Genomic DNA, 108,710 nt, shown 5'->3' on the forward strand with positions numbered 1-108,710 from the left:
AAAAGTTTTTAAAAGTCTTTATGGATGAATTTTAAGTAATATAAAACAATCAACTTTACTAACCTTAATTTAAAAAATGATTTTAGATTGAATTTGAGTTGAGTAATTTGTATTAGAGGTAATTGATTATTTCTTAATTCAAATCGATGGCAAATGTATTAAGACTCTATTTTTTAAAAAAAATATATATATATTTTTAATTGGTGTATCTTACGTGGCCTTTATATTCCACTTGAGCATACGTCATGCCTATTATAAATATTTTGTATATTAATAATTATTGGGAAAAATACATTAATTAATAATTTAAAATTTTTTAATGTATTTTTCTATTTTATTTTCTTACAAATTTTTTTCATCACGTATGATTATGGTAAGATATGGTGAAAGGGCGAAGAGGAAGGAGGGAGAGGGTGGAGCGCAGTAAGGTGTGATGGCAGAGAGGAGGCGGTGGGAGGTTTGGAAGAGGGGAGAGTGTGGTGACACGGAAGCGACTTCAAACGCACGTGTCGGACGCGCGTGTCCCATTCGATGCACCTCCGAGGTAGGTGCTCGCCACGCTTCGTCTCTCTATTCTAATCTCCCGCCACGCTTCTTCTCTCTCTAAATCTGCCGAAGGATTCCAGACCTCTCTAGGTATTATGCTGGCTCTATTCTTTCTTTCTGACCTTGAATTCATACACCGATTAGCAAAGGTTGGGCTTGGGATGAGGTTTTTTCCTTTTTGGTGTTCATACTTTCAAGGTTGATTTCGAGAGATATTTCTTTGTGATTTTCTTTGTTTTGGTTTTGGAATCGGATTTTGTTTGTTTTGTTTTGTTCGCATTCTTGTCAAGGTAAAGAGAAGATATTGAGTTTTCTATTCTTTGATATTTGCTTTTGTTACTTGTGGGGCGTTTTCTCGGCTTCCAAACGGGGATTGAAGTGTTTTTCTGAGATACTGTGATGGAAATTACAGTCTTGAGTGACGGAATTGAATTTTAACTGCTGAAGAAATATGGTTTTATGTGAATACATGGAGAAAGCATGCCTTCTAGTAAGATGAGATCCAAGTAATGGTTTTTCTTTACTGGAAATGCCTTACACCTAAAATGGAAGGAAAGGATTATGCAACTAATCGAACCCAATTAAAATTATCTTCATTTCATTTCCTAGTGATGATTCTTTGATTCGTTGCTCTTGTCTCTCGATTAATGGTCATGAGGAAGTTTGAATTGGTTTTTTATATTTCATGCGTTTTTTCAGGAATTTCTTTTGGACTCAATTCATTGAGCTGCGTATGGATCCAGAGGTTCCGCCTCCCTTAGTTGACAAGGTCAATGTGGTGGCAGAGAATCCATTAACTAGGTTTGTGCTTAAAGATTATCCTCTTTCAGTTTTTGGACTGTTACGGATCAATGCAATCCCTTCTTCCTTTTTGGTTTTTCTATTCTTTTTTTTCCCCTTTTCTGTTTGCTTCTGCACTGTATGCATATTCCTGTGTACTATGATTGCACCCCATTTCTGTTAAGTGCTCTTTAATAAACGGTGGTCTGTTTGTCTATCAAAATAGAAGGAAAAAAAAAGACCAATACAGTGCTTTGACAGCTTGTCATTACAGTGTTGTACCCTGGTCATTAGGATTATTGAACCATGGTTGATATGCATGGAAAAAGTTGTAATATGCTATTTGCACTTAGAAAAGTGTAAAGCTTGGGAACTGAGTTTTGCATCATTGCCAGTGCACAAGTGATGTACCGTTGGAGCTTTTTTGCCACATGTTGAGTCCTGCATATAATAATAAGTACGCAAAAAAGTAGTCTATTGTAATGAGTTTTGACTGCTCTTAATGAAATCAAATAGTTCAGTCATTTTACCAGAACAAATTTTTATATATTTGTTCTTTCTCATGGAATTTTTGGGTCCTAATCCTTTAAACAGAGAATTCATCAATTTGTGGGTCCTAATCCTTCAAACGGAGAATGGCATGTAACCAAAAGCTTCAGCAATTCATGACAGTATGGATCATGATGAGACAGAACCAGAACCCAAGATTTGTAATCTTGACAGTATCTGAGTTCTTTCTCATGGAATTTGTGGGTCCTAATCCTTCAAACAAAGAATGGCATGTTGCAAAATGCTCCAACAGTTTATGACAGTAAGGACCATGGTGAGATAGAACCAGGGCCCAAAATTTGTGTGCTTGATATGTGAGCATACTATTAATCAGTACTAACAGCTAAGGAAAAAAGGATAAGAAAAGTAAATTTTCTTTGAGAAATGGGGATGCAGTTTGTTCTGCAATTGCTTATGATATATAATCTAGAGTCTATGAGAATGGAGCTTTAGGATGAATCATATGGTCATTGAGTTTATATAGCTTTAAAGGACCATGTTTACATATTTAGTACACTGTACACCACATTAATAAGGAATATAGACCTCTAAGAATAAGTAATGCAATGTGACACGATTATGTGGCTGCACGTGGAAAACTGAAAGTTTAGCTTTCTATGTAAATCTGAAGTTGTGTATTGTTCTCTTCCAAATTTTTGATAATTTTGGTTTGGTCTTTGGAGAATTCCTACAGTGAAGAATAAAGAATATCTGGGAAAGGTGAATCTCAATAATGGATTACACCTAGAGGGGGGGGGGGGGGGGGGGGGGTGTGGGGTGTTGAATAGGTGTTGTTGAACTATAGAAAAAATTTCCCAACAAAGATTACCTAACCTTAGAATTTCTCAATGTAAATAAACTTCTTTTCCAACAACTTTTCAGCAAAGCATAAAATCCACAAGCAAGTATGTATGCACCAACACTTTCCCAACAATTTATAAATGCAATTCACATGCAAATGCCTCAACACTCAAAATTAATTCAAAAGACCAATTATCTCCTTAACTCATTTCAATTTACTAGAAGATATTATTAACTAAATTGAACAAAAAAATTATTGAAGATATCCATTGAAAATAAATCAAAGAGTAGAGTGAGAGAAAGAGACAATTGACATCGGATTTTAACGTGGAAAACCTCCGAAGAGATAAAAAACCATGGGCCTACAACCGATCGAAAACATCCACTATGAAGAATAAAAAACTGAATACAAAGGTTTTACTGAGTTCAAGCCAACCAATCCTTCCCGAACCACTTAACTAGTACCTTTCCCTTTCAACTTCTCACGTTCTTCTTCCGAAGCACACTTGGAGTCCACACCAAGCTCGATCTTGACCTCTTCTTAAATCCACACAAGAAGAAAATGGGTGTTTGCACAAAACCAAGAAAATGAGAGATGAATGTTTTAGAAATCAACCCATGTTCATTTTCAGGAAATCCATTTAAAAATTTTCTTGGTCTCTCACGGCTACTGCAGTCTCTCCTTTCCAAAAATGGGAGAAGTTTGTATTTAAAAAGCAAAAGAAACCCTTAATCTGATGGCTGAAATTTGATCTTAAAAACAGGTTAGTTGGATCGATTTGCCCATGCACCTGGATCGATCTAGAAACAGGGGAACAAAAACCTTTTAACAAACATATTTCTCCCAGCTTTCTTAACTCTTTTAAAGATGAAAAACAGGGTTGATTCACTTCATTCAACACACACTCGGCTACAAACCTCGGCTTCTTAGCAACTCCACCGACTTAATCTTCAAAGGTCAAGTAGTCCAAAGAAGAATTGAAAAGGCCGAGTTAGGGGACATTTAGGAATTTTGTCCAGAATTGCCAACCTAGCTAAACACTTACAATGTGGTTTCTATCTGTTTTATTCATTGGAAAGCTATAATAGAAAAGGTGGAAAGTCTCTTAGCCCCTGATATTAATATAGAAACTACTACTATTTTCTATTTCTAAAAACAAAAACAGGAAGTGTATCCAAATGAGCACTTAGTAATTGAGTTCTGTCTTGCTTTGCTAGATTGTCCATTCACGAAATGTGTCCATAGCTACTGAAACTCTTTGGTTTACCTTTCCATGTCAAGTGCTAATTGTAGTTCAAATATAAGGTCAAAACCTCCAATATATGATACTATATGTTCACTAACCTGGAAAAGATCATGTGACTGAAAGCTGCATTGATGCAGGTCTTGTCCTACTAAAAACAATCAGAGAAAAGTTCCTAAAAGGGTTCACAAGGCCGTGAGAGAGAAACTGAAGCGGGAGCATTTGAATGACCTCTTTCTTGAGCTGGCCAATGCACTTGGTAACTTATAGTTTTTCTAGTGATTTAATATTTACAACTCCTCCTGATGTTTTATACTTTTATGAGACAGACTTTAAATATTTTTGGCTCCAGGATTAGCTTTGGTTTTTGTTTAATTGAATGGGTCAGTTTGAGGGTGGCAATTGGTATCATATTCCTATAAATTCTTGTCTCACAGATTTTACTCATCAGAACACTGGAAAGGCCTTTATATTGTGTGAAGCTATTCGGCTAGTGAAGGACACAATTGCTCAGATTGATTGCCTCAAAAAGGAGAATGCAGCTCTGTTTTCTGAATCTCACTACGTAAGGCCCTTATTGTGCATGTATATTATTCCAATTACTCCTTTCAGTTGAGTGACAGGAAGTTAGTATGTAGTATTGAACAAGGATGAGGATACGTTCTTCTGCTGTGTCTGCACAACGGGTTTCTCTTGTTTACTCTTTCACATCAGCATTCTATTCAAACATGCCGCTGGCTCCTTCCTTGGTTAAAGCTCACCTATTCTGCTCATTCTGAGAAGAAACCTGTCATTCTATTTGTTCATTAATTCTGTTCTAGTATATTAAATCTGTTTGAATATTGATGGACAGGTGAACATTGAGAAGAATGAGTTGAGAGATGAGAATTCTGTTCTAGAAGCTCAGATTGAGAAACTTCAAACTGAGATCAAAGAGAGAGCAGCCCTGTATAAACCTGGCCTCAACTCTGCTCCCTCCGAATTTCAGCAAACAGAAGTGACCCAACACTGTCCAGGAAGCTCCCTGAGATTTCCTTCTGCAGATCAAGCACTACAGCAATCATCTGTTGTGGGTCCTGTCCTTGTCGTCCCCTTCGCCTCTGATCTCCGAGCTTATCCTGAGGCAGACGCTCCCCGGTCAATCTCAATCGTGAGCAAGCCACATGCCAGGTATCCAACTCCAGGGGATTCGTGGCCCTCTCAAGTTTTAGGAGATCAGCCGACAGCCAGACAGAAATTTTAGCTTAGTGGTAGCATTAACAATAGCAGTAGTTGCGGCATTGGGGAAGAAGGCAGTGGTAATGTGTAAGCTTTGCTGTGTTCAATTATATGTAATTTTGTATATTGCTAATTGGCCCATTGGGGGAGGATGTATATTTCATTATAATGGATGGCTCTGCTTTGATTTGTATGGTTCATAATGATGTTGGGCTCTGGTCCATACGGCTGGTTTTGCCTACTAAAGCCAGGCTTGGTGTGTTGACCCATGGAATGTTGACTTTGCTGGGCCCATGAAATGTTATCGGGGACCATATACAAGTCTTAATGGAGAAGATAACATGATCTGATTGGCATTAATTGTCAATTTTAGTCATGGCGTTTTATTATTAAAGGAGGAAATTTCTGGTTTTTATTTAATATATTTAATTTTTTTAGACCCTGAAATTTCTTCCTGAAAGTCTTTTGTACAAAAAATTTCACCTAATCCTTTTTATGAAATTTCATATTCGCACAATCCCACCTAAAAAAAGTGAAAAACATAAGAAGATACTAGAAGTGGCAACGTCGTGATTTCAGCGGAAATAAAGGGTACATTACTAGGGATGTCTTGAGCATCAGGGGCACAGAACCCACCTGCCTTTCAGAAACAATCCAACGGTTAGAAAATGAGCCATGTGGCAGAAATTCCAACTTTGGCAACTTTGGAAGTTTGATCTGCATACACGATGGTTAGAGAGAGAGGAGCACGGTGGTCATGAGTTGCACCCAGAATTTACTTTGACAAAACGCTGCGTTTAAGGTGTATCGGTTTGCCTCTTTATCCCTTTGCTCTGAGTCCTGACTACTTTAAAGTTCTGAGTCCTGACACGCACTCCCTAAGAACCTCAGAAACCTGACGAGCCTGAACTCTCGACAACTCACACACAAGACGTAGCGAGATCAAAGGAGGAAAAGAAAAAATTGCAGGAAATGGGATCTGGTACTGGAAATTTTCTCAAGGTGGTGCTAAAAAACATTGATGTTCTTGCCGGGTATGTTCGTCTTTTTCCACTCTTCCACTTTTACCAATTTCTCCAAACCCCTAAAAAAATATTGAGTGAAAATGAATCACTTCTCTCACGCAAAGGGAATTTTTTTTCCTGAGAAAGAACATTTAGTGTTAAGTGTAAACTGCCATTTCCGATTCCTTTTTCTCGTAGCTTCACTGTTAAATATGGAGTGAGCCTTAGTTGGGAATTTCCTAACTTAATAGGGAACATTTTTTTAGGATCAAAATGAAAAGGAAAAAAAATACCTGGAGATGACAAATCAAAATTTGGGTGTAAAAGATGTTTTTCTAAAAATGAAGAGACATGATATATTTTTTCCTTCTTTTATATTGAAATGTTCCATTGAATAAATGGAGCATTAAGGGAAAGATTTTCCATGGAAAAATTTTCTATAGAAACAAACAGAGGCTAATTTGATTTCTGTGTTTGATTTGCAGGCCTGTCGTTAGTCTTGCTTATCCTCTGTAAGTGGGGATGTTATTCTTTTCTTTTTTAATTTTTTTTCCCTCCATTTATCTATTTATTTATTTATCTTGGTATTTCAGTGTCTAATTTTGGTTTTCTGTTTTTATTACGTTTAATCCTGTATGTTCTATAATATGTGGTTTGAATGTTTGTGTTTTAGTTTTCTGAGAGAAAATTGCTTGAAACTTTTGTTTTGGTGGGCTGGTTTCTTTGACAGATATGCCTCAATTAGGGCAATTGAGACTAAGTCCCCTGTTGATGATCAGCAATGGCTCACATACTGGGTTTTGTATTCTATGATCACACTCTTCGAGCTCACCTTTGCTAAAGTCATTGAATGGTAATCGTATTTTATGTTTAACACTTTCCCCAATGTGGTTGGGCTCTTTTCTTCTCCTTGAGTGGAGTATCTTTTCCTCATTCTTGAATCAATAATGGAACTGAAACATTTTGCATATGGTTGTTTTTTGTATATGGTTTGGAGTTTATGATCATGGTTTTAGAATTTTAATGAGGTTACCATTTTCTATTTTGAAAAATTCTAACTATACAACTTAACAATAATTTTGGACACCAGAGTTGGGGACTGACTGTACAAGCTCAGAGGATGAATTTGAGAGCTAGAAGAAGAGGTTAAAAAACTTATAAGAATGCATCCAAGAGTAATTTTGTGAGCAAAAAAGCTGATGGTTGTTAAGAAATAAGTTGAATGTGTTGCATCCCATTGCTATTTGGGTGGTCTTGGAGGATAAGGATAAGTATCCTTTTCCACTGCTATAGGAGGGGATCCTTCCTTGTTCTTGGATCATTTACAGTATCCAAGATTCTTAGGATAATTTGGGAAATTGAATGGGATCAATTTGGGTCCTTTTTGGTAATTCTGTTTTATCTGAGATATCAGAAACTACACCTCTGCTTGAACATTTTGTGTCTGTGTGGCAGGCTCCCTTTTTGGCCATATGCAAAGCTGATTGCAACTTGCTGGTTGGTCATACCCTACTTCAGTGGTGCTGCATATGTTTATGAGCATTTTGTGAGACCTCTCTTTGTTAATCCACGAACTGTTAACATCTGGTATGTTCCAAGGAAGAAGGATGTCTTCAGTAAACCAGATGACATTCTAACTGCTGCGGAGAAATACATTCAAGAGAATGGACCAGATGCATTTGAGAATATCATTAACAGGGTAAGCCAGCAATCACACTTGATTTTTTTTCTCTTTGTTTTTTGGGCGTGGGAATTCTTCTTATGGATGCTCTTGAGAACTACAACAACTCCTAAAAATAGGGACCTGGTAAAAATATTATTATATGAATAGGAGAATCATCCCTTTCTGTAGTTTACGGTCCTGGAGGTTGAAAAAAAATTGGCAATGCATATGTGTCTGCATGTAAATAAATATTTCTTTTGAGCTAAATTCATCCAGTTTTTCTTAATCTGATGCAGGTGGATAGGGAATCCAAGTCCAGAGGTAGCAACTATGCTATTTTTTGATGAGGACCATAGATAGAGAGCCTTCTAGTCACAGTATGTTCTATTGTGGCCTAACCTCCCAACCGAGAGAAACATTTGTGTTCTGTTGTTATAGTTGCCTTATGTTCCATCCTTGGTTTTTCTGTGTCTGCAGTCTAATATGGTCTTCTTTGAAAGAATTCTAAGTTTTCTTTTGTTATAGAATGTAATTATTGTGGTCTGCCTCGTTATCCCTTTATCATGCACACAACTTTTAAATAGATTATAAAAGTACAAATATGTGTAAATTCATCCATCCTTGGCTACGGGTTTTCTGAACCAGAGAACAATTAGAGCTGCCATATTTGCAGTTCTTTTTGAGAGGATTTCTGGCTCATAATTGGCTTCGTTTGATTAATAATGTTAAAGTGTTTATTCCTACCATTAGGTTGGCAAAAGGAAGCTTTGCAATGTTTCAGATCTTGAAAATACCTTGTCTTATTGCTTTCCATTCTCCTTTGTGGAATCCTTAACCAGCATCTTCTTTTCCCCTTCTTAGCTACATAGATTTTTTATTTGTATTTGCAATTTTTTATTTAATATATGTTCTGAACTTGACATGTTTTGGGGGTCAAGGTAGTCTGCATAGGTCATTTTTGTTGTGTATATTACTTCTGTACCAACCATCAGTTGTAAGTGAAAAACTTGGCTCTATGCTACCATCGACCCAACAATTTCTTCTCATTGAAATATCAAACACGATATGGACAAAGTTAATCTACCTCGTCTTAACTTTTTAGTAATCACACATTAGACTAGTTGTTGGCATCGTTGGTTTTAAGCAAGGATTTAGAAATTATGAGCACTGAATCATATGGAACCTCCCTAAAGATAAGCTTCTCGAGTATTACTTTTGTTTTCTTTTGAATGCATTCCCTTTTCCTTACACTCATGACTTCCACTATCACTCACAACGAAGCCTAGGAAAGTAAAAGGTGGGGTGAGAATGGCATACAGAAAAAAGAAGGAAATAAATTGTAGTAGTTTCACTTTGTTCCCCTTTCCATGAGATTCCCCATTTTTGTTGTATGATTGCTTGATGCATTTGTCAATGGATTTGGTGGGATGTTTGTTTGTTATGGAGTGGAGGCTTGATCAGCTACTTTATTTAATTTTTCTTTTCGAACCTGGAGAGGTAAAAGACTAAAGAGGGCACTCAGACGCCCATGTGAGCTAGCTTGGTCGCTTGTCTCTATTTAATGATGCATAGTGAGTCTCTTCTCTTTTATTATTCTACCACCATGATTGCATTAAAATTTTCGATTTTCACGTGGTTGATCCATTAGCCAGCCATAAAATGAGAAGAAAAATGGCGGCTTCTGGCACAGAATATTAAACCCGGTTAAGTTCAGAATCACCTCTTTGAAATAACACACTGATTTGATGTGGCCACTTAATGGCTTTTGATATTTCATGACCACGATCACTTATTGGTGTTACTTTGTGAGCCGTCCAATCCCACAAAAAGCAACATTGGATTTCGTTGCTTTGTTCCTGAATATGACATATGTCGATGTAATGGGCAGTAGTCCTGTCTGTGGAGTCACATTTTCTCATCCTAAAAAGGCTAAAACTAGCGTTGGTGGATCATCTGTATCTTTCCATTGCGAAGCAGAGTAAAAAAAAATTGGTTTGGTTTGGGTTGGTCTGGCCACGAAGATTTTGGGTTGGATTCCTGATCTCTAAAGAGAGATTTGAGGATTACCTGATAATCTATATGGGAATGGAGACGAATCATGGAGAGAATCAGAGAAATCAAATCCTGGTGAGAACGGAGTTTGATTTTTATGTTAACGAGATTTTTATTCTTATTTCTATTTTAATTAATAATTTAAATCAATAAAAATGGAATTAATTCCTATTCTATCATTCCAAGAGTTTCCATTTTCATCCTCTACTCTCTATTAGGAATGGTAATGACATGGGTTTTTTCGGGTACCTGTCCCGTCCCGTTCCTAATGGGACGGGGTTCAATTTTAATAAATGGGTTTGGGATGGATTTGAGATTTTTTTTTAAAAATCCGGGGTAGGTTCAAGGTGGGTTCGAGTATTGTCCTGTCCGTCTCGATTATATATAAAATTAATTTTAAAATTTAATTTAATTTAATTTATACTTAACTATTTTTAATATATAGATGATAATAAAATAAGTTATAAAAAATATAATAATTTAATTATTTATAAAACATATTTATTTTAATGTAATTAAAATTTTTTAAAGTAATTTTTTTTAAAAAAAAAATTAATATTAAAAAAAAGTTAAATGGGGGTATGCAAATTTATCATACCTGCCACGCCTCGTTTAATTTTTTAAATGGGATGGGGATGAGAATTGTTTTGAATAAACGAGGCGGGGTTGGGATAGGGGTGATCCATCCCGAACCCGCCCCGTTGTAATTCCTAATCTCTATTTCAACCAATTTTTACAAGGTAATGAAAATGAAGGGCTTTGTTAATATTTGGAAGTTGATGCAAGGATAATTGTGGACCCCGTATTTCGGCTCATGCGTTTCCCACTCGAAGGCGAGCTCGATTTTGATTTGAAAAAATGATCTTTATTGATTAAGAAAATGACTTGGAATCGCCACTTATTTTTGTTTTATTTTTAAAAGGGTAAACAAAATAAGAAAGAAAACCCGAAGTGCGACTCCTGGTTTTGGAAAAGGTGATCTATGAAAAATCGGATCGGGCTCGGGGGTCAAGTTACTTATAGGGAAGGTACGGTGAAGACCATAGCACCCCTCTAAGTCCCTAAAGACGGGTCTCTACTAATGAGATGAAGCTGACGTGACAATTGATGAGTAAATCAATGAATATCTTGAATGATCATGCACGCATAAGAATCGAGACATGCATAGACAACGATTAGAGGGAAAATGATTACATACCTGGGCAACGAGCCACTGTGCGCTATCAATAGAGAAGGTTAGTACACCATATAGAGCACAAAACATATCACATGCATCATTAAACAGGGATTAAAATTGTTTGAAGGAAAACTGGATTTTTGAAATTCATTTGAGAGTCAGAATCTTAGAGATTATTTGAAAATTGGATTCTTAGGAATTAAATGTAAGAATGAGAACTTTTAGAAATTAAATTTGAAAGAGAATTGGGATTTTGAAGAATTATTTGAAAGTTCGGGATTTTTAAGAATAATTAAGTTACGAAAATTGGGATTATGAGAATTAAATTTTGAAAGGGATCAGAATCGTAAGTTATTTGAGCATATAAACTATGAAAGTTGATGTATAAAAATTGGAAATCTTAGAAATCATTTGAAGGCATAATTTATAGAAATAATGAATAAGATGATAATGATAACGATGATAATAAGTAGCGGGATAAATACGGGAATTGGAGTATGGGAAACTGAAAATTAAATTCGGAGGTGGGACAATTGGAATTTCAAATAGCTAAATTTAGAAATTGGAATTTTGAAGAATTAGACTTTAATGATTGAAATTTTTAAGAGAAATAAATGGGTAAGTATGGAGTAATGTTACTAATTAATCAAAACGATATTTGGACGGATGAATAGTGAATAGTGGGATTTTGAGAATTAAGTTTGAAAGTCGGACCTTTGAATAATTGAACTCTAATTATTGAAATTTTTAGAAGAAAGAAATAAGTAAACGCGGAATTTATGATAACGATAACAATGATGATATTTAAATGAATAAAAGTGAATGGTGAAATTTTTTTTTAGTCTAAAGGTTAAATTTGGAGATCCGGTTTTAAAGAGTTGAATTTTAATGATTGAAATAAATAAATAAACAAATATGAAATAATGATATTTATTAACAAAAATAATGTTTGAACGAATAAAATAGTGGAATTTTTCTAATTGAAAATTTGAATTAGGGCGTTGGATTTTTAAAGGATTAGGCTTTGAATAAATAGGTAGGTATAAGATTATAATACTAATTAACGAGAATAATATTTAGGCGAATAAAGATGGGTAGTATAATTTTTGGGATTGAAGTTTTAATTCAGAAATTGGATTTTTGAAGAATTGGATCCTATATACATAAATAGACGCGGAACAAGAATCCTAATTAACAAGAATAAAATTTAGACGAATAATGACATTTCTGGGATCGAAAGTTGAATTAAGACAAGGGGGGTTTCGAAATATTGGACTTTGAATAGATATAGAATAATGATTCTAATGAGTGAGGATAAAATTTAGATGAATTGCAGAATTTTTAGGATTGAAAAATTAAACTAAGACATGAGATTTTTGAAGAACTAGTTTTTAAATAAATAAACGAATATGAGATAATAATCCTAATTAACAAAAACAAGATTTAAACGAATTACTGAGAAACTAAATTAAGACAGGGGATTTTTGAAGGATTAGACTTTGAATGACTAAATAAACAAGTGATAATAATTCGATTTATGAAAATATGATTTAAACAAGAATTTGAAGAATTAAATTAAAAACATGGGATTTTTGAAGGGTTCGGCTAGATAATAAATGAATGTATAAGATAATAATTCCCATTGATGGACATAAGATTTAAATGAGTATTTGAAGAATTAAATTACGGCATGAGATTTTCTTAATGGATTAGACTTCGAACAACTAATAATGTAGGATGATGATTCGATTTATGAGATTAAGATTTAAACAAGTACTTGAAGAATTAAATTAAAGCGTGAGATTTTTGAAGGATTGGCATAGATAGATAGGAGAATATAGGATAATAATTCTAGTTGATAAATATGAGATTTAAAAGAGTATTAGAAGAATTAAATTAGGACATGTGATGATTTTTTTGATAGCTTGGACTTTGAATAAATAATAAATACAGGATAATGATTTGATTTATGAAAATATGATTTAAACAAGTATTTTGAAGTATTAAATTAAAACTTAGGATTTTTGAGGGATTGGCATGGATAGATAGGTGAATATAGGATAATAATTCTAATTGATGAACATAAGGTTTAAAAGAGTATTTGAAGAACTAAATTAAGACATGTGATGATTTTTTTGATAGCTTGGACTTTGAATAAATAATAAATAAGGGATAATGATTTGATTTATAAAAATATGATTTAAACAAGTATTTTGAAGTATTAAATTAAACTTAGGATTTTTTTTGAAGGATTGACATGGAGCCTATCATCCACACGAACTGGGCTTGGGCTCCAACTCAAGCCCAAGTCCAATGTCTTCATTGGGCAAGCCTAATACAATAATCCATCACCAACTTGGGCCTAGTGCCCTAATTCAAGCCCAAGTCCAAAGATATCAATGGGCAAGCCCAAGGCAATTAAAGCCTTCACAAACTTAGGCTTCTCTTTTGGGTCTAACCCACTAAAATCCAAATCCATACTCATTTTCTCTTTGGGCCTTTCAGCCACGTGCTCGTCTTCTTCACCTTAGGAAGACTATGACGGAGAAAGTGGAGGTGAGAGAAGCATCACCGGAGGTCCTCGAAGTTGGTCCAAGCTGCAGCTGCTCCGCACCATTTCGCCGTGTCGCGCTGCCTCCTCCGCCGTCGAACATGTCCAGCTACAGCGACTTGGTGTCGGTGTGGAGCCTGCTGCTGCAGCCTTCATGGGAACATGGAGAGCTTCGTCGGCGGACATCACCCTTGACCTCGCCGCCGAGGAGCCCTTATAGCATGCGAGCCGTACGAAAGATTTGAACCCGACGCCAATGGACGACGAGGTTGCGGCGAAAGCTGACGGCGACGGCGTTACGCGAAGTGCGAAAGTGCATGGAGCTCGCCGGAGTGTTGTAGAAGAAAGCCACCGCTTCCAGAGCCGCGTCCTAGGCTGGAGGGAGTACGGACGTAGGGGGTGCGCATGAGAAATGATGGGCGTGTACATGGCTTCCAGAGGTGAGACATGGTGGGTAGAATCACATACAAGGCTGCAAGCATGAGGATATGAAATGCATGACTGTACAGGCCTCTCTTTCACGTGACACTCATAGGTTCAAAGCGAGGGGGACTCACGAAACTAAAGAAAACCCAAGTTTAGAACACACATACAGGGGGTTAAGCTTAACAAAAGTGAATAACGGACCTTGTCTACCTTCACCAGAATAACAAATCAATACTCAAACTAGAACTAAAAACACCAAGAGGAGTTTAAATGTGAGTTAAACTTGGCTCCTCAAACATCTCTTAAAAAAAACAATATTCAGGAATCAATGGAAATAATTGAACGATGTTTAACATTTAATAGCCAGAATGATGAGAAAGTGATGGAGTACGAAGTGTCTGGGGATCTAACCTGTAAGTTGCCTCTCCACCAGCAAAACCGACCCCGTTCTCTGAGTTGCTCTGTTTTCCTTTTCTTCCTAAAAAAAAAAAAAACTATCTCCTCCTTTACTTCCCCCTCTGGCAGCCGGTGCTATCTTCCTTTACAAGCCATTTCCCCCCTCTTTGTTGTTCATGCCCTCAGCAGCATGGCCTCCTAACCACCTTCGTGGCTGCCCGTCCCATCTGGCCGGGATTCATGGTAAGAGAGGGGGGGGGGGGGGGGGCCCCTCACACTTCAAAAGGAATGCAATGAAAAATAATAAAAAGAAAAACCAAACTCCATTCTCTCCGGGTCTTCACCCTAACAAGGGTCTACAATAATATTTTCACATATTTATATAAAAATAATTATAAAATAGGAACTTTTTGTTAAAAGGTTAAAATAAATATGAAGTGGTATATAAAATTAATTTATCGATTTTAAATATTTTTTATTTTTATTTTTCTTCACTTTTTTTCTCTATTTTTTTTCCTTTGCATTTTTCCTTAAATTTTCCAATAATCAAACCTAATCCTACATGACACCACATGTCTTGAAATCTAGTAGTATATGCTCAAGACAACTCTCCACTAACATGACACATAATATCTCTTGCACTTGATATCCAATATATGAATTGATACATGTTCTCTCCATCGAGCTCTTATGATACGGTGTTGTGTCATTGTCATTTGAACTCAGACACTCATCTCCAAATATATTATTAAGTATTTTTGTGTTCGTAAAACATGGATGCTTTTTCAGGACAAATATTTAGAAGATCTAAAATACCATTCTTTTTTATGGAGGTGATTTTATGTGCACCTAAAAGGGTTGGTTGTTTCACTTTGGTTACGAGGCTAATGTTTCTTTTAGAATACTTATAGCTAAATGATCTCCTACATTCCCAATATGCCCATTCAAGTTGGGGGTATGAATTGGGAGGTTCAAAATAGGCTTGTGCATCTCAATGGTGGAATTGGTTTTCCCATTGTCAACATTTTTTTATTGGTCTTGGAGACTTGGTTTGGTGGTTAAAGTTAGAGGTTTGTTGAACGAGGGGAGGGGGAATCATTGACAGTTAAGGGTCTCCAAAAAGCCCGCGGCCCACGGCCCGACCCAGACCCGAGCCCGGCCCAATGGGCTAAAGCCCGACCTAGTGGGCTAAAGCCCGGCAGGCCCGAGCCCCGGCTCGAGCCCATTTCTGGATGGGGCGGGCCATGGGCCCCAATTTAGGGCTGGCCCGCCCATAGGCCCGCCCGTAGGCCCACCACTTAAAATATATATATATATATATATATATATATATATATATATATATATATATATATATAAAATATTCAAGAAATAGAAAAGGCTACATTAATAAAAATATTCATTGCTAACTATTTTATTCATTGAATGTATACATTACATTTGAAAATGTGGGAAAAGTTTACATCACTACAAAATAAATATATCCCAACTAGGTTGACACCTACTTATTTGTCAATCATTTGTACTTTTCAACCACAAAAATAAAAATATGACATACATTTAGTAAAATATTTTAATCATTATCTCTTGGCGGTGATGGTGAACTATCGCAAATCCATGAAGATCTTGATGATTTTAGTTTTTCCATATCGACAAGCATATTTTCTTCTTGAATATAATCAAATATCCTTTTATTTGCTATTGCCCAGTCTTTCACACATATATTTGCTTCAATAGAATCCGACGCTAAACTGCATCGTTTATCACTAACTACTCTTCCACCTGCACTAAAAGCAGCTTATGATGCAACTGTACTCACAGGAACTGTTAGTACATCACGAGCAATGATAGAAAGTACAGGATATTTGTGTTGTTGTGATTTCCACCATATTAAAATATTAAAATCTTCATCATCTTCAAATGAAATTAAATCAATATTAAGATATCTATCTAAATCAGTTGTGTTGTTTGGAGAACTATTTGTTGCCTTCTTTCGACTTTTTAACATTTCTAGAGCTCCTTTATAAAAAGATGAAGAGCTTGTAGATGTAGGTGGTAATTTAATAGAACTAATATCATCACCATATTTTTCTTTATAATAGTTATATAAATTATATAATAATGAATTTACTTCATTTTTAATTTCTTCAATTTTTATTTGGTCATTAAAATAAATAATTGTTAACCATTCATCCAAAGCTTCAAATTTCAATATAGGGTCCACAATTAAACCAAGATACAATAATTAAACGTATTTCTCCCCAATATTTTCTAAATTTTTCTATCATTGCAAATATTGCATCATTAAATATATCCAAATTTAAATATTTTTGAAGTACAATAAAAATATTAGTTATTTGCATGACAACTCGGTTTGAAGAGGGATAATATACACCACAAAATTTTTTTGTTGAAGTATCAAATACTTCAAAAAGATCTCTTAAAAGATCTGCAATATGTCAATCATAATCATTTAATACATCAATATCTGCTTCACAATCATTGCTAATTAATTGTATTTCATATAGTTCTACTACTTTTGTATATTTTATAATAGTTTGTAAAAGTTTATAAGTGGAATTCCATCTAGTGGGCATATCCAAATTTATATTTCTTTTTTTCATATTTAACATTTTGCAACAATAAAAAAATAATTCATGTTTTGCTTGAGAACTATTAAGACCCGCAACAATGCCTCTAATTTTTTATAATGTATCATCAACGTGTTTTAATCCATCTTTTACAATTAAATTTAAAATATGTGCACAACAACGCACATGAAATATTTTACATTGATCTTCTTTTATTTGCCAATATCGTTTTAATCTAGATAATGCTGCATCATTATTAGAAGCATTATCTAATGTTATTGTAAATATTTTATCATGAATGCCAAAATTTATAATTTCATCATTTATTAAAGATGCTATATTTTTACCATTATGTGGAGCATTTATTATTTTAAATGAAATAATTCTTTTATTTAATTTCCATTCATTATCAATATAATGAGCAGTTATACATAAAAAACCACTATGAGTTAAAAATGTCTAAATATCAGATGTTAAACAAATTTTTCCTTCAAAATTTGCAAAAAAAAAATTTTAAATTTTCTTTTTGTGTTTCAAAATTTTTTATAAGAATTCTTTTAACTGTATTTCCAGAGCAACCTTGAAACTGAGGATTAGTAGCTTGTTGCATTGTTCCCATATAATCATGAGTTTCCATGAAATTGAAAGGTTGTTCTGCTCTTATTATATAACCAATCATTTATTCAGGACAATAAGATTCATCATAAGAAAATGTCTTTAAATTTCTACTTTCATCTTTACATAATTGCATATAATTTATAATATCTACATTATTTTTAATTTTACAATTTTCATGATGCCTTTTTAAATGACTTGTACCTGCATTTGAGCCACCACTAAGAAGTTTGTTACAAATTTTACATTTTGCTTTTATTTCTTTTTTTTTTATTTTCTAAATTTATTTATATTCTATCAAAAAAATTTCATATATTTGAAGTAATTTTTTTGCTATCACATGATTAGATGAAGAACAAGAACCACTTGCCATAATTATAATTATTGATAAAATATTATGCTAAAAATAATAAATGTAAAATTAAAATGTAACAAATAAATAAAAGAAAAGGTGAAGTATGTTACTAAATTGGAGAACCAAAGCAGAAATTCCTTCAAATTTGAACTATTTGAACCACCAATGCTTGTTTTTCACTACCAATAATATTGAATAATTTGAGACAAAATGCAATAATTAGAAATATTGTGGAATGAGAGAGAGAACTTAAGAGTTGAGAGAATAGAAAAAAATTGAGGGTATTTAATATTTATAGAGATTTAAATATTAGGATTTAATTTTTTTTTTTTTAAATGTCAAGACCGTTCAACGGTCATATATTTGATATTTATGAATTATGAGTAGCATTTTCAATGGTCATGTGACCGTTGAACAACCAACTCACTTTTATTTTTTTTCAAAAATCATACAACATTTCTAATATATATATAATTAATGCAAAATAGTTATACAAAAGAGGGTCAACTCAGTTGGTGACTAGCTTTCCTGGAATGCTTATGGATACATAAGGTTCCTTCAAAACTCAAAAGTATTTTAATTTTTACCCAAAGCTCGCCCAACTTGAGGGCCCACGAGCTGGGCCACGGGCCTTAGATTTACCAAGGGCCCGGCCCAGCCAGCCCGTTGACCAATCAACGGGCTCAGTGGCCCGCCCCGGGTTGGGCCATGGACCTTACTCCTCCGGCCCGGCCCGTTGGAGACCCTTCATTGTATCCTTGAAAGCTTCCACATCATTATCGGTTCATTAATGTGGGAGTTAATATTTTGGAGTATTATAAAATCGAGAGAAGAATTAGTTAATGAATAACATGAAAAATATATATATATTTTAAATTATTTTATTTTTATATTTGAGAATGATAAAGTTGTTAATGCATCGAGTTAGAAAGAAAATTCATTTCTTTTCGGAAAAAAAAAATAAAGATATCACACCAATACTTATTAAACTTCTAATATGAACTATTGAAAATATAAGGTAAAATCTAGATTGAATAAAAAGTACAGATATATAAAATTAAGGTACAAATAAATAAGATTAAGGTACAAAATAATAGCTCATATATGATACAAAATAGTGAAATTAGAGTATAAATAAACATTTAAAGTGCACATATCACAACATCTAATTAATGGTATATTTTCCATAATTAGAAGAAAAAATGTTAAAAAATAATTTATTTATAAATATATATATTTTTATAAAAATTATGAAAAAATATAATTAATTTTTTTTAGAAATTTATATATTTTAAATTATTTAATCATTACATTAAAAAAAGAAAAAAAAAGAAAAAGTTTTAAATAATATATAAAAAAATAATTTTTTAATTTTAAATCTATTTTTTTATTTTTAAAGACTTGTTGCTGACGTGGCAAGATGCGAAATGATCAAGGACGGAAGTTTAAAAGCAGAGGGATAGCGCGCGGGAGAGAGGCGCACGAGGATCTTCAATTATCATTTTCTTCATTTTGGGTCCGAACCGTTGGATCGAAATCTGCCGTTAATTTCATTTTCCGGTTTGGCTTCTATGATTTGGAGCTAAGCCGGCCCTCAAATTAGATGCCCATTGATTACGGATAATCCTAATTTAGACAATCATAATCACCGTTGTTGCATTTTCTGAATTTTAAGCTCTTCACGGTGCTTAACTTTCTGTTTGTTTCCCGAGAAAAATGAGGAAAAGAAAAGAAAGGAATTTGAATCATGAGTTCTCTGCAATTAAGAAAATCTGGAACCCAGCTTATATTCATTCAATTATATGAGGTTTCATATTTGGCTTTTCGTTTTTGGCGCTGTTAATATTTATGTTCGATCACATTGAATGAAACCCTAGCTTTTTGAAGGTTCTAAAGCTGTTCTTATCACTTGTTCATTCAAGTGAAAGTTGTATCAAATATTCAAAACAGAAAAAGCTTATGATGCGATCTTTTTTAGTTGCGATCCCCTGATGTATTTCCAATTGGTTATTGATTGTCCTGTAATTAAGATGCAGATTATGCGATTTATCTTCTCACCGGTAGGTTATGGTTTTTAACAATGTGGATGATTTTGAGGGTTTCCAGGTTGAGGCATTCGCTGAATAGTTTTTCCCAGCTACTAATAAGTTTGAATCAGGGTTTGGGGCAGTTTTTGTAAGCAGGGGTTTCAGTTCAGGCCTCTTAATAATGGAATAGATGAGACTTGATATTTGAGTACTAAATTGGGATCCAGTTTTTTCTTATAATTTCTTATGGGGCAAATATGGATACTGTTCTGTTTAATTCCGGAGGAATGGTGTTGTCCAAATGGGTTTTTTGTGCAACAGCTGGATTTAGTTTCTCGTGAATGGCCGATTTGCAGAGTAACAGTCTTGCCGAGAAAGATGTCAAGCAGGTATAGTCTATTATCTTCATTTTGTATTTCAGGTTTTGTTTTGTTTTTCTGTTGCTGCTTAAATTTAATTCATTTTGTTTGTGTTGTGGATGTGCTCCTTTTTAATTTCCATGTGAAGTTAGTCCTGGAGAACTGAGAACTTTTTAACAAATGATAAATATTACTATCCCCACTAACTTTGAGAGCAAAGGTAAATACAGAAAGTTCAACTAGTAGTTGTTTGGCCCTAGCTGGTCTCTGTCTATCTATCCATAAATTTTTTTTTCTGTATTTGCTGCCTTGGTATGATATGATTTTGATGCTTTAAATGTCTCGAGTTTCAGTTTGATCATATCTCCAGTTTGATATAAACCTTATTTGTGCATTGAAAGCATCAAGAGTTACCAGTGCCATTACCAAATGATCTAAATGGGTCATGTAAGAGCCTACAACATGAAACTTGTATTTGGCTAACTTATTTCAGCAATTAGATGGCCACACTTTTCTTTATCCACATTCTAAGTCATCCAATGAATTCTATAACCCATAAATACTGATCACCTATATCACTAGTGATTCTTAGTTATTTATATTATGTCACTAAGCAGATCATCCTTTCTTAGGTGCCATGCTATTCTTCCATGTATTTATCTTGTTTTAGTTATGTATTTCTGAAGAGACTTGATCACTTACTAGAAATTATAACACTCAACTGTTCTTCTCTTGCATTGTCAAATCAGTCATCTGGACTTAAAACCAAAGAAAGAGTATGTAGATGTTGTGTTAAACTTTCAAATGCCACACCCAATATTTGATGGTTGAATATCAAAATCTCTGGTAATATAAACATAGAAGCTGAAATTATACCTTTGGCACAAATTTTTCCAAGAATTAGATGTCTTTTCCATTTTTGTGTAGATTATATTAATGGAAAAGAACACACTTCATGCCCTTTCCATTGACATGGACAGATTCAATGTGTTGCCACATGAAGCGGAATTCTCACTTTTGAGTTACTTAAATTGGAAAGTGTGTACTGGTGTGGGACTACAGAGGAGTCCATATATTAAAGTTCAATTACTATATAAAATGACTTGAAGTGAAAAAGGAACTGAAGCTTTGGGTGTGTGTTTTGGTAATAAGAGTAAGTGAAACTAACTAAATTTTGTTTTATTTTCTGGATTGGCTCTTTTTAGCTTACTGGTTGGCATTGGGAACTGTGGCTAGGCATTGCTTTTAAAATTTCTTTATATTGTAAATGCTGCTTCTGGTTGTTGAAGATCGGCTGGAAAATTTTCAACTCTGAATCCATACTTAGAGCTGATTAAATCCATCAAAGCCATGTTTGGTATAATGATGTATTAGGAAGACAGGCCAGACCTTTAAACTTAGATTTTTTATCTTATGAACCAGCCAAACTAAGTTTGTTCAGTTGGTCCAAAAAACTAGAATTTCCTAGAGCATTTGTTGCTTACTTAAGTCCATTCCATGGAGTGTGGGAATGAAATCTACTTCCAAATGGCAGAAACAGTTTGGTAGTAGTTTTCCCTTACAATTTTTTTTATCAGTTTTTGTTAGACTATATGCAATCATGTGCCTTGGGCCAATTCTTGAGTTACAACTACGTTTTGACTTAGTAAAATTTTCACCATCTGTCACCATTTCAGATTCTGTCACATGCTATGTCACAATTCTTGAAGATCTGGTCTAAGCTCTAACCTTTTTTATACATTCACTGAGAACCTCTTCTTGCATTCAATGGATATTAACAAAAGAAGGGATATGGATTGATGAATAATGTGGGCAATTAACAATATTGAAGGAAATTGTTATAAAATATCAGATAATGTAGTTAACTTTTGCATTTGGATTATCATGTTGTTTCAATGGTTGCTTTTAATGTATACCTTTGCTTCAAGCCTACAATTTGGTGTTACTACAAGTGACAAAATTAAGTAAAGCTATTATTTGAATGTTATGTTATTAGTTCCTATCACAATTTCTCATTCGGTGAGAGTTAATTTCTTACTAGAGCTAGTTTACATTTCTGTTAAATGGGAGAATGTTTGAAATTGAAAGCTTCCTGAAATGAGTGATCTTGATCCCCATCACTTCATATCTAATGAATGGCTTTATTACAACATATTCTTGTTGCAAAATCTTCCTAAATTCAATATTGAATCAAGAAATGATTATTACATTCCAATGTTAGTATACTCCCCTCAGAGTTTGCACTGAATAGCTTTTTCTGTAATGCCATTAGCCCAAGTTTCCCTTTCTTGATGATGAATTCATCCTAATAAAGCTCATCCCTAGACCATGATTCCAATATAAATTGTTCAGCTCCTTACGTGAAGTCAGATTAGGTTTTTTTTTTTTTTTTGAGCTCCAAGTGCCTCTAATTATTCATTATTCACTGGGTATAGATGCCCACTTCCTTCTCTTGAGCTTATTTGCTTTATTTTCTCTACCATCAGTTAATATTTCTGAGCATTTTACCCTACAACTCTGGAGCAACTTTGGTAGATCACAATTGGAGGGTCTACTCATAAGAAAGAATTGTGCTCTGCTTTTGCTTTAGCTGAGATGTTACTAGGAGACAATTGAAACTTGTTCATAAAGTTTCCACACCTATGCCAAGGAAATTGATGAAGGGGATGGGCTTGAAATCACCCTGAGGATGTTCACTATCTGGAAAGTAACACAATTTTCAATTTGGTAAATATATTGCATGTCAGAGATAACCAAATTGCATCTATCCTGTTCAGTTCCTTCTCTGATTTTTCCTGTCTAGAAGGAATCATAACCTTGTCCCAATATGATGTTAAGTTATTTGCTGATATATTGAATATTTACACTTGGGTTTTTCTGGATTATTTATTTATTGATTTTCTATCTTCATTTTGTGAATTTCTAACTAGTGATTTATTTCTATGCCAACTGCTTTTTCCTTTCCTCCTCTTAGTCATGTAGCTTTTTTGTGTGTCAAGCTACCAACTTTCTTAAAAGTTTAAACTATTAGGATTTGGTTCCACATTGTATATCATGCTCTAACAACATGTATTCTTCTTTCTTTCTTTCTTTCCCTTTTTTTTTTTTCCTCTCAAAATACGCAGGCTATTACAGCCCTTAAGAAAGGGACATATCTGCTGAAGTATGGGCGCAGGGGGAAGCCGACATTCTGCCCATTCCGCATTTCTAATGTAAGTTTCTTTGTACCTAAAGTGAATTAGTTTTTTAGTTCATATTGTGTGTTTCTTTCTCATGGTATTTACATAAAATGTTCTGTTACCATCAATTATTTTGAAATTTAGTTCTTTTTGCACTATGCTTATCTTGGTGCTGGATATTTTTGGTATGTGGATCATGTCTTTGGAATTATTAGTGCTTACTACTCTCATTCCTGGAAATACTTCCTCCACCAATAATTAAAGTGCATAGTCTTCCCTAGAAACACACATATGGAATATGTTAGTTTGTTGTCAATCCTCATCTTTTTTGCTATTGGAGCAACTAATGGATGTTACACTACAAGGTTATGATCTTCAGTTAAAGCATCACAATAATTGCCTTCTTCTCTAAGATGCTCTTCGTTGTGGCTTTTAGCTTCCTTTAGATCGACTTCGGATTAATGTTCACTTCTTCAACACAGACATGTAGCCTTTACTTGGACAAGCAATAGTCTAATCACCATGTCATCCATGTTGTACCAACCCTTTTTTCAGCAACATATATGGGATTTTTTCCCTTATTAAACTCTCCCTTACTTGCATTTGAAGATTATTGATTGCTGCCTCCACCATTCATACAATGAAGAGTGTTGGTATTTGTTGTAGTTAAAGGTTTACCTGCTGCTCAATTAGAGAAAGTTCCCTCCACTGTCTGACGTCAAATGTCTAGAAGCTAAGTGCTTCTTCAATTTTAAAGGCTAGTTGATAAACATCATTTGTGGTGTAAGTTTATATAGCCACTGTCTCAAGTTAGATCATTATTAAAATTCCATCTTTATAGTGAGCAATAGTTTGAGCCTCATTTTCCCTTGATTTCGAATACTCAACTCATGAAATTCTTTTGTGTATTATCTTGTTTGAGATTAAACATTTTAGTTTAGAAGAGTTTTTCATAATCAATAAGAAGAAAGCACTCTTTCATCTTTAACTTCATTCCATTTCATGTATTTATAGGTGGTTGGGTGGTTCTATTGAGTTGATTTTCAATACAATGCCACCATAAATGCACTATGCCTTTTAATTTTGCCTTCAAAAAACAAACCTTGATGTTCTCGAGCATAGCATACCAATCGAACTAATTCTCTATAGATATAAGCCAATCAAGAAAAGCCTTATGATTCAAATTTCTTGAAAATTCAGCAACTTCAATGCACACCTTTTTTGTTACATCATAATCTTGCTTGAAGTTTATGAGCCTTCCCATGTCCATATTAGGACAGATGTCTCCTATTGTGCCATTTGTTCAATTACCCATCATAAAATTATCTTGCTCTTTAGATGCTCTTTTGTGTGATTGGTCATAGTGATGGCTCCTACCCTCTTCTTCAAGGGTTGCTTTTCTTGACTTCTTTCCAATAGTCTCACTATCTCATATAACTGTTAAGTTTTATGATGACCTCTTGTTAGGATTGTTGTGTTTTAGAAATTTCCTTCAAATGTATTGAAACATCTTGATTATTAGGATTCTTGGAACTCATGATTGAATAAATTGCTCCACTCCTTATGGCAGTAGGATTATTAGGATTCTTGATTATTAGTATACAACCCTAAGATGGTTGTATACTATCAAATGGTGTGTTAGGACTTCAACCTTTTAGGATTTAAGGAAAAGGATGAGGACTAAAAGTTATGGCAGTAGGGAAAAGTAAAATCGAATATAAAGAAAGAAAGATAAAGAAGAAGAGATAGAAACCTTAGAACTCACTAAAGCTTTCTAAGAGTCTCACATATAAGATCTTTAATAGAGTCCCACCATTGAGAATTGCATGATCAAAAGAAAAGTTTAATATTACTGATTATCAATACTTAATCCTATTTTACATCAACTAACCTTATTTAGAAGCTTTAGAAAACTCTAGAATTTGAATAAAACTATGAAAAAGTAAACTAACTTATGTGGTTACTAATTAAGACTCTTACTTATATCCAAAAATGATTAAATCTTCTAAAAAAATTAAAAGAAATCAAAAACCTATATTTTTTTTTATAGAATTAGAAATTTCTCATGATAAATTTTCTAATAAAAAGACTTCTAAAGCCTAATGATTCAAAATGGAAACTTTGGAAAAAAGATTATTTCAGAAAATAGAAAGTTTAAAACTTCTTTTAAGGAGAATTCCAAAACTTCCCAAATTCTAAAACTTTCATTTTTTTTTCTTTTCCTTCCTTTTCTTGAATACACCTTGAAGGACTCATCCCCATCATAATTGGCTCGTCACTAGTACTCAATGTTTTTATATGGTATAATGTAGTTTAAAATCCTTAAATCTTACCATCTTTCATAAAATTGGTTATATATTATTTTATATTGCATGCCTCCAACATATATATACATATAATTTTTTTTTCTATTTAATTTTTCACTACATAAAGAACTTATGATATATGATACAATAAAATATAAATAAAAAACAATACACAATACGTTTTATGAGTTAACAATTATGGGTTGTAGTGGCTTTATAGTGAGGCATATTATTCAATATTTGAGGAACCAAAGATATAGGGTTTTTAATTATTAGATGTCATTGCGTTTTCTAATAAGTCTGCTAGTTGGTTCATTGACCTTGTATGGGTCTTTCAATTGAAAACTCACCTGTACATGCTTTGTTTGATTTTCTTAAACAATTTTGAACTAGACTAGTCATTAAATCACAAAAGCTATTGGTTCACAATCTAATGATCGCATTGGTGGTAGAAACCACATCGAACCATGATGTTAGCATGACATAATAAATACATAATTTATATATTATTAATATTAAAAATAATTATAGTAAGTTAAAAATATATATAAATAATTAAAAAGTTTATAGATCTTTCATTTTATTTATCTTTAATGTTAACAAATTGAACTCAGATAAAGATAATATAGAAATCTATTAATATTTTAAATGTTCTTAAGTAATATAATTATAATATCTAATTATAAAAAAGATATATATTATATATCCAACAATTAAATAAAATTTATTATTTAACTTTATTCATATTTTAATAGCTATTTATTCAATTATTTTATTATCTTAAAAATTACTATGAGTTTTTACCATATTTAGTATCTTACAAATGGATAAGTATTTACTTTTTATTATAAAGATTTAGCTGTGATTTTATTTGGAAGCAAGTAGGTCACATTATAATCTATTAATTCGAGTGAGTTTTAGAACAAAAGAGTATAGTAGGCTACTGGTTGTTGGTTGCAATTTTTTGGTTGATGGCCTTGCCGTTAAATCCCCTTACTTGCAAATGGGGAAAAAAAAAGTCTTTTGTGGCAACCAGTCCTAGAGAAACTACCAAGTCAACTGGTTTGGTGGTTGAACTACTGAGTCAGCCAGTTCAACCTTGTCAATGGCCCAATAACCGAACTGGACAAGAAAGGGGACCGGCTTACTTAAAACATTGGATTTATTGAAAAGAAGTATTAGTGCCACTTTGAATTAAAGGAATGACATCTTGGATCTCTATGTTTATTATTTTGCAATGTGAATACAAGAGATTTATTACTTTGTGCTGCTTGCTGCTCAAGTCTATTTCATATTTCAGGATGAGAAAGTGTTATTATGGCATGCTGGCAGAGAGGAGAAACAGCTTCAACTATGCCAAGTGTCAAGGATAATACAGGGACAGCATACTGTAAGTTCATGCACTCTTTGATTTCCGTAAAAAAAAAAAATGTTGGTGCTAAGTATATTATTATCTGCCTTCATTAATTAGGTTTTACTGTGTGGCTGAGTTTGGATTCCATTAAAAATAAGGGTTCAAGTTGAAAAATGAACTCAAAATGCAGGAAACTTCATTAATACCTGGGACACATTTGGGTAAGGAAGCAAGAATTATTTTAGATTTTCAAAAATAAAATGTTAAACGATGCTGAAAACATGTAAGCAGAATGTTTCAAATGGTATTTTCCAAAGATTTCCTCAAAATGGCATTTTCAGGAAAAGTTAAAATGTTGTTTTTAGCATTTGGAAACTATACACCCTTCAACACATGGAATGACCTGAAATTATGAATTCTAAATGCTTTTTATCCTTTTTGTTTTAAAAAATGAGAAGAAGTTTCAGAAAACTATTTTTATTTCAGCTAGGAAATATGTCCTTTGCTTCTCTACTGACAAACTTCAAATTTTAGAACCTTCATACTTGACCAACAATGTGTAATATTAGCAATTACAAGAAGTAGCATCAGTTTTAAAACATGTAAATATGAAAATTCAAAGAAAAAGTAAAAAGACATCATATTGTTAATGTACCTCTCAACTGGATTACTGTGTACAGGTGTTCATTTTGTTGTTTTGATTACTCTTAAAATTCATAGATAAAGTTATCACTGTTTTACTGTCATATGGGGGAAGGGAAAGGAGAAACTACAAAGCAAATGTTGCATGGAAGAAATAGAAATTCTTTGATCTGTCAAGATACTTTTATCATTACAATTAAGGAGGTTCAGTATTTGTGATCTACCACACACTTCAATGGGGCAGAGAGAATCCCCACTTATATTTCTATGAATCAATCACACTTGTTGCAACTATGGGTATTTGGGTACAGGGGTACAACTTTGCATCCACAAGTATGTTGATACATAAAAGGATCTATGAAATTATCAAAAAAATCATAAACGAATTGAAACTTTGAAGGCAAAGATTGAAAATTCATCTAAAAAAAAGAAGTTGAAACAAACAAACTGAGAGAATGTATAATTATTTGCACATAATGGCACAAAAAATTTGACACAGGTGCTACCAATATGGTTTGACACTGGTAACCAAAATTTGATTTTAAATTGCGGTATCCCTGTTCTTTAATCATGTATTCCAAGAGTTGTGTGTAAATTCTTCCGAGTTGTCTGGGTATAACTGCCTTGTTGAAGGTTGGGAATGAGTCATAAGTCATGGTAAAATGGAATGCACCACCTCCCTATATAATAGATACACACTCCTCGTTCCTAAATTAGAGGAAATATGGGACATGATCCACAAGTTGTATCTAGATAAAGAAATGAATGGAAAAGGAAAAAGGCACCATTGTGAAAGCAAATTTTGTCTCCTACACTTTGGTGCCGTTTGTGGGTAAACTTTGAAAGAAGAAAAAGGGTGTCACAAGTACCAAACTGGGGAGTTGAGTAGAAGGATCCAGTCCCCTCTAGTTGACCCTTTGCAACATTTGCAAAGTCAACTTAACCAGCAATAGGAGTAATACGAGCAAAATTTGCACTTGGTTATGCAGCAAAATGAAGATTTGAATAGGGAGAATAATGCTTTGCACTCATAGTTGTGGGTAAGGCGAACTAGTGCCTCAACTTCTCCTTATTATTACACCCTATCTCATAAAGAGGACTTGCCACTATCTCCGTAAGAAGAAAAATCTGGATGCAATAGGAAACTTAAACTTCCAAAAGGGAAGGGGCAAATGAAGTTACAGTTAGATGAGTTGAAAGCTATAGTTGGCACTTTGAAGGGAAGATCCTTGTTGTAGCTAGTTAATGAAATAGTTCATGGCCTTGTGAACAACCTCCTTTCCTAGGATCTCTTCCAAGTAGAAGTTTCTATTGGTTTCCTACCTCCTAAATTCAGCATGTATGATGGAGGTAGCAATCCTGTGGATCATTTGATGCATTTCCAACAAGTGGTAACATTTGTTCAAGGGAATGATGCACTTATATGTAGTGCTTTTCCATTAAACTTGTAGGGTCTCACCTTCATATGATTCCACAACTTGCCTCTTAGCTCATTTTTTTTTTTTCCAATCTTTGCACTATATTTATTTCACAATACATGTGCTAAGCCTTGCAAAGACAGGATACAAACTCTACTTTCAATATCAAAAACCAAAAGGGAAGAGTCAGCATGACTATGTGAAGCACTTTAGTACAACCTTGGTGCAAGTGGAAGGGTTTGATGATTCTACTACAAGGATATCCTTTAAATAAGGGCTACCATTGGAATCTTGTATAAGTCACTTCATAAGAAATGGTAAATGCCCTTTTACCATTAAGGATGCTTTCACTAACGATACAAATACGTCAATTTAGAGGAAAACTTGGCCACATTCTGACCTAAAGTAATTGCTTACACTAGCTCTAATGTGAAAAAAAGGTTTGTTCATTCTCATGGTGATTCTAAAGGAAGAAGGATATGGACTAGGAAAATGGAGATGATTTCCAAATGGGCAAAGCCATACCCTGAGATCCAGATGCAATGTTTTCAAAGTTGAATGTGAATTACAAGCAGGTCTTTTAGGTGTTGGTCAAAGTACTTAACTTCATGTGGCTACAACAATTAGAAGGAGATCATTCCAAAAGGATCAAAGTTGTTACTATGAGTATCATAAAGTATTGGGCCACATCACGGAAGAGTGATGTAGCTTGAAGTTTGTTCTTGTGATGTATGTGAAATAGGGGAAACTTAGCTAGTTTTTCATAGAAGATGGCACTTAGCTATAGTTAGCCAAGGAAGTTGTACTAGGTTCTAAAAATGAAGCCACTATTTCGAGAAGAATCATTTTCGTTATTCATGGTGGACTCTTTAGATCTTAAAAGTATAGCAAGACATTAGTACTTTAGGAAGGTGGGTAAGGTAAGTGAAGTTAATCAAGTCAAACATATTGTCTAATCTGTTGTAATCAAGGTAACAAACAAATATGACCTTGTTTTTAGTTCCAAATTCTAACTAGGCTTATGCACTTATTGTGTTGTTGATTGATATATATGTCTTTATGTGTCAGCTTCAAAGTTTAAACTTTTCAAATTTGTTATCATTTTTTCCCTATAAAAAAAGAAATTGAAAAAAAAAGCTAATATGTTAAGTAAAAAGATTTATTCAGTAACCACCATAATTTTCAATGTCAACATTTAAATGAAAATTCTCCAATATCCATTGTAAAAATAAACTTACTTGACTTCTACTATAGTATTTGACAACAAGAATTTTGATTTTCATATAAGATTATTTTACCATTTGTACTACTTATGATCAATTTTTAATCTTTTAATACATTTTAAACAATTGATATGATCTTTTTTAACCAAAAAACTTTAATTTGATTTTTCTTAAAAATTCTGGAAAATGCATTTTTTATGTCCAGGTAGACTTCCTCTTCTAGGTCACCATTTAGAAATGCATTTTTTATGTCCAGTTGTTGCAAGCACCAATCTTGATTGACAGCCAATGAGAGAAGAATCCTGATAGTGTTCAATTTTGCAACAGGAGCAAAAGTCTCCTGATAGTCTATCCCATAGGATTGTGTAAACCCTCTAGCTACCAAACGAGCCTTGAATCTCTCGACTGATCCATCTGCTTTGTATTTTATGGTGAAAATCCACTTGCACCCCACGGGCCTCTTCCCAACCGGCAAATCTGTGATAGTCCACGTCCCATTCTTCTCAAGTGCATTAATCTCATCTTGTACTGCCTTCTTCCATTCTGAAATTTTGAATGCCTCTTGTATTGTGTTGGGAACCTGAGTATCATAAAGAGAAGTAGCAAATGCTCTGTAAGATGGTGATAGCCCTTCATACGTAACATAATTCCCAATTGGATGATATGTACATCTCCTAACACCCTTCCTCAATGTAATCGGCAGAGTAGAATCATCAATGCTGGGAATTAACACCTCTCCAGCCCTATCCTCACCTATGTTCTCTTCAGGAAGACTTGAATTGGAGTCAATATATTGGCCACATGTTGACTGTGATCCGTGCTCTAATTCCTGTCTTTTCCTCCTCCTGATGTAAACTTGTAGGTTCTCATTAGCAAGTTATAGGGCTATAGGTTGAATAGGCATGGGAGACTGGATGGTCACGGGAAAAGGAACATTTGTGTGCTGGGCTGGCTGGACTGATGACGGCATGGGTGTGGACAACTCAGTGGGCGCGAATTGGGAAGGATTTGGTGACTCTGAGTGAAAAGAAGGTACACCCTCAAGAAGAGACTCCCAAACTTGATGTTCATTCATGCTTTCCCCCTGAACATGAGATTTGGGATAGAATAAGACATGTTCAAAGAAAGAGACGTCCATGGTGGTGTAAAATCTTTTGTTGGTTGGAGAATAGCATTTGTACCCTTTTTGGGTTGGAGAATACCCTAGGAAAATGCACTTATTGGCTCGAGGAGCAAATTTGCTACGATTTTGAGGATACACATGAACGAATGCCATGCAACCAAATACTTTGAGTGGTAAATCAGAAGAGGCTGCACGGGTGTGAGGGAATTGTTTTAAGAAAAATTGACATGGGGATTGAAAGGTAAGCACTCTGGATGGCATACGGTTAATCAAATAGCTTCCCCCCAGAAATAGTTTGGAACATTAGAGGAAAACATAAGGCACCGGGCAACCTCCAAGAGATGTCTATTCTTGCGTTCAGCCACCCCATTTTGTTGTGGGGTGTCAACGCAAGAACTTATGTGGATAATGCCGTGATTTTGAAGATAAGTACTGAGACTACTAGTAAAGTATTCCTTTGCATTATCTGACTTGAGGACTTGAATTTTGGAATTGAATTGATTTTGAACCATAAGATTGAAGGTTTGAAAAATGTGCTCGACCTCTGACTTTTCTTTCATAAGGAAAACCCATGTTAACCGTGTATGATCATCAACGAATGTCACAAACCATCGAGTGTCAGAAATATTTTTTATCCGGGAGGGACCCCACACATCACTATGTACTAAAGAGAAAACAGTCGAAGGTTTGTATGGGATTTGAGGGTATACTGTTCGAGTATGCTTTGCAAACTGACAAATTTCACAGTGATAAGATGCTGGATTTTTATTGATAAATAATTTGGGAAACAATTTTGCAAGGTAAACAAAGCTAGGATGACCAAGGCGATAGTGTAACATTATAATCTCACTATCTTTATTGACCTTAGAATTTGACACAGAATTGAAAGACTCTAACATACTCTGAGACTGTACGCAACTGGCTTGAGAGACTTGGTTTGAGAATTGGCCACATGAGTGGAGGTAGAGCCCGGAACACAGTTCAGCACTGCCAATCATCTTCCCCGATTTCAAGTCCTGAAAAACACACAAGTTTGGATAAAATTTAGTAACACATTGGAGATCACTGGCCAATTTGCTAATGGACAAAAGATTACAATCCAAGTTTGGAACATGGAGGACAGAGTCAAGATATAAGTCTTTAGTAAGTTTTATAGAACCTGTCCCGACAATTTTTTACTTTGAACCATCAGCAATATGGACGGATGAATGACCATTACTTGGCTTGTAATTTTGAAGAATGGCAGCATCTCCCGTCATGTGATCAGAAGCACCTGTGTCCACTATCCACGGCTTCATTCCTCCTCGATTAGCAGTGAAGGCTACACCGGTAGTACTGCCACTACCAACTTGGCTTAATAGTTTCTGTAGCATCTCCATCTGCTCTTTGTTGAATGGACTCGGCTCGGGAACAGATGTGCTCTCAGAGTTGGCAGCCACGTGTGCTGTGCCATCTCTGTCAAACCGTGGCTTTGGTTTCCAATCAGTCGGTTTGCCATGAAGCTTCCAGCAAGTCTCCTTATAATGGCTTAGTTTCTTACAATAATCACACCAAGGCCTATCCCGTTTCTGACGATCTCCACCACTACTATTAAATGACCGAGCAGCAAGGGCAGAGGCATCCAATGTTAGGGCAGGTTGCTCTTTGGATCCCATTATCACTTTCTTTCTACTTTCTTCACGCCTAACCTCTGAAAAAACCTCCCTGAGACTTGGCAGGGGTTTAATGCCCATGATTGGGCCTCTAATATCATCCAATTCCCTGTTTAGTCCTAGGAAAAACTTGAACAGTCTCTTTTGTTCCACAATTTTCCTGTATGTGGCTGCATCATCAGAACATTTCCATGAGTGAGTCTCAAATAAGTCAAGGTGCTGCCAATACCTTGTGAGTGTGTTGTAATACTGAGTAACTGTCTGCTCTCCTTGGCGGAAGTCATGTAGGGCTGATTCAACCTGAAAAAGTTCTGAAGTATTTTCAGAACTTGAGTAAGTTTCTTTGGCTGCATTCCATATGTCCTTTACAGTCCCAAATAGCAAGAAATTTTCACCTATGTCATTGTTCATGGAATTGATAAGCCATGACATGATCATGCTGTTTTCAATCTTCCACTTCCTGAAACCCGGTTCATTAGTTTCTGGCATGGCTGCTTCTCCAGTGAGGTACTCATCCTTTCCTTTACCGCAAATGAACAACAACACAGATTGTGACCACTGTAAATAGTTATGACCATTTAATTTGTGTCCTGTGATGAGAATAGGAGAGGAATCACTGCCACCAAGGTTTGGAATTTCAGATCTACCCCCTGATTCTGGTGCCGTGACGTTGGATACTTGTGATGATGCCATTCCGTATTTTGTCATGGACCGGAAAGGTAGAAGAACACTTACCAAGGCATGTGCAGGGATTGGAGTTGAGAAAAAATAGCCGGAGGACGCCGGAAAAACTGATCGGAGGGCCCACGGAGGCAAAAGAACCCCAAAAGAGGCACGTGCAGGGCTCGAATGGCAGAAACAGGTAAGAAGGGTGGCTGGTTGGCGTCAGGCGAGGATGGAGGAGGAAGCGCATCGCCGGAAAGTGGCTCACGCGCCGGCGCGTGAGATGCAATCGCCGGCGCGTGAGATGCAGTCGTCGGTTGGAAAAACGCGCGTGGCCGGCGCGTGGATGGTTTTTTGGCTCCGGTGCTTTGGGAAAAATTGGAGATCTCCTCCAGGCGCTCCTTGCAGTGTGGAAAAAAACTGTCGCCCGAAAAGTTCGCCGGAAAAGTCGCCGGCGGTGAATGTTTTCTGACGACGATTCGACCGACCGGAAAGCGTTTTCTCCCTTGGCTCTGAGAACAGGGACTGATGACCGGAATGAGAGATGGCCATAGAGAGATGGTCGGATTGAGAGATGGCCAGAGAGATTTGGCCGGAATGAATGATGGCCTGAATAAGAGGTGGCCAGAAGGGATTAGGGTTTCAGAAAACTGGCTCTGATACCATGAAGAATTTCTGAATTCCTTTTATTGATCTTTAGGTACACACCATACACATATATATACACAAATGACTGAATAAGAAAATATCAATCTAGCTTGATTCTCTCCTAAAATTAGGAAACTGAATCATCCTAAATGATCTCTCCTTTTTTATTCCTAAAATACTTTCCTAAATTAAAACCCTAACTTTGAATGCCAAATTTCAACAATAAGTAAAAAAAGGTGGTTGTCATTCTTGTCTTAGAAAACTAACCTGTCTTATATACAAAATTAACTTCCATAATATTTGAAGAAATTTTTTATTTGTGCATTTGATTGGGGCTAGAGAGTTAGAAAAAGTTTTTGTTCTAGCCTTTTATGTTAACTTTTTTGGTGTTTTATCAAAAAATTATAGTTTTTAAATCTTAGCAATGCTCTTTCATGTAGAACATAATCCTGATCATCCATTTTAATGGCTTGAAATGTGTAGTTAAGATTTGAGAAAGTTGTTATATGAGGCTAAAAAATCACCAATATTTAAAAAAAGAGCAAAAAATAATAGAAAAGTTTTTCTGGTAATACACACATGTTGAGAGTACTCAAATTAGAACAAATTCAAAAAAGTCATATTTGTGAAAGGAATTATTAGTTTTGAAAAAAAATTTGCTTTTTTGCTCATACTAATATTATTACTTCAACACATTCCTATACTATTGCCATCAAGATCAAAATCACAATCACTTTATCACTTGCAATGTTATTGTAATATAATAAAAAAATATCATCTCTAACCAGGGATAATGATTGAATGGTTATTTTTAGGGCTTCTAATAGGACAACTTTTAATGAGGCATAAACGAATTAAGAATGAGTTTGTATATATTTTTTTTAAAATCCTAGTTAAGGATAAGATATTGTCACCCCATATATATATATATATAGTTAAATAAAAATAATTGAATTTAATTTTTTTCTCTTTTAATACACATAAAATAAATATAAATCGACTTTGTACGAAAATAAATTACAAAAAACTATAATATTTATTTAGTTATAAATTAAATTTACTTTTAATATAATTAATTTTTCAAAAATAAAAAAGTTTGAAAAAAAAATAAATAAATAAACTATGTGAGGCTAGCATGGGAAATTCTCTTACTCGCTTCGTTTTTTTTTTTAACTGATCATCATGGGTTCAGAATAAAAGTGACCTACACCAAATCTACTTCATTGATATCCCTATCCTTGATCAATATCCCCACCGTTACGTCTTATGCCACTACTTTTTACTCATTAATTCCACTATTATTAGAGTTGGCAGTCCTTAATTACCATTACCATAATATGGTTATGATTATTAATGCTACTGTTACTGGTGGCTCTCTCTCTCTCTCTCTCTCTCACACACACACACACACACACACACACACACACACATATATATATATATATATATATTATGTATGTATATATATTATGTATGTATGTATTTAATCTTGTTTTCCAAAGAAAACCAAGGACAAAGCAAATGAATTGTTTTTTCTTGATTCTAAGAATTTCTTTCCAAAAGCATAGCCAAATGGTTGATGTGTGTGTGGGGACACCATGCAAATGCTAGATACCTCTCCTATTCATGCCATGCTCTCCATTTATCATACTAGTTGGTATTGGTGGCATTATCTATAAATTTACAATTCTTTTAACTAAAAAAAAAAATTAAAAATAAGAGTTCAAATAAGAGCTCTATATGAATGGGCAACTCCTAGTCTCTAATCAACTTAATATTTGGTCAGTATTATGGGCATGAGAGCAGTAATATGTTGGTTTGAAAAAATATAAAATTTACTCATGTAATTTCATTCCCAACCCCATCATTTGTTCCATGCTAAAAACTAACACACATGATGGATATTAAATTACATGCTTTTGCAGGCAACATTTCGACGATATCCTCGGCTTGAAAAGGAAGATCAATCATTTTCTCTTATGTACAAAGACGGGTCCTTGGATATTGTGAGTATCATTTCTACTCTTACTTGCTTATAATTCACTTTGTCATGTTCATTCCCGACTTGTTTTGCTTTTGTTTTTTTGCTCTTTTCATTAAATTGTTTTTATACATATCAAAGCCATGTTAGCTATTGTAAAAAAATTAATGTGTGATTTGAATTGATTGACTCACTTTGAATCTTGATCCAAATAGTTCATATTTGAAGTTTATATTAATATTATGTGGAAAAATTTAAATTTCATTCATACACATCAGCTTGCATATTTTCAACATGTGGAGAAATAGTAACCTGCATATGTTCAACACTCCTTGAGCTAGCTCGAAAATATTTTCCATTCTGAACTTGCCTAGAATAGATTGAAATGTAGAACTTGGCAACCTTTCTATGAGAAAATCTGCAGGTTGACTCTTTGAAGCAACATAAGAAATATGAATCTCTTCGTTTTCTAGTTTTTCCTTGATGAAATGTCAATATATCTCCATGTGTGTTTGTTTGATCATGATAGATAAGATTATGGAAAATGCTTATGGCTAACTTGTTATCGCAATATAACTTCATAGGACCTTCCAGTTTCATTCTTAACTCAAAGAGCATCATCCTTATCCAAAGTAGTTCATAGATAGCTTGAGCCATTGATTTGAATTAGGCTTTTGCAAATTTTTCAACCACCACTGATGTTTCTTACTTATCCATGTGACAAGATTGGCTCCAATAAACGTGCAATACCCATTAGTGGATCTCCGGTTTGTCACACCCCGTTTTTTTTTTTTTTTTTTAAACTGAACAATTGATACTCAAATGTAGTATAAGTGCTCTCAAAGATATGGGGATACAAAAATTTAAATGCTGAGTTCTTGCTTGATTTTGTGCAAAAAGAGAATATGCAAAACCTGTTATAAAGAGTACATCCTGTATTAAACTTTGTAACTATTAGTTAACAAAATATGTTTTGTTTCACAAAAGAAACTTGTACTACATTAATTTACATATGCCAAAACCCCATGGTTCACTACGGGTAGCCCATACTACAAGTGTATCTGACAAATATATATATATTACATCATTCCTACAAAAAGATTCAGTCTTTAATAAAAAAGGCAAAACCTCAAAACACTTTCAATGCGAACAAACAACATCCAATCACAGTAAAGCATTGCTCAAGCATTATTTCCTGTATAGGTCTTCCGACCTGAATCTAAAGGTGGAAGGGATAGGGTGAGTTCACAACTCAATAGGAAAGTTTATAACCATCCTAAGCATACCCTTAAAAAAAACTTGAATTAAACATGTAATAGCATGCATGATAAACATTTTACAACCATTAACAAATATGCAATCATGTCAAACATGTGTGCATGTGTTTGCTGGTTTCATATTTCCTTTTCCTTGTCCATCATTTCACAACTGATAAACTGCTCAACCCCACCAATCTATACATCAGATATCAATGCTCCACAAGATACTCGGTCAATATAATAATGATTATTCTGGGACATCACCCAAGGGCAAGTCATACCCCGTGTCTTTTGGGACTCATACCCACGGGCAAGACCAACCCTGTGTCTTTAGGGACTAAAACCCAGAGGCAGGACCAACCCCATACACCCACATTGGAGTGTCTTCCTCGAGGGTTTTAGGGACTTTCACCCAAGGACCCACGGTCCTACATAAACAATATATCAAAGGATAATGCCTGTAGCATCGCATAAACATTGCCCACCAATCAATTCTCTGAATATCATCTATGATTATTCCATATCCTTCTTGTAATGCAACCACACTATGAACCATTTCCTACAACACTGAACCATGAATCTTCATACCAATATGCGTTCCAATCTCAATGTAACATTTCAACACAATAAACCGAGATGCAATGACACATTAAAGCATTTTATGAAATCATAAAAATGACATGAAATTTCGAATAAATGTTTCAAGGAAATAAATTAGATACACCTTGGGATAGCATAAAATTCCCTACCTTACACGGACTTTCCCTCTGTGATTCTTCTATGTAAGCGATCTTTACCTATTACAAGGAACTGAAATGAAACACATAATTTAGACTTCTTAACGATGAAAATTTATACAATTTACTGTTGCTAATTTTTAATTATAATATTCTCTAATCTATGTGCCTACAGGTTTTCAAATCAATTTTGAATTGAATTAAACAATATTTACAAAACATATTAATATTCCCTAATTAATTACCAAAAACTAATTGTTTTGATTTTCTTAAAGCCTAACTTATTAACAAATCCCAAGTGTCCAAATAACCTAATTAATCACATGTTTACTAATCTATTTTTCAATTATACCAAATTAAACAAAGATTTATGCTGATCTTACCATTAATAAAATACTTAAGCTAACATACTTTAATCCTTAATTAATTGTGATTTTTAACTAAAACATGTTTATACCTAATTACACTCAACTTTTACACAAATTTTACCGTTAATTTGTTTCAGCATACCATTAGGAACTAAAATAAACCAAAATTACTAAATTAAACAACTTACTTCAAATCTTCACTTTCTCTCTCTAGATCCTCTCTCTAACCCGAGTTGCTGCAGGTAAAATGGTGCAAAACGAGTTGCAGGCCCTTATATAGGGCTTTCCATGCAGCCAAGTAGGAGGTGGCAGGCCACTTGGCTGCCACTAACTCCAACTTCCCAATTTTGTACTTTAGTCCTTCAAGTTATCAAAAATTAAACCCATAATTGCCCATTAGTCCTTTAGGTTTTCTTAACTATAATCAGCCCCTAAGAACCTAATAAGCATGGTTAAGTCATTAACTAATCTCACTTAACCTTAATCAAAGTTTAATTCATAATTAAACAGGATTAACACTAAACTAGTTTTAACATCTAATTAAGCACGTTTAAAGTTAAGTACTAAGATAATCATTATTGCCTATTTAATTCATTGGTGCTAGGTATTACACAGTTAGTGAGAGAGCAAGCCCAATCTGCATCAATATAGGTTCCACATCCATTTTTTTTTTTTTTTCCTAAAAAAAATTCCTTTCCCATATGCTAACTTTTAAGTATCTAAGAATTCAATAGGCAACTTCCATATGTTTCTCCTATGGTGCATTCATAAATTGACTAATCACACTAACTACATAAGCTATATTAGGATGAATATGAGAAAATTTATTCTTCCAACAAGCCTTTAGTACCTTTCTTGGTTAACTCTAGGTTCTTAAAAACAATCTCCTAATTTGTGATTTGGCTCAATGGGGTTGTCCACTGGTTTACACCCTAACATTTTTGTTTTCTTGAGTAGATTGAGATCATTTGCATTATGATAGACAAATACCCATTCTTGAATATGCCACCTCTTTAAACCTTCCCAAATCCTTGATCTCAAATTCACAAGCTAAATGTTGCCTGATTTTCAATTTCATTGTCATTTCCTATCACAATTATATCGTCTACATAGATGATTAGAACAACTACTTTATTTGGAGACTCATGTTTAATAAAAGTGAATGATCAACTTTATTTTGTCTGTGTCCAAACCTTACCATGACCTTTATAAAATTTTCAAACTAAGCTCTAGGAGATTATTTAAGGCCATATATTAAGTTTTTGAGTTGGCACATTTTCCTTTCAAACCTATTCATGGAAAAGAAACATTGTTTACATTGAATTGCTGAAAAGTCCAATTTAGATTAATAGCAAGATAAATTAAAATTTTGTTGGACTACATGATATACATTGTGGTTTCAAATCCTACAAGTTTAAGCTTTAAGCAAATTGGTTATCTAACATAGTATCAAAGCCTTATTTGATGAGAGGTCATGTATTTGTACCTCACCATATATTTATTTCCCCACTTTATTAAGCCAATTTGTAAGCTAAAAAAGTGGTTACTCGTGAGGATATACATTATGGTTCAAAATCCTACAAGCTTAAACTTTTAAGAAGATTGGTTGTCCAACAAATTCTAATGCTATTTATTTTAACCACCAAGGTGAAAAGTTTTTTGGTAATTTATTCCATAGGTTTACATGAACCCTTTGATTACTAACTAGCTTTATCTCTCCAAAGACCCATCAACTTTATGTTTGATTGTGAAGATCCATTTACAATTTACAAGCTTCTTCATTTTCAGCAAATTTTTTATATCTTAAGTTCCATTGATTTTTAAGGCTCTCATTTATTCCAACATAGCTTCTTTCCAATTCGGATTACAAATGGCCTTTTTGACACTTTTAGGGATTTCTATGGTGGACAATTGAGAGGCATAAGAATTAAAAGTAGGAGGTAATTTATGATTTAAAACAAAATTGGATATAGGGTATTAAGTACATGTTCCTTTCCCTTTCCTATGTGTAATAGGAAGAAACAAATCATCATTGTAACCATTTGATTCAACTGAAGTAGAATCAATATGGGGAAATCCCATATGATTTGGGGGGTGATTTGTAGGATATTGTGGTAGAAGATTGAGGCCCCAATTAGATTTGATATTTAGGCTAAATATTTGGTTTGATTTTTATATTTCCATATTTTGCTTTCTGTGTATATGTTAAATAGGGACCTGATTATGTAAAATATACACGATTGAATATACATTTGTATTATTCTCAGTTTTTACACAACATTACCTGGTTCTGGTTCCAATGGTTGAGCATGCATTGGGTCTATGATAGACTCTTTCTTCCTTGAGTAGACCTTAAGTGGAAATCATTTTTCTTGCTCTTTATATGAGAAGTCCACCTTTAGAATGATAGGCTCAAGTTTAGTTTTTGAAATGAGAGATAAAATAGGCTATTCCTGTATAGCAATGACTTGATGTAATGGGAGACTTGGAGGAAAAAATTAGAATCTGTTAAAGGTAAATATGTGAGAAATATGATTGATTTTCATTGACATTAATATCCGTGGTGGCATAATTTTTGTTAAAGGTTGATGACATCTGTAACCTTTTGTATAGATGAGTTGCCAAACAAAACACACTTAAAGAGTGTTAGGATCAAGTTTTATTTGGTGTTGGCTATGAATATGAATAAAAAAGACACACTCGAACACTTTAGGTGGAAGATTCCCAAAGTTTTTAAATAAAGGGAAAAAATGACTCAAATATTCCAACAAAGTTTGAAAACCAAGAACTATAGTGGGTAACTTGTTTATTGAATGAGTGGTTGTCAAAATAGCTTCAACCTAATATGTTTTTGGCACACTCATTTGGAGAAGTAGAGTTCTAGTAACCTTAAGCAAATATCTATTTTTCCTCTCAGTAACCATATTTTGTTGGAGAGTATTAGTATTTGAAGGTGGTTGAATAATTCTCTTCTTTTGACAATAAAAAATCAACTCATTATTGAAATATTTCATTCCATTATTTAAGCGAAGAATGTGGACTTTTGTTCCAAATTGATTGCAAATCATTTATGAAAAATAAGGAAAAATTAATTAACATCATATTTGTATTTGAGAAGATAAACCCATGTTTATCCTAGTACAATTATCAATAAATGACACAAACCATCTTGTGTCACTGATCAGGAGAAAAAACTAGCATTCACCAAATTCTTATTGAAAATAAGATAAAGGTACAAACTATAATTTATACATAGCAGGACGTGAAATAAGCCTTAATTCTAGGCATAATAAAATCATATCTCCTAATCAAAAAAGTCAAAATAAAAAAAATCAAATAACAGCCAAATAATTGCTGATTATTTGGCTACTGATTTAAAACGGAATCTGTCCATAGTTAGAATAATTTGATTTTATTCAAATTATCTTCCACACTCCCCCTCAAGTTGGGTTGTATAAATTGAACATACCCAGCTTGTTTATTAGCTGCTTGAATGATCTTCTTGATAGTGTTTTGGTGAGTACATCTGCTACTTGTTTATTTGTTGGTACATAAACCATGCAAATTGTACCGTCTTCAACCTTCTCTTTTATAAAGTGTTTGTCAACTTCTACGTGTTTAGTTTGGTCATGATGAACTGGGTTGTGTGATATGTTGATGGCTGCCTTATTATCGCAATACATCTTCATTGGCATCTCCTCCTTCACACCAATTTCTCCTAAAAGTTGTTTAAGCCATAATAGTTCACACATACCATAATAGTTCAAAGAGAAGAAATGAAAGACTTCGCAATGAAGGCAAAGTAAGAGGAAGATGAAGGCCACCAGATTCTGGCAAAGAATAGACCAAAAAAAAAAAAAAAAACTTAGAGCAGAATTCTAACTTGCTTTGATACCATGTGGAGGAATTTAAATTTCATTCGTACAAATATTGAGATTACAACAGGGATATATATATATATATATATATATATATAACAGCTGTATGAAATTATTCTAGTAAACTATAAAATCAGTCTAGTGACCATTGTAGGAGAATTTACAGCCTACACATTAGCTTGTGTATTTGCAACAATAATATAATTAGGAAAGAACTATCAGCTTGCATATTTATAGCCTACATATCATCCTGCATATTATCAACACATGGAGAAATATCAGCCTGCATGTTTTCAACATATTGTTTGCACATCATTTCAGATTTTTTTTTTTGTTCAAATCTTAAGATTTATGAATCTTAAACCTGATCAAATCCCATGAGTTGAGTTGCACGCAGGTGATTTCTTACATTGATATAAAAAGCACTGGTAGGAAAAGAATAAATATATACTTGTCTTTGGCTCATTGGTTTAGGGCTTCTTGAATAAGGAATATACATGTGTATATATACATTCATTTGTACATGTGTGTGTGGAGAGAGAGCGAGAGAGAGAGAGAGAGAGATCAATTTCCCCAAGAAACAGAAGAACCGCATGCCTATTTCATCCATTGACTCAGATCTATCAACAAAAGTTTTATTCATTTACTAATATATTTTTAGGCCTAAGGGTTCTTTAGATCTTTTAATGAATAGGGGGGATCCCTAGGTACATGGGTAGAATGATGTTAATCCTACTGTATGATATGTGGGTTAAGTGATTGTTTATAATTATTTCACAGTATCTAAGTTGAAATCATATAGCTTCAAGATGACCTTATTTTTTGGTGGAAAATTTTGAATATATCTTCACGGTTTCAACAGTTTGGAGAATTTTCCAGGAAACCTTTGGACTTATAATGATTTATGAGGCAATTCAACCTTACCCCTGTTTATATGATACAGTTTTAATTGTTGAACATTGGATATATTCTTATTCTTGAGTAGTCTGAGATTTGTACATTATGACTTCCTTTAGTGACTGCAACATGTACAGATATGTAAGGACAAGGATGAAGCTGAAGTCTGGTTTGTTGCCCTTAGAGCATTGATTTCGCAATGCAACTATCACAATTGGATAAATGAAACAAGGAGTGACTCTGGATCATTAGATCATCATACTGATATAAGAAGAAACACTCCATTGACTGTGTCAGCTAACAGCAGTGACATAATCTCCAAGGTATTTAACCTATGATATTCACTAAACTCTAATGATGCATTTTTCTTTCAATTTTCTTTGCTTCTTGTTATGTCATGGGATCCGGAAAATGTCCAAACAATTTTGATTCCTTTTCAGCATCCCCAAAAGAAGAGATTGGGAAGAGCATTCTCTGATATTATATCATATACTGGAGCAGCCAAGGGTTTCACACGGGTAGAATCAGTTCCCAGTTCCCTGAGCTCGCTATCAGTTGGGGGAATAGATGATCCAAATGGCTGCAGTTCTGCAGGTGATACTTTTCACATTAGTTTATCGAGTGCTGTAAGTTCGCCTGGCCAGGGATCCTTTCGTGAAGATTTTGATGCTTTAGGTGATGTTTTCATCTGGGGAGAAGCAATTAGTGATGCATTAGTCAGTAGTGGAGTATGTAGAGTTGGAAGTTCATCTTTTGCCAGAAGAAATGCACTTTTACCGAAAGCATTGGAATCAACAGTGATGCTTGATGCACAAAATATCGCTTGTGGCAGTAAGCATGTGATGTTAGTCACAAAACAAGGAGCAATCTTTAGCTGGGGTGAGGGATATGGCGGCAGGCTCGGGCATGGAGTAGAAGCTGATGTTTCCCAACCAAAACTTATTGATGCTCTCAGTGGATTAAACATTGAATTAGTAGCATGTGGAGAGTACCATACCTGTGCTGTAACCCTGTCTGGGGATCTTTATACGTGGGGTGATGGTACTTACAATTTTGGTCTTCTTGGGCATGGCTGCGGAATCAGTCACTGGACCCCTAGAAAGGTAAGTTGTCAGATAGAGGGCATGCATGTCTCATCTATCTCTTGTGGACCTTGGCATACCGCTGCTGTAACATCAGCAGGTCAGTTGTTCACATTTGGAGATGGAACTTTCGGTGCCCTAGGCCATGGAGATCGTAATAGCTCAGGCACTCCTAGAGAAGTGGAAACTTTAAAAGGACTACGGACAATAAGGGCATCCTGTGGTATTTGGCACACTGCTGCAGTTGTTGAAATTACCACAGAACCTTCTATTAGTTCTTCAGCTGGTAAGTTGTTCACCTGGGGGGATGGAGATAAAGGCCAACTTGGCCATAGGGATAAAGAACCTAGACTAGCTCCTTCTTGTGTAACAATATTAGATGACGTGACTTTTTGTCAAGTAGCCTGTGGCCATAGCATTACAGCTGCTCTTACAGATTCAGGACAAGTATACACAATGGGGGGTGTTGAATATGGGCAACTTGGGAGTCCGCAAAGTGCTGATGGACTTCCTTCTTGCACTGAAGGTATAATCAGAAACAGTTTCATTGAAGAGATAGCATGTGGTTCTCATCATGTTGCAGTTTTGAGTTCAAAAGCGGAGGTTTACACTTGGGGTAAGGGAGCAAATGGTCAATTAGGACATGGAGACAATAACAACAGGAACATTCCTACACTTGTTGAAGCTCTCAAAGACAAACAAGTAAAGAGTGTGGCATGTGGTTCCAATTTCACTTCTGCTATATGTCTTCATAAATGGTTTTGTAGTGCTGATTGTTCCATATGTTCTGGTTGCCATAATCAATTCAATTTCAGAAGGAAGCGTCATAATTGTTATAACTGTGGACTAGCTTTTTGCAAAGCATGCAGCAGTAGAAAATCTCTTAAAGCCTCTTTGGCTCCAAATATGAATAAACCTTATCGTGTGTGTGATGATTGCTTCACTAAACTAAAGAAGGCCTTGGAATTTGGATTTTTCCCATTGCCAAGAGTTGCAAGTGGAATTAAAATTCATAATCTTAATGAGGTAGCTGAGAAGGAGTCTATGGATTCCAGACCACATGGCCGACTTCCCAGGCTCACCTCATTTGGTTCTTTCAAACAGGCTGAAAATCAACATTTCAAGCCCAACTTAAAGCTAGAATTAAACAATGGTCATGTTCCCACTCTAAATGGAAGTTTCCAATGGGAAGGCTTTTGCACGTCAAATACATCAACTTCTGTGTTTGGGTCTTCACAGAAAGCGTCTGCTTCTGTTCCTGGTTCCAGAATAGTTTCACGAGCAACCTCTCCTGGTTCAAGCATGGTTTCTCGAGCAACCTCTCCTGTCTCAAGAAACTCAACCTCATCTTATTCCATGACACTGGCATTGGATCGTATTGCTCGTTCAAATCTGGAAGTCAGCCTTGATCATTCTAAGCAAACAAACGACAGCCTCCTCCAAGAAATAATATTGTTAAGGGCACAGGTAAGTTTTACCATAATTGTAGAAGTGACTGAATTTGTTTAACCTCATTTGCATGAATGCCTTGTAGGTCAAATTAAGTACAGTTTTCCATTGCGTCACAAGAACAACAAGCTTGTTATTAATCAACAGACATCAATAACGTTAGAAATCAATTAGAGATGATACTTAGCTAGATCCATATTATTGGAAGTGAGCTTCTTAAAAGGTGCTGTGGTGCGGGAATCTCTCTCAAACCACCTCCCTAGCCTGCCCTGAGGCCAAATTTCCTTAATTTAGCTATCATAGGTGCCAAAGTCACCTATTTATAAACAAGCTCATGTGGTCCTAGGCCTTTAATGAATGTTATTTTATGGGCCCAACTGAAAATAAGAAGCCTGTTCACTCTCTCTCCCTCTCTCTCTCTCTCTCTCTCAGTGAAACTCTCTATTGCTGGATTTTCTTTAGCGTGAGAATAGGTGCCAAAACCACCTATTTATAGACAAGATTATGTAGCCCCAGGCCATTAATGAATGTTATTGTATTACCCCACTGAAAATAAGAAGCCCACTCTAGTTCGCTTTAATTGATCGCTTGTCACTTTGTTGCGAAAAGCTTATGCTCATTATAATCATTGACCATGTTATCATCGATAGAATCCAACAATTTAATGCTTCACTTATCTAGGCATTTTCTTCAATCTGCCCCTTAGTAAAACTTAATAAAATGATGAATACTTGCCACTTTTGATGAAATTTACAAGTCTCTTCTCTTGTTCGTTCTTGGAGTCTTGGCAGCACCTTTGACAATCATGTCTTCTTAACAATGCATTGAAAAGAAATTGACTCGCTTCAGTGATGTGTATGTGAACTGACTTTTTGCCCTTCTCTCACCTTTTGTAGCCTCTAAGTAAGTGTGACAGTTGCTTCTCTCAGATGATCATCTAATCTTGATCCCCTGTTAGTCTTTAGCTGAAGATCACTGGACTGCTCTAGTGTTTTTATAATTTGTAATTTAAACTTAGTTATGTAAGCAATGGTAAAGATGGAAGCATCCTCTGACTTCATGTTCTTACATTGGTTGCCCTTTTAGAGAATGCTCAAGTTCAGGCATTTGGATACTGTTGAGTTCAATATATATTCGAGTCATTTGTTCAAACTTATAGGCTTATACCACTGCAACACACTCCACATAGCAAAGATGACAAAATCCTTGAGCCACATTGATAATTACCACTTAATTAGATATCGGCACCACCTATATAATCTCCTTAAAGAGTTCTTAATCCTTGAGATTCTTCTCTAACATCCTCAAATGGGATTTTTTTTCCTACTAATTGAATTGGTGATCATACTTAATTGATAATGGATGTTAGGGATCTTATCTTGAAGCTATGGTATGTTCAAAGTACTGTCAAATCAAAAGCTTTATTCTGCTGCAGATGTACCCATGGACTAATAATAGCCCTCACATAATTCTGTGATTACATTAAAAATCTTGCCAGGGTATATCTCATAGTTCATTTTAAATATGTTTCCTTCAGTCAAATGAAAGAAATAAAATAAACAATATCTTCAATGAATTGTGATATAGTGTGTTACTAATGCATGTAGGTGGAGGATCTTACTCAGAAATCCCAATTTTTGGAAGAAGAACTTGAAAAAACTTCAAGGCAGTTGAAAGAGTTGACTGCAACAGCAGGGGAGGAAGCGGGGAAAAAACAAGGCTGCAAATGAGATGATCTAATCTCTTACCCAGGTTAGAGACTTTCTTAGTGGAATACTTGTATCATTGCCTGTCCTCCACTATCTTCTTCTCAGTAGACTTTTCTTATGAGGCCCATCCATGGATTTGATTGAATTTGACTATTGCTTTTCTATTTGTGCATCTTCAAGGCATAGGATGATAAAGCACATTTAACATTTGGAACTAGAAAATCTCAACCAGATTACCATCAGGATGAGAGTAGAACTAGGAAAGGGAGTTCCCAATACTAAGAGCGTAATTAATCTTTCCATGACACATTCATAACTGAGAACATCCATGCTGTCATATTCAATTTGGAATCAGATCCAGTTCTATACAGGTTGATGTAGGACTGGAACTATCTGAAGTCCATCCCTTTTCTTTCAATGTCATCTTTTTGTTGGCCCAATGGATAGCGAATGCAAACAAAGAACTATCTTGTAATTGGCCCAATGGATAATGGATGTGAACAAGAGCCATTTCATTTTATAGGTAAATTATTTTTCGTGCATGGTGTCAAACATGGAATCTTCCCTTCCTCACTCAGCCCCCGCTCATTGCCACCTGTGCTAGACCTCAGGAGTTAATGCAAACCAAAAATCATATTCAAGAATATGCTTTGGGTATAATCCTCTTAAGCTGCAAGAACCAAAGATCTAGGTGCAATTAGGAAGGAAAATACATGTGATATCTTCTTCTAGGAGAGAGAAAACTCTATAATTTGATAAGTGAAACTTTTTTCTTGGCAACAAGAATTTTTCAATTTTTCAGTTTTGGTGGTGAGCCTCCTCCACCCAAATAGAAGAGCTATGATGATATTATGCAAGTTTGCTTTTGCCCTTTCTGCTTTCTTCGTTCCATGTCTTCTATTTATTTATTTATTTTATCAGAAACAAGAATGTATTAAATTAAGCATCAAGAAGTACAAAAGAAGGATGGGGACTTCTCCCCAAAACCAAAGAACTAAATAGAAGGTATGTTGGAACCTCCAAAGTAGTAAGTAAACCTATACAATAGTAAAGTACCAAATGGGAATATACAAAAACAAATCAGACCTTGTGAACTACACACCAAAAACCAATCAAGTTGAACCACATTAAGGGGAATGCCCTTAAATGTTGTGGTGTGAGAGGCCTAAAAGGAGGCAAAGAAATGAATGATCTCCCAAAAAGCCTTTGAGGTCCTCACCTTGTCCTAAAAAATCCTAGCATTTCTTTCTTGCTACACAATCCAAATCAAAATGAGACAAGTGGTTTGCCAAAGAACCTTACCTCTAATGGAGCTTCCCAATCCTTTGTATGAGATGGTCATCATGTTATAGATACTCCTAGGAGGAACCAGTCCAAATTAGCCAATTAGAATAGTTTGGGCCATAACCCTTAAGTCAATGGGCAATAAGAAAAAATGATCTACCATTTCTCTACTCTCCATACACAACAAACAAACATCAGGACTAAGGGCTTTGTAGGATCTTTTTAATTGTAGCATGTCATTGGTGTTTACCTTCTTGTGTGTCACTAACCAAGCAAAGGTCTTGACCTTAGATGGGACTTTAGATTTTCAAACAAAATTAGTTGGAAAGAATGGATCTGGATAAGAGAAATTGGACAAGACTAAAAAGAACGACTTTGCTGCAAATAATCTTGATGAAGATAAAGACCAGACTGTCACATCTAGAACGGATGGAGATAAATACAAATCTTCCTTTAGTTTCCATTTGGAAACTTGTCAATTGAGCTCATAAGGAGCAGTTTAACCTGGCTTTGCATTGGCATCAGAATTTATATCTATTACACGTCCAACACCAGATTTGGTACAAAAGCTCAAGGCTTCATTGGCACTCCTATGCCAATTGGTATTAGAGTTTGGCCTGTTTTGACATTACATATTATTTGGTATTAGAGATTGGGCTGCCTAGGTTTTTTTGTTCATTAATAAGAATCAAGAAAGTTCATCCTTAGGATCAAGTTCCCCTTAGGTGGTCCTCAGAAAAGAATCACTTTCTTGCACTTTCCGAAGCATTTGATTGTCTAACTAATGGCCTTATAAGGTAGCACAGGGGATAATTTTTTGTCTAAGTCAGCAATCATCATTATAGGCTTAATTGTGACAAGTCTTTACCATGTGGTTAGCAATCAGCTCCACCTGTAGGCTGTCTACTTTGACACTTGTAGGTCCAGCTCAAGTCCTAGCATGTGCATAGTCATAGATCTGTTCACCCTCACAAGTGAACTGCTGTTCTTCTTTGTCATTTGGCACATCAGGTCATCTCTGCTACCACAAACATCATGAACCACACAGCCTTTTTACAAAGTTTTCAACTAAAATGGTTTTGGAAAAGAGTAGAAAAAAAAATCTGATGCACATTCAGTCACATTTTTCCCCTAGTTCTGTCTGCAAACAAAAACCTCATTTGGGGAATGCAATTTCCAAGGGAACAAAAGCCACATTCCATAAAATACAGTTTTAAAGGAGTAGCAATTAAAATTGCATTTATTGAATGTGGTCTGAGACAATAAGGAGAAACATAGAAAAAAAAATGGTTTAGACATTAGTATGTACTAAACCTACAATGGTGAGAAGGCATTGTCAATTACTATAACAATGGTGATTGCCTGATCCTACAAATGCTCAAAGCCAAACGTCTTGATTGCCTGATCTAAACATTTGTTCTATAAGCATGATGCTTGTTTTAATATTTATGTTGCTTGCATACCATATGCTCTTGGCCCTTGGCCCTTTTCTATGAATCCGTCTAGTTGCATCATATAGATTCTCTTATCAAGATTGTCATTCAAGAATGCAGTCTCGACATCCATTTGCCATATCTCATAATCGAGGTGTGCCACAATAGATAAGAGTATTTTGATGGACTTGAGCATAGTTATCAGTGAGAAGGTCTCCTCATAGTTGAAACCAGGTTTCTGACTATAATCCTTCACCACAAGCTTAGCTTTAAATGTCTCAACCTTTCCATATGCTTTTCTCTTCCTCTTGTGGACCCACTTGCACCCTATGGTTTTTGTCCCTTTAAGTGCTTCTACAAGCTCCCAAACTTTGTTAGCATACATAGATTCTAACTTTGTCTCCATAGCTCATTACTAAAGATGTGCATCTACATTGCCGATTGCTTCATCACAATTCGTGTTATCAATCTCATGTTCCTCTAAAGTTGTCTCAAAAGACTCTCCCAAATACATGAATTGGTTTGGTTATATAACAACCCTCCCACTATGACAAGACACTATGTACTAGAAATGGGATGGGTTGGTACTAGATCTATAGTATTTTGTGCTATTGTGGGAGTCTTATTTAGCACTCTCCAATCGACCTCACTCCTAGACTTATTATTCATCATATAGTCATCTTCCAAAAATATGATATTTGTATTGACAAACATCTTTTAGTCCCTGACTATAAAAATAATAACCCTTTGTTCCTTTTGGGTATCCAACAAATTGACAAATTTCTGACTTTGATTCCAATGTGTCTATCTTTGGCTTCAACACATGTGCTGGACAGCCTCATCCGAACATGGTTTTAACCAAACTTATGACTTGTCCGCATTTCCATAAGAGTAAAGAGTTTAGATGAAACTAGGTTAAGAAGGTATCCTACATTTTCCAAGGCATATCCCCAAAAGAATGTAAGGATTGTTGATAAGCTCATCATAGATCTCATAATGTCCATAAGAGTTCGATTTTTTTTTTTTCCACCACTCCATTTTGTTGTGGAGTTCTAGGAGCACTCAACTGGGATATAATCCTATGCTCCTTCAAGAAAGAATCAAACTCACTTGACGCTTACCCTCCACCTCAATCAAATCAAAGTGCCTTGAGGTATTTACCTAATTGTTTCTCTGATTCCACTTTAAATTCCTCAAATTTATCTAAAGCATTGGATTTTCTATGCATAAGGTAAACATAACCATAGCTAAAGTAATCATCAGTGAAGGCAATGAAATACTCATTCCCTCCATGTGCATGGACATTAAAAGGTCCACACACATCAATATGCACTAACTCCAAACATTCTTTGGCTCTAATCTCTTTAGCAGTAAAAAACCTTTTGATCATTTTACCTTTTATATAGGATCAACAAACTGAAAGGTCTTCGGGAATCAATGAGTGCAATGTTCCATCATTGACTTTCTTCGAAGACCTTTTGAACTTAAAGCAAATGATTCTGGCTTAAAAGACTGAAAGTGCTGGACCCACTGGATACTGAAGATGAATGTAACAAATCAATAATGAATTCTTTCTCCGAGGATGAGGATGATACAATCTGTTGCTTTAATGGCATAATGTGACCCCATTTATAGCTTAGAATATTGTTGTCAGATAGAAAGCATGGAATCAGTGGTTGTCTTATCAAAGAGAATTTTTTTTTAGTGGAAGGAGAGTTATTAACAATGGACTTTTAGGAAGACAAAGTTGTGTGAAGTTGGATTGCAAGAGAAGTAGAAGAAAGTCCTCTTGGAGTGCTTCATTAATGGTGGTATCAAATTTTGTATTTTGGATTTTGGATTTTGTTTTACTCTTATTTTCTTTGTAAAAGGATTCTTAGTCTCCTATGGCAGTGAGTCTTATCCTTGGGAGGTGTGTTTTCCACCAAGTGAGTGAATTCTACTCCTATTTGGTTCATGATTCCATAAACATCCATTAGAGAGTCAAATGGCTCCTTTCCTTGGCTGAATGTTTTTGTAATGTCCTACTATGAGTCTTTGTACTCAGAGGTTGGATTCTCTTTTCTATCCGGAGAGATTTAGGCTTCTGAGGTGCCATCAATCTACTTGAAAATTGGTTTGGAGATGCCATCTGATTGGACTATGGTCTATGTGTAGTCTCTATGATCAGCAGGAAGATCCATCTGGCTATATTCCTATTTATTGTTTGTGGTTATCTAATTTATGGTCTTTGGTGGTTTTCTTCTTTTGGGTGGCTTGGTTCTTCCTTGGAAGATCAGAGTTATACCACATTGGTGGCATGACAGTTTTTGAGGTCAAGGTAGAAAAAATGAAGGATGATCCTTTTGTGCTTATTTGAGACAAATCAAGAAAAGAGGAACAAAATAATTTTTGAAGGTTTATATCATACATTATTAGTGATGAAAGCACTATTCTTAAAGCCTTTGCTTCCATGGTTAAACTGCTTCTGCTTATGGGCCAGAGGATATTAACTGCTCCTTGCCAGATTTTGTTGACAGTTTATGTATCGGTAGTCAAGAATGGAATTGTTTGGAATTTTCCTTATTTCGCTTTGACATTGGTACATCTTGTATATTTCCTGTATGCTAGGTTGCATTCCATTTTTCTGAGGTGCTTATTTAATGCCTTACTATGCTAATTTGCCTATGAAAGAAGAAGAAACTATTATCGTTCTTCCACATAATTATTGATAAAGTTTTTTCTCTTGTTATTTTATGTTCTTTCTTGACCTATATATGTAAGAAAGGAATTTAAGTATCATCTTGTTAATATATATTTGTTTGCCAAAGATGTGCAGCATTCCTGGTTTCTTATCCTTTGTTTTAATGAATCAAGCTCTTATGGGGAAGCAGCTTCATAATTCAAACTATATTCACCTGTTCTTCTTGACACCAAATATTTTTAAGTAAAATGGTGGGATCTAGGACCTAGCACAAGTTTCCATGAAGAATTTGAATGATTGCAAATTGGAATAAAAAATGGATCTTCTCAATAAATTGTGTTTGGTAAGGTTCTTTAGGGATGTGGGGAATGTCATGATGTGGAGGGAGTTCTAACAGTATGCTCTGAGTCAAATCTTTCTTCTGAAGTTGTACTCTTACCATTGACTACTCCTGTCTGTTTAAGAATATCCATGTTTCTTTGGCTTCTTCTATTGGTTCTGGCCAGAAGTGAGAGACAAATGTACAAAGGTAACCCTTGATGAGGAGTACCAACTTGTGTATGTGCAAGAGGGATACTAATTCTATAACCATTAAGTCACCCATTGTTTTGTGCTATTGTGGGACTTGTTATGCTATCTTTACGAGTGTTGGTTGCTTCCTTGAATGTTGTCTGTCCTAGTGATCAGTAGCCGGTAGATTAGAACAATCAATTGTTGTAGTAAGTCATTTGGCTATTCTTCAATTATTGCAGCAAGTCATCTTGGCTACTCTTTGTATTCCCTGTTTACACAGTTCTGTCTTCTCTTAAATAATATAATTGATTAGAAAAAATTAATATTCTGTTTATGTTTAGTGCAACTTGCAATTCTTGTTTGTATGTGTTTACTCCTTTCACTTTTATTCTTAATTATTCTCTTATGTTTGTATTCCTTGTGCTGCTGAAAACAGTGGTGAGCGGTAGGCTAGGAACAACTTCAAGGTATATGAGCAGCACAACATGATCCACAGCATGGAATAATATCTGGTTCTCCACCAATGTGAGTTGAAAGATAATGAATAAATCTGATGAGTGATATCCCTGGTATTGCACAAACCCCTTCTCCTCCACCGACAACTGTATACTTGTTTTCACATATCTGGTGGAGCTATTGGAACGATGTTTGGGTCTGACATTGCCTATGTATGTATGATGAATCCAAGAAATGTAGCTGGTAGACACAGAGAAAAGGAAAAAGAACAGGAAATGTACATCAAAGCATGGATTATATTTACTTTCAATAGTATCATAATTTTGATGAGTCCAGAGTGATCCTAACTTTTATCTGCTGAGATTGTTGTTGTTTCTTTTCATTTTTAGGTTTTCAGTTGCCTTTTTCCTTTTTGTTGTTCTGCAACTACTTCTAGCAAGATAGAGTAGGAACCTACCCTACTTGAGGTTATGATTATGTGTTTAATCCTGTGCTGTCCATCTGGCAATACTAGAAAAGACATGCTTCCCAATATTGTGAGTTTTTTCAATCCTCTTCTCATTGCCACATACAGTGAGCCTGCAACTATTTTGATTGTTTCATTTAGGTTGAGGTCCTCGTGGCTGTTTGGTGGAGGCCACAGCCAGCAAAAGCAAGGAAAGAGGCTCCAAGAAGCAGGGTTTGGATTGGGTTGGCAATGATTCTAAGAAACATTTCTAACTTCTCTATCACGTGAAAATAATTCTTTTTATAAAAATTTGAAGTACTAGAAATGTTAGAAGCACTTCTTAAAATCACTACCAAATGAATTCTTAAACTTATGAGCATTCAAAGTGCTTCTATTTTGGAGTATTTATATTCTAATACCATTTAGAATCTGCAACGTTTTAAGCAACATGGCTACATATGTGGTCCCATGGCTGAAAATTATCTTGAACTCTCCTTTCTAGGCCAAATATCAGGAGCAATGCTATATGCCAAAACTCTTGCACCAGACTTCAATTTTTTCAAGTATCAATGGTGAGGCTTCATGATTAAGAGAAGGGTTTATTTTTCTCCTTTACATAAAGCAAGGGGCTGGACTTGGATGCCAGAGCCTGCAAATTCTGACTCAAGCCCAAGCCTTCCAATATTCAAAATGCTTGCCTGTTGCCTTAAAGGTCAAAATATCCTTTAGTCTCTTCAATTTGATTGCTTATTTGGGAGATCATGTAGGAGACCTCTAAGTGCATCGTACCACATTGGTTTAATAGACCATCTTTGTGCTAGCATCCAAGGCATACATTAATGGGGAGTACTTAGTGGAACACCATATACTTTCTAGTTGTAGAGATGTTCTAAGAATCACAGAAAAGTTGTATAGTCGGGAGACTGCACTCGATGCTGTAAAATAGCATTCAGTGTAATACCTTTGGAGGACTCCCCAGCACAAAACGGTTTAGCATGTATGCAGTCACCCAAGGAAAGAAGGAAGATACGAGACCCATGCACACCATGTTTTATACTTAGAAAAATTGAAATATTTGAGAACAGTGACTGGTATGTCCCTTATGATCTTCTTATCCTTGAGATCCAATCACAAATTTTAAACACAACCATTTTGAGTTTTGGCCGATGAACTGCCTCGCAACAGTCCTATGTGATATGGGAGATGAAACAAAATAATTTAAACTGTCAGGAATGTAGGATTTGTTCCAAAAAAATATGAAGGTAATGAAAAAGATATAGGGAAAACATTTACCTCAAAATCAAAGACATGCACAAAATTCAGTAAGATATCCCCTACCCAACGTGAAAATGTGCAATTACTTTAGAAGAAGCCCGGGATGTCCCTTTCCCACGACCCACTGCCTCTGCCACTACAGACCCTCTCCATGCCCAATACAGAGGGTTTTCGTCCCAGGCCCAACAGGTATTAACATGGGCCGGGCCACGACTAAAGAAACATTTTTGGTTGCATCTAGTTTGAAATTCCAGGGATTAGGGTTTTAGGGTTCTCTTATAAGCGGCTCATTCGATCAGTACCCACGTCTAGAGGGAGAGGGAGAGGGAGAGGGAGAGAGACAGAGAGAGGGAGCAGCCATGGTCCACGTCTCCTTCTATCGCAACTATGGTAAGCCTTCTCTTTTTATGTTTTCGTTTAGATTCCTTCTTAATATTTGATCTATCAAACTTCCCTATTATTAATACCTGCCTTTTCTTTTAGTATTTATTCTGGATTTTTGGGGGACTGTTTTTATGTTTCCGTCATCCAATTTCTTTAGTATTAATTTCCACGTCTGTTTGGTTACTGAGAAAATGCAGGGAAACAAAGTAAATTAAATGTTTGTTATATGGTTTTGTTATAAACAAGTTTGTGGGCTTCTTTTTTATTTCCTTGGATCGGTCTTAGTAAACGCAAATTAGGGTTTTTTTCTTTTTTCTTTTTTTCTTTTCCTTGAATGTTAGGATTTTATAGTGAGGAATTTGTAACTGGATCTACATGAGATAAAAAAGTTGTTTTGATTTTCCCATGTGTACACCGCTTGTCTCAATCTTTCTTTTCCCCCCCTCTTCCCCCCCCCCTCTCTTTTTCTTGTGAACACTCTGTTTGGTTGCTTGAAAATGGTAGGGAACGGAAGCAAAGTAATGTTTTAGCTGTTATGTTTTCACTATAGGGCTTACATATTTACTTTGTTCTCTATTAAATAAACAGAAAAAAGATGTAATAATTCAAGTTTTTAGCTGTTAGGTATGCTCAGTTTTTTCAGCCACCAAACAAAACCTAAATTAGCCTCTTTGAGTTCTGTTTAACACACGTGAGTATTTGTCTTATTTGCTCTTAATTATATGGCATATGCTGAACAACTTCAGATGGGAAGACTTTTAAGAAGCCCCGCCGTCCATACGAGAAGGAGCGGTTGGATGCTGAGCTGAAGCTGGTGGGAGAGTATGGGCTCCGGTGCAAAAGAGAGCTGTGGAGGGTTCAGTATGTTTTAAGCCGAATCCGTAATAATGCTAGGATGCTTTTGACCCTTGATGAGAAGAACCCTCGTCGGATCTTTGAGGGTGAAGCACTTCTTCGCCGTATGAACCGGTATGGGCTTTTAGATGAGAGTCAGAATAAGCTTGATTATGTCTTGGCATTGACTGTGGAGAACTTCCTTGAGCGCCGCCTTCAAACTCTTGTGTTCAAATCCGGTATGGCAAAGTCCATTCACCACGCCCGAGTGCTCATCAGGCAGAGGCATATCAGGTAAATTTAAGGGATAAATGATGAAATGAAATCATCCATGGGGAAAAATGGCTCACTTAATGATGAAATGAAATCATCCCTGATGGGAAAAAATGACTTACTTTTCTAAAACTAGGAATATCCCTTTTTTTGGATGTAAAATATCCTGTAGCCAACTTTTTTAACACCAATCTCACATCAAAGCACTTTCTGAAAGAAAAAAAAAAAAAAGCACAGCTTTTTTTGGTCCATTAGAGGTTATATTTACAATTTTAAAACAATGGAGGTTACCTTTACAAAGTGAGGATTATTTTACCCTTTTGGCCCAAATATTCCTAAATTATTTTAAATGTTCTTACTTATTTTACTTTTATATTATCTAATATTGGTATTGGCTTGGACAATCAACCTTGTAAATAAGACTGATATTAGACATTCTTTCCAGCTAAGCCTAAAAAAAAAAAGAGGAAATAGATACCTTCATTTTTAACCAAGTTCCTAAAAGTATGGAACCATCCTGTGAAAGTAGCTTTTTTCTTCTGAAAGTTATGTTGCCTTAATTTTCATGTTTCTCATTATAGTATGTGCAGTGTGAGATAGAACTGTGGCAATTACTGTTAGAATAATGTCAACTCAAGCATCTTGTAGATAATTCTGGGGGTTGTTGAAAGATGGCCCATTCGGGTTTTCTTTGGGATATACCTTATCTGGGTGTTGGAGTTAACTATCCATCTCTTTGAATCTATTTCACCTAACTTTCTTTATGAAAGTATGTGGATTTTAATTTTAGTGTTTCTTCTTGTGATGATATGTGAATGAATTGAAGAAAGATTGTGATAATAGCAATAGCCATTGCATTTATTACGTCCAGAAGTACTATTTAGGAGTAACAGAAGTGTTTTTTGTTGTATTGATTGTGAAGTATAAGTAAGTAAAAAGCATAAAAAGTATTTTTCCTAAATGTTACTAGGGAATATGTATATTAGCTAGGGAATATTACTGTTGTGGGTGTGTTTTGACCATGGTGATACTGGTGATGAAGGTGGATATGGTCAGGTGATGGTCAAGAAGGTGGCAATGGAGTTTGCATTGATGGTGACACTGTTAGATGCTGTATCCACAATTGTTTGGGTGGTGGTGGTGGATGAGATAGTGTGAATGAGGTTCATTATTGAGTGGCTAGGTTTGCAACAATTGTCTTGGTGGTATGAGAGTGGTTTTGGAGATTGTATGATGGTTGCATTAGAGTGTTGTTCAGAAAAGCCCTTTAAAGGCACTTTTTCCCCTTTGAGTGTCGCAATTCCCTTCTTTGTTTGCTTTAGCCATTTCTAAGGAGGCGTGTTGGTGGATGTTTGGAATTACTCAGTTGAAGAGGGGGGGAGTCCTTGCTTCTCTAGATCTTTGAATGATTGGGAGGTGGATTGTGTAGAGAGGTTTTTGTTAAGTTTGCATGGGAAGAAAGTGTGTAGGGATGAGGAAGATAAGGTGCTATGTGTAGAGACGAAGAGCGGCAAGTTTACAGTTAAGTCCCTGTAAAACATCTTGGGGCTGGGCAGTTCAGTTTCTTTTCCAACGAGAGTCATTTGGAACCTGTGGGTACAACCTAAAGGATGCTTCTTTGCTTGGGAGACAATGTTGGGAAATGCTTAACATTAGAGCAAGTCCAAAGAAGAGGGTGGTATTTAGCGAATAAATGTTATCTTTGCCAATTGGAGGAAGAATTCATTGATCACATCCTTTTTCACTATGTAAAGATAAGGGTTTTATGGGAGTTGCTCTTTGCACTTTTCAGGGTGTCTTAGGTGCCTTCCTTGGTGGTTAGAGAGACACTACTGGGTTGGCATGATTCATTTGTGGGCAAAAAGGGCATCAAGATTTGAAGAGTATGAACCTTATGTATCTTTTGGACAGTTTGGAATGCAAGGAATATGATGGTTTTCGACAATCAAATGCTTTCAATCCAAACGTTAAAAAGTTTTTTTGTTTGCCTTCTTTGGTCAGAGACTAAAATGTTTATAAAAGATGGTTATTTGACTCTAGTTAGTTTCTTTTATTGGTCATGCTCTTATTGAGGGTAGCGGTGTTGTTGTGCTTTTTTTGGTAGATCCTTCTCTTGTTTGAGCCTTTTGGCGCCACTTTCAACTATATATATGTACTTTATCTACACAAGGACCCTTTTTCCTCTTCTGCTTATAGAACATTGGAATAGTAAGAAAGATAAAATCATCATACCTAGATGAAGTATATTCCTTGTCTAAAGTGGTGAATTGATCCTTTGTAACCCTAGACATGTCTGCACTAATATTTGGTCTTGTTTTGACATTTGATTTAGAGTAAGAGTAATCACTAACTGGTGCTCAGGTTCTTATTTTCTTTGCCTTTTCATTTTTCTTTTCCCTTTTTCCTATCTTTAGTTTAGCAACAACTCGTAACATATCTTGGGAAGTTTTCTATTAATGAACTTTGTTAAGTTTTAGGTTAGACAAATAATTTGAATTTTTTGGTTATTAAATTGTCATGGTTTTATAACTATAGCAACCCTATATACTGTTGTTCAAAGCAAGGTTCAACATTATTACATAGACTACTGGGTGAGGGGGGCTTAAAAGATTCAAGAAAGACATTCTTCTTCATTGTTAACATAGATGTAAAAATTTTATTTAACAGAGACTATTTTAGCCTCCATTCACAATTTAAAAAAGTTTGTTGAACAAAGGCAATTCTGTCTTTAATCCATGTACACAGTCCTCCATGTTATCTTAAAAAGTCATCTGTTGTGTTATTAGCATTCCTGTTTTAAAGAACATTCTTATATATAGCATTTTGTGTATTGTTTTCATATATCATATATAAAACTTGTTTGGCCATTATGTTTGGACTATCATACACTTCAATATAGAAATGATAGCCAATTGTTTGACCATGCTGCTGTTATGTCTTCTGTTGCAGGGTGGGGAGGCAGGTTGTGAACATTCCCTCTTTCCTTGTGAGGATGGATTCACAGAAGCATATTGACTTCTCACTTACAAGTCCACTTGGAGGTGGGCGTCCCGGAAGGGTGAAGCGAAAGAACCAGAAGGCAGCTGCAAAGAAGGCTGCTGGTGGCGATGGAGATGAAGAAGATGAGGATTGAGCTCTTGGTTGGGATCTTTGCGATTAGTAATTTAATAGGCACATGTCTTGTCTTGTGTTTTATCACCCTTTTATATTTAGGCTAATTTTGATGCAAGACTGCTCAATGTTTCGGTTTGGTTTCTAGATTCTGAATTTTTATTTTAAGGTTTCAAAAAAAATTTGCTTGCATTTTGTTTTATGACTTGGAGGGCAATTTGAAATATTTATTTTGGGTATTTAGACCAGCACGGATTGACTCGTTATTTGCATAGAGTTTTTATGCCTTCGATCTGTTTAGAGAAGCAGTCCTTGCCTCTCATTGTCTGAGACACGGTTGATTGTTTACTTTCAAGGTCAAATTTTTACCAAACCCGGCCACCTATTTAAATGCTGGGTACAGAGACAGAAATGGAAGGCTTCCTGACTGCCTAGTTAACCCTGCCTCAGCCCTCACCCCCAAGTGGAGATCCCTCAATACCAGTTAGTTTTCCCTGCAACATGTTTTCAGTCTTTTAATCCGGGCACTCCCATAATCTCTTACCATTTCTTGTAAAATTTGTTCTTTGTGTTTTAAGGGTTCAATTCATATGAACGCTAACAATTGATTATAACTTTTATATCATGTATGAGCACTGAAAAAATGTCAATACTTCCAGGCTCCCTGTAAAATGTAGTTCTGTGGGCACGCAGCTGATGCTCACTTGTTTTCCATTCAATACGTATATATTTATATAATAATAATTCCCCTGTATTGACCCAAAAGGGAGAATTGGTCATAGCTAGGAAGAGGATCGGACATAAATGGCTAGCTCAATTTCTGAAACAACCATTAGAGCCATGGATCCTATCAACTTCATCAAAGGTTACAACAAACTGAACCACCTTGAAGATCAAGCAGCACCTTCCACCCACACCCACAGGAAACCCCTCCTCATCACCATCACCATCTCCTTCATTCTCCTTTTCACCTTGATCATCGGTGTGGTGGTGGGAGCACTCGTTCACCATTCCTACACCCAATCACCCGAATCTCCCTCCCTTTCTTCCAGCTACGCCGACTCTATCAAAACCATCTGCAATGTCACTCAGTACCCTGTCTCCTGCTTCTCCACTCTCTCCACCCTCGACGCCTCCCCAAAATTCGATCCAGAGCTCATCTTCATGGCCTCTCTCAAAATCTCCTTCGCCCACCTCTCCAATCTCTCATCCTTCCCCAAAACCCTAATTCTCCGAGCCAAGGATCCTCGTTCCGAGGCGGCGTTGCGGGACTGCGAGAGCCTCCTGGAAGACGCCTCTGCCCAAGTCAACAACACGATGTCGGCCATGGAGGTGGGTCCGGGAAAGAAGATGATGACGGAGTCGAAGATAGAGGACATGAGAACGTGGCTAAGCAGCGCGATCACGGATCAGGAGACGTGCTTGGATGGATTGGAAGAGATGAATTCAAGCGTTGTGGAAGAGGTCAAGAACGCGATGCAGCCTTCTAAGGAGTTCACCAGCAACAGCTTAGCAATTCTTGCTAACATCAAGGTCCTCCTTCAAAACTTCAATCTCACCATGCACTGATAGTTTTTGGGTCTGTGACCTCCTGTTCTAAAAAGTGTGTTTTAATTTCCACTGGATTATACAAATTTCTGTCTTGTATTGTACACCAATTGTTTTTTCCCTTTTTCTTTTCTTTTTCTTTTTCCTTTAAAAATAAAATAAAAATAAAAATATGATTCTAATCATCAGGGCTCCCCTCCAATTTCATGTAAATTTGTAATTTTTTCAATTTCCAAAGTGTTCTACATAATAATTAATAATTAAGAAGCAAATATGCCCACAGAATACGACTCTCTTAAAACTAATAGAGCACCAACAAATTATTGTCAATAAAGGATGTTTTGGAGAAAGACAACTTGAAGTTGATTTCTCTTACTTTTAATAATGTTTAGGAAATCAAGAAACCATGAGACAAACATATTCAAGTTGGGACTTTCCTAGAAACTTCTCCTACATATGCCAATGCCACGTCTAAGCCCACAAAACAAAGTGGGTTTTGAAACTTTTGATCATATCCATGTTTTCTTTTCTAAACATTTATCAAATCAGATCATTGGTGCACACAAAAAACAAAGAAGAGAGTGAAAATGCCATAGAAAGGAAAGTGGGATTCGTTAGGCAAAGAGAGAGAATACTTGGTGGAGTAGGGAGGGAGGAAAAGGAAAATGCGGCTTTAAAACGACTCTTGGTCTTGGGTTTTGAACTTGTTGATGGTCCTCACGCTCCTACTTCACAGCCTTAAGATAATTGAGAATTAACAAACAACGGTAGATTTGGAAATTAAGGACTTTACGATATATGTTAATAAGAATATTGGAAATTAAATATGTTTATAAGGTAAAGATATATTTTTAGGAAAAATTAAAAAAAATGCAAGTAATTTAAAAAAATGGGGCATAATGAAGTATGAATCTAAATATTATTTATATTTAAAACATCAAGTTATTCAAAGAAAATACTCAATTGAAAAAACAATTTCATAAAACACGTTTTTTTTTTTTAGTTTTGAGAACAAAAATTTATTTTTCTTCGGTTTCTAAACTTAATTTTATTTCTAAAAAAATAAAAAACTTTAGCTTTTTTAACTAATCAATTGGGATAGGCTTATAAAAATAGAGAGGATTTTTTTTTTTTCCCTATTTTATAAGCTAAAGAATAGCTTGATGATTCTGTGAAGATAAACTGGTTGTTGGCTCCTCGAATGCATAATTTGGTAGAGGAGAGACCCATTGAAATCGCATTGCACATTGCCATATTTGCCTCAAATGGCGAGCTATTGATTTGGTCAGTTGTGAAGTTGATTGTGGGGCTAAATGTGGAGGAGGTTTAACTTCTATTAGCCAATCAATTAATCTATTTTGGGAGTGGGTGGTTGTCTATCAAGCAGGCTTTTTTGTGGATGGTGTAGTCAGTACAGATGGTATCATTCTTTTGGGGGACCATTTTTGGTTTGAAAACCAATCGAGGTGATATTTCCTTGATGAAAATGATCATCAACTGTCAGGTTACTTGATCAATAATTGGGTTTACACTAAGCTAGTGACATGCTAATTCATGTAAGATTTCTAACATGTCCGCTACTTTCTAGGTAAATATGTCTTGATTTTCTTCCAATATTTTCATCATTTGCTGTTCGTCATGTGGAGCCAAGTGACTCCTGTTAGAGCGTAGCAACAGTAATCCCTCCGAGCAGCTTTCTTACTCCTTTTTGTGTAGGATGAACCTGCGAAAAGGTGTCTTCGGATCTTTATCCAAGCAAGCCCCTCTAATGGCTAAGTTAGCTTAAAGAGAATTTGTGGCAAAGTTTTCTTACAAATCAGATTGCGTACCTTTCCTTCTGGCTATCTAGGGATTTTTATAGTGGTTGGTCTCTAACGTTGTTCTAGTCTTCATGATTGTCCTTTATTATGGTTTAAATACGTAATACTCAAATCATTGACTGTCAATAATGGTTGCCTATTTATTACGTGTAATGGTTGCTTAGTTGTCCCACGGGAAACGCGTAACGATCTTATTCATGGCATCCAGCCGCTCGAATGGATGTTGCTTTGGTCCAGTGATATGATCTGCCTTAAGAGTTCATCTGAGCAGATCCATTCGAGTAGCTCACTACTTAAGTCCCTACAACTCCCGTTCATTATCTTTCTTTATTCTTCTGATAGGACTAGTTTTAAATTTTGAACTGTCGACGACTCCCTAGTTGTCATTCACATGGTTCCCTTGTCTTCGAGTCACCTAGGAATTGCTATTGTAAGGGTGGAAGCGGTGTGAGTTCTCTTGGTTTTACTGTTTTGTTGATCTGTTTGATGGCTAATATGCAACATGATTTTTCCATGACTTGGTCATCTTAGAGAACACGCATTCCTTCTTTGTTAGAGAACTTTATGTTTTGGTCATATGAAGATGAGATTGTCTGCATGTCATGGATTTATGGTTGTCCCATGATGATGTTATACAAAGATGGTCTATCCAATACCAAGAACAGGTTGGGATGAGTGACCAGTCCTACTATTACCGACAAGGTAGACCAACATGTCGTTAATTCCTATCAAGGGCAAGTCAGAGATTGAAAAAAGTCCAATTTGTTCATATGTGGGTAGTTATAGGAGATTAGTTGCGCTCCCAGGGCCAGTAGTCATACTTCAAAGTTGGCTACCCTTAGTGTGGCACGTAGAGGATCATAATGAGGAATCCTGATTTGTCGTAACTTGTGGTTAGAGAAAGTGAGCCGATTATGCAATGTAGTATCAGAGGTTAATGTGCCATTTTGTGAGGGGTCATTCGCAGTTTGTCCCTTTGCTTTTATAGTTCCTTGAGTTTTTATTTTTAGCTTCATGCAGCATGGGTCCTCCTTGAACGGCCACTTCAATTACGAAGCATGTCTCCTTCGGGGCTAAAGGAAATTAATCTCTCCTCTTTGTCTTGGTCTTCTCTTCGTTGAGGATAGCATTAATGAAAGTGTGGATGTGATCCCTGGAAGAGCTTGCAAAGCGCTGGGTTCAATGACTCTAAGCGGTTGCATGGATTCAACCAAGCTGGGTCGAACAAGTGTCAGTAGTTGTTTAAAAGGGTTGGTGTGCCGACTAATTTCTTCAAGTCCCCCCTTATTTGTGTGATTTGCTGGATGTGATTCTCATTTCTTTTATCAAGCTCTTTCATACGTCTTAACATTTCCTCTTGTTTTTTATTAAGTCTTCTCTTCATTTCTTCCACGCGCCCTTTTATCCTTGATGCTTGTGAAGAAGGATCATCTTGTGGATGCTTGTTATTAGTCTAAGTTTGGACCATGGCTGGTAAGTTGCTTTTCTTTCATTTCCCACAAACAACGCCAACCTAATTTGTCTTCTAATAACTTTGGAGGATCTTTTTGTTCTGAGGTTGGACCATGGTTGACAAGTTGCTTGTCTTTTATTTCCTATAGGTGATGTCAATATGTTTTGTCTTATATTGGCTCAAAGTTATCCTGGATTGATCTTATATATAGACCTACAAAGAAGATGGTTGGGACAAGGAGCTGGTAACTTAGGCCAACCCCTCTACAATGATCCAATTAGCCATGGTTTTCCATCAGAGAACCAATTGTGTGCTCACTAACCTCTGGATAAGCGACCCTGCTCTTCTTTATAGTGCAATTAATGTGGTTCGTTTTACTTAGGTCATAAATTAATAGTATTGGTTGCTTCATTATTAATGAAAGGTCATCTATTTGAGAATGATGAGAAATATCATTCATCCTATTCTGATAGAGAGTGCACGGGATTCTACATCACCACTACCCTCCATTGAACGAGGACCCACGTTAATCCACCCCTGTAAATTATAAAATAAAAATAAAAATGAAATTAAATAAAATTTAAAATTAACTTTAATAACCCAAGAACCAAAATTATTTTTAAAGCATTTAAATTTAGCTTTAAGAGCCCTTACAACAATTTTCACTCTCAAGACACAATAAAATTTGGACTTGAAATAATCCTGAGGGGTAACTCAGTTGGTCCAACCTTGGGTTTACTTCTCAATAGTCACCAGTTCCCTCAGGGTCACTAGAAGTTTGCCCCATTAATCAATCATTTAGCTAAAAAAATTAGCATGATCTAACTAATATATGTATAGATTTCATACACTAAGCCAAAATTATAATTTCATAACACATCTTACCAATCAACTAACAAAACAAGGTAAAATTTTAAATTAAAAAATGAAAAAGAACTAACTTAAATAAGCAACAGGATCATTAATATGTTGGTATGGTTTTGTATTCTCCTGTCTTATTATATTCTAAACATCGAATCATGATCCCATAATTTACTAATCAAACACAGCATTTCAGGTCTGTTAGCTGCATATGATATTCTACTTCAGCCTTGAACCCCAAAATCAGTACTTTGTTTTAAGAAAAACTCAGCACCTAAACGACAAAGAAGAGAGAAATAGAAAAGAGACCCGAAGAAAAACCCAAATACATATTTGTTGCACATAAATAATTTATCTCACTGGTTGGAGTCCTGACCAGACAAAGAAAGAAGAAAATCAGAACATTGTGGGGTGGGTTGCAGGAAGATATAATACATCTTTTGTCTGGTATTATGACTTGAAAGCAATTCCAGCTGAGAGAGGAAGGGGACTAAAGATCTATCGCTGCAATAAACTTCTAAGTTGCTCAACCTCAACACCATTAATATTATCAAGAGAATCAAGAAGCTGGGATAGTCTCTCACTCAGGTCGCCCACCTCTCTGTGTAGCCTCTTTATGTAACTGCACGTTTCTTTCAGAATCCTCCATGCCGATGCCTGCAACCAAACCAATTACGTTGAAAAAAGCCAAGGTTAGCATTTAAAATTCACAACAGTCTTTTTCTTTTCATCCGATCATGATTTGGACGTATGCATGTTCCCAGTACATCAATGAACTGTCTCTATATGTAAACCACCCTTGTTTCCTCTCTCTTTTTAGCTTAATGGCTACGGTGCAGTTTACTTAGAACTTGAAGCCACTTCTGCAGTATGAAATTGGTATTATCCTTGTTAAAAGTATCATTATTATGCTAATTAATTTTTCTTCAAGATTCGAGTTTTGAATTAAAGCCTTTAAAAGAGACTGGGCTCTCCCTCTCTCCGTTAATGTCCAGTACTGCAAGTCATCTTGGCAAGGCTCTTGTTCCTTTCTTCCGGGACATGATATGAAAGTCTAGATGACGGCCGAGACAGAAAATTGGTACTCATGGAGAGAGGAAAGCAGCAAGGTCAAATGCACAAGCTTCTAATATTCAGAATAAGAAATGAAAAAAACAAAAAAAAACAAAAAACACCCAGGCTAGCCTACCCCTGTAGACGTGCGCCTTTGATTTGAATGAGGTAGCAACGCCTGCAGTTTGAGGATGAGGTCGTTAATCTCATCGTCGGTGACTCGTGAAGCTCTTGCTCTTTGGGTAGACATGGGTGGGAGGGAGGGAGGGAGGGAGGGGGGTGGGGTTGTGGAAATTGAGGAAGGGCAGTGGGGGAAGTTGAATTGGGAAGGGGAGGGAGCTTAAAATAGTGGCAGTGTGACCAGTAAGCACACAAGTTGGTTGGAAGAAAAAACGATTTGACAGTAACGTTTCTGATTTTGATAACTCCAGTGGGGGCCCATTTGTCCAACAGCATTGAACAATAAGGACCCACAATGAAGTGGGCCTTGGGTAAATTAAGTCTTGGAAAGGAGCCCATCAGCTCAACAGTTGCCTAGTTTGGCAACACAGACTTCTACACACATCTCCCCAAGATGGACACGTGTCTATTATTTAGATTGTATTTTAGGCCGCTTATCATAGACGTTTACGTGCTACCAGAAAAGATACCTTGGTTTTTGTTTGTTTGGCGAGGCCATTAGTGCACAGCCCCCTCTTTGTCTATTGCCTTGCCCACTTTGAAACCTTATCCTAGGTTCACACCCGTGTTCAACATTTATAAACCAACTAAATATTACGTAAAATTAAATACACAAAAAAAAAAAAAAATGAAAGGGAACAAGGAAAAAAAGGACGTACCAAAAATTGTCATATAGCTACATGTTTGATGGGGATTAAAGAGAGCTTTTTAGATAATTTGTTAGGCTTATAATGGAAATCATTGAAAGGCATCAAACTTCCAAAACTCAATCACCATGTTTGAATATCCAAAGCAATCAACTCCAGAAAATTCATAAAAATCGGGAAAAAAAAAAAAAGAAAAGTTTGCCAAAGGTGAAAAAAGTAAGTCAACAAAGTAGGGAATGGAGAAGACAGAGGGGTGATGTGACGAAGCATACGCTAGAGGATGAATGACTAAACCACACAGGCATGCATATGAAGGTAAGACCTAGGCGGTGGTGACGCTTAAGCTAAGCTAATAATTAAGAAATGCTTGGCCTCATTTACCTAACTACCAACCATTTCCTCCGCGAGCAGTCTTACTGTTCATATCTGCATCAATCATTTTCATGAGCCCAGACAAAACACCGCTGCTGGCTCATGCACAACCGCTCAAATATTCAGTACCACTACTTCTTTTGTCTTTCCTCTTCTGAGGCCTGATCAAAAACATGTTACAAATCTTTGGCAATTGTGATAGGATTTTGTAGCCAAGGATTCAGATTGTTGATGGGACTACTAAGGTAAGCAGTCAAAAGTAACTGCCCTTTTTTTCCTTTTCTTTTCTGATGACTGTCCCTGTCTTCGTCAACGATCACATTATCAGATAATCCCAATAAAGAAATTGAAATTTGAAGTGTTGATCCTTTGTGTGAAGTGTGAAAACTAGTTTTGGCAGTAATTGCCAGTACGGGGACATGGAAAAGACCTATACTCGAATCGACAATCTCAACCGTCCAAATCTGGTGGGATATGCCCCCAGTGTGAACCACACATACTACTGTCCAGTTACTGGAGAGGGTGCGGGCTGTTGGAGCAAGAATTTCAATCGAGACTGTGAGTCTTCCTTGAATCACTCTCTCTATCACCACGACACACTACATGAATCTACCCCATATTTGCTTTCTCCAACAGACTACCTGCAACCAAGGATGATTCCGACAGATTCCCCTACAACAATCAAGTCAAGCAAAGAGACGGTCTAGAGAAAAAGGTAAGAGAGGAGAAGAAGAACAGTGATGTAAAATATTTTACCTTACTTTTGCCTCGAGCTAGCTACTTCATGTATTTGCTTAATTAGGTCTTGTTTGAGACAACTTATTACTTTTTTTCTTGAGTTAAATCATAATTTTTAAAAGGTAGTATTAGTAATTTTAAAAGTTTTATTAAATATACATTTCTTATGTAATTTAAAATAAATATTTCTTTGCTTTCACATTAAATTCTTGTGTAAGTCGATATTCTTTGAACAAAAAAGGTTTTCACTTTGTAGAAGTTGAATCATTCATTTGATTTTTATTACATGGGTTTCTATGGTGGTCGAGCCACCCTAAGCCTAAGTGGGGCAAATGGCTTCCTAAGAGTTGAGCTCATTCCCACTTAATTTCAATTTTTTTTTATATAATTGTCATCAAATTGGAAGATCTGTGGTTTTTTTACCCATTACCCCTACAAATAAATTTTAAAATATTGCCCCCCTAGACTGATTTCCTAGCTGTATCACTAGGTTTGTCTCTCATTGGGATGAATGCAATTCATCTGTGCCCGCTATAGGCTGCATGTGTCTGCATTATGCTGACATGCATTCACATGGTACAAGTTGTTGCTAACAAGTCTATTCGTCCTAGTGGTGAACGGACATACGACAAAGGCAATCCCACTTTCGTCTCTCGTCTAGTTATTGAGCAAGAGGACGCAAGTGGATTCATCTTTCTAATCATATTTGATGGATTTATCATTTTCCCTGTATAAAAAGAAAAGATCGAATCCAATTCCTTCAATGCTCTTTTCCCTATTTTAATTAAGCGCTTGCTCTAGAAGCATTAAAATGAGGAAATTCAAAATTCATCTCATTTTCATTTTTATCTAATCCATCGTAATTATTACCATTTGCTTTTGTGCATTTTGTTAAAAAAAAAAAAAAAAATTTGATTCCCACCCACAATGGTTTTCTCTATCCGCATTTAATACACCACACATTGCCTTACACACCCTTTCATTTAGGCTTAGCTTCCCATATAAGTCTCCTCATTAGCTATTTTAGACACTCTACATGCTACTTGCTCTCTAGTCTCAACCCTCTTCATCAATTGCATATTTCCAAGTTTTTGAGTCATTACTCCAACACATAAAGGCAAATTCTCATCCGTTATTGATAGATTGATATTTCGTTGTTTATTACATCAAAACACAATTTATAATATAATTCACTATTTTAGAGTAAGTTGTACCCGATAAAAAAATGGTTTTAGTATAAACTATTATAATATAATAGTTTTTAAGTATCGTTCACTATGATCAATTATTCTTAACAATTAAGACTTGAATAGAGGAAAAGAAATTATTGTGATAAACTGAAATTAACTTTGACAATTCATGGGGAAAAATCAAAATAACAATGGTTTCTAATTAAGAAGAACAATGAAATGTGAAATAGAAGAAAATTAATAAGAAATAAAATTATATGAGTTATAGGATTTTCTAGAAAATAATTTTCAAGGTGAATAGATGTTGAGATCTATTTTTCATAAAGTTAGAATGAAAACCTAAATTTTCATCTAAACCGATTTTAGATTTAGCTTTTTAAGTCTAAACCTAATTTCTCTTCAAATTAGGTTATTTAATCCAAGAGATCAATTTAAACTATATATTCAATTCATCTTAAATCATCTTCTAATGATTCATACAATACAACTATTCTATTTCATTAAATCTAGCTTTAAGAATTTAATGAATTTATGTAGTTTGTAATGTAATAGTCATTCAAGATAATTTTAAGAAAAAAATCCTTAAAATTCAAGTAATCAATCAATTTGATCAAATTACCTTTACAATTCAAGTTCATTTATCTAATTCACCATGGATCTTGCCTCTAGATCCTCTTTCCTTCAAGAAAAACGAGATTTAGTCACTCATGCTTGGAGATTTGGTCTCACAAGGCACGTTTGGCTAGTGAGAAAATGAAGGAAAATAAAGAATTCTATTAAGAGAGAAAATATAAAAAATTCTGTAATAAAAAATGTCTCAAAGGTCATTTAATGAGAAATTCAAGTTTCTATTTATAGGTCAAGGTCAAGTGGACACTTGGTATCATCTAAGAGGTCTTTTGGAAGCTTCCACATTTAGTAATCTGGAGTTAATCAGCAAAATAACCATTTCGCATGAAGAAAACCAATTTCATATGGTCGTGTGAAATTAATGGAGTAACAACAGCTTTAATAGCTTCCTGGACCATTTCTCATGATTGTGTGAAATTTTCACATGTTCATGCGAAATCAAATTGTAAATTCTCCTTAGCCTGCATCACAAATCCCTCTTTTGGGCCATTTCGCACAATCATGCGAAATTGCACTATATGGTTTTTAAGCTCCTCTTTGTTACTTCCTTTATTTTCATCTTTTGACTTCACTTTAACTACCTTCAATTGATTCCAAATCCCAATCTAATTACATTGTTTCTTCCTCAAAAGATTATTTGTCCTCTTCCATTTGATTTCTTTCTTTTGTCACTCAATGCATCAATATTCACCTTGAAATAGCTCCAAAACTATACAAAAATCATTAGTATTCCTTGCAAGGGCAACAATATATTAATTGGGCATGTTAGACATAATTACTACTCAAAAAGTATGGAATTCATGAGAATTATTATTTTAAATGTGTCTTTTTTTAGTAGTAATCAACTATCATTTATGGTTTCATCAATTTCATTTTTTATTTTTTTTCATTTGTTTTTATCTTGTCTTTATATATATATATATTTGTCTACAACTTCCTTTCCTTTTGCTCCCCCAATTGTTCAAGACCTTGAACTCTATGGAGGAGGATAAAGGAGTTTAAGTTCCTACCCCATGTTCTTCCTAGTGTTGTAACATGCTCTTAAGTCTTTTCTAGTAGTTTGTAGGTGATTTTTCCTATAGGGTTCTTATATTCTCAATCTCAACACATCATCCTTCTTGTCATGTTTTAAGATTTACTCAATGATGACTTGAGGAGTACTAGATCAATTCAAACTCCATGGGGATTCCATAAAGCCTTAGATTGACGAGACCAAAGGTACCAGGTTGAGGACTTTAGATAGGGAGCAAAGATGGCAAGTTGAGGACAAAGGAGATAATTTATCAACCAATCCCAAGTTTAGAAATAATTTGGCAATTTCATTTGATGTGACCATATACAATTCATATTCATTCATCCAACTATTCAACATTAGTGGATCAACTAACAACGATATATTCATTAGATCTCCATAGTTTCATGTTGGCTTATGGCTACCATTTCCTACTATTGTTCAAGACTTCTATCATTTTTTTTAAGGTTCACTCATCTTGTTATCACCTAAATGTTTAATGAATATCATTGCGGTACGTCATGTTGAACTAAAAGTACAACTTTGATTTAGGAGTTTACAAAGTATTGTTTATCTAACAATTCAAATTGTTATAAAACAAATACCTCTATCTATGGACTACTGAGTCTTTCAAATAATGAATTGGCATCTAAATTGTAATAAGGAATGCAAGTTGAGATGTAGCTATTTTTGGGTCAATAGGAATGTGGAGAAAACAACTCATGCCAAGATAAGTTTGTCCTTTGCCACTTGGCTAAATTTCTTTTTAAGGAACTAAAAAGAATAATATATTATATTGATGAGATGGGCTTTGGTAAGCTTTTTTGAGTTTTCAACATTCTTTCCAACTAAATGATGTTTAATAATATAGTCACACTTGAAAGTACTTAGAACGTCATTAACAATTGTCCTAAAAGACTCCTACCCTCCCTGAAATGTTCCAAGGAGTTGCCCTAAGAGACTCATTGTTAGGGTTGAAGGAAAGGAGAAAAAACATTTACAATAGAGTGAAAAGAAGAAAGAATTAAGTGAGCTTCATAAAGCCCCTAAAAAGAGACATCGACTTGAAAAGTCATTCTTCAATTAGCACGAAGAAATGTCACACCTTCAAAATTTCATTCAAGACTTAGGAAACAATAGTGACGATAAAGCTCCCTTGGTAACAATATAGAAAAAAATGAGAACTAAGAAATGAAATATGACAACCATCATCTTTCAATTTCCTAAGCTCTTTTTCCTTTCTAAATCCAGAGGTTGTTCAAGGTCAAGCACTACTATATTGCCCCATAGCACTCCATCTTCTACAACTTTCGAAGATGGGATCATCCTTGGTCTTAGAATAGAGTCCTTGAAAATATAATATAATGTAACAATAAATGAATTTCATTAATATTATATTATGACTATGGTTTTCCACTCACTATCTCATTTATTATTTATGGTTAAGCATTCAAGTTTGCATCAGGTTTGCATCATTTGCGTTGTACATGACTTTGATGTATTAAGAGTTGCACGGAAGATCGAAGTCATGAGTTCCTTGCAAGTAGATAAGTTATTCACATCTAATTCATGGTTTTAAGTTATCCTTTTGATATTATAACGCACTACTTTCTAATTGAAGAAATGAATTGTCATAGGCATCAAGATAAGGTTCACATAGTGAGTGCATTAATGGATGTAATTATACATTGGATAAAACCTATAGTGAGTTATGGCATTGGTTATTAGATAGTTATGACTTTGTCAAACTACTATATTGCATAACTTTCAACATTGAAAGAATATTAAGTTAGTGTTGAGGTTTTCAATGGCTTTGACTTATAGGTGAGACCCTAATGTGGTCATATATTCCATATGAATTATATCACCATTAATTAAAGTAGATGGTAACATGTATTCTCAAGATAGAGACCATGATATCTCATGGGTTTGAAACACTACATCCTTTTTGGTGATCTTTAAGACATGTGATTATGAAAATTATGATCATAGTAATTCTTTAAATGAAATTTGACATATACTCTTAGAGAGCTAAAACATGTCAATTCATCACATAATGAAGGGTCAAAGACTCAAAGATTATAAAAATAATCTTAAAAGGTTAATAGTATTTACCTCATTAAATTATGGACATTAGTTCATAAGGAGCTTGCATGTGGTTATTACTTGATCACAGACCAGAGTTTCATATCTCGATTTAATATTAGAGGATAATAGAGTATAGTTGACTCTCTATAATGAAATATTGAATCAACTTCAAAATTAGATTTTAAGAGAACTAGTATCTTTTTATGAATCTTAATGGTTCTCAGTCGAGCTCATATTCCTTTGTGATATATTATTTGATGAATATTTGGATTTTTTATTTATATGCATGCATAAGAGCATTTTGGAAAATATACAAGGTTGCATAAGAGCTTATGAATGGTCTTTTGGATTATATAATTAATTAATTAAAATCTAATAATAATATTAATTAATTAATTAATTAAGATATAGTGGGCTAAACTAAGTAATCCAAACTCAAAATGTACTCAAGTCACTTAAGTACGCAAGTAATCCTATATAAACCCTTTTAAGGGTTAGGGCTTGTAATACTGGTCATTTTATCTTCTAGAGAGAAAAAACCCTAGCCTCCATCCCTATAAAGAAAATTTCAGCATCCTCACATGGTAAAGTCTAGGAAAGAGCCATCGGACAAATGATAGCTAAGTTTTCGAAATTCACACCAACCTTTTTACTAATTGTAATTGATCTAGAAACATTCATACCATGGGTGTTATTTTCTAAAGCACTTAGATCTATAGTTTTTGTTTTTTATGTTTTCATTATGTTAGATCTAGCATCCCCGAGATTGTCGTAGCATGCACCCCATGATCCAAGTTTTGGAATGAAGTAATTCAAATATTCTAACACTTAGGTCGAGATGGCAGAAAAGGTGTTGAATCTAACTTGACTCAATTGAACAGGTTGAGCTTGTTTCTCAATTCTAAAATATTTTTGCTCAATGTTGTTTATCATATAGTGTTTATACCATATTTAAAATTTGATTGATTTTACCAACATAGGTCAAATTGATGACTTTGACACTAAAGAAGAGTTTTAAAATAAAAGAAGGGAAGTTAGGCTAAATAACAAAGCTTTAACAAAAGTGCAAAGACATGGAGGCAAAGATTAAGAAATTCGAACTCCTTGCAAAGAATGTGTAGAAGGGGGAAAGAGATGTGCAAAAAGGTTTAATACCTTCCTTTTAAGAACACTAAGGCAAGTGAAGCTTTGAGCCTAACCCATAAGAAATTGAAATGTTGACTAAGGGCGAGAACAAATTTGTAATGGCCGTTGTGGAATGAAAAGAAGCCTTGGAAAAACTAAAAGAAGATTATGTATAAGAATAAATTTTTCCCAAATATTGGTTGCAATAATATGGAGAGGCTTGCCAAGTACTATTTAACCAGTTGAAAGGCTTTCTTGCATTCTTCTATCTATTGAAATTTCTTACATCCTTTGATGATGGAGAAGAAAATAGGGAAAAGGTATACAGAGCAAGAGATGGAGCCGTTTAAGACCAATGATGAAAAATGTCGGATAAAATCAACGATTTATTGTCGAAATATCAGGTGTCAGCAAAGCCCGAAGCAAAAAAGGTGATCGAAAAATTGATTAACGAATATTTCGGGAAAATCTGTAAAAAAAAATTCAACAATTTATCATCGATATATTGAATTTTAGCGATAAATTGTGGAAGTGGGCGAAAATGGTGTTATGGGTGCAAAAAATCGGCGATATATCGTTGATTTATCAAGAAAAAATCGATTGATTATGTCGATAGCTCATCGTTCTTGGTGACAAGCGACAACTGTTTTTTTGTCTTGCTTTTTAAGCTTGTGGCAGGGTAATTTTTAGGCTTATGGCAAACTGATTTTTAGGCTTGTAGCAAGCTGATTTTTAGCTTGTGGTAGGCTACTTTTTTGGCTCATCCAATGGCAAAAATATGGTCATATATATTGAAGTGGTTGAATGGTCAAAATGGTTGATTAAAGGGCTCAGATTAAACCTGGTCTTGATCTAATGACCAAAAACATAGCCACATTTTTAAAGTTAATCCCAACAGTTAGTTGCCAAATCCAAGGGCCAAGATTAAATATGATATTGATCCAATGGTTGGGAAGTACCCTTCATCATTTTGGTACTAAAGGTTCATTACAATGTAATATGTATAAATTATTGATATTTAATGAAATCAAATGTTTCATCTAGCTTCATAATGAGTGTACACTTACAAAATTTATTTTTTTTATCAATCAACACGAAATAATTAAATTTAATATCGGAAATCATATATACATATATCAATTTCTTCAACAATACAACTTTAAAATGTTTATTATACTTCTAAAGATATATCTAAGAGTTTTTTTTACATTTCCATGACTTTTGATCACTTTTTGGTCTACCAATATTTATTGTCAAAATATTCATCTCTGATATATATGTAAAATCGAAGTACCGATATTTCCGTTATTATCGATATTTTTATCCTTATTTAAGACTACTATATGCCTAATTAACCTTAGACCCACTTAATAGAAGTGGGGACCTGCTAGGAGCTCATGCCCAATGTTGACGTCCACTACTTGATCAATTTAGGGGAGGAGGAAATTGTCCTTAAGGTATTTTTGGTTTAGGTTAATGGAATTCACGCATACTCTCTATTTTTCATTCTTTTTGGGTACAATAACTACATTCACCAACCGATTTGGATAGTAGATCTCCCTCATGGATCCAGCCTATAATAGTTTATCTACTTCCACATGTATTATTTTGTGCATTCAATGGTGAGCTTTTGTACTTTCTACTGTATTGGTCTAATTGATGGGTTTACTTGGAGATGATGGCTCTTGATGGATGGATCAATTCCTTTCATGCAAAAAGGCTTCCAAGCGAATGCATTTAGCATTATTTGAGTATCGCAATTAGTAAGCTTTGTTCTTCTTTTGACAACAAGGAACCCAAAAGTACTTGGCAAGTATCCTCCATGGGAAATAGATCGATTACCACAAGGGGTTTAGATGCAAGGGAACCATCCTCCTTGCTTGCATTTAGGTCACTACGAAGGCTTGTTTTAATTTCTATTTCTTCACGGGGTTTTGGGCTCCTCACTAGTATTTTCTGTTATCACCCCACGTCTAGCTCTCCACGTTCACCACCATGAAGGGGTGATCCTGAAGTGGTCCAACAACCCACGTCCTCCACCATGATCGCACTTTTTCCGCTGCGTTTAAAGAGGGTGTGGCAAATCTGCAGAAACGTGGTATGATGGGAGGCCACGGTTATATATTTCTCATGGTCCCGAACTCGATATCTGCGTCTTCATTATTCAGTAATACACCATCCATAGGAGATCATCAGAGTTTGGAAACCAAAGGTTGAACCGATTCCAGCAACTTGATCCGATGGCTGGAGGTAAGTCCAAGTCTTTTACAGATTGAATTCATGTTGTAAGTGTTCATTGAATTGAATATATCATGTATGAATTCTTACATTTGGTATCAGAGCCTTGCAATCTTGCCTCTGCCTTGGTGTTAGTAGCTTAGATAATGGTTTCCTTTCTGGAAATAAATTCAAATAGAACCAGAAATTAGGTGAAATGATTCAGCTTTTGTGGTTTACTTCCACCTACATCCATGCAACCCATTCAACTACAACGTCTTTTGATCTAGATTTTTTCTTCACCATAAAAACCCATATCTTTCTCTATCTACATACATATATATATATTCACTGCATGCGCAATTTCGAGCCCTATTTAGAGCGCCATTAAGCACCACTGCAGGTGCTATTCAAAGCGTCGCTGCAGGCACCATTTAAGGTGTTCCAAAAGAGCCATTTCCGGTGTTTTTTGAGGCTGCAATTTCAGCAGCTGTAGGAGCCATATTCAGGGGCTGTTCATAGCGGCTGCTGGTGCTGGTTTCAAGCACTGCAAGTGCCCATTCCAAGCACCATTCAGCCCCGTTACGAGCGTCATTCAGGCGCTTTCCAAGCGCCGCTGCAAGTGTAATATCCATACACTGTTGATGCGTTTTTCACCTGCGAATGAGGGAGTCGGGCTGCACTCCGATGGATGCAGCCCGTCCCAATTGTGGCGGTGGATTTTGGTGCCGGAAAAACCGGCAGTAGTGGCGTTCATCCGCTGGTGATGCAGGCTGCTTGAAAGGCACTGCGTGGGGCTGTTCTTGCATGTGTTGCAGGCAGCTCCATAGCAAGCTGATAATGATGCAATCCATGTGAGTGGCGGCGAGTACGTGGCTACCGGTGATGAAGTAGTCCACGGGGTGGCGGAAAATGAGGATGGTGGGTTTTCGTTGCAGTTGATAATAATAATAATTAAAAAAAAAAAAAAAAAAAAAGGAAAGAGATTGGGTTCTACTAAGTTTTTGGGCCTTGGAATAAGTGACTTTTGGGCCTATGAAGCTTATTGCATGGCAGTGGCCCATTTTACTGAATTAAGGGGCTTTAAGTGTTGGGCTTTAAAAATTGGGTCAATTTAGGTTCTTATGGCCCGGTTTAAATTATTTATGATTGGGCTTGTAAACTTATTGTGAAATTTGGGCCAATTTAGGCAATTATGACCTGTTTGAATTATTTTATTGGATTTGAATTAATTGTTTTATATATGGACTTAGGCACCCTTTCATAATATGAATTCCTTTTAAATTATTCTAAATTATGTGTGATTTTTATACATGCAAATTAAATTATTTATTTTATATGCTTGTATGTGTAAAAATGTAGCCTAAATTTGAGTTAGATAAATTAAAAGTTGTAGCTTTTAATGCATGCAATTGTTGCCTAAAATTTAGTTAGATATATTAAAATATATATATCATATAATCTTAATGTCTAGTGAACCATATAATTTTTTTTATAATTAAGGAATAGCCACAGCGGCCTTAATTATATAAAAATTATATATTAAGTAAATCTGGATCACATTATGGACATTAATTGTAATTAACTATATAAATATGATGATTTTACCCCACAGGGTTTTCATTATGTTTATATAATTAATTAGGATAAAATATTAAAATTAATTTTTCCTAATTTACCCACAGGAGTTAGGAATAATTAATTTAATAGGTTTATCATAAAGATTATAGACAGAAAATATCAAACTATATTTCATAATTCAATAAAATAGTTTGATAAAGTCTATCATAAAGATAATTAATCTGATTGAATTAAAGATTTAGCCCACAGGCAATTTTTAATAAAATTAGATTCAATTTTAAGCATGTTCTACATTGGTAAAGCATGAATTTATATTAAAGTCTCAAATTTTTTAATAAGCTTGTAATCCTTTTGTGCAGTTTTACCTAGCATATCTGATATTCGTTGTGAGGTTCCCGAACTTAGAGGAGATAACTTTAAGATATGGAAGGAGAGAATTCTTCTTCAATTAGGGTGCATGGACATAGACTATGCCATAAGGAAAGATGAACCACATAAGATCACTGATACCAGCACACCTGAACAAATTTTGTTGTACGAACGCTGGGAGAAATCTAATCGCCTTAGCGTGATGTACATTAAGACAAAAATCAGTGCTGGTATACGTGGTTCAATCGAGCAACATGAAAATGTTCGTGAATTGCTAAAGGCTATTGACGAGCAATTCGTCACTTCAGATAAAGCCTTGGCAAGCACCCTAATTATGAAGTTCACATCCTTGAAGCTCACCGCTATAAGAGGTGTGCGTGAACATATCATGGAGATGAGGGACATTGTGGCTCAATTGAAGAAACTCGAGGTAGAAATGTCTGAATCTTTCCTGGTGCACTTTATCCTTAACACTCTTCCACCTCAGTATGGACCTTTCAAAATCTCTTACAACACACATAAGGATAAGTGGTCTATCAATGAATTGATGACCATGTGTGTTCAAGAGGAAGGAAGGTTAATGATGGAACAGGGAGAAAGTGCCATGCTGGTGACGCAAAGGAAAGGAAAGAAAGGAAAATCTCAAGCTAGTCAGAAAGGGAAGCAACAAATTCCTCCTAAATCTGACATTAAGAAAGACGAAAAGTGTTTTTTTTGTAAAAAGAAAGGACACGTGAAGAAGAAATGTCTGAAATTTCAGAATTGGCTTGAGAAGAAAGGTAACCCTACCTCATTTGTTTGTTATGAATCTAATATGGTTAATGTAAACACTAACACATGGTGGATTGATTCTGGATCTACAATCCACATTTCAAATTCCTTGCAGGGTATGCAAAACCTAAGGAAGCCAGTGACAAGTGAGCAATTCATCTTATCCGGAAACAAGATGGGCTCGCATATGGAAGCAATAGGGACATGTTATTTAACTTTATATGGTGGTTTTATTTTGGAATTGCAAAGGACCTTTTATGTACCAAGTTTCTCACGAAACTTGATTTCAGTTTCTAGACTTGTACCGTTTGGATATTCCTTTCATTTTTCAGAAACATCTTTCAGTTTGATTTATAAATCTGAATGTGTTGGGAATGGTATCTTGTCTGATGGTCTTTATTGTATATTCTTACAAAATGATACCGCTCATAATTCATTACATGTCCAAACTGGCATTAAGAGATGTGTTGTAAAAGAGGATTCCTCTACATTGTGGCACCGGAGATTAGGTCATATCTCCATAGATAGAATCAAAAGATTGGTGAATGATGGGGTACTTAGTACTCTAGATTTTACTGACTTTGAACTTGTGTGGACTGCATTAAGGGTAAGCAGACCAATAAGTCAAAGAGAGGTGCTACTAGGAGTTCCACCATACTAGAGATCATACATACTGATATATGTAGTCTTGACATGGACTCTCATGGTCAGAAATACTTCATCTCTTTCATAGATGATTTCTCACGATACATGTATCTCTACATACTTCATAATAAAAATGAAGCTTTAGATGCCTTTAAAGTCTTCAAGGCAGAAGTAGAGAAACAATATGGTAAACAAATTAAGATCGTGAGATCAATAGAGGTGGAGAATATTATGGTAGATACTTGGAAGATGGACAATCACCTAGGCCATTTGCGAAGTTTCTTCAAGAGCATGGGATTGTTGCCCAATACACCATGCCTGGTTCTCCAGACCAAAATGGTGTAGCAGAAAGAAGAAACCGAACTTTATTGGACATGGTGAGGAGTATGCTTAGCAGCTCAAAACTTCCTAAATTCTTGTGGATTGAAGCACTTAAGACAGCAGTGTATATATTAAACCGAGTTCCAACCAAGGCTGTCCCAAAGACGCCATTTGAGTTATTGAAAGGTTGGAAACCGAGTTTGCGACATATGCGCGTTTGGGGATGCTCGTCTGAAGTGAGAATTTATAATCCACGAGAGAAGAAACTGGACCCAAGGACTATTAGTGGGTATTTCATTGGATATGCTGAAAAGTCCAAGGGGTATAGGTTTTACTGTCCATCTCACAGCACTAGGATTGTGGAATCAAGAAATGCTAAATTTCTTGAATATGACTTGGTCAGTGGGAGCGATCAATTTAGAAACATAGTTTCTGATATTGATCATACAGAGTCTCAACCTTCCACTTCAAGCGATAGATTGTTTATTGTTCATAACACCCTCAAGTACAAACGGGTGTTGAACGAACAATCGATGAAGTTCAACCAGTCATTGAAGTTCCACAAGTTGTTGACAATATTCCAGTAGACCAAGTTGATCAGGGTTGTCTAACACTTTGAACAACAAGTTGAACCTCATACTTCCTCGGAAGATATTGGTGCAACCTTAAGAAGGTCTGCTCGAACTAAGAGGTCAGCAATTCCTAGTGATTATGTAGTGTATCTACAAGAATCTGACTATAATATAGGAGCCGAAAATGATCCCGAATCATTTTCACAAGCCATGAGTTGCAAAGAATCAGAATTGTGGTATAATGCCATGAAGGATGAGATGAGTTCCATGAAGTGCAACGATGTTTGGGACCTTGTTGAGTTGCCTAATGGTGTAAAAACCATTGGTTGTAAATGGGTTTTTAAGACAAAGAAAGACTCATCAGGCAACATTGAGAGATACAAGGCTAGACTTGTTGCAAAGGGGTTCACTCAGAAAGAAGGAATCGATTACACGGAAACCTTTTCTCCTGTATCTAAGAAAGATTCCTTACGCATTATATTAGCATTAGTAGCCCACTTTGATTTGGAATTGCAACAAATGGATGTGAAAACAGCATTTCTTAATGGAAAGCTAGAGGAGGAGGTTTACATGAAACAACCTGAAGGATTCCGCTCTAGTGATGGTGAGCAATTGGTTTGTAAGCTTAAGAAATCCATATACGGTTTGAAACAAGCATCCCGCCAATGGTATTTAAAATTCCATAACATAATTTCTTCATTTGGTTTTGTTGAAAATGTTATGGATCAATGCATATACCTTAAGGTCAGTGGGAGTAAAGTTTGTTTTCTTGTTTTATACGTGGATGACATCTTACTTGCAACCAATGATAAGGGTTTACTTCATGAGGTGAAACAATTCCTCTCTAAAAATTTTGACATGAAGGATATGGGTGAGGCATCTTATGTCATTGGCATTAAGATCCATAGAGACAGATTTAAAGGTATCTTAGGTTTGTCTCAAGAAACCTATATCAATAAAGTTTTAGAGAGATTTCGGATGAAGAATTGTTCACCTAGTGTTTCTCCTATAGTGAAGGGTGATAGGTTCAATCTGGACCAATGTCCGAAAAACGATATTGAAAGGGAACAAATGAAGAACATTCCATACGCTTCTGCAGTTGGAAGTTTGATGTATGCCCAGGTCTGCACAAGGCCTGACATTGCATTTGCTGTTGGAATGTTAGGACGATATCAGAGTAACCCAGGTATAGACCACTGGAAAGCTGCAAAGAAAGTGATGAGATATCTTCAAGGAACCAAAGATTACAACTTATGTATAGACGAACAAGCAATTTAGAGGTAGTTGGCTACTCAGATTCAGACTTTGCTGGTTGTGTTGATTCACGTAAATCAACATCTGGATACATTTTTATATTGGCCGGTGGAGCTATATCTTGGAGGAGCGTTAAGCAGTCCATGACTGCTACTTCTACTATGGAAGCTGAGTTCATATCTTGTTTTGAGGCTACTTCACATGGTGTATGGCTTAAGAGTTTCATTTCGGGGCTTAGAGTTATGGATTCAATATCTAGGCCATTGAGCATATATTGCGACAATTCAGCTGCAGTCTTTATGGCAAAGAACAATAAAAGTGGAAGTCGAAGCAAGCACATCGACATTAAGTATCTAGCCATAAGAGAACGTGTTAAAGAAAAGAAAGTGGTCATTGAGCACATTAGCACTGAATTGATGATTGCTGATCCTTTGACTAAGGGCATGCCACCGTTGAAATTCAAGGATCATGTAATGAACATGGGACTTAGTTCCCTTATGTAGTTTTTATTGTACAAACTCTTATTATGATGTTTTCTCATATTGATGTGCACCTTTATTTAATTTTGAGAAAATTCAACTTCATTGGACCAAGAATGAACATAGGGTTTATTCATTAAGTAATATTGCCACATAAAGTAAAATGTTAAGAAATGAATGCACTGTAATACATGGAAGATAACACTCGTTATATAGAGGACTTATCGCCATGATTCAAGTATTTGTTACTTAATACGGATAATTGATGGATTAAGTTAGGACATTAAGTTAAAGGTGTGGACCAAGTGGGAGAATGTTATCACCCCACGTCTAGCTCTCCACGTTCACCACCATGAAGGGGTGATCCTGAAGTGGTCCAACAACCCACGTCCTCCACCATGATCGCACTTTTTCCGCTGCGTTTAAAGAGGGTGTGGCAAATCTGCAGAAACGTGGTATGATGGGAGGCCACGGTTATATATTTCTCATGGTCCCGAACTCGATATCTGCGTCTTCATTATTCAGTAATACACCATCCATAGGAGATCATCAGAGTTTGGAAACCAAAGGTTGAACCGATTCCAGCAACTTGATCCGATGGCTGGAGGTAAGTCCAAGTCTTTTACAGATTGAATTCATGTTGTAAGTGTTCATTGAATTGAATATATCATGTATGAATTCTTACATTTTCAGCATAGCTACCGTCAAACCCATCTACTAGTTGAATACTAGATACAGGAGATGGATTGAACTTCCAAGATCTATAAGGATTTGGTAGATATTAAAGCCATTGATGGGTAGGGTCAGGATAATAGCATCCTCACAGGGTTGCAAGAAACGGAGCAAATTATTGCACGTGAATATTATTGGCACATCAATAAGACACAGCGGCCGGGCCTATGAAACTTTCTACTTCATTTTGTACATTCGGATAACTGATTTGATCCTCCTGTACGTGCTCCCTTTTTTGTCTGCAAATTAAATTCCGCTGAGTCATTAACTCATCCCCAGTATCACATGTATAATGGGGAGCCGCTAAAATGTCTGAGCAGTGTTATTTTGTGGTTGTCATTGGTTCTCATCCATCTTCCAACATTCCCATACTGTGTTAGCTAGTCTCCAAAATTACACCAAACTCTCCATATACTGCCACACATATGGGCACTCCTTCGTGTTGTGTCCCTTGTCGTGGTTATACTCATGATAACAGGATTGATCTCGTGCCTTCCAGTCTCCCTTGAGGCCACTTGAAGTCCAACCGCCGTCATTAAGGATATGAGAGCAAGTTGTAATTAACCGAGTTTGACGCCTTTCCTCCATTTTTTTCCTTTTTCCCTGATGTTTTCTAAGCCCTGGCCTACCTCTCATTTCTTTCCATGCTTGTGTGGTAGTTGGGCAACATCCTGTCCCTCATCCGCCAACCTGCGCGTCAGCCGTAGGAAACAAAGGGAACGGAGTTTGGTTCCTTTACAGGCTATCTGGATAGAAAAAACATGCGATCAAGAGTCAAGACTACTGTCCTATCCCATTTGCCAAAAATGAAACTATGATGATGATGTCTCTTAAGTAATATAACGCAATTAGCTGGTCAGGACGGTTCCGTAAAGAGATGAGCATAAAACAAATGTTTAAGACTTGGGTTTGCAAAATCAAGGCTTATAAATGCAGTTTTGGTGGTATTAGTCAAGTTTGAGAAGGTATCGTGGGCATGAAGAAAACTGAAGGACAAAAGAGGGATGAGAATGGACCTGTGATGGTGTACCAATGAACAGCCTGCATGGGTACAAAGCCATTGCCCCCACCTTGTCACTGATTGTTTAGTGGAGTGCAAACACTTCTCGCCGTGGGGTTTTGTCTTTTCAATTTTCATTGTGAGAAGGAGACCCAGCCAATGAGGCCTTTAAACATTAGAGGTCCCAGCCATGTGAAATTTCAAGGTAACTTGTACAGCCTTAAGATTGGGTGAAAAGTATAGGGAGGTACCCACTTGGTAGGCCCAGACCTGGAATTTTACTGTTAGGAATTACAAATAGTTCATTTTAACCAACTAAACCAGAGTTCAAAATTACGGTACCGATCATTGACTCGGAAGGTTCTCAAGCACGTCGATATCGACGTCTCGATTTGATATCGGGTGATACACAAAATAAGATACTAAGAAGATCAAAAAATTATAAAAATTATTTTTAATATAATTAAATGAATTAAGAAACTAATAAACTTAATAATAAACTATTGACATAATAATAAATGAAATGATTTCTTAAATTATTAACAATTTTCAAATTTTCAATTCCAAATGTTGTTGGCATATAAGGTAAAATGATGCAAATACATGAACATTTGAAATAATAAATCATTTTTATATAAAACAATACATCAAACCCTTTTCTTTAATTCTCAATCCCAAACATCACTTGTTCACACCACGGGATACTTGATTTGCAGAGGCAAAAGCCTCTCTGCAGTACACAACCAAACTGTTACACTATAGAGATCGAGCAAGGAGAGGCAACACCAACATGCAAAGATCATCATTGATGAAAGAATGTGATGTTTCTCACCGATCGGTCACCACAACTACATCACCAACACGAAGCTTTCTTTCTTCTTCTTATCCTTCATGGTTATGGGTCTTGAAAAAAAATTTATTTTTAAGAGAATATATCATATTTATTAGAGATTTATCAGTTTTGATTGCCTTTTATTATGATTTGAAAGGGAAATGCTCTTTCTTTTGTTTAATCTGAAAATATTTAGATCTTAAACAATTAAACAATTGAACTCGTAATTTCAATTGAGTCCACTCAGAATCTCAACCGAGACAACTAAGTTTAACCGGTTTTTAGTTGGGTATGTGTTGAAGATGGTACCGGATATTGGACTCGGTGCGAAAAGGTTCGAGGTGGATAAGACTCGGCCGATAGTTTGAACTATTTTGAACCATGAACTAAACTACGTGCTCACAAAAGGGAAGAAAAAGCGCACACACACTTCAACCCATTGAAACTTCAAGATCTCAGCTGCTAAGGAGTCGAGGAACCCCGCATGATATGTAAGGAATCAACTTTGCATCTAACTTAGAATCTCAGCATAGTGTCTGAGCTCAGATCCTCTCCAGTATCCTCAAATACCATCCCTCACTCTCCATGCACAGACACATGTCCATATCACTCCAGTGTTCAAAATCTTTGAAATGACACTAATTAAATTTTTGTTCCGTTGCGTCCCAAACAGCTCTATCTGTTATTTCAACAAACTGAATGAAAAAACAATATAGATAAGAGTCTTTACTGGAATCCTGAGAGAAACGAAATAACTTATTCTAATTTGAAGAAAACCCAAGCATTTGTTGTGCCATGATATAAAGAATTGGGTCAATTTGGGAGATATGGAAACTAGTACAAACACTAGAATCTTCCCACTGTATACATAAACCTCAACTAACCTCTATTTTTTCTTGTTTGCTGTACCCCTTGAGCCTATGCTGAGAAAAAGGAAAAGACCTTAACCTGAAAGCATTCAACTTGTAAATACTCTATTCTTTACAATCTTTTCCGCTTCTGCAACACTCAAATGCCTAATCCCATTTTCCACCATCCATTTCTCCCCTGCTGCTGAATAATCCTGGAGTTGGTCCTCACCCATCTTCAACAACTTCAAGCCCTCACTCGCTTTGGGAAAGAAGCCTTCAGGCCTCATACACCAAGCCCTGAATACCCCGAAAAGAACCTCCAAATCGCATCTAAATCTCTCTACACCCCCATCATAAAATTTTACATTGCTCATAAGAATGCCACTAAAAATTAATCGATCCACATGAGCTGCCAAACTTCTCCAAACCCCAACAAAGTCTATTGCATTCAAACTTGCTTCCAGTATTGACATTTTTCCTTGCAAATAATCCAGAGCCCCCAGTAAAGACTTGGACACCATCCAACCTTCTTCAACCTTTTCCTGCCACTGCTTCCTGTTCTTCATGTAATCTCGACACCGAGCATCAAATCCCCTCGAGAGAACAACTGATAACTTCCCAACCCACTCCAATCTGAACTTCTCCAGCTTTTCAATTTCGTCATCAAAAATACCGCTCCCAGGTCCTTCAATTGGTCTACTAAAACTATTCACACCAACCACCGTTCCCAACTGATCACCTTCATGTAATCCCATCTCAAGAAAGAAGACATCCTCACACCATTCCTTCAAAACAGACTCAAAGTAACGAGCAGCATTTATGGAGTTTGTAACTTTGATAAGAGCATCATCATCTGTAAGGGCAGTCAGGCCTTCAGCTTCTTGGCACCTTAGAAGTATGCAGTCCAAAAATTTATGTATGATGGGTGCACCAGTCAATCTGGCAAACCTTGAACTCAAAGAAACGCTTGGCAATGCTCGACACCTATCAACCACAGCTGACAGGCGCTGAAGAAAAACACTAGAAATTGCAGGAGATCTGTAATCTTCAGGACCTGGCAGAAGAACTGCTCCCTGAACTTTCATTGTCCAATTTTTCCTATCCTCCGTCTCAAGTTTCAACTTATCTAGCACATCATCAAGCTCTATTTTTGCCCATAAATCAAGCCAGTCAGGCCGATCACAGAAGACGGACAAAGAAGAAATCTTCTGCAGATTCCCATCTTCTTGAAGGAAAAGCAACAATCCAGAATGTGCTAACATGGACTGAACCCGTTTATCAAAAGTGATCATCAAGTCAACAAGATGGAGCCATGCTATTCTAGCCTGGGATTGAACACCAGTGACACTCTCTTCATCCAGTTGACCAACATAACTGGGGAATATCTCTTTTGCCAAGTAGATTACTAGGGAGGTTACCATCGCTGAAATCCATTCTTCTCTACAACTGTAACCTGCTAGCATTGCTTCATCAACCAATGGTTGCAATAACTCATCCATGGAGTCAACATAGTCCCTGGTAACCTTATATACAAGGGCAAAAATGAATTCAGGTTTATCAATCCACTTTGAAAAATGTTGCTGGAATGCCAATGATATAGGATTCACAAGCTCTTCAATCACCCAGAGTGGCTGGTGAAGAGCAATTTCCCGATAATACCCCTCAAGTTGCCTATATTTTCTTCTTCTCTGCAATTCCTGCAGGCTACACAAGGAAAGGAAATTTTCACAGTACTGGTGTTTGAGGTCCCCTTGCATCGTAAAAAGAGGATTTAAGACTTCACTAGATTTTCTTGTATCTAAGTTTGAGTTTAAAGTGGACAGAGGCGGTGGCCATCCAAGAGAAGCAAGAAGGGTCCGATGATCTGCAATTGCCTGAGGTCTTAAAATGGCTAAAGCTCGATCTACTCTTTGATCAACAGCTGACACAAGACGTGCCCACTGAGGGCGTGTTTTTGTGACTGAAATTAAAACATCTTCTGTCAATTTAAGCGCTTTAAGGGCGTGCAAACGCATTTCCTGCAATGAAATAGACATTTGGGAGAACGCTAATAAGAATTTTACAAGATTAATTTGAAACATCATTCCTTTTAAAATTATCTAAAGGGTGCTCACTTCTGAACTGTGTGTGGAAGCATGCTTCTTTAGATTTCTGTTCATAGTAGAAGATACAGCATCTTCGATGTCACCAACCAAACTGTCAAGTTTTAATGCTGTCTCTGAAAGAATCGCAAAAACGATAGGGAGAGAAAAAAAAAGAAGTGGAAAGTTTAGTCATTATCAGAATTAACAGTAATAGGCATTGCAAACTTGTAACTTCTAATAAAGAAAAATAACAGATAAAAAGTTGCAAAAAGGATCACAGGATGAATGGACAGCCCAGCAAAAATCGAGGAAAACAGAACCACCAATGTAGCACAGACACTTTAAAAGGAGAATATGCCCAGGTCAGACATGAAATCTTAAACACGTAGATATGTGATGAATATTCTCCTTTGATACCTAGAATTTTAAAATAAAACTTCTGAATACTGTGCACATGGCCAAAAAAGTTCAAACACCTAGTAAGCGCACTAGGACACTATTGTTTGTTTATCGAGAACATAGCTGCATACAAAAAAAATATAATACCACATTCTAATTGTTATTTATTTTTTTTTTTTTTGATAAGCAAGCACAATTCATTAAGAGGAGGCTAAAGAGCCCCAAAGTATACAGGACGTATACAAGGCAGCAAAGGCCTTACAAGCAAAAAGGCCAAAAAACAAACCACCCCTTAACTGGAGGCAAGCCACTCCAGGAAACCTAAAAGGGAATGTGGCTCCTCTTCCATATACAATTTAGCCCAACCCCACATATTACATACAAAAGAATATTTAAACCTCTGAATTGCTAAATCCACCCCCCCCCCTAAAAGCTAATCTATTCCTTTCCTTCCAAACCATCCAAAAAATGAATAACGGAATGGAATTCCAAAACTTTTTCCTTTTTTTCCCCACAAAAGCAACCCCCCCCCCCCCCCCCCCCCCCCCCAGCTATATAAAACCTCCTTTACAGTATTAGGGGACACCCACTTGACCCCAACTAAACCCAACACTAAGTCCCATAGTACTCTGGCCACTGTACAATGAATAAGAATGTGATTCACACTTTCCGCTTCGCAAGCACACATTCTAATTGTTAATTTGACATAGAAATTAAAGAAATTAATCACAAGACATATTTTCCAAATGAAGAGGCAGTAGCAGTGGTATATATGTATTGTATTCTCCGAGCCTCATCTTCCAATTATCCAATTGTTAGTTAAACATAAAATTTCAAGGAATTAATTTTTTTGACAGCCAAACAACAAAAAAGAAGACATTGAAAAGTTTGAAGGAATTGACTAGGACATATATTTTGCATATACCACCTAGCTGTATAAATTTTCTGTGTCAATGCTACAGAAGGGACCACATTACTAGTACGATACACAAAATCACCTTCCCCTCCTCCAGAATTAATTTTTTTGACAGGCAAACAAGGAAAAACAAATAGATTAAAAAGTTTGAAGGAATTAGTCAGAACATATATTTGCCATATACTACCTAGTTATATAATTTTCTGTGTCAATACTGCATAAGGGACCACATTTACTAGTAAGATACACAAAATCACCTTTCCCCTCATCCACATGACACCCCCCAACCCACAACCCAGTAATAATAATAATGATAACCACTACTACAACAACAACAACAATAATAAGGAAGAACGAAAGAAAAAAGGAAAACAGAATTGTGACAAAAGGAGGCCCACACATCTGTCAAAAATTAAATTCCAATGGACGTCAAATTTCTTACAGCAAGGAAGCAGATGATAACCTGGATACGTTGGTCCTGTTATTATGTAACTCAAAATCTCTTTAAATGGGAATTACTGAAATAGGACAGCCTCACACCTTGTATGAAGAGACTCAACTGTGAATCTTGCTATATAGGACAGGATTAAGCCTCATGGTTCCTAGTGGACACTGTATATTTGCCTATGCAATAATGGAGTGATATCACATCATAAACGTAAAAGGAATTTGGTATTCACCAGATTAATCATATTAGTAAAACCAACCATCCATCCATCCAAATAAGATCAAACAATAGAGTTCATATCCCCAAAATGATACATGTCTAGGCACAGCACAGATTCAGGTAAGGCTTGTCAGATGAGGGTCTGTCTGGAAATCAGATCTGTCCAGCTGCCAAAATCTAGGAGAGGTATCTGGATTATCAAAATGTCCAACTTTATTCTTCCACTCCCCAGAGAACAGTGACTGTTGATGTAACATAGCATGTCTGCTATGGAGCTGTACTTCATCTTAAAATGTACACATGTATATAAAAGTATATAATAAATATCTAAGAAACCTAGAAAATGAGGGTTTGTTTGAAAACTATTTTTAAAAATGGTTTTTTGTAAATAGTTTTATAACTTAAAAAACCATCTGACAAATTTTTACTGAAAGACAATTTTTTGAGCATTTGTTCCAAAAACAAATTTTTTAACAAATTTGAGTTATTTCAGGTGTTTTTATACAATATCCTGAAAATTAATTCAAATATGGAGAATACTTTAGCAAATCTTGTATTCTACATAAGTATATAGTGCCTTCATAGAGAATAATCTGAGAAAATTGTTTTTTATATCTAAGTTCCTAAACAGAATTTTGTTTTTGAAAACAATTAAGAATTATTCTTAAAAACTGTTCTTTGATAACTGTTTTTGAGAATGTCAACTACAAGCCATAAGGTTTTCCTTGCTTTCTAGAACACGGATGTTGGATATAGGCACAAACTGTGTTTCTTATACCAATGGTATGTTGTGTCCAACATGGGAATTTCACACATTTCCAAGTATCCAAGTCACAAAAGATTGAAGAACAACCAAAAGGAAACACTTAGCTTAGGGTAAAGACATATTTACAGATCAACATCAGATCCACCTCCCACACAAACATGGACTATTTATTGACTATCCAGAATCAAATTCATTCCAATTCCGTCAAATAGATATATAAAACATCTCCTACCCATGTACAAATGTAAACATGCCCAATGTATACTTGGAAAAAATACTATGAAAGAGGAGAATCTAGGAAGAAGTAATTATGCCATCTGATTATGGTGTGATTTCATCAATCTTTTATTTATTTATTTTAATATTGGGAGGGAAGAATCCACCCAGAGAGCAAGGCATTTATCCCAACTGTCGGCAAAGCAAACTTTGGGTGATATGGGTTTACCCTACACTACTTAAATGCCAAGTAGGCTCAAACTCAGGACCTCTGATTCATTTCCAAATAAGGCAATTTCATTAGATAATGTTATACTATAGAATCCTTCACCAGGCAGGGCAATTTCATCAGATGATATTATGGTAGAGAATCCTTCTTTTCAAATTGTTCAGCTTAACTTGCTGATTACAAGTTAGCTGCGTCAATGCTGAAAGCAACATTATTCATCTGAACTTTTTCCTCTAATCAACATAAATAACAGGGAGCTTCTCTTATATATCTCCTACTGAAAAACAATTAAAATCAGCATTTCGCATTTGATGCCAGTTTGAGTTTAAGTATTAGAAAAACTTGCTAACAGGTGGTGAGAAGAGGGCATGTACTAAGTTTTTTTTTTGATAAATAAGAGGGCATGTACTAAGTTGCCATCACTACTGCTACGGCTATCAGATATCTAAAAGCTCTTTCTTCTTATTTGTTGTCTTCTTCCTTGTAATAAATATCCCAAAAGACTCCCATACTAAGGAAATTTTCTAAAACAAAAGAGAAAAAAATAAAAACAGTACAAAGAAAAATGAAAGAAAAAGAAAAGTGTGCTTGTTAGCAATTAAGAGTCCAACACTTGCCAAAATAATAGGGATTGGAGGTCTGACATATAAATATGTGATGATAGATTCTCAGCAGATTAGGGGCGAATCCACTCTCAGCTTAACATTTTGCTTTGGGCATGAGAGCAGAAGCCCTCATAGAGAAATGGGCAACTCAGGGCACGTATTGGTGAAGATGAAGTCTAACAGAGACATTATACATTAGATGTGCCAACCAAAAGGATGCATTGTCTTAAACATGTAGTAATTAAGAACATGCGGCCAAAATTTGTTGAACAAAGTATGTGTTGGTCAATGATGTCTAGGCTACAAGAACATGATGGCTAAGTTACAAGTGCTAAGAAAAATGTTTCTTAAATGAGTTAAAAAAATTTGTAGGTATTTTTTCCATTACATGGAATTGAACCCAGAATATCCCTAATCTTTTGCTACATGAAATAGAGTACAAAAAAATTTGTAGGTCCTTTTTCCTATAACAAGGAATTGAATCTGGTATCTCCCCAATCCCTTGCTACATGAGCAAGGACTTGAGGGCATAGACGAGTTAAATTCAACTGACACCTTTTGGCAAATAAGATTAGATACTGAGAATAGTCAAGGCAACAGCATTGTTACAACCTCTTTCATCTATAGTAGTCCTGCCTTTGGCAGCACAAATTATGTTGATAGAAACCTCAACAGGATATAAGGTATTCCAGTATCTGTCCCTGGCTCAATGGAATCATTACAGAAGGAGTCTCGTTTTCTTGCTTTAAAGAAAATAGACTACCAAGGTCTGTAAGGATAGATTTTCTCCATTTTAATAACTTTTTCTCTTGGTAGGACACTAACAAGAAACTTCACTAAAATGTTGCCAGATAGAAGAATGGGGTCTCTTTTCTCTGCATCTAAGGTCAAAACAGAAACTTCACAACTCTGTAGCCTGCCTTAAGGGCTAAAGTTTCAGCTATCAGATAATTAACATATATGTTAGTTTCTTGAAATGCTTCGAACTAAACAAAAACCTGAAGATGCATTGGACTCTTGCTTGAAATAGTGGATTCCACTGTTTTCAGTTTTGCACCAAAGGACTTTCCATGTGAAATCTTGGCCTTGTAATTTTTTTTATTGTTGCGTGCAGCATGGGCTCTACTTATTTCTCAATACCATTCTTGAGGGCCAATATCACCCAAAGGTGACTCGTTGGTCCATCTTTCTGATTGATTACCACTAAAGCATATTCAATGCAAAACTATTATATATATGAGGGGCAGCAAAAAGAAAGGCCTATAAACATATAACATTAGCATATTTCCTTTGACTAAATGGCAATATACACAATAATCTCTGAAACTTAGCAATGACAATAAGAACAACCTACCTGAGCCTTGAATTTCATTGGAACCTCATTTTTTTTAATTATTGAACTTTCAGTTTAGAGCATGTAGAATCACAAAGCATTTCCACATTACATTTACCAAAAACTATAATAACAACCATAAACACCAAGTCAAGAACCACAAACTCCAGATCAAAATTTCGCATCTTTCATAAATGTTTCACATGCTCGTGCTCTACAAACTCACCTGCGTACATACGAACGGTCTCAACCCGAGCCACTTCTTTGGCAAGCGCCGGCAACTCCTCCGCCAATAACTGTCCCGCCCTGCCCTCTCCTCCTCCACCATCTGTTCACAAATCCCAACAATTTCTTAAATTCACCGCTCTCAGACAAAAAAAAAAAAAAAAAAAAAACCTCAAAAATACCAATACATGGAGACAGATAAAAGAGCGGACCTGATGAAAAGCAAGTGGTCGAGTTGAGACGAGTCAATTGGAGATTAATATTGCGGAAGAGGTCGTGCAGTCCATTGGAATGGAAAGCATAAGCGAGAAGGGTGGCTTCGAGTGTGCGATTGAGATCAATTAGGTTTTGGTCCAAATCGCCGCACCGCTTCTGCAACTCAGAGACGAGGTGTGTTGCGCGAATCAGATCTTCTTTCCTGTGGAATTCCTTGTTGAGGAAGGAAACTGTGGAGGCTGAGAGGCTTGAGAGCGATGGGAGAGATTGAATCTCTTCCATCTTCACTGCATTGGATTCAAGGTTTTCAGGCTGTTTCAATTCTCCATAGTACAAGAAAATACCTTGCTTCCATGGACTTGAGACAAGGAGCGTGACCAGTCGCACGGTCTTCAGAATTGCCCAAATTCTGGTATGGTAGCTGATCCAAATAAAATGGGCCGGGTTTGGGTCAACCTTTTAGGCCTAAGGTTGGGCCTGGGCCCCTGCGTGGGCATGGATTGACCCCTCTTCTAGTTGCTAAAAGGCTCCAACTTGGCTGCGTCCGACTTGAAGCTAAACCAACTAAATTTTAAAAATCTCCAACAGTAATATTTTCATTTTGTTTTCCATTTTCCCAATTTTAAAACAAAAAATTGATAACACCTTTATTTTCCGTCATGTCTTGACCTCCATGGACTCTCAAGTGGAAAACATAGAGCCAAACCCAACCCAAGGCCCATGCCCCACCAACTACCATGCCAACTTGAAAATTGTTTTTCGTATTTAAATTTTCAAATAAAATCTTATTCTTCAAAATAATTGAGAATTAGTCTTAAAAAATATTCTTTAGAAACCATTTTCGAAAACTGGGAAGGTGATGTAAGACAATCAAACAAGTAGTTTTCCAGCCCAAGTCCTGTTGTTGGAATACTAGTAGGATATTAATTTTATATCAGATCCAACCTGCAAGTTCACGTGGTTAATAAGAAAAGTAGTAGGGATAAGAACAACTTTGCCAGATATAATAATACTTGTATACGGTAGCTTGCTAGTCTAAGCTAAAGAGAAATGACACAAAGAAACTCCATCTCATTGAAAGCTCATAACCAGAAACAATAGACATTGAATTAATGCTCATTATGCAGCATCCACATGGGCTCTGTAACACTGAGTTCGGTGGAGCCTACACCTCTTGAATTAAATGATGAAATTACTGGTCCGCAGCACAGAGATCAGTGGATCCTGAACCATACACAAACAAGTACATGCAAGTTCCATGAAAGTTTGCAACCAAATATGCTTGTCAAAGTGATGTGAGAAATTACGTTCGAGTATTGTTTTTACTCATTCTATGAGAAAGACGACAGATTATGGCTGAGGAGCCAGGCAGTACAATTAACTGGTTGTTCTTCTTTCATATCTGGATGCAGTCAAGACAGATGGGATCATAAGGGCTCTCTTCAGAGATGATCAATGTTTGGTAGCAGGGGATAGGTGATCCATGGACCATTGTTCTATATACTTTTGTATTATGCGGAATGGGTCTGTCTGGCACCTCTAGAAAATCACCACCCTGCCCCACCCATCTTCCTATTTCTCCTTTTGAAACAGATTTTACCCACGAGTGTTCCACCCCTGGTTCATGGTGATAGTGCAGATCATATAACTTCTAATTATTCGTAAATTTTTTAAGCTTCCCGGTGTGGAGAAAGCAATAAAAGATGATTGTCCCTCAGCTCAAGTAGTAAAATTTATACTAGAGATGAAAACCAGAAGAGCAGATTCAGGTACTACGAGGAGGAAGACCAACATTTTACAAGTCAAGAAACTCACTAACTGTCAAGTGATATCCACAAAATGAAACATCGACCTGCATACACTGAGACAGTAATGCTCGTAAAATTTGCAGTACACTCAGAAAACAACCTAAAAGTAAGCTTGATCTTGGAATTAGGCAGACATGATATTGGAAACATAATAAAACATAACCTTGATCTTGGAATTTGGCAGACAGGATATTGGAAACATAATAAAAACATATTCTACTTATATTGGTAGAAGAGACTGTTCATCTCATTGTACAAATACAAGAAAGAATGAGTAAAGTTTGTGAACTCGATGGAGAAGCTAATTAACTTGCAGGAATTTCCTATATGGTAAAGCCTTCTTTTTTCTTCTCCATGGAAGCAAAACTTCTTGCTGAGTAGGCTTTAAGTATCAGGAATCAAGAAAACTAATACTAAATAATATTCAATGCCAGTACAAAAGGGGGAAAAACCAAGACAGGACTAGCCATCCAAGAGCTGCACAATGAAATTAACCCAATTAGACATAAAAAGAAGGGGCCCTGCAATCAATATAAACATAGCATCTATAGAGAAAACACAATTAGCACAAAGAGTTTAATAACTCCCAACATATAAGAGCCTCTTGACTGAAAAATTAATAAAACTGATACGAAAGCAATGGCTCCAAAAATCAAATTTATCTCTTCTGAAAAAAGCCAAACAATTTAGTCACAAAACCCATAACACAATTTCTGTGGTGCTAAATAAAGCTTTTGCAAGTATTCATCACAGCCTAAAAAATGCACTGATACATCAAATTATTGACCTGTGCCTGTTCTGCATGATGCCAACCTTTGAAGAACATTCAAGGTAACTAAAAATAAGGAAAATTCAAATCAATAGGACAAAATAAAAGTAAAAGATAAGAGGAATCTCAAGACCTCCTTACAAGAAAATTACTATGAACCTTGATTAAATCAGAAATTTTACCCAAAAAAGGGAAGGCGAAGATTACCCACCAGTCGCCACAACCCCTTCTCCATCTCCTTGAGAACTAAAACAGTAAAATCCCAATCAGAAAGAAAGTCCTGCACATGGTGCCACCAAAATCAGGCACCTTAACATCCCATTACAGCACAATTATAGACAAAGCTGCCTGACTGCTTCCTGGCAAGCAGGTCCCATTGCGGCGGGCCTTCACCTGGACTCCAAGAATTAAGCTCTATAATCCCTCCACCTAAAACCCTGGGTCCCCCAATAACAATAAGCCGATCTCCGCATGCCCTAAATGCTAGCCCCCAACCATTCATCGAAACAGCTTGCTCAGGCAATCTGCCAACTGTGACCCACAAGTTCCTCGCCTTGTCGTATTTCCTCACCTCCTTCTCTGCATAGTCAGCTGCATACAGCTCATTATTTACAACTGCAACAAGAGGAGGTGCCTCTGCTGCAGCAGGTGCTGCCTCGGCTACCCCAGCTGAGCCATTTCGTCCTGGAAACATGTTAGGAATCTCACGCCAAGTCCGCATCTCCAAATCATAAACCTCTCCACATGTAAGCGAGTTTGAATTTCCTACCCCAATTCCCCCAATAACATAAAACTTTCTATCCATAAAGATCCCAGAACACATTTTCCTGGGCTTATTCATGCTAGGCAGAGTCACCCAAGTTCCAGTATCTGAATTATAAAGCTCTGCTGAGCTCAATATATTACCCCTTGGATCACAACCACCGGCTAGAATAGCGATTTCCCCAAGACTAGCCGACCCAAACAAGCACCTGGGGCTGTTCATATTCATGCCCGACGACCATGAGTTAGTCAAAATGCTGTATTTGTAAACAACATGAGACGTAACTTCCTTTCCAAAGACAAGAAGCTCTGTGCCAACAGCCAATGATTCTTTATCTGAACACATGAAGCATTCATATGAAGGCATTCTAGGCAAATGCATCCATCGGCGGCGGATTGGATCAAAGGCCTCCCACTGAAGAAGATTGCAGGAAAAATAAACCCAATGTTCAACAATACCCAATTGTCGTCTCAGTCTATAGAGTTCCCCACCACGAATTAGAGAGCGGAAGCTCCGATTAAGTGATGCAATTGAGCCATAATCAGACCTTGAGCACTGAAGGAGACAATTAATAGAATTGTCTCGGCCAATTTGGCTAATGAGTGAACTCAAATCTGACTGATCCCCGGTATCATGATGGGTATTAGATTGGTTGGCTTGAGAAAGTGAAAGATCATGTAAACCCTGCATTGTTTCCTCGGTCTCATGGCCAGCTGATGGCTTGGAAAACTTTCTCAACCCAACGTCTTCTCCATCTTCTAATGGACGTTTACTATTTGAGAGTTCAATAACAAGGAAAGTATTGTAAATCCATTTGCTCTCTTGTTCGCAAGCATTTGGCAAATCCCTTGAGATCAAATATGAAGGACCCTCCAACATTTTTTCAGGAGTTATATAAAGAAACAGAACGGATTTACAGATCCCAAAGCCGCAGAACCTCCTCCCTTCATCACCAAGAAGAAACCAAAAATCAGTCGGTCATTAGAAATTGTAATTCTTCAGTAACTTCATCCGGAAAACTATCTACTTATCCATAAAAATGCAATCTTTCAAATAGAAGTAAATGAATGAAGCTCACCAATGGGTTGATAAGAAATTTTAAGAAAAGAAATGACAACTCGTAACCTTACAAGGTTGGGTTGCCGTTTTAAAATTCGAAGGTCCTGTTATTTCTCAGCAACCAAACATGGCTTAAAATGCCAATTTTACAAAGCTAAAGGAATTCAATTAGAAAAAAACCGACAGAGGTAAAATTTTAAGAATGAAAACCCAAATCTTCAAACCATCTAAATCACAGACCCACCCTAAAGCTCATCGATCCAGACTCTGACACCGAAAAACAACATACAGAATGCTAGCTTTACTTTACAACAGATCAAAAACTCATCAATTCAAATAAAAATCCAAAAGAAACAGAAAAAGAAACAGCTAAAAAAAAAAGAAAAGAAAGGTGTTAAATTGGAAAGACCAATCAAGCTAGAAAAACCCAAAAATTGCAAATTCTTGAAATCGGATCCCTTTGCTCACACGCAAATATAAGTAACAGATTTGAGAGATAATCACAGAGACACACATGCCAACCCAAATTTCCACAATTAACGAAATGCAATACCAAAAAAGAAGATAAAGACAGAACAAAGGGAAAGATCCATACAAATTTTCTCATCAATACCAGTCCCAACACGCCCAACATTTTCTATTTCTCGTCCTCAGCTTGAGAAATGATGAAAACAGGAAGAATGAAAAAGAAAAAAAATAAGGGAACTCACCGATTGGAGAGAAGCGGAGTTGGGTTGGTGGTTGTTTCTGAAAATGAGGGCGAGAAAGTAGAGATTTCTCACTTTCTCTAAAATTCTGAAGCCTCTGTGTGGAGTGAGGTGGTTTTATTCGCAGAGAGAGAAGGAGAAGAAGAGATGAATAATAATATTATATGAAATCATAATGTAATTAACAGAAAGGGAGTAATGGTGGGCCCAGCAATGGCTCAAGAGCGGTGAAAGGGCACTGCCTGACTTCGCCGTTTCCGATTGGCCGCCCCCATACTCAAACCGCTAACTCCCGTTTCTGCACGTGTTTTCCTGTTAACTTCCTAACTAATTTTTTTCCCTTTTTTTTTTCTTTCATTTTTCAATGAGAAAAAGCAATCCCACTTCCTTCATTTCAAATATATTTTAAGAAAAATTTAAAACAAATAAGTATTTTAAACCTTCTTAGTATTTCTCTCTAATTTTAATTTTTTCTTTTATCACTAAAAAACAAAGGGGTTCATGAAATAAGAAAATTTGTGTAATAATTTAGTCACATTATTTTATATTTTAATTATATAATTTATATTTAATCTTTTTTCCTCATATTCTTCTTATTTTTTCTCCATATGTTTAATCATATTTTTCTTAATTTGATTGTATTCTTGTTAAGTAAGATTTATGAGAGCATTTAACATAATACGGAAATTATTTTTTTTAATATCATAGAGTAAAGTAGTGTTTTTCTTTCAACTAAATAAAAAAAATCAAATATTTTAATAATATTTATTTTTTACTCAGTAGAAAAAAACCAAATACTTTTAATATTTATTTTTTGGTTGACTAAATAAAAAAAATTACTAAATAAAAAAATTCAAAATAATTTATTTTTTCTATTCAACTAAAAATAGAAGTAAATATATTAATAACAAGTTCGTGTTAAATATGCTCATTAATATTAAAATTTTATTTTTAATTAAATATTAAAAATAAAATATTTTAATTTTTTTATTTAACTAAAAAGTAAACACTACATGACTTTTTATATTCAATTAAAAACAATTTATTGATATCAACCAACATAATTAAATTGAACTTATTGACAATAAGTTCACTTTACTAGTAGATATCAACGTATTACTTTCAATTAAATAAAAAAAAATCAAATATTTTAACTTTTTTTTATTCAACAAAACAATAGTGGTAACCTAACCCCATATAGAATATAAGCATGATCTCCAAAACTAATCAGGAAAATGACAAGGAAATATATCAATTAATTAATCGAGGGGCTTCCGGTTGAACTGACACGAGAAATGAAATGTTTTGGACCATATATTGACCGTTAAGATATGGATGAAAAGAATTGGTAAGGTGTGAACATCATCAATATAAAAATGTCTACCCATGGAAATATTTGCAGAAATATAGACTGAAAGCTTAATAATACAATCCTATGACTCGATTCTTATTGCATGGCTTAATAAAATATAAACTACCAGTATCTTATTATAAACTAGAATTTAGACATGATGTTAAATATATGGCTTGCAGCTTCTCTTCAATTGTATATGTTGAAATTTTAATCTTGCGGTCATGTCACATGATGTTGCAATTTTTTAATACCATTGTATGGTCGAATGGAAGAAGCTTAAAATAATGCAATTTGTTTTAAAATGGAAGAAAAACCGTTATTGGCTAAGGGCATTGCGTGTTCCTTTGAAACTTATCTCTTTGTTTCAAAAAAATCTCTAATCTAACGACAAAAAATACATAGATAGACCAAATAAGAAAGAAAATTAACATTATTAATAAAATCATATATCATGTTTGTTGGGATACAATAATGCTACTCTTAAGTTCGGGAATAGATCATCCAAATGATGACTCTTAGAAAAAACGTGTAGAATGTGATGTTGAATGTCATAAAAAGTTTTATTTATCTAGCCAAAGTTGAAATGAATTATTCAAATGATGACTCTTAGAATAGACTCGTAGAATGTGATATCGATAAAAGTTTTATGTATCCTATAATTAAAGTCAAAATTAGTTATCCAAATGATGACCTTTAAGACATACTTATAAAGTGTAATGTCGAATGTCATAAAATGTTTTACCTATCATATAATCAAGGTCTGATACAAGAATTGGTATTAAAACCAACTCATGGATTTGAGTCATCGAAGCATGATGTTGGAAAGAGTGTCTACCAAATGATGGTTCTTAACGAAATTTTTACAAATTTAAACAAATTTTTTTAAAAAAGATAAAATAAAATAAAATAAAGTATGGGAAAGAAATAGACAGTTTTGAATAAATATTTCAAAATCAACCTCTTATATATATCTTTGAAGTCAAAAGGGTCATTTTGAAACAAAGAATTGAATAGAATTAGGACAGTTAAAGCTTGTGGTAAAGGAGTTGTTAATTGAAAGACATCATGATTGAGTGATAGAAGATAAGCCCAAAACGTGGACTTTGGCCTAACCGAAAGGAATCCATCCCCTCTTTACTTCTCTTCATGACTCATGAGCCATGGGGAAGAAATAAAGAAATAAAGAAAAAAAGAACCAAAGCGCTACGTGGAATCAGCCTAACCACGAATCATTTTACTTTTGAGCCTAAACCCACATTCCCCGTCGCACGGTCCTAGCATTATTTTTTATTATCAGTCTAAGTTTTTTATTGTCTGGTGGGTCATGATTAATTAATTAATCATGATAATGACACCCCCCATTAAGAGAAAAAACAAAGGTCACACAAATAGAGATAAGACCCATATTTTCTTTCTCAACGTTTTTGACATTGACTGTGTGGTTATCATAGGAAAGCTATTAATTAATTAGTCTTTGCCGTTTGAATAAAGGTGCCATGAATGATGGATGTATGTCCCATTGGGTGAGGTTAAAATCTGCCACATTGTGATGCCCCTAGGCTACATCAAAGGAGAATCTTTTAGTGGTAACGCTTTCATAAGCTATATAAATTTTTTTGGGAAAAAAAAAAATGAAGAGATAGAAATCATGAGAAATGAGATGGTGGGCTTGGTGAAGCACATCTTTCTTTTGAATGTATGCGAAGGACTGATGAGTATAAAAGCCAGGAATGGCGCTAGGCAGTAGACACATTCCTAAATTGGCTCTCTTAGCCAGCTATATGGGGGCCTCCCAGTTCCCATCCTGCTGCTTTCCCTAATCATTGTTTTTCCTTTTAACCCAAGCCATCCATCCACCTTTGCTTCCTCCTCTTTTCAACTTTCACCTTCTTCACCACTAGACCTAAAAAATTTAAAGGATAAATGAACATAATGTTGGGAATTTTATAATATAAAATTTGGGAATGTCATGTTGTCTAGATGTACATATATTTTGACATTTTCTAATGGAAAAGTGACATGTGTTAAGCAGTTGGGAGTAGAAAATTATTCTTAATGCGCGGTCCCATGCCCAATTGTTGTTCGAGCTGTCTCGCATCTAAAAAGGATGGAAAATGTACTTTTAGCCTTTTAGGATGCCTACTTGGTGCCCGATGTTGGTAAAATATTTCCTCTAAGGAAAATATGACATTCTAACTGGACTTTTCAACCTCCCAATATCCTTAGAACCCCGTGCCACCACAATTTTGAATTCCAATATAGATTTTAGGGGATGATATATTTTTTAATACTTAGCTGTATTATAACTTATAAGCCTTTTTTTTTTTTATGTGGAATATTGCAAAAAATACAAATTCAAAATATGGATAAGATACTGCACAAGAACTTTATATTTACTGTCATGTCATGTCAGGCGCCAAAACTAAATTGAGGAGACGTGACAACTGTTTCGTTTTTGATTTTTCATTTATGAAATTCCAAATTGACAGAGGAATTAATGGGGGAATTTAGAAGTACAATATAGGAATTCGGCAGATTTGACAATGCGTTAGCCCAACCCAAATTACGGCCCAAAATGAAGCCCATTCTGAAGGGCTCAAGGCCTGAACCATCCTAATTCACATAGGAGCTTTGAAAAGTGGTAACCGGTAACAACCTAGAAGAACCGGCCATGCCCAAAAGGAAAACTTATACTTATGCCCAAGCCCAACTGCCCAACAACCCAACAACTTAGAAGGATTGTCGAGGAAAGCATCTTTGATCGGCCACCCTCATTAAGAACCGGAGCCACAAGACAATTGCATGAAGTTTTGATCCTAGGCAAACTCACTCCGCTCATAAAAATGTGAATGCTTCTAAGGTGTAGTTCTTTAAGGGTTTGATATACGATTTTTAGGTTGTGTTTAGTTCGAAAAATTGGAGGGAAAATATAAAAATACAAAGAAAAATATAAGAAAAATAAAAAATTTTAAATTATTTTTATATAATACTTCAAACTCATTTTATCTATTTTAAATATTTTATATTAAAATTAAATAATTTAAAATTACATAATATTCTAACATAATGTCTTTCATTATGTCATCTAAAAATAAGGAAGCAATTAAAAAATGTCATCTAAAAACATCATATTTTATGTTTTTAAAAATAAAAAACAAAAAATATTTTTTAATTATCAAATATGTTTTCTTTATTTTTCTTTTGAAGAGATAATTGTTCATGAAAACAATTATTAAACAAATCATACTTTACTTTTCCTAATAGTTTCTTTGCACTCGCTATTGAAATTTTGCAGCATTGAATTATGTAAGAAAGCAATAGACGCTACTTCTTGAGTTTAAACTAGAGCCTTCAAAGTTTTGCAGGCATCATTACCATATGTTTATGGTTTGATTAAAACCATATATGACCTTAAATGAAGCCCAATGGTCAATTTGCATCACAACATTTGTTTATCAATCCCAATAATTACGCAAGTTTTAATTCAAATAAGTCCATTAGAATCTTTTGTTTTCTCTGCAAAACCCTAATTGACGTTAAAAAAAATAATAAATAAAAAATAAAACCTTTACATCCATTAAAAAAAGATCAAGAAAATTCTTAATTTTTTAGGTCATATGTTGGAGCCAATGGATGTTCCCATGTTCGAGTCATTCCGGTAGACTATAATAAACCGTGCTTAGTGCTAATACAAGATCCAAAAGAGCCAATCAGATTAGAGTCAGTAGTATTAAATCACCAACTTGTTAGATTTTAATGGTAGATACTAACAACTCCACATACACCCTAAACGTCTTCATAACTTCCTTACCATCCTCAAATTTTATAACACCTTTGTGGTCCAATTAGAATGAATTATTAATACCTGAGATTTTAATTGGTCCAATTAGAATGAATTATTAATACCTCGGATTTTAATTAAGTCAAAGCTTAGAATTTGGAGCCTAATTAATTGAAGATCAAAATGAATTGTTAATTCCAAAATAAGACAATAATTTCACATATATAAGTTATTAAAGTTTTTTGTTTTAATGTTTGTCATATACATAAGGGATGGATTTCTTGATTACCATTAGATTCTAATTTTTTTTTTTGTTTATTCATTTGTGCCTTAGAGATAAATAGTTAGATGATTTATAATATTAATTGATGAGGACTATGAATTTTCTAATTTCACTTAATTTTTAATATTATATATATATATATATATAAATCAAGATGTTAAGAATTTCTTTAGATTATGTTTGGATCCAAAAAATGCGGGGGAAATAAAAGAAAGAGGAAAAGTGAAAGAAAAATAAAAAATAGATTTAAATTTAATAAATTATTTTTATATGTTTTTTCAAACTTATTTTACTTATTTCCCATTATTATATGAAGATTAAATAATTTAAAAATATATAATTTTTTTTTTTACAAATTTTATTTATATTTTATTTTCTTTTACATTTTTCATGGTAAAACTAAACATGATAAAACCATTTTCTTTAACACTTTTTTTCTTTCCTTAATACTTTTCATAACCAAATATAACCTTACAATTTATTTGATAGTATTTTTTAAAAACACTTTTACCTGAAAAAATATTTTTTTTAAAAATAAAATATTTAATAAAATTTAAAAATATTTTTAAATTTTGAAAATTCACTTATAGTATTGAAAATTTATCATTCTATAAAATATTTATAATATTTCTGATACTTAAAAATTTGAATATTTCAAGTATTAAAAAACTAAAAATGTTTTATGTAATTACTGTCAAACACATTCTTATTATAATGTTTTTTTATATGATTATCGTAAAAATACTTTTAGAAAAAATGCTTCTATTTAAAACACTTCCAAGCTATTAATATGGATCCACTCTCTCCCATACTTCAATATTGCTTAATGTTTGTCTTATTGTCCAATTGATTATGAGGTTTAATTCATCAGCTCCCACACTTAGCACTGCTTAATTTTTGTCTTGATCTCTAATTGATTATGAGGTTTAGTTCATCGATCATCTCTACCTAGCAATTAGCATAAGTAGTGGATATTTACAATGCCCTAGAAGAATAGAATTTGAGTACATGCATGCACACAAAAACCCAAAAAGCAAAAGACCAAAAAGACAGGCGAGTGGCTCCAGTCACACCTAGAAACTCGTCACCTTTCTTCTCCATTTATTTTTCTTGTATTATAAGATAGGGTAACCGAAATAAACAAGAATTAAGAATCTCATAACTCTCAACCTTGTGTTTGTAGTCTTAATTTGTCGGCCCTCAATGCATGGAGTGAAGAGAAGATGCCCCTTTAATGTCCTACACGTGCACTGTTTTTCAACCCTTTTAACTCCTTCAACGGCCAAACTAATCTCCCCATTACCTGGTGTTTCTATCTCCCATGCATTATTTTAATTACTCCTGCACCCAATTTTTTATGTACTAATTAATCATTTTAATCTCCCATTAAAATATCATTTAATTTACTCTAATTGTAGGATCATCGTGATCCTCTTTACTTTGTCTTATACGCACACAAACTAAAACCAAACGATACTACTATATTTATTTCCCGAAAAATTCGAGGGATTATACAAAGAAAAAAAAAGAGAAAATTATTTTATTTTATTTTATTTAAAAAATAAATAAAAGTCTACTTTGCACCGACCATGGAGATGGAGTTCGAGAGAGATCGAACATCAATATCTCTCCATGCAGTAGCCTTTAATAAACAATTAAGGCATATGAAAAGTATAGACGAAGATGGATTTGTTCATAAGCTGAATGAGTAGTACAAAGCATATGCTAAAAGGCTAAGCTGATGTTTTTTTTTTCTGAAGAAACCAGCCCACTGGATATGCAAAGCAAATAAAGAAATGGAGGGAGGGTGGTCACCTCTACGGTCCTGGCTGTCTATTGGATCAAGGTCATGTGCCCCGAGATGTTCGCTGACCAACACCCTCACCAATTCTGATTCCAAATCTCAAATCCCAATCGCTTTCCAAGTCTCTTTTTAACGTGCATTTGGTTTTTAATTATTATCTCAATTTATTTTAATTTCTCTTACTACTTTAATTGCTCAGGAATCTCCTCATTCAATTTTCCTGAGTCATTCGGAGTCATGACTCACTGGGACAAGTTATGCCCGCATTTTATCAATTTAAGTTTTGTTTAGATCTCAAAAACAGTAAAAATAAGAGTATTAAATGAAAATTAATAATTAAAAAAATCTCAATATTTTGATGCTACATTCTAAAAAATCCTCTATCATTTAGCTGGCATGCTTGACATCATAAGCCAAAATTCTTAGACTCATGATGCATCTTTTAAGGACAGTTATGATTATTATTATTTAAAACCCCATAAAAAATTTAAAAAATAAAAATAAAAATTGTACGAACCCTTTTTTAGAGGTTTGATTATTCCTCGTCTCACCTTTTTAATAGTAGCAGCCCCTCTTGATGGAATCTCACACCCTTTCAAGTGTTGGATGGGTCGGGAGCACGTGCTGATGAAACATCAATTTAAGGGAATCTCAATAATTAATTTAATTTAATTGGCTGAAAATGTATAAGATCTTATAAGAGCTTGCCCCAAATCATAATTACATCAATCTTTCATAATGTTATGATTTTGCATGCCGTGCTTCATATTCCAGCTTATTGTTTCTTGGCTATTTCCTGTTTGTTTAATAATAAAATTCAGATTCTGAACTGATGTGCTTCTTAATTAACAGCTGAGTAATGTCGATAACGCAATCATGTTGGTACTATTTTATTCCAAGATTAATTTCTTAGGCTTTTTTTAATGGTCTTGCTGATCATATTTGACTGACCTTAATTATTATGACAACTTCAGAGTCCACAAATAAAGCTTTCAACAGGAGTGCCTTAATTATTAGAATATGGATTCAATGAGCTCGCCTTACGTGACCACATGGCGGATTAAAGACCGCAGATATTTTTACCATTTTAAGATATGTCCCACCTTCAAGACTAAAAATTAATTTTAGTTACTGTACTGAATTTAAGTATTTAACCCAGTAGATCTCTTAATATGCTAGAAAAATAATATTTAGGACAAAACTGTTGTTGTCAAAAATGATTTTTTGGTTTTTTTAGGAATATATATATATACATTTTAACTATTAGTTTTTTCAAAAAAATAAGGAGAAAATTATGAAAATAATAAAAATAAGACATTATGTGAAAATCTAAAACTACTTTCAAAAATTGTTCTTATAAATTATTAAATACTGTTTTTGAAAACATTTTCAAATAAACTCTAAAATTTTGATTTGTTAATTCATTGAAACTTGAGAAAATACGTTATTTTTGTTAATACACTCAACATTGAATGAGATCTTAGGTGGTATTTGTTTTTTTACTTAATTCTAAATAGAACCTTAATACTTAATAATATTAAATATTAGGTTGTTTGTTTTTGTAGTATAAAAAAAATTAATATATTATTTTTTCTATTTATAAAAAGTTATATATTTTGACTTTTTCTATTTAGTAAAAAGTTTATAATAAATCATAAAAAAGTAGAAAAACAAACAACTTAAATTCTAAAACTAAATTGCTTTCAATAAAAAGCCAAAAAAAAAAAACATCACCAGTCTGTCACTAATTAATTCTTCTCTTTTCTTTT

General features: G+C 35.3%; 9 protein-coding genes and 1 long non-coding RNA gene across 13 annotated transcripts; 7 read left to right on the forward strand and 3 right to left on the reverse strand.

Moving 5' to 3' along the window:
- Nucleotides 1-439: 439 nt before the first annotated feature.
- LOC117904319 (transcription factor bHLH47) lies at nt 440-5,338 on the forward strand. The gene is made up of 5 exons (XM_034816866.1): nt 440-544; nt 1,246-1,347; nt 4,061-4,179; nt 4,358-4,485; nt 4,774-5,338. The coding sequence occupies exons 2-5, from the start codon at nt 1,280-1,282 to the stop codon at nt 5,161-5,163; spliced, it is 705 nt and encodes a 234-aa protein (XP_034672757.1). The 5' UTR covers nt 440-544; nt 1,246-1,279; the 3' UTR covers nt 5,164-5,338.
- A 635-nt stretch (nt 5,339-5,973) lies between these two features.
- Nucleotides 5,974-8,504, forward strand: LOC117905240 (HVA22-like protein a). Of its 2 annotated transcripts, XM_034818193.1 has the most exons (5): nt 5,976-6,172; nt 6,628-6,654; nt 6,873-6,995; nt 7,598-7,841; nt 8,102-8,504. In XM_034818193.1, the coding sequence occupies exons 1-5, from the start codon at nt 6,111-6,113 to the stop codon at nt 8,147-8,149; spliced, it is 504 nt and encodes a 167-aa protein (XP_034674084.1). In that variant the 5' UTR covers nt 5,976-6,110; the 3' UTR covers nt 8,150-8,504. The 2 variants fall into 2 exon arrangements, with proteins under 2 accessions (XP_034674085.1, XP_034674084.1); XM_034818194.1 differs by lacking the exon at nt 6,873-6,995 and having other exon boundaries at nt 5,974-6,172.
- A 10,960-nt stretch (nt 8,505-19,464) lies between these two features.
- LOC117903988 (PH, RCC1 and FYVE domains-containing protein 1) lies at nt 19,465-54,626 on the forward strand. Its single transcript, XM_034816518.1, has 8 exons — nt 19,465-20,384; nt 23,480-23,566; nt 27,140-27,229; nt 36,488-36,568; nt 43,820-44,005; nt 44,123-46,231; nt 47,821-47,965; nt 54,272-54,626. The coding sequence occupies exons 1-7, from the start codon at nt 20,337-20,339 to the stop codon at nt 47,941-47,943; spliced, it is 2,724 nt and encodes a 907-aa protein (XP_034672409.1). The 5' UTR covers nt 19,465-20,336; the 3' UTR covers nt 47,944-47,965; nt 54,272-54,626.
- A 1,677-nt stretch (nt 54,627-56,303) lies between these two features.
- Nucleotides 56,304-60,818, forward strand: LOC117904594 (40S ribosomal protein S9-2). Its single transcript, XM_034817279.1, has 3 exons — nt 56,304-56,404; nt 57,148-57,526; nt 60,455-60,818. The coding sequence occupies exons 1-3, from the start codon at nt 56,374-56,376 to the stop codon at nt 60,636-60,638; spliced, it is 594 nt and encodes a 197-aa protein (XP_034673170.1). The 5' UTR covers nt 56,304-56,373; the 3' UTR covers nt 60,639-60,818.
- Nucleotides 60,819-61,420: 602 nt separating this feature from the next.
- On the forward strand, nt 61,421-62,185 carry LOC117904113 (pectinesterase 1). The gene has a single exon (XM_034816632.1). It carries the CDS (start codon nt 61,421-61,423, stop codon nt 62,183-62,185), a length of 765 nt encoding a protein of 254 aa, XP_034672523.1.
- A 4,425-nt stretch (nt 62,186-66,610) lies between these two features.
- LOC117904281 (transcription factor ILI3-like) lies at nt 66,611-67,614 on the reverse strand. The gene is made up of 2 exons (XM_034816808.1): nt 67,488-67,614; nt 66,611-66,955 (listed from the first exon to the last, which is right to left on the reverse strand). Exons 1-2 carry the CDS (start codon nt 67,599-67,601, stop codon nt 66,797-66,799), a joined length of 273 nt encoding a protein of 90 aa, XP_034672699.1. The 5' UTR covers nt 67,602-67,614; the 3' UTR covers nt 66,611-66,796.
- Nucleotides 66,911-69,419, forward strand: LOC117904282. Its single transcript, XR_004649571.1, has 2 exons — nt 66,911-66,990; nt 68,753-69,419. It is a non-coding gene; the product is annotated as an uncharacterized LOC117904282 (long non-coding RNA).
- A 7,912-nt stretch (nt 69,420-77,331) lies between these two features.
- On the forward strand, nt 77,332-80,151 carry LOC117904114. The gene is made up of 3 exons (XM_034816633.1): nt 77,332-77,583; nt 79,491-79,986; nt 80,067-80,151. The coding sequence occupies exons 1-3, from the start codon at nt 77,574-77,576 to the stop codon at nt 80,149-80,151; spliced, it is 591 nt and encodes a 196-aa protein (XP_034672524.1). The 5' UTR covers nt 77,332-77,573.
- Nucleotides 80,152-86,764: 6,613 nt separating this feature from the next.
- Nucleotides 86,765-95,009, reverse strand: LOC117904860 (RINT1-like protein MAG2). The gene is made up of 4 exons (XM_034817650.1): nt 94,610-95,009; nt 94,399-94,500; nt 89,072-89,175; nt 86,765-88,975 (listed from the first exon to the last, which is right to left on the reverse strand). The coding sequence occupies exons 1-4, from the start codon at nt 94,893-94,895 to the stop codon at nt 87,065-87,067; spliced, it is 2,403 nt and encodes an 800-aa protein (XP_034673541.1). The 5' UTR covers nt 94,896-95,009; the 3' UTR covers nt 86,765-87,064.
- Nucleotides 95,010-96,573: 1,564 nt separating this feature from the next.
- Nucleotides 96,574-99,911, reverse strand: LOC117905126 (F-box/kelch-repeat protein At1g74510). 3 transcript variants are annotated; one of them, XR_004649656.1, is made up of 3 exons: nt 99,723-99,911; nt 97,402-98,897; nt 96,574-96,898 (listed from the first exon to the last, which is right to left on the reverse strand). XR_004649656.1 is itself a non-coding variant. In XM_034818034.1 (2 exons), exon 2 carries the CDS (start codon nt 98,830-98,832, stop codon nt 97,501-97,503), a length of 1,332 nt encoding a protein of 443 aa, XP_034673925.1. In that variant the 5' UTR covers nt 98,833-98,897; nt 99,608-99,702; the 3' UTR covers nt 97,066-97,500. The 3 variants fall into 3 exon arrangements, 1 of the variants encoding a protein (XP_034673925.1); XR_004649657.1 differs by having other exon boundaries at nt 97,373-98,897; nt 99,723-99,910; XM_034818034.1 differs by lacking the exons at nt 96,574-96,898; nt 99,723-99,911 and adding an exon at nt 99,608-99,702 and having other exon boundaries at nt 97,066-98,897.
- Nucleotides 99,912-108,710: the final 8,799 nt, after the last annotated feature.

The sequence above is a fragment of the Vitis riparia genome, chromosome 17, assembly GCF_004353265.1.
Source record: "Vitis riparia cultivar Riparia Gloire de Montpellier isolate 1030 chromosome 17, EGFV_Vit.rip_1.0, whole genome shotgun sequence".
Classification (NCBI taxonomy): domain Eukaryota; kingdom Viridiplantae; phylum Streptophyta; class Magnoliopsida; order Vitales; family Vitaceae; genus Vitis; species Vitis riparia.

Bases quoted from the DNA above. Each gene is read 5' to 3' on its own strand.
- LOC117904319 (XM_034816866.1), top strand. From the start codon at position 1,280: ATGGATCCAGAGGTTCCGCCTCCCTTAGTTGACAAGGTCAATGTGGTG. The intron at 1,348-4,060 runs GTTTGTGCTTAA...GCATTGATGCAG, and splicing joins GCAGAGAATCCATTAACTAG to GTCTTGTCCTACTAAAAACA. The intron at 4,180-4,357 runs GTAACTTATAGT...CTTGTCTCACAG, and splicing joins TGAGCTGGCCAATGCACTTG to ATTTTACTCATCAGAACACT.
- LOC117905240 (XM_034818193.1), top strand. From the start codon at position 6,111: ATGGGATCTGGTACTGGAAATTTTCTCAAGGTGGTGCTAAAAAACATT. The intron at 6,655-6,872 runs GTAAGTGGGGAT...TTTCTTTGACAG, and splicing joins GTTAGTCTTGCTTATCCTCT to ATATGCCTCAATTAGGGCAA. The intron at 7,842-8,101 runs GTAAGCCAGCAA...AATCTGATGCAG, and splicing joins TTGAGAATATCATTAACAGG to GTGGATAGGGAATCCAAGTC.
- LOC117903988 (XM_034816518.1), top strand. From the start codon at position 20,337: ATGGCCGATTTGCAGAGTAACAGTCTTGCCGAGAAAGATGTCAAGCAG. The intron at 20,385-23,479 runs GTATAGTCTATT...CAAAATACGCAG, and splicing joins CCGAGAAAGATGTCAAGCAG to GCTATTACAGCCCTTAAGAA. The intron at 36,569-43,819 runs GTGAGTATCATT...CAACATGTACAG, and splicing joins AAGACGGGTCCTTGGATATT to ATATGTAAGGACAAGGATGA.
- LOC117904594 (XM_034817279.1), top strand. From the start codon at position 56,374: ATGGTCCACGTCTCCTTCTATCGCAACTATG. The intron at 56,405-57,147 runs GTAAGCCTTCTC...CAACTTCAGATG, and splicing joins CTCCTTCTATCGCAACTATG to GGAAGACTTTTAAGAAGCCC. The intron at 57,527-60,454 runs GTAAATTTAAGG...CTTCTGTTGCAG, and splicing joins ATCAGGCAGAGGCATATCAG to GGTGGGGAGGCAGGTTGTGA.
- LOC117904113 (XM_034816632.1), top strand. From the start codon at position 61,421: ATGGCTAGCTCAATTTCTGAAACAACCATTAGAGCCATGGATCCTATC.
- LOC117904281 (XM_034816808.1), bottom strand. From the start codon at position 67,601: ATGTCTACCCAAAGAGCAAGAGCTTCACGAGTCACCGACGATGAGATT. The intron at 66,956-67,487 runs GTAGGCTAGCCT...GTTTGGTTGCAG, and splicing joins AAAGGCGCACGTCTACAGGG to GCATCGGCATGGAGGATTCT.
- LOC117904114 (XM_034816633.1), top strand. The intron at 79,987-80,066 runs GTATGGACCTTT...TGTGTGTTCAAG, and splicing joins CTTAACACTCTTCCACCTCA to AGGAAGGAAGGTTAATGATG.
- LOC117904860 (XM_034817650.1), bottom strand. From the start codon at position 94,895: ATGGAAGAGATTCAATCTCTCCCATCGCTCTCAAGCCTCTCAGCCTCC. The intron at 94,501-94,609 runs GTCCGCTCTTTT...ATTTGTGAACAG, and splicing joins GACCACTTGCTTTTCATCAG to ATGGTGGAGGAGGAGAGGGC. The intron at 89,176-94,398 runs GTGAGTTTGTAG...CGATTCTTTCAG, and splicing joins GACCGTTCGTATGTACGCAG to AGACAGCATTAAAACTTGAC.
- LOC117905126 (XM_034818034.1), bottom strand. From the start codon at position 98,832: ATGTTGGAGGGTCCTTCATATTTGATCTCAAGGGATTTGCCAAATGCT.